The sequence below is a fragment of the Zeus faber genome (assembly GCF_960531495.2).
Source record: "Zeus faber genome assembly, chromosome: 1".
In the NCBI taxonomy this organism is placed as follows: Eukaryota; Metazoa; Chordata; class Actinopteri; order Zeiformes; family Zeidae; genus Zeus; species Zeus faber.
This window is the reverse complement of record NC_137193.1, coordinates 42,825,010-42,955,009: the sequence shown is the minus strand read 5'-3', so window position 1 is coordinate 42,955,009 and position 130,000 is coordinate 42,825,010. Positions and strand designations below refer to the sequence as shown.

The 130,000-nt window shown below is 41.8% G+C and overlaps 6 protein-coding genes and 1 long non-coding RNA gene across 11 annotated transcripts; 3 read left to right on the top strand and 4 right to left on the bottom strand.

The window, feature by feature from the left end:
* Positions 1–75,221: 75,221 nt before the first annotated feature.
* Positions 75,222–81,641, bottom strand: LOC307238047. Its single transcript, XR_013844426.1, has 3 exons — positions 81,518–81,641; positions 75,868–75,933; positions 75,222–75,308 (listed from the first exon to the last, which is right to left on the bottom strand). It is a non-coding gene; the product is annotated as an uncharacterized lncRNA (long non-coding RNA).
* A 218-nt stretch (positions 81,642–81,859) lies between these two features.
* nr2c2ap (nuclear receptor 2C2-associated protein) lies at positions 81,860–83,593 on the top strand (the record flags this gene model as incomplete). The annotated part of the gene is made up of 5 exons (XM_080005299.1): positions 81,860–81,917; positions 82,281–82,371; positions 82,585–82,690; positions 82,914–83,013; positions 83,473–83,593. The coding sequence occupies exons 1-5, from the start codon at positions 81,880–81,882 to the stop codon at positions 83,591–83,593; spliced, it is 456 nt and encodes a 151-aa protein (XP_079861425.1). The 5' UTR covers positions 81,860–81,879.
* A 554-nt stretch (positions 83,594–84,147) lies between these two features.
* On the bottom strand, positions 84,148–87,026 carry rfxank (regulatory factor X-associated ankyrin-containing protein). 2 transcript variants are annotated; one of them, XM_080005276.1, is made up of 8 exons: positions 86,602–87,026; positions 86,315–86,437; positions 86,149–86,214; positions 85,940–86,040; positions 85,365–85,490; positions 85,121–85,187; positions 84,364–84,444; positions 84,148–84,285 (listed from the first exon to the last, which is right to left on the bottom strand). In XM_080005276.1, exons 1-8 carry the CDS (start codon positions 86,693–86,695, stop codon positions 84,233–84,235), a joined length of 711 nt encoding a protein of 236 aa, XP_079861402.1. In that variant the 5' UTR covers positions 86,696–87,026; the 3' UTR covers positions 84,148–84,232. The 2 variants fall into 2 exon arrangements, with proteins under 2 accessions (XP_079861402.1, XP_079861403.1); XM_080005277.1 differs by lacking the exon at positions 85,365–85,490.
* An 81-nt stretch (positions 87,027–87,107) lies between these two features.
* borcs8 (BLOC-1 related complex subunit 8) lies at positions 87,108–90,864 on the top strand. Its single transcript, XM_080006114.1, has 6 exons — positions 87,108–87,235; positions 87,397–87,509; positions 87,722–87,786; positions 87,893–88,000; positions 88,402–88,493; positions 90,380–90,864. The coding sequence occupies exons 1-5, from the start codon at positions 87,199–87,201 to the stop codon at positions 88,469–88,471; spliced, it is 393 nt and encodes a 130-aa protein (XP_079862240.1). The 5' UTR covers positions 87,108–87,198; the 3' UTR covers positions 88,472–88,493; positions 90,380–90,864.
* Positions 89,126–92,557, bottom strand: tmem221 (transmembrane protein 221; the record flags this gene model as incomplete). The annotated part of the gene is made up of 3 exons (XM_080006103.1): positions 89,126–89,956; positions 91,206–91,291; positions 92,262–92,557. 3 exons carry the CDS (start codon positions 92,555–92,557, stop codon positions 89,415–89,417), a joined length of 924 nt encoding a protein of 307 aa, XP_079862229.1. The 3' UTR covers positions 89,126–89,414.
* A 4,336-nt stretch (positions 92,558–96,893) lies between these two features.
* On the top strand, positions 96,894–110,326 carry mef2b (myocyte enhancer factor 2b). Of its 4 annotated transcripts, none has more exons than XM_080010450.1 (9): positions 96,894–96,984; positions 101,537–101,609; positions 103,883–104,086; positions 104,468–104,605; positions 104,830–105,022; positions 106,790–106,938; positions 107,841–107,955; positions 108,512–108,617; positions 108,998–110,326. In XM_080010450.1, exons 2-9 carry the CDS (start codon positions 101,556–101,558, stop codon positions 109,326–109,328), a joined length of 1,290 nt encoding a protein of 429 aa, XP_079866576.1. In that variant the 5' UTR covers positions 96,894–96,984; positions 101,537–101,555; the 3' UTR covers positions 109,329–110,326. The 4 variants fall into 4 exon arrangements, with proteins under 4 accessions (XP_079866576.1, XP_079866578.1, XP_079866575.1 ...); XM_080010452.1 differs by lacking the exon at positions 96,894–96,984 and adding an exon at positions 101,319–101,406 and having other exon boundaries at positions 104,468–104,596; XM_080010449.1 differs by lacking the exon at positions 96,894–96,984 and adding an exon at positions 101,319–101,406.
* A 3,142-nt stretch (positions 110,327–113,468) lies between these two features.
* On the bottom strand, positions 113,469–119,246 carry tmem161a (transmembrane protein 161A). The gene is made up of 11 exons (XM_080014302.1): positions 119,173–119,246; positions 118,137–118,240; positions 117,943–118,026; positions 117,594–117,685; positions 117,262–117,418; positions 116,695–116,910; positions 116,108–116,251; positions 115,890–116,003; positions 115,571–115,745; positions 114,726–114,822; positions 113,469–114,633 (listed from the first exon to the last, which is right to left on the bottom strand). Exons 1-11 carry the CDS (start codon positions 119,173–119,175, stop codon positions 114,329–114,331), a joined length of 1,491 nt encoding a protein of 496 aa, XP_079870428.1. The 5' UTR covers positions 119,176–119,246; the 3' UTR covers positions 113,469–114,328.
* Between the last annotated feature and the right edge of the window lie 10,754 nt (positions 119,247–130,000).

Genomic DNA, 130,000 nt, shown 5'->3' with positions numbered 1-130,000 from the left:
CAGGCAGGCAGGCAGGCAGACAGACAGACAGACAGACAGACACGCTAAGAGAGCTGTCATAGTCAGTTTCCTGTCCCTGTGTGAGACTTCTGGTTTGCCCCATCATCCTCCATCATGGAGAAGACCACCTTGGCTTATAATAGAGGGTGACACCACCTTCCTATCTGTCATTTCATCTCATCCCATCTTCCAATGAATTTTTCTCTCACTTCAAGATCCAGTTTCTGCCTCTCCATCTCAGCCTAGCTCTCACACAAACACACACAAAAAAAAATCGAAATAAAATGTATTTTGTCGGTCAATTTGTTCTTTCTCTCTTTCCTTTTTTTTCTTTCTTTCTTTCTTTCTTTCTTTCTTTCTTTCTTTCTTTCTTTCTTTCTTTCCTTCTTTCTTTCTTTCTCTCTTTCTCTCTTTCTTTTCTTTCTTTCTCAATTGTCCGCTCTGTTTTCCATCCCATGCATTATTAAAAAGCCTCATTAATCATCTTAGCCGCCAGTCGCGCCATCATGTCACACCACCATTGTTCTTTCAACAAACAAAAACAAACCCCCCCCCCCACACACACACACACACAACAATGCTCTGTCCCCAGGGGAGTTGGTCTTGTCAGTGTCGGTGTATAAGTCTGTTGGAGTGAGAAATGAGGCCCTTCAAGTGACTAAAGACTGCCGTTGTGCTGCACTTTCCTCACACCCTGCTGTACATACATGTCTTCCCCATCCAACAATCACGGCACAAACCTGGCCATCTTTTTTTTTTCCATTGTCCCCTGCCTTCAATGACACATCTGTGCCGAAATGTTCTACCGCTTCCCAGGAGTTATAAAAGCACCCAGATGAAAAACAATGGGGGCGTCCACAGCTTAACGGCATAATTATAAAACTCAATGGAGGCACCAACGGGAGGCTGTGCTTCTGAAAAGAAAGTGAGCAAAGAAAATTACACTGTGATATGTAACAAAAGACACTGAGTGATAGAAAATTAAGATGAGTCACTGGCTTTCTATCTTGCTGAGGCCCCTAGCTTCCAAATCTCAAAGATGGAGGGGGGCAGAGGAAGACAGACAACAAAGAAAGGACTCTTGATAAAGAGGGCGGAAATCAGCCTTAGCACTTGTAGTAAAAACATGTTTTAAAAAAGATAATTGTATTATATTGAGAAATATATTTGAATATATGGAACTGAAGGACTATATTTTGCAATACACACTGTATAGTGTCATCATTGTCATAATATGACAATCCATTGTCTCATAGGCATCCATATATTAGAAAAAGGTGATATAATGGACAATTATATTAAGTATTGCATCTTTAATTTGATTAATTTAACAGTTGAATCACTGATGACTGATTGATTGGCATTGGTGACATTTTTGTCATGTTATTATTATTTATATCAAGGTTATTGAAGAAATTCCCCTATAAATTCAATGTGGAGTAGAGGCAGAGTAGAGGTGGAGTAGAGGTAGAGTAGACACCCTGGCCCCTCTCTTCTGGACACAGATTTGATGTCTGTCTGTGACTAGATCCATTGTAAATTCCATAATTATTACCTAATCGCCTGATCGCAATGATTTAAGCTGATCACAACAATTATGCTAAATTGTTAGGTTCCATTATTATATGTTCGTACCCAAATGCCAGGGGAATTCCAAGCCAATGTGAAAAATATTGCAACAACTTCAGAGTAAAATGAACGTCCTCACAAACTTCATACATACCAACCTAATGCAAATAGCTATTTTTTTTGTGATTTTCTTTTTTTCGCGGTTTGATTATTTCTTTGGTATTAGCCCTCATGCAGGGCTGGACGTATGTGTTTTGACCTCCTCTAAAAGGTTTCAATTCCATATTCATACAGTGGTCAGACAGGTTCGGGGGAGAAAGAAGGAGAGAGTGCGAGAGAGAGATGGCGAGTGAAGGCTGTGCTGGCTGTAGGCTGGACATCTTCTACTTAATATACACCAAGGCTGAAAATATTGAGGACATTGATGATGTAGGAAGGGGATAGGCTCCCAGGCTGCCCACAACCATATAGAACGCTATTACTTACAGTGGAGAGCTGACCGAGCTCCTGCTCCCATTTCCACAATTCACCCCACACATGCACACACGCACACACACACACACACACACACGCACACACACACACACGCACACACACTGAGCCAGCAACTCTCCCCCTCTGAGACTCAACCAGAGGAAGAATTATTATTTTTTTTTTTCCTTTAAAACATATTGCTTGTCCCTCAGTTTAGCGAGCCAGGTTGACTCGAGCTGCATGTAAAAAGAAAAAATATGAGACGAAAGGTACAGGAAGAAAGGAATAGAAAAGATGAGAGAAAAATAGATAGGAGAAGCGAGGAAAAGAGAATAAGGAATGAGCAATGAGAGAAAAAGTGGGAGGCAGAGGGAACAAAAATGGAGAAAGCTAGCGGGGTGATTGGTAGAGAGAGGGGGGGCGGGGTAGGGAGGGAGAAATTCTGTTGAAAAATGAGGTGACGGAGAGATTTTCCTGTGCATGGAGGGCAGCCTGGCCGGCAATTTTCAAACGTCTCAGACTCCTCATTTGCCCAGCTGCAAAGCCACTTTACACGGTGGCAAATGCTTAACTTGTTCTGGGGACATCAAGGTCCCCTTGGCCGCTGGCTTGTCACCGCCCAGAATTTAAATGTGGCCAGAGTGGAGGGAAGAGTGAAAAAAATTGATTTGACACCTCCAACACAAGAGGCAGGGTTAATGAGTTTAAAAGCAATAAGGCTCAACGCTTTGAGGCACTGATGCATATGATTCTACAATGTTATTGTAGGTGTATGTTTGCATGTAAATGGCCTTCCACTGGCAAGGAAAACCTGTGTTTTGGGGCATTTGCGTATTTCGTCGTCTTTTGGACATCAAGTCCACTGTCACAACATTGTTGTTTCTTGCCTTCTTGCGTCTTCATACATCAGGCAGGAGAATAATTACAGAAAGGTGCATAGTAGTGACAAACTGTCAATGTCTAAATTACAGCACAACAACAGAGAACAGAAGTTCTCAAAACACAACACGTGATGGTGCCTGGTTAGGGTTATCACTATGATGACATTTTAGTTGATGATTGATTGTGATACTAATAATTGCCTGGTCTTTTGATCTTCATTTCCTGCCAATAGCAAACTATCATTGTATAACAGAGTAATAACACATGTCTACCTATTGCAGAAGCCTTCATCTATTGAAATTGAACATTGGAAGATAAAAGGTATTCAGGAAGAGGGTTCATTTTCCTTTATAAATAAATAAATAAATAAATTCATAAATAAACAAACAAACAAACAAACAAACAAACAAACAAACAAACAAACAAACAAATGAATAAATAAATAAATAAATATACCGTGTATATATATAATTGAATTTATATCATTCCCCTGAAATTTGGATGAAACACATGATTATGGAATCTAACAATTTTACAAGAAAATTGCTCAAATCTGTTCAAATGATTGCGATTACTCGATTATTTAATAATCAAATCATAGGTAAATCCTGCGGCATGACCTGCTAACAAGCCAACTCATCAATGATGAAGCCGGATCAATATGGCAATAGCTGGGCGCCAGGAAGTACTTCATATATGGGTTATAAGGTAAATGAGTTGTTTGTGTCAATTTTTATCTCGATATTTTTTGATACAACCTCACACGTGCCTGTTTTTACCCTCGTGCGCACACACACCCACACACACACACACACACACACACACACACACACACACACACACACACACACACACACACACACACACACACACACAGACGCACACACACACACACCCACACACACACACACACACACACACACACACACACACACACACTCACAGGAGAGATGCAGAGCTAAATCATCGGCGAGACACTCAAAATGACATTCTATTTTTTATGATCCCCTCGTGCAGCGGGTTGCTCCTGATCTTCCAGCAGCATTCACCGCTTCAGTTTGTCCATGTCAGTGTTCCTTCACCTGGAATTAACTGACCGACTGTGACACCGCCCCCTCCGCCCTTCACCAACACACACTCCCACACACACACACACACACACACACACACACACACACACACACACACACACAAAAGACAGACGCACACACTGTGGAAAAGGGAAAGTCATCACTTAATTACAGGAAGAGGATTGGGGAGAGGGCTGACCGCAACATATTTCACCAGGACATCTTGTGAGTTTCTCATTTTCTTCCCCTCTCTCTCTTCCCTCTCTTCCTTTTAATTTGTTTTCTTTATATTTTTCATATCCATCCTCATTTTTACACACCTTCTTCTCCCTCCACAGCTCTTCTCACTCTGTACCCCACTGATGTTAGCCTTATCTCTCTGTTTTCACCTTTTTGCCTTATATCTCCTTATATCCACCCCTCTCTGTCTCCCCCACCTTCTCTCTCTCCCTCTCTCCCTGCTCTCTCCATTTCTGCAGGTAGGTGTTTCGGGGAAGCGGGGTATAAATCCAAGCTGTCGACTGAAGGCAGTTAAGGGCCCTCAGTTAATCAAAGTTACAGGCAGGGGGACACTGAATTATGTTGGGGCAAAGGCCTGGGAGCCAGTCGGGAATCACACTCACACACACACACACACACACACACACACACACACACACACACACACACAGAACAAACTCTACTTTTCCAGATCAACATTTCCCTGTTGTTTTGTTCAGTAATTATTTAACAATTAACTGCCTCCACCTGAGATACACAGCAACTGCACATCGCTTTTCATCCTCTGTTTAAATTGTCGCCAGTGGGGGAATCCAAGTCTGGGTTTCCATTTGTTGCACAATGCCCTGTCTGCTTCCTTTTTGGCTTTGCCGTATTTTGTCTTTCTTAAATTCATTTGCCACTGCCGATGAAATGTTTTGGTTTCACTGGGTTTCTTGAATAAGGCGTAAATAAGGCATGGTTTAGTCTTTAGTTCAACCATTAAACCCAAAACATCCCAAGCACTTTTTTTTTTTTTGCCTCAAAATGGGATTCTTTTCATCCTTTCTTTTCATCCAGTCTGTACACAAATGATGGCAAATTATTTCATTAGAAGTAACATAATATCCTGTACAGTGTTAATTTTACATCAACACTTGCTCCTCAAAAGGCAGCTTAAATCCGCAAAAAAATGCAAGAAACAATAAAATGTTTGGAAAGATTACATACTGAGACCTTTCAATATTCATGGCTCCATTTTCACAGTCTTCATGCACTAACTTTATTTGTATATTTTATGAAATATAGACAGGTCTTTTAAATATTTGTCTTTTAAAAACAAATAGTTTAGCAAACCCAACAACAACTACCAACAGAAGGAACATGTTCCTCTGCCACCGTCTCACTTCTACCACGGGGAACATACAGTATGGCTCATGCAGCAAAAAATAGCAATTATCTGCACTCTCTTCCTCCTCATTTTTCTACCCCTCCGTGCTTTGCGCTCTCCCTCTATCACTCCATCCCTCCACCCACCCCAGTTGTTTCAGCCAGCCACAGTGAGACGGTGCTAATTAACAGGGGGATGAGAGCCGTCTGTCCTTTAGGAAACTCCTCTAATCCTCCCTGTCTTTTCCAGGGAAAAGTGGTGAGCGGGGCTGTGAGAGAGGGAGTGAGGATGCTGAAGGAAGGCTAAAACACAGAGAGAGAGAGAGACAGAGAGAGAGACAGGGAGAAGGGATGAGTGTGATTGGGAAAGGGACTAAACGGAGATCACTGTGAATCACTGTGTGAATGTGCATGCACTTGTGTATATCATCTCGTTGCCTCAGGCTTACCAGGGGTTGCATACTTGAGCTGGCCCACCCAAATGGAATCACAAGTGCTTAATTTATCGCATTACTATCACTTTCAATTGAAAGAAAGTTGATAGATACTTTAGATTATGGAGGTACTGCCATTATCACATTACTACATTTAAAACACACATAAATGTATATTGTGTACAGCAGTGGTCGTGTACCCCCCCCCCCCAACTGCACCTTTGCCTCCTTTAATCCCGTATTGTGCCTTCTCTCTTATCTCTAGTTCTCATCTCCTCCTCTCCCCCTCTCCTCCTCTTTCCTCCTGTTCTGTTCTTTCCTCTGTGAATACTGTGTGTATTTTGTGTTCCAGATAAGCCCATTGTTCGCTCTGAGCAAAATGTGTGATTGAAATATAAAAATATGTTTGATTGAAATTCCAATCATACATACGACGCCGCACACTCACACACGCGCACACGCATACGCACACACACATGCACACTCACACGCACATGCATATCTCCAAACTTTGCAGTGGGACGACCGGAGGCTTTGATGAGTAGTGAAGAACAGTTACACGTCACCATCACAGAGGACCCAGACACAGACGTCCATCCGGGACACTTGTGAGAATGCGATGTTCCAACACACAAGAACACAAGCACACCTTCAAGCGTGCACACAAATCACTCAAAAAAAACACAGGGGAGCTGAATAAACAGACGGTTTGTTTGTACCTTGGTCTCATTGGTAGTTTTTGCAGATGCTTTCGTCCTATTTAGCGTTTTTATCACTCCCTGGGGTGAGAAGGAACCTATAAGGCCTCAGACTGATCACACTGGTCCGGACGATTCCCTGCGTCTGACGCTTCCCAGGTGACGGACAGCTGCTAAACACGGGAGCACACGGAGCTCAGAGAAAATGGATGGAACCCAGAGGGACAGAATGAGCTTCGGTCAAAATAAACAAACAAAGAGCGATGAGGTGCAAGGGGAGCAGCCGTAATGAAAACAGTGAGCGCTCTTGAACAGTCATTCAAGTGAATATGGGACCGCTGAATGAAGATAAATACACTTTCATTCTCTGTGCGCGTTGCGTCAACCTCAGGAGAGGTCATTTAAGGTTTAAGTGTTTTTCACTTGGCCTATAGATTTATTTCATTTTGTGGTATTAATAAAGAGACAATAATATTTTGTGCATAATAAAATAAAGAAAATTAAGAGCAATAAAACAATAAAATTAAAGCAATTTTATTCCTCCTGTACAACAATTTAAATATATCATTATAACACAAATTGGAAAATCACAATGAGATGCAACCAAAGACCTTAAAGGCCACCTACAGCCAATTTCACGTCTCTTTCTTCCAGGTTTCCTGGAATGTGGTTAGTTATTGAATGTCACCCATTAGCACCACATTGTAAACCAATGATAAATGAGGCCAATTCTCTCTAACCTGGGCTACTAGCTAGTGTCAATAATGGAAAAGCAAAAATGAGCAAGGCAACCATTCAAACAAAAGGTTTTTTCCTCTACGGAGAGTGTACTGTGGGTGGCTGTAGTCGCTCAGTTGCAAAATGACTGATATAAAGCCATTTCTTGTTTAATTTAATGGTGAGTGGGTGTGTCAGCTTTGGTAATGATAAATCATACACTTTGAATATGCAATGTTTCAACAAGAGCTTGACATTTTGGGCTAAAATAAGTTGACAATGGATCAGCATTTTGACAAATTCTTACAGCAGTCAGAATCAGGGAACAATGTAGAAAGAAAAAGCATGTGCTTCTGTGTTGTGTGTGTGTGTGTGTGGTGGGGGGGGTATGGCAGAGTGAGATTGGAACACATCAGATTGTCGAGGTAAAAAGAAAAACAGAGTTTGACAAGAGAGATGGAGAAGGTGTAAAAGAATGAAGACAAGAGAGGGAAAACAACAGCGCGAATGAGAAGGAAACAGCGCTGTGATAACTGTGACGAGAATGAGCAAAATGTGTGAGAATAGCATGAGGGGAATGGAAGACATCAAACACAAAATCCACAGGAAAAGAATGATGCAGAGGGAGGTAGAGAGAGAGGCGGAGAGCAGAAAGCAGAGCCACAAGGATGGGGACGGGTTCGGTAGGTTCTGTTCTTATTAAATAATCACACTAACAGTGACTAATGAGTCATGAAAGCTGGCAGATGTTGCCAAGCTCTTGTTAGGAGAAGACGCCCTGCAGAGGTGCTGTTAAAGTTTAAAATCGTAGAGTGGGACTGAAGTGAGAGCCATGGTGTGTGCGTGTGTTTGTCTATTTCTGTGTGTGTGTGTGTGTGTGTGTGTGTGTGTGTCACAGCCTCCTGGGGGCCACAAAAAGGAGAAACACCCGCAGAATGAACATGAATAAGTGGGAGGGCAGAAAACCTTAGAAAGCAAAGAGGATGGCGAGATAATTGGAATGAAATAGAGAAAGAGAAGGAGAGAAAGAGTGTAAATAATGCTGCATTGGAAATTCCATCTCTACCAATCCATTTCCTTCCGCTGAAGGAATATTACGAGTTCAAAATCAATAAAACGTCCGATTTTCTTTAACCCACAGCAACTGTCAGTCCAGTATAGATGGGTTTGAACCGGGGGGGGGGGCTGTTTCAGAAAGAAGGGATTATCAATTAAGTCCCGGACTGCAGGGCATATCCTGTATACTTACTGAGCAACAGTCGCTCTGTGTCTTCTGTTACATAAAAAGATCCCAAGTGAAATCGGCACAGTGTTGATCATCCAGCTCGGTCATTTCAGGGGTCTGTGTTTGGTCTCTGCCGGAGCGATTTCCTGGTTCTAAGTAGAGTGGGAACAGGTTCCAATGGGCTTATTGATTTCCAGAGACAATCTCATTTTGTGGAATCAGAATTGATGAGGTACCACCTTTGGCCAAGGGTTGTTTTTTAATTTATTTGCTGGCTGATCAGACCACTGGCCTATCTGTGTGACACCACGGGGCTCCAGGGGCTCATCAGCAACGTTGGCTCAAGGCATGAGGGGTCCAGAGATGGGGAGAGAAAGACACAGACTTTTAATGAAGGGCGGGCACTAATGGAGGGCACAGATAGGCTGAGCCATCTTGGCTGTTTGTACGCAGATAAGAGCAATAAATCAACAGCGACAGCCAACATAAATTGCCATTTCACAGAGAGGATGCAGTTTCATTTGAAGTAAACTCATAACATCGTCTTGGGCTACGCTGGGCTTGTCATTGTGAGTCATTCAATTCGCCACGAGGGATCAATTTAAAGTAACTGATCTGTGTGTTTACCCCCATACTGCTGAAGAGGCTACAGTAGCTTTAAATTACTGATCAGCTGTTTTCTCTCAGCCATTAATCAATAATCAAAATTTCCAGGAGCTCATCCCACTCTCTCTGTCTCTCTTCCACACTGTGGTATGAGCTGGAAAGCTGAGGCCTCATTACAGCAAAATAAACAAGTGTTTCTCCTATCATGTCTTAACTATTATAAAAAAAACTCACTTTTTCAGTGCTTGCGCACACAGACAAGTCAGTCAATTTTCTTGTGAGCTGCCCTTGTCCGAAAACATGTGGTGAAAAAAGCCGTTCAGATTTATGTCTCAGTCCTACGTTACACTGAGACACAGGTCGCAGGGAACTACTCTGTTGGTTTCACAGACCAGCACAAATCTTATAAAAGAAAGAGGGATTAATACCAACAGACCATGGTTTAGAGGCATGTTGGAACGGATAAAATGCATAATCAGAGTGGTACTTTCAGCAAAAAAATTCAAAGACATGTTTTGGGGACCTACTGTATGTCACAACTTAGGTTGGCTTGTGATAGTCACTTATCCTGTATATTTCTCCTGCCATTTGAGCCTTCACTAGAGTTCTTCCCCTAGAATCAGCCTGTGTTGGAAGCCAGAAAAATGTGTAAGTGCAAGATCTGAGTGACTTTGACAAGGGCCAAATTGTGATGACTAGACGACTGGGTCAGAGCATCTCCAAAATGACAGGTCTTGTGGGGTGTTCCCAGTATGCAGTGGTTAGCACCTACCAAAAGTGGTCCAAGGAAGGACAACTGGTGAACCGGTGACAGGGTCATGGGCTTCCAAGACTCCTCGATGCACGTGGGGAGGGAGGTCTAGCCTGTCTGGTCCCATCCCACAGAAGAGCTACTGTTGCACAAATTGCTGAAAAAGTTAATGCTGCTATGATAGAAAGGTGTCAGAACACACAATGCATCACAACTTGCTGTGTATGGGGCTGTGTAGCCGTAGACCGGTCAGAGTGCCAATGCGGACCCCTGTCCACCGCCAAAAGCGTCTACAATTGGCATGTAAGCATCAGAACTGGATCGTTGAGCAATCGAAGAAGGTGGCTTGGTCTAATGAATCACGCTTTCTTTTACATCAAGTGGATGGCCTGGTGTGTATGCGCCGTTTACCTGAGGAAGAGATAGCACCAGGATGCACTATGAGAAGAAGGCAAGCCTGTGGAAGCAGTATGATGCTCTGGGTACTGTTCTGCTGGGAAACCTTGAGTCCTGGCATTTATGTGGATCTTACTTTGACATGTACCACCTACCTAAACATTGTTGCAGACCAAGTACAACCCTTCATGGCAACGGTATTCCCTGATTGCAGTGGCCTCTTTCAGCAGGATAATGTGCCCTGCCACACTGCTAAAATTGTTCAGGAATGGTTTGAGGAACATGACAATGAGTTCAAAGTGTTGACTTGGCCTCTAAGTTCCCCAGATCTTAATCAAATCAAGCATCTGTGGGATGTGCTGGAACAACAAGCCCGATCCATAGGGTCCCCACCTAACAACTCACAGGATTTAAAGGACCTGCTGCTAACTTCTTGTTGCCAGATACCACAGGACACCTTCAGAGGTCTTGTGGAGTCAATACCTCAATGGGTCAGAGCTGTTTTGTCTGCATGAGGGGGACCCACACAATATTTGGCAGGTGGTTTTAATGTTGTCGCTGGTCAGTGTATACTGGTCCTGTTCACTCTCGCAGTGTCTGATTGTTCAGTATCTTCCACCCAGCTTCCCAGTGTCAGTGCCTGCCTGGTTCTGATCATGTTCCCACCTTCTGGATTCTGAACATACCCCTTTGCCTGCCTCTTTCGGATATTTAGCTGTACGGACTGATTTCCTGCTTTGACGTCTTTGCCTGTCTTTTTCCCTGTCTTCTGCCTCAGACATTAAAGAAAGGTTATGTCTACTTCATTGGGTCTGTGGTCATACTGTTGGGCTCAGTTCAGTCTCAGCCATTACAATTAACTTGTTGCAAAGGAGCATAATACGTCCCCTTTTAGTTTCAAAGATAGGAACAATCGTATTTTGCTCTTACAAAGGCACATCCTTAACTCATGGCTGTACCCTATCTTATTGACCTAATGTCTTCTCTTAACTTAACTAGGAAATCCTAATTGCTCTTGTTAATTCTAAATAGAATCAGCAATAGGTTGTTTAAGCCTGCATCCATAGTAACACCTATCTGCGAGATATTCTTCATTTTTTAGCAAGATAGCTAGCTCGGTACATCATCCTGAGGTTTCATTCCTAATATATCATTACATTTCTATTTTCCCTTTCTTCATGTATACGCAGTGGAAATAGTCAGCAACTAGTGGCTGCCATTTTTGACAGTTTATATTAGCACTGGTTCAGTGGTGTCCTAAAATGGGATTTCCGAATTAGGATATTGTTGAATTAGGATTCCTCTGTAATACTCAGATAATAGATAAGATACGATCCTAAATACAGTTAGGAAAACAGTTTCGAAACATGATTCCAAACCAAATATGCTGGTCTGATATAAGATAGGATTTCAGACTACAGCAACAGGGAGATTTCTGTAATGTCCACCCTGGTTCTCACTTCTGGGTGTATTTTTAGTTGATTAAAAATGGACAGAGACATCAAAAGCCACCTCGGAATAAACCAATAGTTTTGTCCTGATTGCGCTGACTTTCCTGTGTATCCTTCCGATTAATACACCTTAAAATCCCTCTCTGTTTTCCTCCCTTTCTCTTTTCATCTCTCCCTCCCTCTCCCTCCCTCCCTCATTCTCTTCTTTGACGCCGATTGTGTAAGCTACGCAGACTTCTGGGTAATTGGATTTCAACAGACAGCTCAAATAGCGGCATAAAATAATTAGTGACAAAACTCCAGTGCAATTCCGCGCATGTTGATCACCTTCTCGGCCTCTGTGGAAGGAGGGAGGTGGTGGGCGTCTGCTTGGGGAGACACTCTTGGCTCCGTGGGAGGCATCTACATAGCTACATTGGGTCATGCATCAGTTAACAATGTTCTCTGTGTGTGTGTGTGTGTGTGTGTGTGTGTGTGTGTGTGTGTGTGTGTGTGTGTGTGTGTGTGTGTGTGTGTGTGTGTGTGTGTGTGTGTGTGTGTGTGTGTGTGTGTCTGCGTGTGTGTGCGTGTGTGTGTGTGTGTGTGTGTGTGTGTGTGTGTTTGTGTGTGTGTGTGTGTGCATGTGTGATTGTTCTTGAATGTGCAAGCTGGTGTGTTTTGTGAGTGTATATACTGTAGGTGTATGTTAGTTTGTATGTGTGATTGTGTATTTTTGTGTGTTATCCTGATGTAATTTTGGTGAAACAAGTGAGAATATTGAAATATTAATTCTAAATATATAGGATCATTATCAATCAATTATTACAATTTTGCAAACATTTTGTCAGTCTGGGCAACCAACAGCTGATGCATGGTTGCATCAGGCCTTGATTTAACTGTACATGTACGTAGCACCTGGGCTGGGTGATAAATCGCTACAACGCTAATATGGGATTTTAGGTTATCATAATATTGGTACAGTTATACATTGTCTGTATCTGTTTACTGTAATAGGCTGTATTACAATAAAGTAATGCAATATTCTGAAGTCCATACTGTTCTAGCTGTTCTTATCAATGTGACTGCTTGGTCATAATGTCCACATTACAAATGATTAGACATCCCCAAGTGATTGTCAAATTGTTGATATTGAGGCATTCTGTTAAAGTCCCCCTGCTCTAGCATGCACAGTGTTTTGTGTAGCCTCGTACAGTCCATGCATGCTGCATGCGTGTGAATGGCTGCCTCTGGAGGCCGGGCAGAGCAGCAGCTGAATGCAGAGCCTCCAGCTGACGAGCAGCGAATCTCTCTGCTCCCACCCTGGAGACAGGAACAAAGTGGCCAAAGTACATCAGGCAGGCCTTTGATTAGCTCAACACTATCGTGTTTTTATCAGTAATTGACAGCCCTCACATCCTCGCAGCTTCCTTCACATCCTAGACACACACACACACACGCACGCACGCAGGCAGGCACGCATGCAGGCACGCACGCATGCACACACACACACACACACACAGAGAACACTGACACACACACATCCACAAGTGTGTTTGCACACATCCACAAACACCCTTTAATACTGCCCACAGCATCTATAGGAGACATTTCATCTATGAAAGGCTGCTTGAGTTATGACCTTGTAATTTAAGGTTTCAACCTAAAATTGAAAATTAAACAGTACAACTCACAAAGAAAAAACAACAATGAATAGTGTGACTCTGTATCAAAATATGGTGTGATATACTATAAGTTGCAGACACTGTACTGTACAGTCTACAGCACAATGCTGCAAGCAAGGGTACATACCAAACGTTATCCCAGCAACTAGTCAAATGAAATTGACTTACTTTTCCCAAAGCAACCCAGACATTTGGACAGACATCTACATGTGAGAGGGTGTCAGCCAATCACATTACCCCTCTTTTTGCGCTTACAAACTGAGTGAAGAAATAACAGGGTTTGGTAATACTTTAAAATGTAGTAAGTTACATTTACCACTGGTGACTGGTGGGGGGGGGGGGGGGGGGGGGAGTGGCCGGAGGTGATCTTTAACTAACAAGCCAGCTCATTGGAATGCCATTGCTATATCAGACCATTTCTACATTCCACGAGGGAGTACCAAGTACTGTGATCAGAGCCGAGCGATCGTAGGAACAAATGCTGGAGCTACTGCCAGCGTGTTCATCGTCTAAGAGTTATGATGAAGTACAACAAAATCATGCCAGAATGTTTTACACCCTCCATTCCACCGGATTTCCCCAAGGGGCCTTATCATCTGAGTTAATCTAATGACATAGATTAATACCTACGGCATAACAGACGACCGGGAAAAATTAGTGCCAGTGCATAAAGCAGCTATTCATCTCCTGTGAAACCACCTACGGAAAAAGGTAAAAAAAAAAAAAAAGGTAGAGCTGAATTTAAGAGGCTCCAGGACGAATATAAAGATATGAAGTGATTTAATTTCTCCTGCCGGTTTATTGGAAGCAAATTAACCTGCTTTACAGTGGAACTGGGTGGGAGCAACCTGCAAATTGAATCTCATTTATATAATTTCACCAGGCAGGAGAAGAAGTGGAGGAATGGGAGTCAGTGAGTTGGCTGCACTGGAGAACACAGAAATAGCGATTCTGTTAGAGATGCTTGTTCGCTGATGGGTCGATAATATTGATCTTTAATCCCACAAAACATGTACAGCCTTTAAAGACTTCCATACTTCCACTCAAAGCAAAGACTCTAGATGTGCTGAACAAACGATTCAGTAATAAAGTAGTTTCATGTTGGATCTTCAGGTGTGGGTGTGTATTTTTATTAGTTAGCTTTCGTATTAACTAAATGTATTAATGGCGTTGGTTCCAGCAGCCACACCAGTCTTGCGTCTAGGTTGTTGGGCCTAGGGCCAGGGGGGCTGTACGCCTGGTGGTCGTTAGACCAATCAACGAGATCTAACGACCTCAGGTAACAGGTAAAACCCCCATCCCCACACACACAGAGGAGAGGAGCCCTTGTCATGACATGTTTTACATCAGCTCTGGGCTTGTTCCACCTTGCTCACTCTCTACAATGAAACTGATACTGTTCAACACCATCGCCTGTGTCTCTGTGTCGGAGGGCCCTGAAAACAGGTGGAACTGCCACACGCCACATACTGTAAGTCAGGTGTACCTTTTTTACTTGTAAAAGGTACTTATAAGTACCCCACGGAAACATGATTGTACCTTTGAGGGTACATGTGTGAAATTTGTACCTTAAAGAACAAAAATGTACCTTCACTGTACCTTTATTTCCGAAAGTGTGTGTTCTGAGGAGTTCATTAGTTCAGAGTAGTCTAATTTCTTGTGAATGTCGAGTCTAGATTGTAACTGGAAGAAAAAATGCAAAATATACTTGTACTGTGTGACTACTGCACTGTACAAACTGGCAAACTGGCTTTTCTCATTCTGTTTGTGTATGGCTGTGTTTATAAAGCATGAGGCCTACATGGCCATTTCCCTGGGGATAGTTCTTTTGCACAAACTCAACCAATTTAAAATAAGGCACTGGTGTTTGAGTGCAGAGCTATTAGTCTGTCATATAACAAACCTTCAGCATGATATGCAGTGTATTTTTAAATGGTGTGTCTACAGCGACATGAAGGGTCTGAAAGGTCCTGGTTGTTAATGAGGGGGACCTCGCAGGGCAGACGCCTCAATTCACATCGCAGGTAAATTCAGCTCTACAACAAGGAAGCCAACACGCAGGGTGCAATAATTCCTCTTTGTTTAAAATTAATCAAACCGGGTTTAATTTTCCGGATGCTAATGCCCTTGCGTGTGATACTCCAAATGAAAGATTAACGAGTACATGCACACATACTGTATGTACACACACACAGACAGACTCACAAATGTATAAAAATACAGAGGGAGATACATACACATAGATACCTAGACAAAAACATACAAACATGTCCACGCACATACGCACCTGCACGTACACACACACACACACACACACACACACACACACACACACACACACACACACACACACACACACACATACACACAAACACACACACACACACTCCCGCACACTTGCCGCAATCAGGCAATGACAAATGAGGGAGAAGAGGCTCATTTGAATATCAGAGACAATGTTGGGTTGCCTGCCTTCCCCACTTCAACCTATAATTACTTAGCGCTGGAACAGAGGAGTGAAAACAGAGAGGGGTGGAAAAGGGGATGAGGAAAGAGTGAAGAAAGACTATTCCCCACTGGCCAGTATTCTAGCTCTGCTCTGCAACTGGAACTGAGGCCAGCCAAACCAGCCAAATGCTTGTTGTCCACCAGACCAAAAGGGATTTCTGTGAACATTAATTTCATCAATCAATTTTATGCAATGCTGAAGAGCACAATTAAAAGCTGACAAACCTTCATTAACTGTAAAATACTTCTTAATATGCCACTTATTCAGTATTTGTTATGGAATTATACTTTGCTGAGTTGACGGTTTTGAAACACTGGGGCACATTTAGAAAGGACTGTCTTTTCTCCTCTTTATCTGGCCTATCTGACAGGGGAACCCAATTCCACACAACAGCCAGAGACAGACGACCTAGGAAGGTACATCCTTCTGGCTTAGGCCTGATGATTAGTTTGTCCGAATCAACCATTCCTCTGTCCTCCTGCTCCCCTTCTCCGCTATGTCTTTGCCCCCCCCCCCCCCCCCACCCATTTATACCTACAGTATGTGTCTTTTTGTCTCAGTATACCTGGTGTGTCGTTCTTTTTGTATAACTGTTTTGTTGTATAACATTGTGGATAACATTACCTACCATTTGCTTTCTATAAATAATACAATTGTTAAATATATGGGTCAAATGTAATCGGACAAAGATATGACGTTTTGAAACCTGTTACGGTAAAGACATGCTCGGAATCATGCTCCTCTGTCTCATTACCTTACCATGTCCTTCTTACCTTCATGTTTTTTTCCTTCTATCCCGACTTATCTGCCATCTCTTCCCTGCTCTGTAGGGCATCTAATGAGTGCCTTTCCGGATGTAGGAGCTTGTGAAGGGCTCACTCCAGGAGCCCATCAAAACCTTCCCTCTCTGGTCAAATGCACAGAGTACATAATTAAAAACAAGTATGCATGCGTGCGCCCACACACACACACACACACACACACACACACACACACACACACACACACGTATGACACCACAGACAACCGCACAAGTATTTGCGTCGATTCAAAATCAGCAGGCTATATTCAGGATGGGCACTGGCTGACGTGTACACAGCACCGGCCTATAAATAGAGTAAACACAGCCTGTCCATAGAAAACATGATGTGAGTTGAGGTTGCAGCTGGATGTTCTCACAGTACATGTTCTCAACCTTTGCTGTCACATAACTGTATCGTGGGATATGTTTACTGCCCAACCTGGTCTCGCGCTTTTTCATGCGCATAGTCACGTAAATGCATTTATTGAACCATATCCCAGTGCACGATTGTCCGACTTTTTTTGTGCTACAAATAATAACATTTAAACCAATTCATTCGAATGGAAAGATTTTCTTGTGCTACATAAAAGGAAATTGAAACCAATTAATTTTAATGGGGAGATTTCTCTATTGAATGGCCTATTCAATCCGAGGTTGGGTGAAAATACGTATATACGGTCATACCGCGCCTATTAAATCCACTGTTGGAGCTCCACTGGACACGTCAGCGTCTGATGTCCGCATTTCTCTACTTTTTCGCGAGAGGTCTAGTTTTTTTTCAACCCCGCGACAATGTGCAGTTGAAAATGCGACTAAAATGCAACCATGCGAGCCTTTTCAGTGGAAACACAAGATAAAACTATGTAGAAATGTTTTTGTAAAGGGTGCAATCAATCAAGGTGTCCAGTTGGAAAATAACCCCCTGGGACGGCTGTGTCCCTAAGAGTCCCATTATGCACGGTTTTGTTCCATACCATTCCATACCCACTGGTTTCATTCATAAGTAGATGTAAAATAAAATAAAAACACACTGTTTTGTTGCGGGCACCCCATTGCTGGCGTGCACATTGCTAGCACGCGCATCGTCAGACAGGTGCACAAGACAGGCCACGGTTGCTCCCTCTGTGCACTCCCCCTCGGGAATGCCCTAGACGGCCGTCTACAATATATCGCCTATTGGAAAAGCCGGCCCTGCTATTTATTTATTTATTTATTTGTTTGCTTATTTATTTATTTATTTATTTATTTATTTGACACAAATCTTTTGAAACCCTAATGGTAACCCTAACCCCAGCCAACTACAAAAACTACAATCCTGAGCCATTTTGTTATGCATATTGATGCAATGGCCTCATGGGTAAAGTAATTATAGTATTATGAACCTAAAAAGGAAAACAAGGTATGGGGGAAAAACTACATGCATTTGTTACTAGGGGTTAATTTTTGGCAGCGAATATACCTGTGTTTTCTGAATTTACATATGTTAGTTGCAAAGCCCTGTTAGGCCATATGGTACTTATGTTCACCTACAAGATGAGACCTTTCCAATAATGTGTGGTTTTTTTTCTCCAGAGATCGTGGCAGCACCAGCAACCATAGTCGGTGGCGCAAAAGAGGATTGAGAAGAGTAAGTCGGACTAGCTTTTATTAGTTGGCAAGAGCTTTGGGAAATAAAAGGCTGCAAGACAGACGCTGAGCTAGCTTCTTGCTGTTGAACTAGTAAGTAATATTGAGCTGCTTTCACACATGCACTCCGGACAATGTCCGGATAATGGCCGGACCTGATTGTCCGGACATTGCCAGGATTTACCCTTTCACACGTAGCGAAAAAACGGAGATTGTCTGCGTCGGACGAGTTTACACTACCTGGAAATATTCTGTTTGGTTTCGACGAGGGGCTGAGCCTGGGTAAAGCGTGCAGGATGCAGAGTGTGACACAATAATACTGCAGAGTTTTACAGCACACCCAAGATGGCAGACGGGGCTACAGACTTCTGTAGTTATTCTTTTTTTTGCGTTTGTATGTATTTGGACGTATCCGCAATATAAAAAAGAGCGTGGAAAGGAATATAAAGGAAAGCAGAAAGGAGCACACAGCAGCTACGCTCCGTGCACGAGAATCCGCATGAAGGTAACTGCCGCATCATAGAAACATCATCAACACGTGACACGCCTACTCGCTCGCTGTGAATGATCCGGACAATTATCCGTTACCATTTACTGCTCAATCGGACATTACACACACTTTGTACTAGGGCGCTGGCTGGGAAAAAAAGTCTGCAATGGCCTGCAATGTCCGGATCAATTGATTCGGACATTTCCGTTAACACATACAGCTGCTAGGGGTAATGTCTGGATAATTTCTGGGATTGCAGTCCATGTGTGAAAGCAGCTTTAGTTGGCTCGCTATGTCTCGTGTTGTTGGACTTGCTTGATGTTTGGCTCAGGGTTTCTGTTAGTGGTTAATTACCGGGTTTTTTTTGCCTGGTAAAATAAATTTAAAAGAGAAAATACATAAATTATAAACTTGCCAGTAAAACTGCACCAGACAAGAAAAGATCCTAGCGGAAACCCTGGTTTGGCTGTGTTAGCAAAGACATTCACTCGCTAGTTTTTGGTAATAAGTCAGCCCATTTTCGACACACGACAAATGTGCTCAAAAGTGAGCATGCATGTTTATTTCAAGACATCATTTTCAAGGCAAAGCAAGTTTTTGACAACACCGAGTTTTGTTTGTGGTTAGATTGTTACAGAAACCAGGGATTCCATCTTGCCTGTCTAGTTTCACCCTCACGTTGCTGTTGTACATTACATTTCATGATACATTAATACATACATTGTGATACATGCATTGCGATATTTTTTTTATAACATACACTTTATTTTTTTTCTACTCTGGTTGCAGCATGCACTCCCTGGGTATTGCTGATGAAGAGCAGCATGGCTATCTGGATGAGGCCAATGATTTGAGGAAAAGCATGTAAGTCTTGCACATTTATCCATCTTATTTTCTTCTATTGAAATGTCATTCCAGTCTATGTTGTCTATCTGTGTTGTTTATGCACAGTATTGACATGGATGACCACTGGGAGGATCTTGGTCAGAAGTGCAGGGAAGAAGATGGAGACAGCTCTCATGAGGAATTATGTCCCTCCAACAAGGACTACAGCTACATCCAAGACTTGCAGAAGGCCATACTTGCCAAGAGACTGGGAAGTTGAATGGGCCTTTCCCAGAAACCAGAGTCAAAGGCAAAGTCAAAGATCCTAGGCGCTCCTACTTGCCGCCACACAGCCACCATCCCCATGGTTTCACGGGGAGAGCGTGGGCCCCGAAGTAAATGCTAAACTGTCCAAGCTTTCATAGCTGTATATTTGCCCCTGCCACTCACTGACTCTGGGAAGGTGGAACCCCCCCCACCACCACCCCAACCTGTCACACACACACACACACACACACACAGTGCACTGATGTTCCTGCACCACCAACATCTACATCACCAACGTATACATGTTGTAAACATTTTACTTGTATTTTGTAAACATTTTGCCTATCATGTCGCTTCATGTCCTTTCTGCACCAACCACAACAAGTGACTTTTCTTGCATGTGAAAATATACTTGGAAAAATGAAAGAATTCAGATATTTTTAAGTAATTCAAGAGCCGTAGTAAATGTTTGTTTTTATATGTATATAAATAAACAATAAACCCTAAAAAACTCAACATCTGTTGACATTGCAAATACATAGCAAATGTAACAAAAAAAATAAATTCACAATAAACAATACAAGAAAGAAGAAGAAATTGTATCACATAAGGCGGCAACCCCTGAAGCCAGTGTATTGACCCCTTGGGTCAGGAAAGGCATGCCAGATTTTGCAAATGCAGCAGCTTAGAATGACTATTCTATTGCCTTAACCCAGGTGGCCATGCTGCCACAGAGTAAACTGTCTGTATGCTGCATGCCTGTACTGTCGCCGCTCCACTCCTGGCTCCTGGTCATCATCTATTGCGAAGATGTCGTTTGCTGATACAGTTTTTAGCAGCTGAGCCTCAGCTGAGTTTGTTGACATGTCCCTGTTGTTGGTGCAGGTGCAACAATATAATGGTGCAACATCTGGGACGTCAGGACTCTAGGGAACATCCAATGACGTCAATATGTCCAACATCAGGACTTGTAGTCTTGCCATGACTTTCTCCAGCAGTAACTCCTTTTGGGGAGCTCTCAGGGAGCACAAACCATTTGATTTGATAAAAACTTAGTTGGACATAAAGCTAAATGCATCTGATAAATATTTTTATGGAGGAGTGCTGTCAAACAATAAACCTACAGGCATTTCAGCGGTTCTTCTCTCCGGCCACTCCTACAGCCTATTCTGGTCATCAGTGTCAATAATGTTCTCCGACCCTAACTCCTCTGCCTCGCCCTCTCCCTCTTGTGCCCCCCCACCCCCCCCCCCCCCAATGCATGAATTATACTTTCAAACTGAGCAAACTAATGCAGGGTTGATAACTGTTTATAATGTCCTGACTTTAGCTCTAGTGATCTGTCCACTGTTAAAGGGAACAAAAAAAACTACTTCCTGCCAATGTTATTTATGAAAGATTGGCTGGAACATTATCGGTGTCATCTTACGACGGCTTAAAAGTGCAATTGCACTCGGAAACTGTAGGGGCGCCAAATACAAAATACCAAACATTACATAGTGCTGCTTAAGGACAACATGTTATCATTGGCGATGTCATGGAGAAGTACCACACTACCCATAATCCTAAGTGTATTAAACATTTTTGTGAACCATATTTAAAAAATGAATTAAAAATTTAAAATTACAATAACACTTTGCACATGCTCTGTTCTCTTCCTCGCCCATTCTCACACATCATCTGTCTCTTCCTTCCTTCCTTCTCCTGTGTCCCTAAGACTGCAGGAGCCAGATCCATGTTCCAACTCAACTCTTAATGACTAAATTGGAGCAATTAATTATCCTGATTGGTGATGTTAACCTAAACCTTGTCCACCTGGAGGCCTGGCAGCCCTGAGCTGTCGATCCATACTGGAGCCTAATAAAGCAGCCTCCGCACTGCGGCGCTTTCTGATTCAGTGCTACAGCGATTTATTAAGAAGCACTTTGGATCACTCCAAGGGAAGCATCCATTCATCTTCTGAAGGGCAGGTTATGCTTTCGCGCTTGTGTTGGGCAGTTGTGCAGAGGTAGTTTATAGTTGGCGCATTGTCCATTGTGGTATTCTCAAAAACCTTGGGTGGCAGCAGAGAGAAAGTTCTGCGTGAAGAAGAACAAGAATGCTAAACAGCAAACATAGCTGCATGCAGGATGTTGGAGCTTGTTTATGCCGAGGAGGAGGAATTGCTGTTCATGGTGGTTAGCTGGTCTGTCTGCCTGTTCCATACAGAGACGGGAGGGGTTAAAGTTATGTTCTGCTCAGCATTTTATTACAGAGGAACTTACTGAACGATGGAACCACAATGGAGTCACAATGTGGAATTATTCTCCCTCACTGGAAGATTCTCGAAAAATAAACTGCAAATGAATACCAATAAAACTGTAACATTTTATTTGCCAACTTTACAACTACCTTCGCATCGCGCCAGATCGGGGACAGCCCGGACGGAGCACTTCCCGGTGGGCTAGGACCACCGGACCAGGGGCGGAGGGTAGCTTCGCCCCCCCCCCCCCCGGGATCCATGCCAAATTTGGGGGGGATTGGACCGGGGGAAGGCATCCCCGGGTGTGCGTATCAGCTAAACCGAGAGAAATGGATCGAAGCGGCAAAGTTTTTCTAAGTCCGACGCTGACCAACAGTGGAGGCTACCCCCTGTTGTGGCGCAGTGCATTGCCCAGGTCCCCAGGCGCGTCGACGAATGCTTCACCGGCCACCATCCCAAGCATGTGCGTGTGTGTGATAATTAAAGATTCTTCTTCTACCTTGTGAATTTACAATAAAATCACCAAATCCGAGTGAGCTGTTTGCGTATACAATTTTGTCTTGTCAAAAAGTAATTGGTCGACTTTGAATTTCACATCTGACTTGTGCTGCGGATCAATGTTGTCTAACATATCAGCAATAAAGCACAGCAAAACTGTGCAAAAACAACATTGCTTCCAATGGTGGTATGGCGACAATGGCGGCAGACAGATAGATCTCCATTAGGGACATATAACAGGATTCTATGTGTCCAAAAAAGTACAAAACTTATGTCAATTTCCTTTTATATCTGACATAATGGAGATAGGGTCGGTTGATTACGGGCCAAAGAGGGAGGTATCCCCCTTACAGGACGGGCAGATATGATATATGACATCCCATAACCTAAGGTACCTATGAAACTTTAGCCAGTATCGGACATACTGTATATCAAATACTGACAGCTCTAGGGTTAAGTGTGGGAACGTGGATTTGGATGGGGTGCCATGCACGATAGCGTACTCAAGAACAATTCTCACGACATGAAATGAAAAACAAGTCTGTAATTATTTTGTGTGCCTCCTGTGTTTTGGAAGCAGTGATTGTTACAATTTTGGGGTAATAGTTGTGTATTTTGTGTGGTGTATGACCTGCCATCCGGCCATCTTCCCTGTTCAGCTTGGGTAATCATGTGCCATGAAGAGCTAAAATTATACTAAATACTCATTCCATCCAATCACCGCACCAGCTGATTCCACTGATTAACACACCGTCAACCAGAGAGCGGGGATCTAATCACTTATATCAGCTGGTATGGTGATTGGTTGGAATGAAAACCTACATTTTCTTGGCCCCTCCACAGCATATGGCTGCCCACCACTGCCCTGGTCTCACGCCTGGTACCTGCCTTAGCTCCTCCAGCTCTGATGGATGTTGTGCTGTCAGTGCAGCCAACTGTTCCACTAGTAGAGGCTTATCTCCTTCTTCCCTTCATGCTTCTCTCGCACAAACCCCCCCCCCCCCCCCCCCACCCACACACACACACACACACACACACACACACACACATACACACACACACACACACACACACACCTACAACCTGTCCCGGGACTATAGACTGATTTTAACGGACGCCTCACACACGCTCAATTAATTCCTAATGTTTTCTCTGCCCATATTTCCCCTCTGCCTGTCTCTGGCCTGCGAGTGCCGGCGTGCCTGGCTGCAGGATGAAGGGAAGAGACAAAAGGCTGGAGATGAGAGGAAAAGATGAGAGCTTCAAAAGCTTAGAGGGGAATGTATTGAAATGCAAAATGAGTCAACGCAAACCACAAGAGCAGCAGGGCAACTCCAGCGGTCAACCAGTCAACCTCTCCTCAGAGTGTTTACTTAGGAAACACCTGAGGTTGTATCGCCGATTCCAGCTCAACACGCTGCAGTTACATTCTTGTAACTGTAACAAACACATTTTTCCACAACAAACTTGAACTCAACAGCATGAACAAGCCAGTGTTGAAAAAAAAATGTGTGGCATGGCGACATTGTGCCCAAGAGAAACATCAATCTAGAGACTGGAAGTCATCATGCTTGAGAGACAAAGATGGCAAGAGAGTGAGGGTCAGAGATATGAGACAGATAGAGAGAGAGAGAGAGAGTGAAGGAGAGAGAGGGAGAGGACAGAAAAAGGTGTGCAACACAACCTGCACATCATTAGCCATTGTGGAAGCCAGTGAAGTGATGACTTTGGGGACACTTTAAAATGAGCAGACACACATTGGATCTGCTGATGTATTCCTGAGTCTCAAGCAAGCAAGCATTGTCCATCAGGTGATGCTTTATGGATGACAGGACATGGAAATTCTCCTCACCCTGGACTGACCCCACTGCTAACCCACGTCTCTGCTGGAGGCGTTTGCATGCGGAGCCATGCATCATCAGTATAGACTCCCATACCGTCTGGTTAAATTACATATTATATAGTTGACTTGTTATATACAGTAATGCTAATAATTTTGCCCACTTGGCATCCATTGCAGCCCCGTCATCCTGGAAGGTGGAACCCTTCCTTTGTGGCCACTTCTCAAGATTTCTTGCATTCATTTTGTGTTTTAGCTGGGAGTTTTTCCTTGCTTACATGGAGGTTAAGACGCTGGGATATCGTTGATTTCTACATGAAATGTACTGTGATCATGGGCAATATATTGCAAATAACCTTGACTTGACCTGATTTGATAGACATTCAATGCCATGTCTCTTACCAAACCCTCCCTCCTCCTCCCTCTAAGTTTCTACACGTTTGTTCCTGTACTTTGCCTGTCTTCTGATAGAGGAGGCATCCGAGCAAATAATTAAGCCCATCATAAGATGTTTACTGAGGGAGGAAAAACAAACTCCTACTACTAATAGTTACTGACGATAGAGAAAGATGCATATGCTTTGCAATACACTGATGTTTTAAAAATTAAAACTGAAGGCTCTAAGGCCAGAAGGCTCTACAGCCACCCAATCTACAGTTTTTAACTTTTGACAGTTATCCCTCAACAAAAATTCTACTTTCATCGGCCAACATCTTGCCAATTGTACGTAAGGTGGGTAAGGGTTCAATTTATTCTGTAGCAACAAGACAAACTAATAGCCTCTTGACATTCTACAGCATAAGAAAATTGTAATGGCACGTGTTAGTGATGAAAATGCTTTGAAATGTCTTTTTGTCAAAATGATATAATACTGCCCACAGAAAAGAGACACAAGCTGGGTATGAGTATTTGAGGTGTCTTGGAATGTGTGGCGTCCCAAGACAGCCCCATCGTATAAGATAATTATTAACAGACGGTGCCAGGGGTCTCAAGAGAGAGAGAGAGAGCCGGTTGTCAGGGGTCCCGGTGATAAGGGAGGTGAAATGTGAACGGTGACCTATGTACGGGAATCAGATGGTCAACGTTGTCTCTGGTTAAGCATAAAAGCACCCGCCGGAGTTTCATTTCGACAGAGAATCCATCCGGCTCGGTTCTCTCCTAGACGTCCATGGCAAGTCTGGTCTGATGCTATTCTTTTGTAATAAACCTATTATTTTACTCAAGTCAGCGTCAGCGGTCACTCCTTCTTCATCAACACATCAAATTCATCAAGAAACTACATATTTAATGCATAAATCTTTCCAATCTACCACTACATTTTCATCTAGCTGCTTTTGTTTTTGATGCTCCATCAGAGCTGGAACCAACTGGGGTTTTTCTTTTTACATCAATTGTCATTTCTGCAAGATTTGGTCGGTTTTGTTTTTTGTACAACCCTTACTGTAATGGAAGCGTTAAGCGTAGGTCTACAATAGTACAATAAATTCAAACGCTTCCCATATAATGAAATTTTCTCGCCTGTAGCTAACTTTATCTTAACGCCTAAAACCTTTTTCATGATCCTCAAAGCTCATTGAAGTCCATCATATTACTCATAAATTAAAGCATAAACATTGCCAACCTTTCCCTCTTTCTCTGTCTCCCCATTATCTCCACATCGCCATTTCAGTTCCCCACCCCACCGAACCCCACCGCCCGCTTTAAAATCAGCTCTTTTTCACCAGTGGAGTCGTGAGAAGGGCTGTCAGGGGGACAGACACCCTATTCCCAGGGAACCCAGCCTGGCCTGACCTTCTGAAAGGTAGGGCTCTGCCAAAGAAAAGCAAACACCTCATTTGTCTGGCCAGCAATGCAAAGAGCAGATCCCACAGGAGGTCCACGGAGCTGGCAGTTGAATCTGCAGCCGTGACAAGAAGAGCAGCCTGAGCTCCTGGCATGAGGAGAGGCTGTAGCCGTCTGAACACGCAGCTCTGCTGGGTGACAAAAAACCCCGCAGAACTTACAACAGAGCCAGCATAGAACATGCAAAGCACACATCCATGTCACAATAGAAACCTAATAGATCCTTGAAAAATAAAATTCTGGAGCGATTTAAGCGATATTGAGAAATCTTTTACAGTCCCCATCCAAATACAGAAAAGTGCTGTTAAAACCACTATAATTTGTCAACAGCTTCTTCAATGGCGGCAACGTCTGAGTGGCTGAGGAAGAAAGAGTGGCCAATTAGGGGTGTTTGTAGTGATATATAAATGATGACAAACGGAGTGATTGCTGTGGTGTCTGCTGAGGGGCTTCTTGAAGATGCAGTCCTGTCTCATGTGGTGATTATGTAATAATAGTGCAATCAGGCAGCGTGATCACAAAATCAGCCTTCAAAACGACACAAAGCTCAATTTTAAGCCTGATGGTTTGGATTAGGACAAAAATAAAGAGAGCAAGACAGATAAAAAGAGAAACAAAGACAACAAAGGAGGGAAGACTGTCTTAAGAAGGACACAAGGAAGGCTGCGTGAGAGATGGAGTGAGGGAGCAAGGGAGAAAGTGACAAAAGGATAAACAGATAGATAAGAAAATATGGAACAACATAAAAATGATTTGTTTCTATTACACCGTTCCAGGATGTTTATCTCGTTGTAAATTCACACAAAGGCGAATGCAGAGATGCTCATTCTTTGAGAGAGAAACGGTCACATGCCCTTGTGTTTGGTCATTTAGATTTAAAGGTACAATAACTAATATTTCATTCGCTTCTTTCCTAAATTAACCTTGACCATGACATCGGCAGGGGTTCACCAATGTTGTTGATCAGTGCCAGTGCCAGTCATTCGACTGTTACCTCGATGGCTGCTATAATTTCAAGCTCTCAAAACAGGCAGTCTGGTCCCTACTGTCAAATACCCCCAGACTTATCAATCTTATCCCTGCACCATGAACTACACAGCTTATATCCCCAAACTGGTTTTGTTTTAGTTTGCAGAAGTGTCAAATATTGGATGTAGATTGATTGTGGCTTTAAAATGATTTTGTGGTACATTCCCTTAAGGATCTAGGTTCCCTCATAGATACATACACAATTGCAGACACACAAACACACATGCTGTATATATACGTACACATACACATACACACATGTACTTTTTCAAACTACTCAAGTCTACTCCAAATTGCTGCCACCTCAGCACGAAGCCGTGTTTATGAGCACTGGCGGACACTAAATCTGTATGTAAATCGATGGGCTCCATAGTTTTACCCTCTTAACTCGAGTAGATCTTGTGATCTGGAGGAATGCTTTGGAGGAATGCTCAAAAAGACACACACACACACACACACACACACACACACACACACACACACATACACACACACGCACGCACACACACACACACACACACACACACACACCAAACTGTGTGTTACTGTAACACACCACACTGCGGTTACAGACAGCTTTGACTCATTCAGGCTGCTGTGGGAGGAAGCTAATAGCTGCTTCTTACATCTGTACTCCACCAGGCACCCTGGCGGTTCAATGTAAAGCAGAGGAGATAAGAGCCGAGAGAACAAGAGGAGGGTAGAAATGGGTGAATCAAACAGAGGAGAAAAGAGGAGAGAAGAGAAGAGAAGAGAAGAGGAGAGAAGAGAAGAGGAGAGAAGAGGAGAGGAGAGTGGAGTGGAGAGAAGAGGAACAGAAGAGGAGGAGGAGAGGAGGAGAGGAAAAAGAGGAGAGAAGGGGAGGCAAGAGGGAAAAGAGGAGAGGAGAGCAATGGTTCCCCAGCTGAATGGTGCCTACCTCTAATCCCCCGTCTGTCAAAACAATGAAGGTCATGCCGGGATGAGGCCCAATTAGAACAGAGCCTCAGATGCCTACTGTGCCCCACAGCAGTCTGTGTACTGTATGTGTGTGTGTGTGTGTGTGTGTGTGTGTGTGTGTGTCTGTATTTGTGTCTGCTAGTGTGTGCGTGCGTGCACATGTGCGTTCATGTTGGTGAATGGACATGTTTACTGTATAAATGGCTGTGTGTGTGCATTTGTTGGTGTGCATCCATGCATGTTACTGCCTACTGTACATTTGCGTGTGTTTGTATCTCCAGTGCTTTGTTTCTATATGTGTGTGTGTGTGTGTCTGTGTATTCCAGGGGCTTTCGGCGTATTTGGTTTTACGCGTGTAGGACTTGTTTTCATATGCGTGACAATTAGGGGGCCACCGAGCGAGTGGAGGAGGTGTGCGGTCAAGCATAATGAGAGCGCATGTCATAGACAAACATTAAGGCGAACAAAGGATGCTGAACAAGTAGAATTTTACCACATTAGCCTTTAGCGCAGCAGTCGAAATAAAGCCTCAGCCGTCTGCTCAGGCGTCTTCTAACAGATGAGACGTCAATGTTACTGCTGGTCAGAGCAAATAAACACAGATAGAAAAAGAGCAAGAATAAAATAAAATAATTATTTATTATCGCTCAACGCACACACACAATACACTAAACACACACACACATGCACGCACACACACACACACACACACACACACACACACACTAGGGCAGTCTTACTCTTGAATGTCCGAAATTACAAAGGGACTTTACTGTATGTGCACATACAAGATTCAAGTATGCAAACTATCATACAGCACCTGCACAGAGGACTTCATCACACACAGAGCTTGTTCCTGCCTGAGCTTAGAGCCACTACACATGCCCTACAACCAAAGGACTCTCAACAACACAGACTTAATAGCACACTCTCCACTCTCTCCATAACCACACTTCATCAACAGAAATTGGGGTCTCGGCAAGTGGTCTCGGCTGTGTGTTTTCACACACACATGAAGAAAACCCTAATAATTACAAGTGAGGGGCCTAAGGCCAGATAGGAGAAGACAGGATAAAGGGAGTTTAAATTGACTGCGAGACCCATCTACCTGAAATCGAGAAAGTGGGGTTATACGGTTGCATGGCAAGTGACAACCTTGAAAAAACACATGCAAACAGTCAACACAAGCTCACATGCACAAACTGAGGGGGTAAGAGTCCAATTGAAAAGTGATGCTAAGAGATGCTCCCTTGTGGCTGCTTTCATAATTAATGTCTCGAATGTTTCCTTTAGATGTTGATGTTGTACCTATTTTATGTGTTAATATGTAAAAGAAGGTTGTTTTGAATGGAGTGACAGTGCTGCCTCTGGTTCAATTTTCCTTCTAATGCACAAGCACCAATAACATGGCAGTGACCAAAATCAATTGATTTCTGAGTATATAATATATGAGAATGAATGCTGTTGCATTGTTTACTTATATACAGTAGTTGGCACATAAACACAGCAACCTCTTTCTATCATGAATGTCTGTGGAAGTCACTGACGACATCGATCACATCTACATCTTCAGCCCTGTCTTCCTTTCCTCCATTACATTATTCTCGAGCATCACAGTAAATTACAAAGCGGTTACCACCAAGAAACAGTTCATTTTCAATGTGGCAGAAATATAATTGAAAATCTAGTCAAACCATGAAGGTGTATTTGTCTTCTGAGACGGTGTAAAACCACTATCTGATAATTGTTGAATAGTCTCACACAAATAATTGCTGAGTAGTAAATGTTTCAGCTGGAAAGGCTCTGCGGAACTATTACAGTGAAAAATGTGACCTTACTCTTTAAATTAGGCTATTGAATGCTATAGACTAGTCTGAGCATTCAGAGCACTGTCTATTGACGTCTTTTGCCAGTGAGAGCAGCTTCACTGGCGTATAAAGCCACATAAAGCTGGCTTCCACCTCAGGATCTCTAAGCTCTGCTTGTTCTGCTCAGCACATTTCTGGATTGCAGTGACCTAACCTGTACACACACACACACACACACACACTCACACACTCAAACACACATGATTGGGACACACACAAAGCCGCAAAGGAGAAGATTTGTGGATATCTGTCATGTAGCTCAACTCACTTGGCCCACAAATCCACTATCGCTTGAAGGCTGAGCTATTCAACCTGGTGAGGGTGGCAGCAGGTCAGCACGCTACCAGCGCTCATTGGTTGTTTCTCGACAACACATTACTTTTACACTACAACTCTGTGACTCAATTGATGTCACATGCTCTTATAAACTTGGCTAATGATTGTAATTTTGACTACTAGGGGCAGTTGAAAGCATTTACTAATACATAATCACTAAATGTAAGGGTATGAGTGTCTCTATTAGGGATTTTGTAATGTACTTTTATACATATATAGTGATATAATGTAAAAATTTGCCCAGAAAATGTAGTATTTAATGGTGCTGTGATATTATATCACAGAGTGTATATGGCATTGAAACAGTGTATGGTCATTCTTTGTGATGTTTTTTTCCTCATCTTTTTGTATCTCTATTATCCATTTCATCAATGCTTTCAACTACTTCTTGGTTCAAAAACGAACAAAAAAAAGAAAGTCTTTCAGAACCATTTTTTTAACCAGTGAGACCCCAGTGGGAATTTAACCACCGACTATTGACAGTGTGAGCACTAGACCTGAAGTCTCCAGTCGTACCAAGTCTTGTTTATCGCACTCTGTCTATGTTTTTGTATCTATTTCTGTCTCTGTGTCTTTGGTCTCCATCTCCGCATCTGACTCTCATCTGTATTTCTGTCTCCGATAGTTACTCAGTCTGAGCCTCTATCTCTCCTGCGTCTATTTTTGGTGTGTGTGTGTGTGTGTGTGTGTGTGTGTGTGTGTGTGTTACTGTGTGTATTCGTGTCTGCTCGAAGGTGTGCATGTTGTGCGTGCTTGCACATGTGCGTTCATATTGGTGAATGGACGTGTTTACCGTATAAATGGCTGTGTGTGTGTGTGCAAGCTTGTCTGTCCTTCGGCCCATGTCTGCTTATCTATCTGTGTCTCACATCATCTGTGTGTGTATATGAGAGGTACAATATTTTTCTGTTTCTTTCTTCAGTATTGGTGCTCAGTATCGTGTTCTTGGGGTTTCAGAAAAAAATTGTTTCAATAAGGAGAAAGCAGAGACCGAAATAAACAATACAAACGCAACAACCAAAACATCAGCTTCACGCCTGCCAGCAGACAGATGGAAGAATTAAAATATATCTTACGTGAGATGACATGTTCAAGCGACTGACGTGGTTACAACAAAAAATACCAACAACAAGACACAATATCTAAGATAAATGATTCACAGAGGCATCCCAGGCAGAGGCCCCAGAAACAAACACACACACACACACACACACACACACGATTCAAACAAAGCTAAACCTTTGTTTGAATCGAACAAAGGAGGAATATACTCATTGTGTTCGACTCAAAACATTTTATTGACATCAATTGCATATAAAAGCACACCACAATCACACATAAGCTACCGCACACACACACACAGAATCAGACTTTTCTAAACACACAATGCTTTAATAGAACAAAAAATGGAAAAAAATAAGTGCTGCCACGGATCAGCCCAATGTAAGGGATTTGAATGAAATTAATTAAACTGCTTCGCTAAACTGCTTTGCTATTCTCTACCATAAATCCCTGTGATTGGTCTAAGTCGGAGCTGGATCTCTGATTAGCGAGAAAAGCTCAAATAGGTATCACCCCGATAACTCTGCCTCATAAATACCCTTACTCTGGAGAACCCAGGCAGGCAGACAGCCAGGCAGAGAGGGGGAGAAAGGGAGAGAAGGAGGGAAAGAGTAATATTGGACCTCCTACAACAGTTTATTCTATCTCACTGCATCTGCAATGTCCGTCTTTGTTTCTTCCAAAACTCTTGCAATTATATTATCAGAGGCTGATGTTCCTAATTTAGTTGGGTTTGGGAGGTGTGTGTGTGTGTGTGTGGGGGTGTCTCTTGCTTACACACTCCAAAACACACATTTCCTTTGAGTATAGCTGGATTGAAAAGGGAAAAACAGGGGCCTATCAAGTGCTCACTGTTTACCAGCTTATCAATGTCTGTCAAAGGCAGGGAATCAAATCCTGTGCAAGGATAATGGCATCTTTCAAATATCCATCTCTCTGTATCTGTCCATGCATGTGTCCATTTGTGTGTGTGAGTGTGTGTTTGTCTCTGTGCCTGCACTTCTGGTCCATCTGTGTGTAATAATAAAGTGTTAGTACCAGGTCTAATTTGTCTGCTCTGAGAGAACAAGTTGAAGACACAATGGGCCGCGCTGTGGGAGCTGTCCGGTGCTGAAAACACACAGCGGCAGATACAAAGTACCAAGAAACCACCGGGATCTTTTCTCTGTCTGAGGACACAACTGAGAAAGATGTAAAATCAATGGCATCATTGTAAAATAAATAGCCAGCTATTACTTGGTCTTTTAGTTTGTGAGTGACAGAGCAGCAATTCAATCAAGACCTGCTCACATGCCACCTGAGCCAGAACAAAGGAAGCGTTGCACAGAAAATGGCCAGACAAAGGAAAGACCAATCTAAAATCAGGGAGACCGACTACCCGCCCTTCCCCTTCCCCCCTCACCCTGATCATCCCATCATTTGAAGATATGCATTTCTGCCCCTGTCATTAATTCAGTAGGCGAAAACTGTAACCAGATGCCATTACTTATTTAAAGTATTTAATAGGCAAAATGCTTGTTCTGAATAATGCATTGTGTTGTGGTGATGAGGGTGGCTTTATGAATATGTACCGGCCCTGTCTGAGGGGATTCTGTTAAACTATCTCTCTTTCAGTGTGCCTCATGGGCTTTGTCTTCTCTGCCACTGGTCACAGCTGTGCCTCTCATTAGCTTGGCTCTCTGGAAAAGTGGCTCATTTTTACTGTGGCTAATGCCAGAGTTCGGCTGTTTGCCAACACAAAGCCAACAGCAGCTCACACACCCTGTCAGTGGACTCAGGGTGAGGACCAGGGGTTTTCCTGCGATGTCAATCAAACAGGTTAAGATTCTGTGGGTGGAACTGCAGCCTTCATTAGGCCAGCGAAAACCATTCCTCTACCTCTGGTGATGGAGGTGTCAAATGGCCACTGTCCAAAAATACAACTTTTCATTGTCTGAGTCATATAAACAATCACATGCATGCATTAGAACGGCACACACACATGCACATGACCACAAACACTAATAGTACTGTGAGGATACACTCAGAATCATTCCCACAAAACAAAATTAAATAAGTGTGTGGGCTGCTGAGAGTGTTTACCCTGGTTAATTGAATCAGGGTTTCGTAACTCTGTAAATGAGGCTCTCTCTGCATGAATCTTTTGGCATCACTGCCACCGCCAGCAAATAACAACTTGTAACATGTACAGTGGGCCTTCACCGCTTCCCTTTATGGAAAATTAAATAAACAGAATTATTTTGAAGTTGGAGTTTCAACACAGCATTTGCTTTGTGGCAATCTTCAGCCGCAGTCAAATCACAAAGGGAACACACAGCACCGGTGCTAATCCATCGTACTTCCCCGCCTGAACTACAGAACTTATCTGGTTAGCTTCTTGGCTGGCAAAATCCAATACCAGATCTGATACTGCCAAATAGCTTGGCCGCAGTTTCATGCTTCATCCGGTGCCAAAATACTGGGATTATTTTGACAGTTTAAAAGATTGCATCCAGTTCATAGTAGGAATATATTTTTCCGACATGACCAAAATCTCCTTAAAAATGCAGTCTCTACAGTTATTGGCATTGACTCTGTTCAAGTGCAGAATTGGACGTGCGCCCATTCAAGTCTCCTGCTACAAGTGTCAACAGAAGCTGGAGGCATGAGAGTAAAAAGAGGCATTATTGAAAAATATGACAAGTCGACCACATGCAAAAAGCAGATAATGTGAAATTCAACAATATTTTCTCATTCACTTCTCTCTTTTTTTCTTTCCATCTCTTTCCTTGTTGTTGTGTCTTGAGCTGTGATGACAATATTTATAAGCTGTTTTACACTCTGGACTGGAGCCACTGTAGAGCAGTTAGGTTTTTTTCTGAAAGGATATTGCTATTTTTTTACAATGCCCATAATATGGAACATTTGAAATTGGGGACAGTGAACTGGAAATTCCCCAGAAATTAACACCTCTGCTGAGATGAAAGCTGTTACAAGGCTAGTCTGTAAATTAGCGAGTAGATAACATGTTTAAAAACTATGAATTAACATTATGACTTCAGTAAAATAGCTTTTACTTCACTGTATGTTATAATGTAATATTATTATTTCAAATGATCACATCACCTTTTTCTTAACCCTTTGGCAATATAGAAATATATAATACTGGATTTGTGGTAGAAGTGAAAAGCATTTGAATTGAGAGAAAAAAATGTAGAGAACAATAGGCATAAACAGAGAAAAAGAAAGGAGGATGAAACAGCAGGAAACATCTGCTGGATACAGCTGATGAGCTCAGTAGAAAGCACTCCTGTTGTCACAGGTACCTGGGATCTCGACAGTACCCAAACACAGGTCAGAGACACACAATAGATGAGACCACAGGATTCACACACACACACACACACACACACAGAAACATGGATACACACAGATGCACATACACCACACACACTAATACAAACATGCACACAAAGTAACACCTATACAGGAGGACAGATCTACACACACACACACACACACACACACACACACACACACACACACACACACACACACACACACACACACACAGTACTATACATGACTGCTCAACCAGTGCGGAGGGAACAGCTCGTCTTAACACAAAGGATGAATAATGCAGCTGGGGTTTTTTGATCTCCCCTGTGTCGCTCTGCATCAGCTGGGATACAGCAGCGAGCAGCTCCTGATCAATCAGCTGGTCTCTGGGCATTGGCAAGGCCAGACACACAACACACACACACACACACACACACACACACACACACACACACACACACACACACACACACACACACACACACACACACGTGCACACATGCACACACACACACACACACCCACACACACACAGACACAGACACAGACACAGACACAGAACACACACACACACACACACACACACACACACACACACACACACAATAATAAACATAGACACTCACAGTTGAAGGGAACCTTTCAGGACAAAAGAAAGAGTATGAGGGAGTCAATGTGTTTGAGTGTGTATGTGTGTGTGTGTGTGTGTGTATGTGTGTGTGTGTTTGTGTGTGTGTGTGTGTGTGTGTGTGTGTGTGTGTGTGTGTGTGTGTGTGTTTACTGCAAGGGGCCAGTAGTAAAATGTCAAAAACAGAAATAAATGACCAGTGGAATCACTGATTACACCGACCAAAGCAAACGCGTCATTGAGTTCATAGCTGCGTAGATAGATAGATTGATAGATAGATAGATAGACAGACAGATAGACAGACAGACAGACAGACAGACAGACAGACAGACAAATCGACAGATATATAGGAAGATGTGCTGCCCTAACAGCAGCTGCAGCTCACACACTCCAACAAAGTTTCCTGGAACAGAAATAATCTCCAGACGATGCGAGTGGTAAGTAAGATTGTGTGTGAGGTTCCCCTCTCCACCCATCCTACACCCCCCTCCGTCCCCGTCAGGAGACATCTCTGCTCTTCTAGTGTTCGATGGAGGCAGCGCAGATGTGGCTTCTGCGGCAGATGTCGACTGACCTTCTTACTTTCAAGCAGACTTTAATAGAGCTGCCGACTTTCTCTCCACATCAGCCCTTTAACACTGAGAGCACCAGACGGAACAGTTCCAACTTTCGGTTTTAATTAAAGAACAAGAAGCCTAAAGGGAGAAATGACCAACCATGGCCAACCAAGTCCCCTGGACAAAAATATATATATATATATATATTTATTTTTTGGAATTAAATAGAAATAAATGACTCCTGGTAAACGCAGAAACGAATGGCAAAAGTCAGCATGAAAACAAATATGAGCGTCTAAACGAACGACAGTTTGATTTCAGTAAACTTGCGCATTTCAACAAAACGAAAGGTTTATTTGTCATTTATCAGTCCTGGAAACTGCTTTTCTCATTACAGTATCTCTATGTTTCTAAATTTGACCTGTATATGATCATCCCCATCGCTGTGGCGACCCTCCTCAAAGAACGACTCCAAAAGGACTGTGTTTCAAGCTGAAACTTCATGCTGGAAGCCAGAGCAGGCGTGCTGATGCGGCGCGGCGCAGCCTCCTTACCGTGTTCCTCTAGATCCGCTCACGGACGAACCATCCACCGACGGTGAAAACCTTCCCTCAAGCCGCACAAATCGTGTTGCGTCCCCCCCCCCCACCGAGCAGGACGCACCCCCTTGTGCAATTGGCGATGTGTCCGTTTCCCCAGCGGAGTCCGCGTGTCTCCTGCCGATGAGCAAGGCAGCTGAGAAGTGAGCAGCGCTGCCGGGTCGATGCGCACTTCTCCAGCAGCGGGGCGCAACTGAACAATGGAGCGGAGCGCACGGAGCTCCGGTATTCAAATCGGGGGGGTGGGGGTGGACCCTCTGGGGGGTGGGGGGGGGGGGGGGGGGGTAGAGAGGGATGGGAGGGAGGGAGGGAGGGAGGGAGGCAGGTAGAGAGGGTGAAAGGGATCGCAGGGATGGGGGGGGGAGGAAAGCATCTGGTTGAAAAGCTTAAAAAGATGTGATTTGCACATCTGCCCTGTAACTGTAAAATCCCGTTTGGCTGCTCTCTGAGCTGTATAATTAACAGCTTGAGGAGTTGGTTGAATTACCTTGTTTTGCACGTAGGCTTTGACCGTGCACTAATGTTTCATTTCATTTGGTTTGCATATGAAATGATATCGATTCACAAGTTTTATTTGATATACTTGGTTGGTTTAAATTGATATTTCCCACAACTAACCTTTGATCCCACTTACAGTATACCCTCGGGCAATGAAGTCCTGGGACTCCAAGAGGTCCAGGGGGGCCTCAGCCAAACTGGTTAATAATTAAACTTCAACATTATTTAATTTACAAGTCGTTAGCGCTGTTAGAGAGTGTATAATACATATTGTTTTGATCACGGTTTCACTGTTATCTCTAACCATAGTTTAAACAATAAATTATGTCCAACAATAAAAAATTTCAATTGGGCGCCCAAAGACAAATATTTACAAATAGGGTCTGTGGCCTCACGTGTATCAAACCGAGGGCCCTTGAAATGAAAATGGGTTGAGAATCCCTGCCCTCGGATGCCTAAAACACTTATTGTCGACTTTTCTCTTGTGACACCAAACCTGGCATTTGGAATTAAGATAACATGGCATTGGCATTTAACTAAAATCTCATGTAATTATTATTTCCACAAGTGTGCTGTACAAGATACGCTGGTGTTGATATTCATAGTCTATGAGCAGCCCACCACTTTGCTGCACAAGGTATAATGATCCCCCAAGAGACACCAAGCTGCCGTGCAAAGACAAACGTTAAATTCAGCAGAGTAGTAAAAATTTACGCTCGACTTAAATCGCTGGCTTTTATTTGTTACAGAAACACAATTTTCTGTAGGCTATGCATAGTGCATTTTGATTTTGTGCCGGCTTTGCTCATTTGAAAATAGAAGAGGTGCTGTAATTCAAAGCACTATGAAATGCAGATTAACTATGTGAGGTGAGAGATTCCACAAAAGACGTACTTGAGAACCTGCAAAATGTTTTATTTATGGTGTTGCTGCACAGTCACTTTGCAGGTCCTTGTGTGCTGTCCATGGTGCTGAAATCCCACCGGTAGACAAACATGCTCACAAAGATCACAAAGATCAAAACACCACCTCATGCATTGTTCAATTAAGTCATCATCCACAGCTATATAATAGCTGTATATCAAGTACTAATGTAATATCAAGTACATCCATTGGACAGGGATGTCCAATGGTTGTACTTGATATTACATTGAATACAACTTTAATAAAGCCCATAGGAGAGTTACACAAAACAGCACTCACTCTAATGATATTAAATGTAGGTTGTCGGGACATTCCTGTATTGCAGAGTGGACATCAATGTGGTACATCAAGGTCCCAATCACGCTTAAGTTTTTGTCAATACTAATGCTATTGCTGGTATATTACTATCTGTAGTTTCATAAGATATTTACACACAGTAAATATTTGAGAAACAATCATTTGTAATGTGGATATTATGACCAACAAGGTAGAGGCATTGATGAGAACTAATAAAAGAGTCTTAGAAGTTCCGAAAATCCTATTTCTTTCTGAAACACAACCTTAAAGACAACATTTAACACAATCACAATATTACAATAACCAAAATCTCAGATTATTTCTAAACTCATGTCACAATATCAATATAAAATCGTTATATCGCCCTGCTCTAGTGTGAATGCACAAGACTTTCTCAAATTTTCTCTAAAAGAACTGAACAACACACCCACACCCACACACACACCCACACCCACCCACACCCACACCTACACCCACCCACACACAGACACACACACACACGCACGCACGCCCGCACGCACACACACACACACACACACACGCACACACGCATTAAACATCTCAAGGTGGCCTTGTGATAATGATAGTGATGATGAAGACTTGCAGTACATTTTTTCTTCTCACTCCCACTCTCACTGTCTCTATGTTTCTCATTCTCTCTGTCCGTCGATTTACATCCCATAATGGCTAGGAGGCAATCAAACTACAAATAATGGTGTCAACAAAGAAACAGCTTGTATTGATCTCAAGGTTTTATAGCCGAACGTAAAAGTGTTTATCTCGCATAACTACTACATTCTACTAAAACTAAATACCCATCTCATGTGGCTCCTGCAGCTGGAAAATCAATGTAAGAAATCATCTTCTGGCTGGAGTTTATTATAATTTTCTAATACCTTAATTAGGCAAACTATGGTCTCACAGAGGAAACTAATCCATGCGAAGTGGCTGGACACCTTCCGGCCAACCCTAATGCCCAAAGGAATAATTAGACATTGCCAGGGAATATGTTTGTCCCCTAGAGGATTTTTTCCTATCACATATCCCTTCGGGACAATGTATTGTAAGATGTCTTTACACTGAATCTGACAATGTGAGAACACTATCGGAACTCCGAGGTACTCTCTAGATTTCATATGACTCATTTTAAATATAGAGACCGGGGAGAGCTTCCCTGGTGCCTTCCGACAATGTTTGCAAAGACTGCACCACTTAGCAATTTCACACAATTAATTCATATACAGTACAAATATTTGTTTTCATAGTGAATATGGTGACACGCAACAGCCAAGGTTACTTGTTATTTTCTATACTTTTTTTATATTATATAATGCTAGCTTGCCAATTTCTCTGCACCACTGGGCTTCCGGTCATAATTGAAAATAGATTGTTGTGAGAGAAAATTTTCAACAACGGACCATTGGTTAGATACAAAGATCTCTACAATGCAGAGGGTCGAATCTTTTCACATGTGCTTTCCGACTCTCCATAAGAGATGAATGAGGGGTGAGTTTTCATTCGTTGTATGCATTGAAAAATGAGTGAGTCTGGGTGAGTCTCAAACGAACACAGCGAACGTAAACAAGTCAATCCACCACAACAACCTAGCATCCATTTAGATTGAACATGCCAAGGTAGATTTACAAGATAAGTAAACGTATCGACTGTCTCTTGTTTTGTCAATTTCTTCCTGAATGAGCTGATAAAAATGAAAAGGTCAGACATACAGAACGGAGCCAGCCGTTTGCATTTCTGCTCTGCTCCTATTTTCTCATGTTAAACAATCAATTTTCCTCTGTGTAGTCTGTTATAACTTTGCAATGTTATGACCTCACATTTTGGCAGATTGATCTCTAATTCAGGGATTGAGATAACAAAATGAAAGCGTTTTTTACCCTAATGCGTTGCTTAAATGCAGGAGAGATTGGATTTGGATGCAGATATGAAGTAATATTACTTACAGAATTTCGTGTGGTATTAAGCCAAAGTCAACTTTTTTTTGGTTAATTTCACAGTGAGTTTTAAATCCCTGAAAAAATGATTGCCTGGCAAATATATATTTTTTGATAGAGTGAAAAAAAGCATTAATTAACAATAGTAGTAATTGCAAATTAGTAACCGTTGGCTCATCTCCGTGGGAGGAGAGAGCAGAGGTTGACGAGGCTCTCTGGCATATTTCTAAATTCACTGGCCCAAGATAATTAGTTATTTCAAAATTATTTTCACATCTAATGCTTTTTCTCCTCACGTACGGGTTTTTATCACTGTGTGTCTATTTAGTGAAGTCTTATAATGATCTTCCAAAAACATTTCAACAGCAGTCTGTGGTAACTTACTTACCTTAGGATCCGGGGGTTTGTAAAAATACTGTCGGGCCACCGGGCTAGTGCTTATGTAAAAGAGAGAATTTGGTGCCCGGCGACGCTTTTCCGTGAATACTACAGTATATTACAATACTCCACAAACTACAGTGCTCATTCTATCCATGTCTATTTACTACAAAACTAGGAGATTGGCTGAGTAGAACAACTGTTCTAACAATATGCCTTTATGCCTAGTAAAGAGCCATTCATATGCCCTTTATTTTAAATAATTGGTACATGTTTTGTATAAACAACGCTAAGCATGATTATAGTACTTTATACTTTCATATTTGCGGTGAAAACCTCTTGAAACCATAGAAAGGATTCCGATTGAAACGGCTGATAGAAACTATTTTTCACTAACCATGACCTACGTTGCTCTGGAGCACCAGAATGAAGGTACAGCCTTGTAATTTTCTCAAAGGAAGACATACATTAATAGATGTTCCGCAAATGGGCTGGTGAGTTAAAGCATATATCTTTACATTTTATTGACTGACATTAAGATGGAGAGAGGGAAACCAGATGTGTGGTAAAAACATGAAAATTAATTGAGATAAGGACGGTGGACGCGCGGACTTAAAGACATCATTATACAGTAATCTGAGCTCATAACATCCTGATAAAAAAAAAATTATGGGTATGATTAATGTAATAAATATAATAATTAATGAAAGTCCAGAAACTCATAAGGGACAAAGTGCCAGCCCTGGATTTTCATGCCCGGCCTTGTTACCATCTCTCCTAACATCACGGTAAAATGCCTCGACGTGTGTTATTGTTATGACACAATGCTTCGTGCGTTTGGATGACTTTGAAGCAGATTTTGTTTTTAATTTATTAGAGGTGTTATTTTAACATCTTGCTTTGTCTGTGGTATTATTGGATCGTTGTAGCCACAACCATCTTCCAAAAACTTTATTTTTGCAATGTGTGTGTGTGTGTGTGTGTGTGTGTGTGTGTGTGTTACAATATATATTGTGCTTGCTTCCATCCATGTGTCCATTGTAACTGTGTATACATATGTGCATCACGGTGTAGTGTCGGCGTCTGTCTTGGCGCTGGTTCAGCCTCTGGAGCTCATTGACCCAGAAACAACCAACACAGGCACATAGAGGCAATCAACAAACCACACTTGGACGATCGCCATAATTTAGACTGACTGCCTGAGGAAGAGGGTTGAATGACCAAATGGTGGAAATGCAAGACGATGGGGGTAGTGGGTGTTGAGCCGAAAACACAGGGATTGAGAATGGGGAAGGGGGCGAGGGGGTCGGAGGAGGGCAGGCGAAGACAAAGCGTGGGAGGACACCGGCGGGGTGTGTCTGGCCAGTGACAGGCACACAGAGAGCACCCAGAGGGAGCAGAGGGGCAGTGAAGCGCCACCAGAAAGAGAAGTGTCAGCACGCCGCAGAGGCTGTAAATGAAGGGGTAATGAAGCCACTCAGGTAGGGGGCAGGTGATCCATAATGAATGGCGGTGAGGAGGTGCAGGGAGAAGGAGAGGAGAAGCCTAGTTAGTCCTTTCTGGGGTCTATAATAAACACAGGACCGACGGGGAAATCTCTTGCTGACTCAGTGGGCCGACAGCGGAGAGTGCTGCGTTTGCTTGGTTTGATGCTCGTTTGCCTAATAGGAAACCATTACTGGTTCTCTTTATCAGAGCGTAAAGCAGGGAGAGTGTTACTGTCACCAAAATGCATGGACTTCGAGGCAAATCTCTCTAAATGGAGTATTCACTCAGTCTGACAAGAAAGTCAATGTGAGAAGCGGCAAGCGAAAAGGAAATGGCCACCACTTAGACAGGATGACGTTTTAATTCTGTCAGCTGGTCAATCAGTCAGACTAACGAATGGAAGAGGAAACTAGAGCAAAGTATTTGTCAGCGTTCATCACTTGTAAAAAACAACATATCTATCTGTACATCCCTCAGAGCTTCACAACACAGTATCTCATACCCAAAAAGGGAGGGTCTGACTCACACAGGCAACAGAACAATACTACTTTTGCTACTTTGATGCCTTAATGCCTGTACCCAAATCAAAAGTCATCAACTTCTGTAAGGAATATCAAATATCAAATTGAAGAGATTATCTAGAAATAATCAGAGGCAACAACATCAACATGTATTGGACATCAACAGTGAGGCAGCTTGTCTTTATTTTCAAGATATTATTTTGGAAATACCTTCCAGAGCTTTTCCACACCAGGAAAGATGACAGCCCCCCACCACACAGACACACAGACACACACACACACACAGACACACACACACACACACACACACACGCACGCACGCACGCACTCACGCACACACACAAACACACACACACACACACACAGTCTTATCATCTGGCAGATGGGATGTGTGATCAAAGAAAACACACCATGTAAATAAAACTGCAATATATTCAGTTGTTGCTCCCTTGAAACTGACATTTTGTCTCTGTCTGTGTCATTGCAAAGAAGAACCTGGAAGATGAGTTAATAACACCCACAACCCTTCCTTATTTTGCCACATTACCGCATCCTCTGGCCTCATCAAAGCAGTGACAAGCTAATGAGCCTTACAAGAGCATGATATCAAAAGAAATTTGCCATGCTGATGGTGGCCCCACTGGGACCAAAAGGCTCCTCTCCCACCCACCCATCCCCCTTCCCCAAAAACATGTTGTAAGGCTCTGTAAAAGTGATGTAGTCAGTTCCCAGGGCTAAAAACCGCCAATCTTCTCTCTGTGTGCCCAGCCAAGGAGAGGGGTTCAGTGTTTCCCACAGATTAGAATAAAGGGGGGTGCTATTTTTGTTTCGATCAATAAGGAAATTGAGTAAAAAAAAAACCCATTTAAGATAAAAACACAGTGTTTTGATTTGCTTTATTTAGAGAAACAGGACAGCGATCGCTCCCTCTCCAATGTCTCCATTATGCATGGTGAGGGAGACAGGGGCACAAATTGCGCCATGATCGCCCACTCACACTCACTCACACAGAGGACCCAAAACGTACATTTTGATCATGATATCATACAGTATTATTATCGAGGGCTTTAATGCATGATTGGAATGACGGATGAATAGATTTTTTTTTTGTTTAAATATATAAAAAATTTATATTATTAACTAAACCCATTTGTCCTTAATTACTTTTCATATACTTTTCACATGTTGAATGTTTACAAATAACTGACGGTTTGTATGAATTGGATGTTATAAGTAGTGAAAACTTTTTTTGACATTGACGAGTTACGCTGCTTTTTGGCTTTTGACCAAAAGTTCAAGGCATCGCATGGGAGAGAAATGTGGCGGCACGTCATACAAAGGAATAGAGAGTATTTCAAGCGGCGTGCTCCAAGCGAAAATGTTTAGTGAAGGCACAGGTGGCGGTTTCGGAGCACCAGAGGGCAGATATTACGTTTTAATTTTTATTCAATTTTTTTACCTGTGCTGTCTGCCTGCTGGGAATACAACACAGAGTATTTGTGCCATTGCATCCAGGACAGAGTTAGTCTGCAAGTGGAGTTCAAGTTCTCAACCTGCAATGCCACTCTTTATTCATTCTTAAATCATCAAGAACTGCTGCAATAACTCTGTCCTGTGGACGATTTGTGGGATGACAAGAGCACAGCTTTTGGTTATAGAGAACCACCACCAACCCCCCTCTTTGGAGAACTATTTATCATGTTTGGGTCTATGAACAGCTAACCACTACTCCAAGAGGGGGAGAATCACCACGGGTGAGACAAATAAACACACAACCAAACAACATGCACATGGAAAAACATAAACATAGAAATGTCAGACGACAACATGTATCCACAAAACAGAGTTTGTTCATTCCAGGAAAACTTGAACAGCTATTTGGCACGTGGCCTCTTCCGGTCATAGTTTTGGCAGTAAATGAGGGAGGAAAGGAGAGGGATGTAACCAGGAGGGCGTTCGGGGGGTGTTCAAAGCAGTTGCTGATGGTGTGTTTGTGCCTGTGATGAGACCGCCTGCATGTGTGTGTGCGTGTATGTGTGTGTGTGTGTGTGTGTGTGTGTGTGTGTGTGTGTGTGTGTGTGTGTGTGTGTGTGTGTGTGAGTTTGTGCATGTGATGTGTTCACCGGTTAGTGTATGGGACTTGTCCCAATTGGTTCGGGGGTATAAGGTCGGTTTTATATCGTAACGCCTCCAAGCAGCAGGAAAGCCCCGAGCACTCCACCCTGCAGCCACAAAGATCCTCCAGCCACAAGAGAAGCCGGAGGCAGAGCAACACCAATGCCCGGCCCGAGGATCATAACCCAGTCCCAGGGAGGGCGAGGAGAGCCTGCACCCTTGAGGCTCACACATACAACCCACCCCCAATTGCAGGCACAAGACGCAGCCGCAGGCGCAGAACCCAGGCTGCGCATGCAAGCCAGCAAGGCCACCACGCCCACCAACGGCCTACGCAAGCCCTGAGCGCCAAGCCAAGTGCACTCGGCGCAGGACACCTGGATGTCAGATGGGCTGGGTTTGGGTGGGCTAAGGGCGGATAATTAAATCGGCAACTAGGGCATGGCACCACAATGAGGCATCGAAATCTGGGTTACAATTTGATCCGGTAGATCGTAGAGGAACCATAGTGCCATAGTGGAACCGCGTTTCCCAACCCAAACATCCCGCGCAAGATCATGTTTTGATATTTTGAGAGGAGGGGCTTTTCACAGACAGGTCTGGAGGGGCTGAGCGATCAATGTTCTGCACGCAGCTCTACTATGAAATAAGATTTTACCCATTTTAAATAGTCCAAAGATAAAAAAACTATATGTGACGGTCAATGTTGATATTGTGGCAGGCCGCCACAAATAAATCAATGTATGGGAAACACTGGAGTTATATGAGTGAAAGACCTCTGCGTGTCTCAACTCAATTGCGAAACAGTAGCTGTAGGCAGAGACAATGTCAGGATGAAAGACAGGGTCCTTGGGCGATTGTATTACAAACTCGAGGGGGCGAGGGGTTGCCGGTGGGGGTGGAATGGCTCTGCTACCACTGTCCACTCAATGGAGAGAGTTGGCGGGCAGTGAAAGTGTATCCAGGATGGAAAAGGCAGAGATACTGGAAAAGAGTAGAAGATGAGAATATGTGTAATATTCTAGATTTGATTACATTCAATTTTATAGTGAATGGTTAATACATCAATATAAAATGAAGTTTGTGAAATGAAACTAGAAATTGACTGGGAATTTGCCGTGATAGATAGCGTAATAAATTAAATGTTGTCTTTAAGCTGCTTTTTGTAAAGTACAGGCAGTCCCCAGGTTACGAACACCTGACTTACCGACGTATCGACCTCCATAAAGCCTATTGTTTCAAAAAAATTGAGTTACATACAATGGCTCGTATTAACGAAGAGGCGGACTACTTTCCACGATGTTCAAAATACTGCGCGCACACACACACATTCTCTCTCTCTCTATCTCTCTCTCTCAATTATAAATACTGTATTGTAGTTACATTTACTATTATTATTATTACTGTATAATTATATTTAGGACAGACAGACCCGGGGACTGCCTGTAGAGGAATTTGAACTTCATAGACTGTTCTTGCTGTTCTAATCAATGCTTCTCCCTGCTTGGTTATAATATCCACATTACTAATGAGTTTCTCAAATACTTCTTGTGTGTAAATATCTCATGAAAGTACCAATAGTCATCCCCAAAATATTGTCAAATTACCGATACTAAGGTATTCGTCACAAATACCCTGTCCTGGGCATTTATCCCCTTTTGTTGCTGCCTGTGCACATAGCTCGACGGCCGCTGTCATCCTTATCTACTCCTCCCTGTTCAAGATATGTTTAAAATAACTTGTTAAACAAACAACCTCCTAGGGAAGGGAGTTAGAGCCTTCATGCAGAGCATCCTGACCGTGAAATACATGCTTGGGTATTGAGTTTTACAGCAAACCATAAACAGGAGGGTTGAGTGAAAAGCCTGCTCTAGAGGTGTCTGCTATGCTTGAAAGGGCCTGGGTTGGATGTTCGCCAATTTCCTCCTGACTACCAATCCAGGAAGCTTGGTGATGGACATAAGCAGCGAGAAATCAATCCCCAGCAGAATCCCTCGTACCAGCTTTAATGTAGTCCGCAGGTACACGACACATATTTTACATGAATTATGCAACAATTTACAAAACCATCTATTAAAAATGAAACTAAATTAAGATAAGTTTCAATTAATTTTGACAAACTCTGTGTATCAACCATATTTCAGACTTATTTGACCTTGGACCTTGAATGACCGTTACTATCCCTGTATGGAACTGTTATATCAGCTGCACTTTGAAACAATTTATTTTCCCTACAGATGCCGACGGTGGAATATAACCAGGATTTAACCACAGACCTTATGGTTGTCAGTGATTGACGGTTTGTTATTTCACTCGTTATTCATTATTCATCATTACTCATTATTCTTTCTATCGACCAAAGTGAGCATAGTAGCGCTGTACATCTGTTGGTCTCTAACGTTAGTTGTGTACAATACAGTATTTTTATTTCCCAAAATAATTTCGACACTGCTGCAACTCCACCTAGAATCACCAGCTGGCTGTTATAAGTGAGATAAGAGTGCCACTCGGCCCCACTACACCCCCGGTTAGCATTGTGTTTAACTAAGGCACTCTGCTTCCTCTAGAGACAGTCCACAGCACTCCTTTAGCCCCTATGATAAATCAACATAATGAGGCATAAATCAGCATTAATCAGCATATGGGTAAGGAGCATACAGTGAGAAACATAATGGCACATAACGTATATCATCCATTACCCATTCACAGAGAGTAATGGTAATCACCTCCTCATCTCTCTCTTTTCCCTTATAGCCAGCTCATCATTACTGCATCGCTGTTGCAGAAAACATTTAGAGATACTTCAAAGTTAACGTAGAACTGAAAAGGTAAAACACGCTTTTTACTTCGTAGCTTGTCCCATCTATACAGTGCCCGCCTCGTACACAAGTACTTACCATATTTCACTTTTTAACACTTTTTCTTTTTTCCTCCCTTCTTAAACCCCCACCTCCATATTTTTTTTTCCCACTGAGCAATCTTTTGCACTGCCGCTCTCTGTCTCTTCCTTCACTCCGAACGGAGGCAAAGAGTGACTCTACAGTGGAGAGCGTTGGCACTGTTGGCTTCTGTTTGGCCGCTGGACGGCAAAACAGGGGCCCCAGCAATGATCCGTCTCCAAACGCCCCTCTCAATCTGCCCTCTGAATAATCAGAGCTCAAAATGGAGCCACCCCGCACAGCGACCAAGCAACCGCGACGACCCCCCCCCCCAACACACACACAGCTTGGCTTTATCTGAGAAGCCAGCATGGGCGGATAGACAGGACTAGGGGACTTTTTGTACAATTGGGGGGCTTGCAAAAGGCTGGATGCTTTTCAACCCAAAGGCTTGGTGTCCAGCTGCGGGCCCCTTATTTGAATGGGAGAGGGAGCGCCGTTTTCCGCTATTATCCATTCAGCATAGAATCTATAATCATTTTAGGCACATAATCCCCCCAACCGCCCTGCCCACCAGATCCTTCCTTTCTTCCTCCACACTTCCAGCAACTAAATTCAACATCTTTAGCCTCAGATCTACAGTGTAGTTCTATTGGAAATGGGTTTGTACCTAGTTATTATCTAGTAACCTCTTGAAGGAGAAATATTTGATTATATCGCCATACAGACAGATTAAACAATTCTTAAATTCTCACATTAAATGCAAATGTTTTATTGTACTTTAGGGGAAAGAAATATTTCTCCCATTCCTCTCCGCGATGAAAAACATATTATAATACTGCCAAATTCAGGGGGCTACACTGTCAGCCAGCACCTGCGATATTTTATATAAACCCAAATAATTCTTCTCTGTTAGAGTCCATAAAGTGAGGCAGAAAGAGGCAGATAATAATCACGGCTTTGTGTGAAATGTTTTGTTTTTTTTCCACAATCCCAAAGCACGCCTGGGGCAATGGAAGAGTATCTTTAAGATGTTGATCTCTTCCTTGTCTCTGACAATAGGAGGAAACATGCCATTTCCCATTCTTAATGTTTTATTTTCAGTACTTTAAGTACTGTTTTAAAAGTCTTTAAGCCTCCTTTGGATGAAGTAGATTCTCACCTCTCAGAAAAACGTGCCGTGCCACACATAATAATCAGCATGCATGTGTGGTTCATCAACCCTGTTACAGACATATAAATTACTGTTTGATAAGGATTTAAATCCATATCTAGAACAAATCTGATATCCTATGACAGATAAAACCACCCATGTTACACTGTGTGTACACAGTGTGTCTTTAAAGTGAGAATATTGAGGAGTTTGATTCCATGGATGAATAAGCTCATTTACAGTTGACACTTTCACAGCATCTTCTGTTTTAAGAAAAAGTTATGAAAACAAAATAATAATAATACCCAGATCTCTTTGAGTGGAATACTGGCCTCTTTTAATTAACATATAAAATGAGTTGATTTTACATTTGTCTTTTCATATTTTTACATTATATTAAAATATTACGCAAGTAACTCATGTGTAACTCAACATTTCAGCTTTTACTTGCTATTGAGGACAAAAAGTCAAACTATCATAAAATAACGTAAACTTATATAAAGCCCCAAGAGTTGTTTCATTACTCATTAATGAGTTTTGTTCTGTTCTATTTGTTCTATTTGTTTGTTCTATTTTTTCATCTATTGAAGAAAAAAGTCTAACTATCATAAAAACACACTTAAACTTAAATAAAGCCTCAAATGTTGTTTCATTACTCATGAATGGGATTAATTCTTAATATGTGTAAAATGTTGTAAAAACAACAATTGAGTCGGGTCCCCAGGTTGTCATCAACCCTGTTATTTAGAATGAAACCACCTCTTCAGAGATAATGGTCTTTTCTGAAAGTTGCATAATTTCCAGGAAGTGAAATAATCTGCCTTTTAAGAAGTTGATGGTGAAAAGACAAGTAAAGTGTCCTCTTCTTTAAGTGGATTTTATTTGAGTTATAATGAGGCGGACAAGCTCATTGTGTCAGCCATGTTACCACAAAAGCATACAGAAAAAAAATTATTAAAAAATTACCTTTCCCACATTGCTGGTAATGGCTGCCAATAACATTTTTTGGCAGCAATTACTGTAACAGCCTGGACAAAAAATGTGGTGTTTCCAAAAGGGGTGTTTTCATTAAAAGTAACGACAACCTGGGGACCCGACTAAATTGTTGTTTTTACAACATTTTACACATATTAAGAATTAATCCCATTCATGAGTAATGAAACAACACTTGAGGCTTTATTTAAGTTTAAGTGTGTTTTTATGATAGTTGGACTTTTTTCCTCAATAGAAAGTAAAACTACGAAAGGGACACCATTTTTGAATTTCTTTTGCAAGGTGCTTCACAAAAGAAAGTGTTTCAAACTCTTGTTAAAAAAAAAAGAAAAAGCTATTAATGTGTTTATTTCTGGGGAGAAATATAATGGAAACTAAATAATAAAATATTTTATTTGTTTTTAATGTTTATTCAGATTTACAGAGCAGTTTTTGTTCCAGGCACACAAAATTGCACGTTTTCATATAACCACTCAGGAACACAAATATGAGGCAATGTTAATAGTTGTTAAGTTGAATAGATATATCATATAGAAATGCTTTGCTGTTGCTCTTTAGTCAGGGACCTGCCATCTATACTGTATATCTAAGGGTACTTGCTGAAACAGAATAGATACACAATGTGACAAGGATTTGAGGGGGAAAAAATAAATTCCGACCACAGTAAGTTAGAAAAGGAGATCACAAAAACATTTGCATTCCTTCATCCAGACGTGCGTATCTGTCTGCAGGGCATCCCTGATAAAGGTGGTTTATTTAATCATTCCATTATTGAGCGTCATTGTTATTCACGTTGTGTGCTTGCTCTGACGTGTCATCGTTCTGAATGGAAAATTTGTCTCATGCTTTGACTCAAGGTGAATTGCCAAAATGTCCAAAAAAACATCTTCGATAACCAAAAAAATTATCGATGTGAAGCTTGTACTCAATTGATTGTGCATAATGTGGATATGTATACTGACATGCATGTCTGTCTTGCAGCCAGGAGAACCTCTCCGCTTGTCTTTCGCAATCTTTATTTAAGTAAGAGAATAAACTGAGCAGCCGTTGTGTCCATATGGTTGCCTCCAGCTCTTCTTCCTCTAATGATCTCAGAGAATTGATATCAGGACCAGGGAGCTTGCACTTTTGGCGGAGATCTACGCAAATCCAACATTTTAAATTTTATTGTTTGAAGGAAATTACCACGCAGTTATTCAGAGATTCAGGAAACCCCTTCAGCAAGTTTGTGGAAATGAGTGGATCACTTCAAGAAGTCAATGTGAACGGAGAGCGTTTGTAACACCAAAATATAAAGGAATTAATTTGTACTGGTTCTGCTATAATGCTTTCAACCACAAGGTCTGCATTATAAGCTTTTGTTAAAGAAGTTTAAAAAAATAATAATAACCGAATAAAAACAAATGATAATAAGAGTTCCTTTATATAGCAATTGAGACTGAACGTGGGTGAGGAGCCTGCTTCGGAACCTATTGATCTCAAATGCAAAAAAAAAAACACACACACCAATCAAACACACACACACACCAACACGTACCAACAGTAAGACACACCATCATATTTCCATGTATTAACCCACAGCTTCGAAACTGACAGTTCTACTTTCTAGAATGGAGAAAAACCTGTCCTTGCTTTTCGTGGTGTTTGTCATAGAGCTTTTGTTAACCTGTCAGCTCCCTATACACAGCCTGTGAAGGTTCCAGAGCATGAGTCACACACACAGCAACCGCATGTGCACGCAGGCACGCATTCATGCACACACACACATACACACCACAAGTCAACAGGACAAACAGAAGGGGAAATGTGAAGTTATGCATGTATCACAATACGAAAGATACTGAACGTAACAATACGAGCCTGATTGAACAGCTATCGTTCAGTAGGTTGAAATAAATCATTTCATACTTTGAGTTATATTGATATAACATTACTTACACTTTTTTGATTTTTTAGCTATATTTCTACTGGTAAAAATATTCAAGTGTGTTGAATCTGCTTTCAAGTTATTCAGCTGAAAAAATTATTGCTGGCTATGCCGTTGAAAATGTGAAGGTAGCTTGAATACTGAAAGAATACCTTGCTGTCTTCTGGATTTTTTCGGGTAAATTAAGCTACGGTGGCCAATATAAACCCCTAACAGTTAACTCTTAAGCAAATGGTAATATGAAAAATACATTTCTGTTGTGAAAATATATTTGTTCAGAACCATTGATGGAGAGATGCAGTCAAAAGGGCAATGGAAAAAGGGTTCTGGAGAGATGAAAAAGAGAGGAGGCAATGATAAGGTAAAAGATAGAAAGAATAGTAATGAGAAAGAAAAAAAACAATAAAGATAGATTGGTGAGAAAGGAGATGTAAGTCATGAGGAGATCTAGGGAGCAGGGGAGACTGAAGAGAAAGCAAACCAACAGCGGATGAGAAGGAGCAAGAGGCTTGAGAGGGAGAACAGTAAGGACAACGGGGGGGGGGGGGGGGGGTGAGAAAGGCGAGCAGAGGGAAGAGATGAGATGGAGGGATGGAGGAAGGGAAGGGTACAGTATGGGGCAGGGGAAGTTGTCTGGGGAGGAAAGAGAGATGAGGGAGGTAGAAAAGGTAGTGATGAAGAAGGGATGAGAGAGGGGAATTTACAATTCAGGTCCAATGGGAATAGATTTTACTCTTTGTAGTCAAGTAGGAAACCCATCTGTTTTCAGGGTTCCTCACTGTGTGGGTGTGCATGCGTGTGTGTGTGTGTGTGTGTGTGTGTGTGTGTGTGTGTGTGTGTGCGTGCATGAAGGGGAGCTCCGTCACTCTCTGTGGATAGCGCGCGCACACACACACACACACACACACACACACACACTCGCAGCTCCCCTCCGCTGGTTTACCAACTAAATTAACCCCCTCATTGCCACATTGCATATCCCTTTGTTCCAGTAATTCTCCAAGGCTGCGCACTTGGACGTGACGTGTATTTATTAATTTCACTACTCATCACCACTTTCCTCCAATCACGGTTTCATTCATTGAAACCGCGGAAACTGATTTCCGCTTTCTAAATTGCTTTGGGACAGGCACGCATGCTCAATTATTATTATGAGTATACATATTTTTGTGATTTTTCTACCTGGTTCAGCCAGTTTGAGGCTCTAGTGAAGATAGAAATCTCAACCCGGGAGTAATATTAATTGAGCCTGTCGGAAGGACTTAGGGAGTCTAAAAGGACCGCCATGGGAGCAGATGTTTAAGCTTGGGTTACAGACAAGGTAACATTGGCATCGATTTCAACGGCGGTTTGGTTTCTCCTCAGAGTTAGCGCTCTATACTCTCTGGAAAATTCCTGAAAATATATTTTTTTCTTGCTTCCTCTATTTTTCCATTTTTATATTTGTGAATATTAGCCATGTTGTTTTCGCTTTAACATAAATCTGTATGATCACTGTGTGTGTCTGTGTGTCCGTGTGCGCACATGTAAGCATGTGAGAGTAGGCCGGATTGCTGTCCCCAGAAGGACCCTGACACTAATCTTTGTTTTAAACTCCAGATAACCTCAACCAGCTGTCAAATCAACATAGCTTTAATCTTACATCAGGATCTTGCATCTCCAGGCTTAATTTCACCTCTTATTAGCACTGTGGGTCAGGGTAAATGAAATGAAATCAAATGATATTTCCAATTGGCATTACATTTTAGTCAGGATCTCTTCTTTGCCTGGGGACACTTAGTACTCGCCAGTATAGCTGTGCTCTTACTGGAAATGACACGAAGACTGCTGCCAAATACGACACACCGGGGAATAGTGCACTTGCTCCAACTGTCTGTTCATTTATTGACACCAGAAACATAGTGGGGTTGCTGACAATTCTGCTATGCCATGATCCCACCTAGGTGGGAAAGGTAGGAAAAACAAAAAACTGTTAAAAAAAACCTACAACCCGTCTAAGAAATAGCAATACAAAAGGTAACCGTTGACCATGCTGTGGGCATTGCAATATGTATTTCTCCTACTGGTCGCCTCCTTTTACACCTATTTACTATTTACTTACTATTTACTATGATCCTGACCTCTATAGGAGAAAGCTTGATAAAAATGAATGAGATGGATATTTGCGTATTTACATTTATATTATGTCTGTCTACTGATATTTTCTGTACAAAAGGAACACAATAACCAGTTGTTTTTTTAAAGAAAATGGATGTGTGAAGAAATGTCAATTAGTGCTGGTGAAGGACAATGATTTCAAAATGCATTTGCTTTTCTCTTTCATTAAAAAAAAACAGAAATTGAAAAAAGGGTGTCTGCGTATACATAAAAACAGAATAATTCCTGTGACATTGTTCACCTATCACAAGCCATTGGTGCATTGGGAGACAAGAACCAAAGTTTTTCAAGAACTTCAACACACATTAATATCACCTGCATTAAATAGCATTATCAATCAGACAGCTCCGGAGTGGGTTGGATCCATTACAATGTCACAGCTACACCCATCTGTCACCATTTTCATTTTATCAACTTTTTATTGAGAAAAGTGCATGGCACACACATACAAAGTAAACTTGTGGGATCATGAAGAACTAACAATCATCAAACCCCTGTATCCCCCAGCCTCCCACTGGCGACGCCATACACACCCCTACCCTGGATCTCTCCCCCCGAAAAAAACCCAAAAACAAAGGATTTAAGTCGATCACGCCGCACCCTCTTTTTAACTAAATTGTAAGCCGCGTCCCACGCTTGGGCCACTTCATCAGGACAATTTCAAGGAGAGTGTTGGCCCACTGTTGCCAAGCTAAGCAATGTGGCGGTTGCCACCTCAAGGCCACCCTTTCTTGGCTGCAGTGAGACAAGCCTATAAAATGCGTTTCTGCTGCAGAGACAAATCTAAAGAGGAGTCGTCATTAGGTAGAAGCAAAGTCAGTGAAAGTGGGATCCTAACCTCAAGCATGTCACTTAAAGTGAGATATTTGCTTCCAGAATCCAACCACATCAGGGTATTCCCAGTTCACATGCATAAATGACCCCGGGGCCCTGGGAGACATAATGATCTTCAAGAATGATGCTGTGGGAGTCTCTGCCCACAGGTAAGGGTCTAGGGAGGGAGACAGAGTCTTTCTGGCAGTGGGTTGCCTACATGGCAAGAGTTTTTATTATAATCCTGAACAGAAAGGCTCGTTTCCGCTCCCGCAGCTTAACTCCGACCCTTGGTCCGCCACAGATGCCATCTAGGGATGAGGTTCAGGTTCAGAAAAAAAAATCGGAAAGTTTATAAACCATTCCTTGTGTAGGTCCTACTGAGGCTTATAATTTATAAAGAGGGTGTGTGGGGAGTGCTGATCCCCCTGGGACACTGTATTCCCGCATGGCTGATCTTAGCTGCAGATAGACGAAAAAAGATAATCCTGGTAGATCATATTCAGCTTGTAAATCATTATAGGCTGGTAAACCACTCTCACCATCATAGGCATGGATCATGGATGGAAAAATGCAGAGGGAGAGAGAGACACGGGCGCAAATTGAGAGGGCGCAATTTGTGCCCGCGATCTGTGCATCCCCGTACACTCCCTCCCCCCCCCCCCCCCCCCCGACAGAAACATAAATTGGTGCCTATGGTCACCATACAGGTCTTTGAAAAATTGCTTAAGATCTGCACGCACATACTTCATTACAGTACAGCAGGTTGTTAGTAGAAAAGGAACAATCAAAGGGAAATCTATCAGAAGTGAACCAGGTTCCAGGTACAGGCAGGACATCAGGGTCCAGGAACAGGCAGGACATCAGGGCCCAGGGACAGGCGGTGAATCAGGGCCCAGGGACAGGCGGGGAATCACACAAACAGACACAACGATCTGACAGCGACAGAGTGAACAGGGGAACAGGTTAAATACAAGCGGGGCGACGAGAAAGGTGAAGACAGGTGGTGAGAATCCTGACTAGGAACAGGTGTGCCGTGGCAGGGATGTGAAACCAGAGACAGAGAGGTGGAGAGGGCCAGAGAGACCTAGAGACAGACAGAGGGAGCTAGAGAGAGATAGAGGGAGACAGAGAGGCAGATAACAAGCAAGCACAGGAACCTGACAATATCACGAAGGACCAGAAGTACATCTGAAAATTTGGCAGAGCTAGTCCTCCCTGCGTCTTAGCTTGCTGGAGTGTTGTGAGTTTTAAATGAGGCATCTTTTCTTTCCATATGAATTTGGCTTTTAACAAGTGAGGATTTTCCCCAGTACCACATAGGAGGAGCAAGTGCATTTTAACTATAGCTTTATTTAACTATAGCCTGTACAGGCTTGGAGTGAATTTGGGAGATTTCTCTATATACCTCGAAATGTCCATATTGCAATGGAAGACACAGAAGGAAAGATACCTGAAACTCTGTTGGTATATGGGAGGACAGGGGAGTTTGAGATGCAGCTGAGTTCAAATGCATAAGTGATGACATTGTCCAGTTAATTTTTAAATACAGATAGCGAGCTGACAAATCAAAAGTAGAGGGCCAATGCGTTATGCTCACTGACTCAGAACGGATGTGGACCTAAAAGCACGACACAAAAACAATCAGGTTAGATGTCAAAGTCCACAAGGTTTATTCCAAAAAACAGGTTAGGGTCAAAAGCAGGAGAAGGCAAACTTATCTGACAGGGAACAGACAGAGAATCAGAGTCCAGTTAATCAGGCAGAGGTTCTGACGGAGGGTACATGAAATAGGCAGTGGTTGCGGGAAAAGCTCAGCGTAATGCAAGAGACAATCAGGCAGCGAACAAAGGGAAGTGGACTAGTATTTATACTGAGGGACTAATGAGGGAATGAGCTGCAGGCCACGGAAACCAGGTGAAGGGAAGGGAGGCACAGCAAAGCAAAAGGGAGTGAGCGGATCTGAAATGGCATGGAGGTTAGTGACATAGCACGAGGAAATGACCAGATGAAAATAAAACATAAAAACAAATATAAATACCAAGAAATCAGGGACGATTCATGACAAAATGGGATATAGAAGAACCTGCGTTACCTATGTAAAGAAGGATATCATTATAAAAAGTGAGGGGATGCACTGATAGCTGCTGTCTGATTTTCTGAGGCAATGATTTGAGGGAGAGGACAAATAGTAGCGACGAAAGGGGGTAGCCCTGGTGAGTTTCCCTAGATACCAAAAACTGTGCAGAGCAAATATTGCCCATGCAGACCATTGCTGAGGGATTTGCATATAAGACTTTGATCGTATTGATGAATTGTATACCTAGCACAAATTTGTCCAAAGTAGTCCAGAGATAATCCCATTCCAACCTATCGAATGCTTTCTCAGCATCCAGCGACAGAACCAAGCAGGGAGAGTCAATACTACCCACCTCGTGAATGATGTGCAACAGGCGACGTACATTATCAGATGCTAGGCGAGTTTTAATGAAACCAGTATGATCATTGTGTATCAATTTCATCAGATGTACCTCTAATCGGGTTGCAAGTACTTTAGCGTATAATTTAACATCCCCATTCAGAAGGGAGAGAGGTCTATAATTACTGCATTGAGTCAGATCTATATTTGGTTTGGGAAGTAATGTGATTATAGCTGTGTTAGCACTTACGTTGGATGCACCCTTGTCAATGTCTGTATTATTCATATCTAGCAGTGATCCGAAAAACCAGAGCCATCTTTAACTGTTCTCGGTAAAAGGGGGTATTGAGCAGTGTTTCCCGCACATAGACTTTACTTGGGCAGGCCACCCAGGTATATTAACGGCCGCCAAAGTATATTTGGCGACCCATTTTCCTACTAGTAGAACTACTAGTACTACATAGTACTACTAATGAACCCCTAGTTTTGGTGTCCAGCGATGCAGCTGCGGCCACTTAGTAGTGCTTGTTCGAAAAGAGATGAACGTCTTCAGATTCTTGCATAAAGGCAACGTCCACATGTTGTCTGCGCAAGAGGTCTAAGCAGGCTGTACGCTTAATTTGGCCATTCAGCCCATTTCAATTCCAGCTGATTACATGACTACTACTCATGTTGACTAGCAATAACTGACATGTGTTACAGTACATTAGGGAACAGAGGGGGAGAAATAACACACACTCGAAGCAGTGCAGTGATCTCACCACGGTATCAAATTAGAATACCAGGAGAGATCCATCCCACCTCAAAAACCCCAGTCGCCATGAACCCTCCACTCTCCAAGGAAGAGGAGAGAGCATGAAAATAAAACCCACACACAAACACAAAAACATTGTAAAAACAACAACAAAGATGACTCCTGACTCCTCCTACATATAAGTATTGAATAAATAAATAAAAAAAAGGCTTGTAGTTTACAGTACCATTGGCACCGTGCCAGCCCGGTCTGTTAATACAAAAGTTTAAAGCCAACCCTTGTTATTGACCAGAAGCTGGCGTGAACAAAATGAAAATCTGGTCAATAAATTCTTGCAGGTCATATCATACAGTCCACCCACCAAGCATCAAGCCGGTATTGCATGTATGCAAGTTCAAGTTGAAGTTCAAGAGATTATTTGTCAAGTGTAAATACAAAAGATTGGAGTTAGCTCTTCTTATTTAAAACAGAATGGAAAATACTCAATAACGTCTTGTATACGTATGGTCAAAAACATGGATAATGCAGGATCGGGATGCTAAAGCATATCCTTTAAAGCCAGCTTTTGTAATTGAAAAAAACATTTTTTTACAAGAATAAAACATTAAGATAAAAATTTAAAAAAAGACGATCACAAATGGTGATTCAGTGGTCAGTATGTTCTTGCAGGCTACGTGTTATAGTCTGCATCAAGCGGTGTGTCGGAATTACACGCTAATGCAAAACATTTAAGGTCAAGCAAGCGAGCTAGCCAAGTTACCTGAATGAATGGAGGCTCTATTCTCTAAAGGGAAGCCCTAAATGCTTCGCCTCTTGTGGGGTGTTGAAAAGATGGCTCACTCCTCCGCTTGTCGCCTTTAGTTTTGCAGAAAGATAGAGCAGAAAAACACAAAAGTCTAGTTTTTGCAGAGTATCCACCGCGTTAGAGAAGGCCAGCGTGCACTTGATGGTATGTGGGCTATAGTCGGGGGTGAAGTGGGTGGTCTTTCCTTCCAATTCCACAGCAGGGCTCGGTGCAGCTATGAGGATTTTGTCTCCGTTGGTGAAACACAGCAGCTTCAAGATGAGGGGCGAGGAATGGGCTTGCCATTTGCGTCTTCCTTGGGAACTTGTGCGCATAATCTCAACTGAGTGTTGGAAACCACCGTGGAATGCCACCCGGCATGGAAGCAGCACGCAACGTCTCTGTGTCTCCAGGGACACCGTACACACTTGTGTTGTCTCTGCGCGACTGTCCTCCATCTCAGCCATCTTGTCCTCCAACCGGGCATTATGTGTAGCAAGCCTGTTCACAGATGTAGAGAGCCAGCCGTCCACCTCGGCCAAACGTTTCTCGCCTTTCTCCATATAATCCATACTTTGAAATATTGGCTTGTATGGCAACCATCTTGCCACGAAATACAGCAACTTGAGCATCCCCCAGAACCTGATGCTTGTCAGTTGAGCCACCACATACAACAAAAAAAAAGAAAAAAAAAACACAGAAAACTTAAGAAAAGTAGCATAAAGTATAAAAATGTTATTGAACTTTGAGGGAATTCTGCGGAGCGATGATCGAAACTTTCTACACCCCTTGCGGCGGTCACGTGACCCCCATCGGCCGCCATTTCCTCGTCTATATAAAGGAGTTGTGTACCACGGCTGGTTTGAAACTGTGAAGCTATTTTGATCGTTCCGCTACTTTGATGTTGTGTTAAACATCTAGTCACAGTTGGTGATCAACACCTTCAATCATCTATACAACAATCATACACAGACCACCTGTACACAGTCATTAATGCACAGCCAGCACACAGATAATTAAAGAACACCTCTACGAGATGTGGCTTTAATTATCTTTAATTAGTGTTTGAGGTATTTGATTATTTTTGTAATGAGTTTTAATCACACATAATGATCATTATTTTTTTCCTGTTAGGTTTAGCATTTGAATACTTAAAACCTTTTCGTATTATTTTCTTTTATAATAGAATAGATAAACTTATGGTCATTTGTTGTTTATACTTCCTGTTAGCGACGAAAAAACAAAGCAGGCCAAAAACAAAGCTGTTTGCCATCATTTCTGAACCGTGGAGTGTTTGAAGATAGTTTTCATTCAAAAGCATTTTCTATATTTAGGCCAAATGCCACAGAGAGTAATTATTAGACATATAAGCAATCTTTCCCTCTTTACAAGAGAATGCCTGTGAAACCACAGGGTGCCCCTGTCTGGACCACATTGTCCTTAGACTTCAATGCAGAAATTCACATTCAAGACTTAATTCAGTTTAAATTCTTAATTGGTTCCACCGCTGGGGGTAATTAAACAAATTGTTCATTGCAAAAATAGTTTGGATTGGGTGAGAGAGTGAAAACGAACAATTTCTGTGATGTTAAATCTTACAGGGAATTGCGAGAGTCTCGGGTTTAGGTAGGGAGATGGAGTCTTCCTGGCAGAGGGACGCCGACATGGTGAGAGTTTTATTAATAATCCTCAACAAAAAAGCTTGCTGGCCAAAACTGGAACATATAATAAAATGAATAATCAGTGTCTCTGTTTTTCCTTTGTCGTGGTCTGGTCCGCAGGCATTGCGGCAACCTGTACCACACAATCCCCAGTGTAAGAGAGAACAACACATTAGAAAACTCTCCCAGCCAGGTCCGACCAATCAGCACTAATGAGGCTGATTAGGTTGACCCAGTGCAGTTGCGTCACGGCGGGAAGAAGCCAGCACCATAACCTGCAGACCAGGGCTTAACCCCGCCCCCTCATCTGCCACATACCGCCACCACCCGACTTAGGCCGGGGAGCTGTCTGGCCACAAGGCAGTCGGCTCCAAACCTCCTATAGTGACCGGCCAGCCCTAAGAACTGCTTCAGCTTTTTCGGACTGTTCGCAAACGAGCCGTGTCTAATCGGTCAAGGAGTATGTCGATCTGGGGCATCGGATACTCATCAAATTTTGCATTCACCTTTCGGTAGTCTACACAGATGTGGACCAAGCCGGGCTTACCTGCCAGCCTGATGGGATTGCACCAGTCACTTGTAGACTCCTCTATCACCCCCATGTCCAGCATGGCCTTCACTTCTGCCTGCACAATTTAGCGTTTATGTTCGGGCAGGTGGCACGACCAGGAGCGTACTTTCACCCCCGGGATCGTCTCCACGTGGTGAAGTATGAGGGACGGGGGGCCTTGCAGGGTGGAAAACTGTCGTTGTAACGTGCCTACGTCCGCACTCTGGCCAGACAGGGGTGAGATTGGTCATTTTTGGAACCTCCGGCCAACTCATCCCCCTCAGTCACCGCGGTGGCCAGAGACACCCGCTCTTTCCACTCTTTTAGGAGGTTAAGGTGATAAATCTGAGTCGCCCCGCCCCTGTCCGATAGCACAACCTGATAATCGACCTTTCCAACCTTGTCTCCCGGTGCAAATTGCCTAAGCCGAGCCGCTCTGTTGTATAACCGCTGCTGACGTTCCTCAACCTGCAGCATATTCTCCCTTGACAGGCGCCCCAGAGAGTAAAGTTTTGCTCGCAGGTCCACAAGATACTGAACTTTGTTCTTACTGCCAGGCCCTTCATCCCAGTTTTCCTTAATTAGGTCCAGCACCCCCCGGGGTCTCCTGCCAAAGGGGCGTTCAAAAGGAGAAAAGCCTGTGGAGGCCTGAGGCACCTCCAGCACAGCAAAGACCAGAGGGTGCAACCATTTATCCCAATTACAGCTATCGTCGTGTACAAGCTTACAAACCATGTTCTTCTGCGTCTTATTGAACCACTCCACCAGGCCGTTGGTCTTGGGGTGGTATGTGACATAAAGGAAGTGCCCTGGTCGGTCGGGATTTCCTTTGGAAAAAGAAAAGAAAAGAGGCATCCCGCAGCAACGCTGAGTGCGGCGGAACCCCAGCTGGGTCCCGTCGAATCCCGCGTGGGTCCTGGGGGTGGACGCAGCAGACCCACGGATATTCTCCTCTGGGGCGCTGGAACAGGGCTGGTGCAAATCCCGCGACAGCCCTGGGGCTGGAAAATTACAAAAAAAATATATATATATATATATATATATATATATATATATATATATATATATGTATATATATAATACTTGTTTTTAGCACTTGCATATATTATATACTGTATACAGGCAAGCAGAAAAGAGCTTTCACGATGATCCCACCGAAGAAGTGGGTGTTATCAACACGCCCACTCGTTCACTGTGAATTGTGTGCTTTCAGCGTTGTGCGTGTGTGTGTGTGGGGACGCCTCTTCCTATATGCCAAGGGTTCCCAATCATTGGGCCGCAGACCTACGCCGGGCTGTGGGGCATTTGCCTCTGGCCCTCTAGAAGGCGGGCAGGGGTGCTGTGCTTATCCTGTGCTTTTTTTTTTAGACAAAGCCCAATCATAGCAACCTCAAATAGAAAACAAGTGAGCGAACAGTGTTTTTTTGATTGTAGATGTATTTATCTAGTATCTATCTTTTTATCTATCGATCTTACACACACACACAGCCAACAGAGTGTCGAATGTGGGGTAGGGTCCCGGTTTGGGTTTTCAAAATGTGGTCACCCTGTACCTTTATCAATCATTAGTTTATGTCTTGGCACGGACCTGATTTGCTCTGCAAATTACCAACAGTTGTGGAACCGCTGCATTATTTAATTGCTAGGCAGGCCCACTCACTTTTCTCTCCTATATCCTATTAGAATACCTTTGCTTTTTTAAGACTTCTATGTGTATAGAACTCTTTGTTGGGCTGCATTTTAAAAAATATGGATGAATTCTGTTTCAAGACGCCTGCTATATTTGATGTTGGCTGAGGAAGATGATTAAGGATGTATAAGACCAGCGTTCTCTCTCACACTTTCTTCACTCGCACATTCATCCTGTCCCTGTGTCTTTAATTTACCTCATTCTCTGTCCTGTTCACTCATTCTGTTTTTCTTCCTCTGTAGATTTGACAGTATGGTTTAACAGCAATCATGGGTGCCCATGGGAATGTGTCCTATTTAGCCTTGAAGGAGTTAATGTGACTCCTTTAGCCAAACTCCCTGCAATAGCACATGATGCAGTTTAAACGCTCTGATCCAAATGGCTTGGTTTGGCATTTTGCAAGTCGAAATTAGTCCTTCAGAAAGGGCAAGGAACAAAACACACAATATCCACACAGATTCATTAAGATGGTTGAATTGTCAAAACATATATATTCAAGTATAAGGCAAAAGCCGAATGTAAAAATGATACTTTGATGTCAATGTGCATAAGCAAAAGCAGCGTTTTGGGCTAAACAAAGCCCATGTCTAACAGCTGACAGTCATTATAATGTCATTTGGTTGAACAATTGGTTTGATATAGTAATGTGGAGTGCAGTAGCACTTCTATGCATAGAATGAAGAGTAAGTCTTAGAGGATTACCTTAACCGTTTACCTGTCACTTCTCGGTTACAATAAAAATGTCACTAGATATTACTAAACACATCAAGATTGGACTGCACTAGACCGAAGGACCAGAAGTTTAATGGAAAATGACATGATATGACCCATCAAGACATGACATGAGGTGACATGACAGGGCTTGAAGTGGTTGAGAATCACTTAACATGAGTGCTAGATTAAAGAATTTCACAGAATTTGTTTTAATGAATTTAAACAAAAGACTGCGTTTCACATATGAATAACAAAAAAAAAAAAACTATACATATTAAGCACAGGGGCTTGAGATAGACTCTAACATAGCACTTACAATGAAAGCCAGTCCCTCTACGTAGAAATATGAATTCTAAGAAAAATACATTTCCACAACATTTAACTTCTATGAAATAGCCTCGTCGAGAACAGTTCTACTCCCACCTCTGTTGAAAGTCATTTGCATGATTGGTTCATAGCACAAGAACGATCTTTTACGGTCTACCATAAAGGTTATTTGGGGAGATGTTAAAGCAGTTGCCATTAATGGTGAGGAAACTATTTTCACAAAACGTATTTTAACAGTGAAAGGTCTACAAGGAATTTTGAAAATAACTTAAAATCCTATTACTAATATCAGATAATATTAATGTGCTTTTGAATGTAAATCAATTGCTGTCCGTTACAATACTATATGATGAAGGATGCATCACCAGAAATATTTGTGATTGTTGGTCACCATCAACTGCAGACTGATCCAGTGCACAGTATGACTTACTTAGATTTGCATCATTACCGTAATTTCCGGACTATTAAGCGTACCTGAATATAAGCCGCACCCACTGAATTTTATTAAAAATATTCATTTTGAACATAAATAAGCCGCACATGTCTATAAGCCCAGGTGCCTAATGGTACATTGACACAAATCAACTTTACACAGGCTTTAACGAAACATTGGTCACTATCTTCCTCCTCCTGCGCACCTAAACCACTGACGTCATCTCCTTGTTGAATAGCCTCAGAATTGCTTCATCCGATGTTGCATTGTTTTCATTGTCGCTCTCGTCACTTTCATCCGGAGGCAAATTCCCCGCTGAGCTCATGCTTCCCTTCTTCAACATGCAGCAGTCCAGCCTTTCGAAACCCGTTGATAATAGTGGATTTTTTGACAAAGCTCCAGGCTGTCAGGACCCACTGGCAGACTTGACCATAAGTTGCTCTTCGCATGTGGCCCGTTTTAGTGAAGGATTTCTCCCCACTTGTCATCCAAGCCTCCCACTGAACATGGAGCGCCACCTTAAATGCACGATTTACACTGATGTCGAGTGGCTGCAAATACTTTGTTGTGCCCCCAGGAATCACAGCTGGAATTGAGTTTTTCCTCTTGATGGCTTCTTTCACAGAATCTGTTATGTGGGCCCTCATGCTGTCCAAAACGAGCAATGCCTTGTTCCTGTGAAAGAATCCTCCCGGTCGCTTGCCGTAACACTCCGTATGCCATTCATGCATTAGGCTTTCCGTCATCCGTCCTTTCTTGTTGACTTTCACAACAATTTATCTCGGGAATTTTTCTTTTGGCATCGTTGTGCGTTTAAAAATCACCATCGGTGGAAGCTTTTCTCCCGATGCCGTGCAGCTCAGAACACAGGTGAAGTGCGTTTTTTCATGCCCAGTTGTTTTCAGCGTGACGGATGATTTGCCTTTCCTGTTGACAGTCCGAGTGAGAGGCAGGTCAAACGTCAGAGGAACCTCATCCATATATATGATGTCGTGCGGGCCGATGGAGTGCTCCACTATCTCTGCATCAGTTAATTTGCGGAAGTTTGAAACTTTTTCCTCGATCGCCTTCAACTTGAAAGCTGCATCATATGCATTTCTTTGTGTCTTTGCCATGATGAGGGTGACGAAATGACGACCGTAAATGGTGGGAAGTTTGAGCGCACTCGATTTAATCCAAACAGTTACATTGTTTCACCTTAACCCGTTTGGCAATTTCATTGGTCTAATGAAAGCTTCATGCCGCCAAAAAACTGAGCACCGTCACACATGTTTTTTGCTCAATTTTTTGGCGGCATGAAGCTTGTGAAAGCGGGAAAAATCCATATATTAGCCGCGTCATTGGATAAGCCGCGAGGTTCAAAGCGTGGGAAAAAGTAGCGGTTTATAGTCCGGAAATTACGGTATATCAAATTTCAGTTAAGCAGCAAAATACTTAACACCTAACTGTCATGATCTCCGCCTTCTTCTACCTTCCCCTCCCTCTCCTTACCTGTCCCATTAGTCCAACTCCATTCACCTGCACACACAGCTCTACCCGATCTGCAATCTAACTACTATAGAAGCCTCTCTCACCAGTCACCCATTGCCAGATTGTCTTCGATGCTTGCACCAGACTCTCCAGCGTTCTCCGGATCGACTCCCCGCTACCGACTCTGCCTCGCCCCGACCACATATCCTGCCTCCCCTTCTGTCTGCACTCCCCGTTATCGAACCTGCCTGTCCCCGACGACGTATCCTGCCTGCCCCCTGCCTGTCTTCCGTCTGCTCTACAAATAAAAGACATTACCAAATATCCCTGCCTGTCTTTGTGCTGCAATTGGGTCCTAACCACACCCGTTACACTAACTGACTGCCTGTATGATAGTACAGATACAAATACTATGATAATAATACTATGATAGTAGCTATTATTATACTATTATTATTCTATTCCCACCTGGGGCACTGTTGGCACTGTGCTCTGGCGGGTAATCTCCCGATAAGGGGCCTTTCTGTGTGGAGTTTGCATGTTCACACATGGGGTTTCCTCCTTGTACATCAGTAAGGACCCCCACCAAAAACATGCACACATCGTCTGACCAGCGATGGACATTTGGAACCAGGTCCCCGGGCGCATCATTGAATGCTGCCCACTGCTCCTGGCTGCCCCCCCCCCAGGAGGAAGGACAAGCCAGGATGGGTCAAATGCAGAGGCCACATTTCACCAGCCACCATCCAAATGCATGTGTGTGTGTATGAATGTGTTGTAGTGTGGTGTGTCGTGTGATCAGTAAAGATTCTTCTAATTAAGATACATTTATAAAACACGGCTATTGAAGTCTATTGAAGTCTATTGAACACCTGTGTGTAGTAAACAATTATTATTAGTCTTTTATATTATAATTAGCTTATTTTACCACATCGTTGAAAAACTTGGCATACGCTTGCACACAACAGGAAACATAGACAGGAACCAAAGGGTCACAGATGTTGACATGAGAGGCTATTAAACGTACCTATGATTAATATTTATATTTTAGTTCAGTTGGGCGCCACTTGATTTTTGCTACAAACTGCAAAAAGTACATTTAGTTTATGGCCGCACGGTGGGCGATAAAGGTCCTCAGCTCTCAGGGAAGCGGTTCTTTTAAATTAAAATATTCCCACACGATATAAGCGTAGTGGTTGGGTGCGTAGTGGTTGGGTGGCGTGTCGGCGGCCTTGGTGGATCATGTGCCTTCGTTCAATGCAGAAATATTGACTCGGTCCAAAACAGTTCTTTGAGACAGAAGGAGGGATCTTTAAACAGTGGTTCTCCACCCAGGTTTAAGGAAAGGTAAAGGAAAAACTTTCAAGGTATGATGCGTACCTGAGGGTCTCTGCGACATGGCGGCATCACTGTTCGGAAAACGTGGTTTCAAAAGAACAAAGAAAAGACAGGCGGCTTGCCGCTGTGCCAGTTGTTTTTGACTGCACTAGAATGGTCAACAGATTATTCTATAGCTAACGATGTATATGATGTGGTATAAAAACTTTTACTTTGACCAAAGAATCCTCCTATTGTATAATTATTTAGAAGTGTTCATTACTCAAGTCAAGTTATAATATATTTTTGCTTTAAACTATCTACATTGAATGTACAATTGAAGCAAAGCTGGTAAATGTAATAGTTTCGTTTTTATTTTATCTAGAGCTAAAACTATTTCTATGGATAGAAAGAAAATCAAATTCTCCAGCAGATCTCAGTCCTGGTTGACATTGATGTATTACTGCAGCCTAATGCCAAGGCAGGTTCATTTATATAGCCCTTAATCACAGTTGCACTTTTTGGTGGGTTAACAGGCCAGAATTAAATAAAAGAGAGTCAGAAGGAAGCCGCTGACAGTAAACTCTCAGTCACAGAAGAAAAAAACAAAAACATTTAACGACAAAAAAGGGAACGGATTGAAGAGAATAATTTGGACTTGGTTTGGATCTCCCTCCCAGGATGGTCAGGCGTCTGGAAAGGATATTGTAATAGAAGAGTTACAAAAGAGGCAGTAGTCAACTGCACAACAGCATTGTGAAAGCATGTGACTAATGCCTAGTTCAGACTACTTCATTCCGGCTGGATTTCCAGTTGCCGACAGCTTTTTGGAGAGCGCTCGCCGATATCTTGAAGACGGCGAGACGTCAAGCAGGTTTAATATCTGGTCGTGTCGGGCTCGACTCGGGAGTGACGCAACCTGCTACAGCCAGTGAGAGCAGGCACGGTTTGAGGGGGAGTAGAGAAGGAGAGACGGGAGTGCACAGAGCAGCAGCCAGAAACACACATCATACCTATTTTAATTTTCTTCTCTAGGTCTAGGTCTCTAATATATTTCTTGTTTTAATTTTGCTTTTATTTTTGCTTTTTTTTTTTTGCAGTGATCAAGAATATAATAAAAAAAATAAATCATCCTGTCTCATGCCTGGTATTGCCTCATTTCAGGTGTCACTTCTCGCGTGTGTTTTCGTGACAAAACTTCCCATTTGAAGTGAGCAAACAGATCCTCTATACGTTCCTCCAGCCTTGACAAAGTCTGTTCATTATCGAGCATCACATTCGGCAAAACTGCAGTGTGCAGAACAGGGAGAACGGTCTCAGTTTATAATGTGAACCCAGGAAAATGTCTAGAACCTATAAGATATCTATAACATATATTCTTGGAACTGCAAAAGCCGATGGTTTGGCAAACCCTCATATTTCAAAACAGCTTCTTAGGTTCCCTTCTTAGGTTGGGGCCCTCTTTACCCACATCAAAGTGCAGTGAAAGAAAGCAAAATATTTTGCACTGGCCATTTACTTGTTCTTGAAAGCTATCAAATTCATTTTAATAATGACCTAAATAGCACCAGTGAACAAGAATTGTGATAAATTAGTGAATCTAATCTGAGGGTAAGTGTATCAAAATGCTATTTAATTAAAGACACACAGTATCTGTAAATTATGTACAGGCTAACGTAAAATTAGAAAGAGCCCATTTGTCTTGCCGATATTGGAAATTAAAAAGTCAATTTAATTTGTGAATGATCATGTCTTCTACAAATCACCAAAACAATGTGTGCTTTTCGATAAGGGTGCTGCGATCAGAGTTTTTGGGGGCGATCGGCGGTCGCTGGAAGTAGTATCAGCCGATATCGATCACCGATCACAGGGTCTATTTGAAGCCTTCTATTTATTGTGTAGCATTACTGAATTGACAACTGTTATTTATTGTCAGGCAACATGCGCAACATATTCCACTCTTTCTCTTAAGCATGAGGGGCAAAGCTTTGGATTTAGACCCCGTTTACACCTGGCATTAACATGTGTCTTTGGTAAAGATCACAAGTGGACAGCTCTAATGCCAGGTGTAAACGCACCCAAAGCGTCCTCAGTGCGGTTTGAGATCTGATCACTCAGACCACATCCGGAGGTGGTCTGGGCTACATATGGCTAAATTATTTTAGCAGTGTAAATGCAAATGTGTCCTGGGCTACATTGAAGGACCGCCTACTCAACTGACGTCCTCCACGTAAGCAGAAGTACGTACTCATTGGTGCACCAATGCGTCATACTAAAGCCTGGTTGTAGAAGTCTCCCTATCGCAGAAACGCAGGATTCATTACTTACAAATAAAGTATTTCCACAAAAACATCCAGTTTTTACTAAATTAAGCCCCATTGCAACGGAAAGGAACGAGGAGACGTTGGTGACCTGGCACGGGACACACAGTTTTTTTGTTAAGGTCATTCCATTACACAGTGATCGGGATAGACCCTTAACTCAGTTTTGTTTCAAATAATCGTTTCATACAAGTAGGAATCAAACTAAAATAAGTACATCTGTCTGCACCACTGTCTACAGAGTGCGGTGGATCCTCTCCACTGTCCCGTGGATCGAGGGAGCGATCCGTGACGTGTACGGCGCATGACTAAGCAGAAAAAAAAAATTTTATGTTCTTATTATATATTATTATAAGTGTGATAATCAGAACGCTATATGTATTAACACATTCAATGTTAGAATATTGCAACATGTACCCGTGACACTGAAGTTCATTCATTAAGATCCTGTGCGTAATTCTAAACACATTTCGGTCATTAAATGTGTTTATAATGAGCAAAGTTTGATTGTTAATTCCTTGTGGCAATTATGATTTTATCACCAGTCAATCAAAGATTACGATTTGAAAAGTAAGCTCAGACAGAACATGCATGAACTCGGGTCAGAGAGGAATGGGCTATTCCCAGACGGGTCCACTGAAGAGTATGTGGGGCAAGAAGGGGGTGTGCACTGCACACAGCTCGACTACTAATGTATGGAAAACACTGGCGTACTTAACGGGGAAGAGAAATTGTCTTGCGTGTTTTGTACCATCTGATCGCCTCTTCTGATCCCCTTTATACCGATCAACAGGCTTGGGCAATCTTGTAAAATTCCAGTCGCAGATTGCTAAGGGGCAGCAATCGCGCACAGAATAGAACTTATTGTACGTATTGTGGAGGGTTCCCGAGCACCTGCCCCTTTGTCCCTTGATGCCCCATGGTGCCCTTTTTATCAGGCATATTCATTAGGAACGTATCCTCGGCTCACCCGCGATGTGCACACAGCGGAGGGCAGATCACGGGCACCCCGATGTGCACCCGCTCATCACGGGCGCCCGTGATCTGCACTCCACCATGCTGCTAAATGCGCTGGAATGGCTAGAACCAGAGCTGGGGGTCCATGTGCCTTTTCTCGGCCTCGGCCCCCTCTCTCCTACCCTCTCTCCCTCTCCACTCCAGTTTCAGAATGTGTTAAGCTGCACTTACACCATTTGAATACTTGAATTCTTTCTGGCAGATCAAAAAAAATAAAAAAATAAATCGTCTGTCATCAATGTATATCGCAATGGATGGAGTCGATCACTGATTGACGATTGAAATCTGTCCAAGCCTACCGATCACGCTAATCAATATCAGCCAATCACGATCGGTGGCCGATCAATCAGAGCACCCTTACTTTTCGATGCAACTTATTCAACAAAGCAGAAACCTAAGAAAAAACGTATGTATTTGACAATAAAATGGTGGACTGATCATGGACTTATGGAGGCCATTTTTGAGCTTGACTTTCAACAGTATCAGTTCTGAAGCCAAAAACAGAACTACTATTAGTGTTGTATTAGCATGATCTCCGATTAGGGAGGACAGCGTAAACTTTCTCTGCTCTTTATTCCACTCACATAGGGGATGACCAAAGACAAAGTTTAACAATATTAAACTGACCCATTGAACCTATTTGATACTATTAAACCTGACCTCTCCAAAAGGTCATATCGATCACATCCTGTACTCTATCCTGTCCTTGTGCATGGTCAGTTTAAATGGAACCATTACTTTACAAGTTTGAACATCCACCGATGCCAAGATGCTGTCAAGCCAAAGATTAATGCCATTCATTTCATTTTATTTAAGCGAGCCATATCTGGACATATTGCAGTTGCAGAATTCTAGGGATCTAAAAGCATAAATGTTGCATTTCATTGCATGTCAAATTCAGGTGTTGTTCAAGAGCAGAAGTTGACAGAACAGTTTAAGTCAAGGAGATTAATAAAAAAATAAAGAAAATATATTTACATCTAGTGAGCAGCACTTGTGTGTGAGCTATTTTGAACGTTAAGGAAATTTTGTTGTAATGCTCCTTCATAATTGTGAGACAGCATTTCGAACAAATTTTCTGAAAATACCACTCAGATTATGCATTCGAGCTATTCTAACATGCCTCTAAATCCATTGTGTTGCTGACGCTCTGTTTAAGTGGGAGGAGCCACCCTTCCGAGGCCCTGAGTTCTGTGAGTCAAATGGGTTTGAGCACAAGCTCCGGGTTCTGTGAGCCAATGGGGTTTGAGCTGCACTTCTGGGTTCAGATGTTTTACTCCATAAACTTTCACTGATTTCACCTTAACAGTCCACCTAAATCAGTTTCTGAACAAATTTAGGGGAAAATAACATCCAGTTGCTGAATCTTCACTCATATTTGATCTGCAAGGCCTAATTTAAAAGTTCACTCTGACTTTCATTGCCGTTCTGAAAGTTGGAGGGGGACACTACACTGGGACGCACCAGGACACCCCAGGGATTATTTGTTTAATGTAAATGTAAATTAAATTAAATGTAAATTAAATTAATGTAAATTTAATGTAAATTAAGTAATTTCCCCCTGGGATTATTAAAGTATTTCTGATTCTGATTCTGATGTCAGAAGATAAAAAATAAATACATCTACAATAAAAACAACTCTTTTTAGTGGATTTGTTTGGAGAAAAGCACAGTGGATCGCACCTCGCAGCCTACAGTCTATCTACTGCATACTTTTCAAACACAGAGTAGAATTTTTTTTTTAAATGCTTACATTTCCATCATCTATAGTTTCTTCATGGACAGCGGGTATTAATTCATTTTTCTTTTAAAAGATTTGTGCTGGTCTTCCCAGCGGCGTTGTCATTCTCAGTGTTATTTCTCCAGCAGTGGGTGGAGTTATTCAGATGGAGGGCGTTGCTAATGCTACCGAAGCCCTGAATGACATCGATCAGGGCTGCAAACCTGAACGCTGTGTTTCACCACGTTTTTTGAAATAGACAGCTCACAAAAAACTGATTGAGTTGTCAGTTGTCAGTTGTTATTTCAAATTGTGTATGTTAATAGGCCCATCAGAGACCCAAATGTATGTGCACAAGCACTGAAAAAGTGAAATTTTCACAATAGGTCCCCTTTAATTAACACAAAACCGGAGCAACAAAGGCAAATGAAAATTAATATGCTGTTGCTTTGTTCAACAAAATGAAAGGTGAGAATGGATGGATAATTTCCAGGCACTTATCCTGATGGAACACTTGTTTGTTTATTTGCACCGTTGTTAATTAGGGCCTGCCCATGGACCCTCATTCTGCTAGAGCATCCTACGGCACTGCTGCATACGCTCATAAATAATGTGACACATTTACTTCTTATCAGCTCAGCGGGGAGCACGAGAACAAGATGTTGATTGAAGAGAATTAGAGTTATTTCAGTTTGAGATTGAACGCTACTGCAGATACATCATTTAAAAATGCTGCTTTAAAGGAGTGCGATGATAGATACAGCGTTGTTTCTGTTAAACTGCATGTGGAACAGACCTTACCTAATGCGGAAGGATTGATGATGGATGCTGTTTTTGTTGTTTTTGTCCTCACCTGTCTATTCAGTATTCTATTGACTCTGCCAGATTAATGTAATTGTAGTTTTATATAAACATATACAAAATCTATCTCTGTGAACAGAGTGTGACTCAATGAAAAATATATGGAAAAAAAACCATTACAGAATGGTGTTCTGAAATCTTAGAATTACAATATTTGGTTCCTCTTACTGGAAGTCTGGGAGATTTTCACACGTCTGGTCCATTCAAGATTCAAGATTCAAGATTTTTATTTGTCACATACATGTACATACTTTCATACATATATGCAGTGAAATGTAATGGAGCGCCGGCGCAGGTGACCGCTAGGGGCGGCGCCACTATTGCCACCATTCAGAGCATACACCATGAACAAATAAACTGCACACCAATGTCATGAAAGTGGAGGCCTGCAGACTGCTCTGCGATGCAAGGTGCAGGCCTGTAGTAATGCGATAAAAAAGTTGAATGAAAGTAAATCCACTTAAGATTTCATATGTGCCTCTTTTGTGAACAGGTTGAAACGGAGGCCCGCTCTGCAGCCAATACTTGTGGTTGTTCTGAGACCTAACAAAGAGACAGAAGGGGAGATAAGGAACAGTTAGGGAAGAGGAGGGAGGTGTGGGGGGTAGAGGGAGCGGTGCAGGCTCTGCTGATGGGCTAACTCAATTTCACAGGACACAATTGAGCCAGCAGCTGATTTCCAAAAGGCAAATTGTCTGGTGAGTTCATCTCCAGTTCTGTTGGTCTACAGAGGGGGAGGAGACAGGGAGGAGGTGGAGAAGGGCCACATTATGTTAGGCCCAAGCTCTGAGGGGGGATTGAAAGTGAAACTGTTTGAATTGCATTTGAATGGTAATCTGGGAGCACTTAATGGTTGCCACTGGAATCGATTCAGACGGGCGCTGGAGTGGTTTTGACCATATTGAGCGGGTAAACAGGTGGAGGATTGAGGCAATCGACCCAGACAATGATGCTGTCCCCTCAGTAACAGAACAAGGAACTCCTCCCAACCCCCCAGCCCGACTCAGGACCTGCTACCACTGCCTTCTCTGTTCTCTGAACGAAGCCCCTCTCCATCTTCCTCCCCACTCATCCATCCACCCATCCTCCATCGTTCCAGCCCTATTATCTCCCCAGCCTCCGGACCACGACTACACTTGCAGGTCCCCCTTTCCATGCAGAAGACCAATTACGAAGCTGCCTAGGCAGATTAAAGAACCCGGCCCATCTGACAGCCGCTCACCAATACACCGCCACACACCGCCACACACACACACACACACACGCACAGTATCTTTCTCCAACACCCATGCATACACAATAAAAAACTCAAAATATAAGCACAGTATAAGCACACACACATACACACACACACACTTTTTACATGTCACAGACATGTACATTCACACACACTCCCAGTATCCTGCTCTATAACAACTTGCTGTCATCTACACTCAGCTATAAACATACACCCACACCCACAAACACCCACACACACAGTTGTTGTCATTGCAACGAATACACAGGTACACACAAACACGCGCATTTTTGTACCTCAGTCTGGATGCATACACACACACACGAGTATGCATCCAGCCTGCCCTGCCAGGTGTTTGTTATTGCTGTCAACTTCAGGAACGGAGCACAAGCCCTAATGAGACTGAAAGCTCCTAACTGGATGTGCGATCTGGCTTTAATTACTGCAGATACAATTTTCCAAGGTTAAACTATGTGACCGTGTCTGTTCAGGTGTCTACACAGAACCACAGCGGGCAGCTTGGTTTCCCCACTTTGTGCTCCTGATCTTAGTGTGTGCCACAAGACACCATAACAATAAAACAGCCTAATTTACCAGAAAACAAAGCAATTTCCATTAAAATTTTGCATCTGGTCCCAGCTCGATCAGTGAAAATGTTTCATGACTACAGTTGAAAATGATCTCAGGTATTCATCATTATGACATACAGCATATTGATGAGGAACTACCAAAATTGCCCCTGCTGCTTCCAAAAGTTCTTCCCAAGGTCTTCCCCTTCTGCGACCGAAAAGTCTGTTTCTGTATTTCAGGGCTTTTCTCTTATCTGTGTGCATAAATACCTTGCAAAATAAAATATACTGTACAGCTCCCATAGTCACTTTGTCCTGCATCGATAACATCGATTACACATAACACCAAGGTGTGGATGGGGTTTCACTAAATGAGTAATTCACAAATTTGCAGGACGAATTTAGTGTTGAAATTAATTAACAGTGGTGAAAATAGTGGTAGCTAGGACTAGGTACTGTAGGTAACTAGCTAGAACACGCAGGACATATATAAAGAAAGGTGCTTTGGCCTATAAATAAACCCAGAGGAAAACATTATAATTGATGACAGCGTGAGTCAATGTTTCATAAATTTTTATTTTTGAACATTCATCATAAACTTATATAGACCAGCATTTAATGTGTGTGTGTGTGTGTGTGTGTGTGTGTGTGTGTGTGTGTGTGTATGTGTGTGTTTGTGTGTGTGTGTACTATTCTCCTTTATGAGCTGTATTATTAGGGGCTTTAGCCATTGTGTCCAATTACTGTTTTCGTGCTTTGTATTCGTGAATAGTCTTCTCTTCACTGGGGCCTGCAAAACAAGCAGCAACACATATTACTACTACTGCGTGGATTAATAAAGTCATATATTATCTTATCTCATATCACACAGAAAAATATACTTCCCCTCTTTGGTTTGGTTACTCTACCAATCTTTATAATTGTTATCGTTTAATTCTAACTTCCTTTCTAATGCTTTCTAAATTCATATTCCTTTGAGTTCAATCACCTCACTGTGCAGTCATGGAAATAATATATATATATATATATATATGTGTATATTTACACTCAATATCACAGAATACATTTTGCATGCCATAGGAGGTTCTAGTGAATGCACAAGAATTGTATTTTCATTGTTAAATGGCAATTTATTTACCTATTATATTCAATGGTTGGTTTACTTGATGGATAATCAGTATTGTACAATAATGGATTCCTTCACTGAATAAGAATGTAAATACACATTAAGTCCACTATTTCATGAATCAAATGTGTTTTAAGTAGGTTTTAAGAAACACATTTGCAAGTAAGATTATGCCACACTGTGTAACCTCAGCTGGTTTTTTTTACCTTGAAAGGATACACACCTGTTACCGGAGATAGGTGATTTACGAAGTGCCCTTTTGATGCCCAGCTACTCACAAGGCGTGATGCTGTGAATAAAGCGAGACCAAAAATTGAAGAATGAAAAAAAGGATAGATCAAGTGTGTAGTTGAGATAGACCCCTAGGAATACAGAGCACTGGGTTTAGTTAGCTTGCCAGTCTATACTTCCCAAACTGGAGCTGCTCTTGAACAAGGAGGTTTTCCAAACTTCAGAGACCAGAGGGTAAGACGTCTTTATCAAGTATGAGGTATTGCATCTTGGTAACGCTGTTGTAATGTGAACCTCATGAAATTAAAAATCTCCAAACATTCACAACCGGCTCTAAATCAAAGCATTTCAATCTGGATCTCATCCTATCCAGCTTTCTATTCGGAGGCTCTGGATTGAACCCAAAGATTCACGTGAAATTCTGTGAACCATGATATCCCACTAGTCCCCATTACAAATCCCCCGGAGACTTCCCTATGATGTGATGTCCTGTAGGTGTAGCTGCCCTGTCTCCCCTGCAGGCTTCCCCTGTGAGCACCCCCTGGAGCTACAGTTATTACCACAAGCTCTAGCCCCTTGCACAGACGTCAAGCACGGGTGGAGGTTGTGGGGGTGGTGGTGGTGGTGGGGGGGGGGGGGGGGGGGGGGGGGGACTGGGCTCCCAACCACATCATGAGCAAGTAGGGATTCTGACCGCCAGAGCATGAAGTTGAAGCGGCCACACTCCATAAATCCTGCCCATCGCCACGCAGCTCACACAGCCCGGAGACATGCAAGCATCGCAGGCCCTAGCTTCTGCACTCGGCTATATCATACAATAGACGCAACTCCTTGCTCCAGGCTATTGTGTAATACTGAAAAATGTAAGTACAAAATGTATTAACTTCGTATATCTTCCATTTGAAAACAATGTCTGCATAATTTAAACCTATATGTGGAGAGAACAATTTAGAATTGATGTGTTTACACACTGACTAGCAAGATATTATTCCCAAATGTCATCACACTGTCTTGTTTTAGTAGGCCCCAAACCTTTTTTGCACACAACAATGGGCAATTAGAGACTTGTGTGCTTCAGACATTAATCAGTCTCTTTATAGTTTTGCGGCAATAAAACCATGCATGTCGGCCTATCTGGGGAACATTAAGGTAGAAGGCTCCTGAAAATCTTGCTTTGTGTTCACACAAACAGAGAGACGGACAGTGAATCAACTCAAACACTCTCCATTGTGAGTGAATAAATTACAAGTGATTGTGCTTTGTAATGAAGGCAGCAGAGCATATTGCGCAAATGCTTTCCTTGTAATGGTTTAATTAGGGAACCTCACTCAAACTAGAGCAGAACATTGCAGCATTGAGAGGAGTGAGAGCCTCTGCCAAGAAGCAGCACAGCAACTCAAGACACTATGTTAACTGCCGCAGCAGCCAACAGATGTGCCTCACGTTTCTGCCGATTTCCTGCCTGGTTAAAATGAGTTGCACCCCAAAGAACGCCAAATGCCATCTCCTACGATTGATCACCACTGTACTGTACTACCATACAAGCCTCATTTCCTCAATATTCTAGCAATATCAATGAGGCCCTGTGTGTGGCTCTGAATTAAGCTCATGTTCCATCCTCAACTGCATTTGGAAAAAATGGTTTTTCCAAATGACGACAAAAAATAGATATTTTCTGTGATATATGATGTACTGCATATTTAACTGTTGAGGTCAAGGCTAAATTACAGTAAAGTGATGTAATTTTCTTAACTTCATAGACTGTTCTCCTCGAATATCCATATATTGTCAATATTACTAATGATTGTTTCTCAAATATTTATTGTGTAAAAATATCTTGAAAGCACCAATGGTCATCCTTAAAATATCATCAGATTATCCCTAAAGCGGAACTAATCATTCAATATAGTAATATTTGATTGTGTCGATATTGCCTGGCCCTACCGTGAACGCCAACAAGTTTGGTTTATTCCGCTTCCACTGATCACCCAGGCAAAGTGTCAACAGCACAAACATTTAAAAAGGCCTTCACCGCATGAGACCAATCTTATCTCAATTACTGTAGCTGCCTCTTCGCGATGGTCTTTTTGACTTACAGTATGTCTCACTTTTCCCTCTTTTCTGTCTATATTTCGATGACTGACGCAATACCATCCATTTGTAGGTAAAAATTATCTCAAACTTGAAGTCGCCCTATCATCGCTATCCATCCTTTAGCTAAAGTCTGTTACCAATGGATTCCTCTCTATCACACCTAAACTAAGCTGTGTAGCATCACCGCTGCATTGATATCAAAGAAGCATTGTTAAAGATTCTAATCAAACAGAGCTGCCCACTTTGATTGAAGTCGGCACCGTAATGCGGGTTGGGCTTTTCCTTCAAAACGTCATCCCGCATCCTCTTTGGAATCTTATATCAAAGTCTTTAAAGCTGGCGATAAAAATTGCTTACACTGAAATCAGGCTTACCATCAAATAGAGACAATCAACCTCAGACAGAGTGGGTTTTTCATGCATAAAATATGAAGCAGCATGATAGTGTAAATGAAAACCCCACAAAGTCACCCTGACAACGAGGGGCCTGGGTGGAGCAATATTGCTCCGAACCCTTAGCTCCAATCATTCTGTCCCCCCTGGGCAATTTTCATGGAGGCTGGGTTTCATCAGGGTTTGTAATTCAGACATATTGATTATCTGAAGAAAGGGGGCACTGTGACCAAACCTCAGCAGGAGGGCTCCATCTGCACAGGCTGCAAGTGCCAAATGCACTCACACAAATACAACACACACACACACACACACACACACATACATACACACACACACACACACACACACACACACGTTGTTTTAAACCTGGGTTACGTATAACCCACACACACACACACACACACACATACAAACACACACACACACACACACACACAGACACACACACACACACGTTGTTTTCAACCTGGGTTAAGTATAACCCACACACACACATACACTGCATGTTGTTTTAAACCTAGTTTACACACACACACACACACACACACACACACACACACACACACACACACACAGACACACACACACACACACACAAGCACACACACACACAACATGTTGTTTAAAACCTGGGTTACATATAACCCACACACCCACAAATACACTATACACACACTGCATGTTGTTTTAAACCCAGGTTACACACACACCATGTTGTTTTAAACCTGGGTTATGTATAACACACACACACACACACACACACACACACACACAGACTGCATGTTGTTTTAAACCTAGGTTACACACACACACACACACACACACACACACACACACACACACACACACACACACACACACACACACACAGCATGTTGTTTAAAACCTGGGTTACGTATAACCTACACACACACACACAAATACACTATACACAGACTGCATGTTGTTTTAAACCTAGGTTACACACACACACACACACACACAGCATGTTGTTTTAAACCTGGGTTACATACTGTATAACCCACACACCCACAAATACACTATACACACACTGCATGTTGTTTTAAACCCAGGTTACACACACACCATTTTGTTTTAAACCTGCGTTATGTATAACACACACACACTGCATGTTGTTTTAAACCCAGGTTACGAACACACCATGTTGTTTTAAACCTGGGTTATGTATAACACACACACACACACACACACACACACACACCATGTTGTTTTAAACCTAGGTTACGTATAACACACACACCCACAAATACGCTATACACAAACTGCATGTTGTTTTAAACCTAGGTAACACACACATACACACACACACACACACACACAGACACACTGCGTGTTGTTTTAAACCTGGATTACATATAACCTACACACATACAAATACACTATACACACATTGCATGTTGTTTTAAACCTAGGTTACACACACACACACACACACACACACACACCATGTTGTTTTAAACCTGGGTTACGTATAACCCCCCCGCCCCCCCCCCCCACACACACACACACAGACACACACAGCATGGTGTTTTAAACCTAGGTTACATAGAACCCCCCCCCCCCACACACCTAGGTTACATATAACCCACACACCCACAAATACACTATACTCACTGCATGTGGTTTTAAACCCAGGTTACACACACACACACACACACACACACACACACAAATACACTATACATGGTGTTTTAAACCTAGGTTACATATAACCCACACACCCACAAACACACTATACACTCACTGCATGTGGTTTTAAACCCAGGTTACACACACACACACACACACACACACACACACACACACACACACTGCATTTTGTTTTAAACCATCTACATATAACACACACACACACACACACACACACACACAAATACACTATACACACACTGCATGTTGTTTTAAACCCAGGTTATGTATAACCCACACACACACAAATACACTATACACACACTGCATGGCAGTGCATTGCTCTGCTGCCTCACAGCAAGAAGGTCCTGGGTTCGATTCCCGCCTGGGGCGCTGTTGGCACCGTGCTCCGGCGGGTTATCTCCCAAATAGGAGCCTTTCTGTGTGGAGTTTGCATGTTCTCCCCGTGCTCACATGGGGTTTCCTCCACCTACCATCAGTAAGGACCCCCAACAAAAACATGCACACATCATCGTCTGACCAGCGATGGACACTCGTCACCAGGTCCCCGGGCGCGTTGACGAATGCTGCCCACTGCTCCTGGCTGCCCCCCCCCGGAGGAAGGACAAGCCAAGGATGGGAGAAATGCAGAGGCCACATTTCACTGGCCACCATCCAAAAAAGCACAAGTGTGTGTGTGTGTATATATATATGCATGTGTTATGCATGTGTGTAGTGCGGTCATGTGACAAATAAAGATTCCCCTCTTCTTCTTCTTCTTCTTCTTCTTCTGCATGTTGTTTTACACCTAGGTTACGTATAACCCACACACACACACACACACAAATACACTATACACACACTGCATGTTGTTTTATACCTAGGTTACGTAAACCCACACACACACACACAAATACACTATACACACACTGCATGTTGTTTTACACCTGGGTTACGTATAACCCACACACACACAAATACACTATACACTCACTGCATGTGATTTTAAACCCACGTTACACACACACACACACACACACACACACACACTGCATGTTGTTTTACACCTAGGTTACGTGTATACGTTTAACAGACACAAATACACTATACACACACTGCATGTTGTTTTAAACCCAGGTTACACACACACACACACACACACACACACACACACACACAGCATGTTTTAAACCTGGGTTACATAACACACACACACACACACACTGCATGTTGTTTTCACCTAGGTTACGTATAACATACACAGACACAAATACACTATACACACACTGCATGCTGTTTTAAACCCAGGTTACACACAGACACAGACACAGACACACACAGACAGACAGACAGACAGACAGACACACACACACACACACAGACAGACAGACAGACACACACACACACACACACACACACACACACACACACACACACACACACACACACACACACCGTGTTCTGTTCTTCATCATTAAAGGTTGTCTTTGCCCGTTATCTTACCGATTTGATCAAAAGTTTGGTTGGTTCGCAGGTCAAGTCCATCGGCTTTCTTCCCCATCAATCACCTCGATGGCGTTGGAAACACTCAACTTAAGGGAAAATACTTTGCAAACTATCCTTCTTATGCTTACAATGACTGACATCGTCCCAAACTGGCATATTGACGAAGATAAAACGATCGTTTTGGCGTCTTCTAGTTCATGAATTGAACCGACGCTGCCCATTCAAGGGCTTCGAAGCACACGGCTGCCACCGCGTGGACAAAGTGGGCAACGGCGACCAGTTTGCAGCAGTCACTGTCGTAAGGCTGTCGCCAAGGGCCGCCGTTTGATTTACGGCAGACACTCAACGGGAGCTCCATCATGGCTTCGTCGCTGGTTTGCAGGGACACGCAGAGCAGGTCGGAGTTACGAAGTGCATGAAGTATCGCCCTCCATGAGGGCTGTCACGATCATGACATTCATGATGACGATTAATCACCATGCAAGGAATTGTGGTTAACCATTGAGTTGTCTGCGTTTCCATTTTACGCCACGGTGTGAATATCAGAGTGTAATAATAATAATAATAGTGTTTCCAGGTCTCCCTATACCAGGTCTAAGCTATCTTTTGACATTGGACTTATTCTGACAGTCAGCTTTCCACAACCCAACTGATGCAAATTCTCACACTTTTTTGTCCGTCGTTTAACAATCTGCTTTGTCGATTCACTTGAGTGTCTTCTAGAGCAAACGCGCAATGACACTCGTTCGTCCGTTTACAGAGTGAGTTCAGTCTTAAACAGGGATGTCAAGCAGTTTGGGAAGAAGCACATGTTTGACTGCAATGAAGAAACATGCTGGAATTCAGACCAGGTAAAAGTGCCCCTCGACCATGAAGATCCATTGAACGATCAATCGATTGTTAAAACACACCAGACAATACAATCGTTGGGCTGGGCGCTATTTCGTCATTATCAATCGTGAGGTATTTGTGTATTTGTCAGTATTGCCCAGTCCTACGCCCGAGCACTGCTCCGAATTTTCGAGTGTACAATATCCAGGTCAAAAAATATATTGTTTTAACAGGGGCATTCCCAGTGGGTGACTCTAGAATTCCCTCAGCCTGTCAAGGTGTCTGAACTAAAGGTTCAATTTCAAGGAGGATTTTCCGGAAGAACGTGTAGACTTGAAGGTAAGGACAAAAGAAATCTGTATTTTCCCTCAAATCTAATCCTGACTTTTGCATTCGGTAATATTGTGAACCTTCTGTCACTGTTCTGTGTGTGTGTGTGTGTGTGTGTGTGTGTGTGTGTGTGTGTGTGTGTGTGTGTGTGTGTGTGTGTGTGTGTGTGTGTGTGTGTGTGTGTGGTGTTACAGACAAGCCCTTATGACCACTGACTGTATGTTTTCCTTAGGGTGCCCAGGAGATGGAGACTTTACAATAATAACTCATTTTTACCCAGAGGACAACAATTCCCTTCAGATATCCTTTATTCTGCTAGATCTACGAGGAAAGTATTTCAGTAAATAAGTTGTGATTGATAGCATTTGATTGATAGATGAATAAAATAAACATAGAATTTTCTTGCACATTCTCTTTTATATGCAAAACAGTAAAGTGCAGTTCATTTGAATTTTTTTATAATAACATTTCACCTGTAACCAGTTAGAACAAAATATATATTTATTGATTTATGGCAACAGCTAATAGTATATCAATCAATCAAGTGTCTTCACAATCGAACTCACTTCAATTCACTCAATTGTTATTATTTTAACGTACTATAATGATTTCAGTCCAAAGTAATACATTTGTGTTAATAGTTTAACATACATTTTGCTTTATTTCAAATTACACAACACGCTGTATAATTTCCTCCAGTGCCAGGATGGTAAATGGCCTAAGAATCAAATAATATTCTCCTTGGCACTTTTCTCATCGGTGCTATATTATTCTTAACTCTACACCCACAGCTTTCCCATACAGGAGGCCTCTGCAGTGCCCAAGCTAAAAATAGTGTTTGAGAACAGTTCTGACTTTTTTGGGCGAATTATTGTTTATTCCTTGGACATCCTTGGGGAACGAGCCTTGTGACATTTTACCCCGTGAGAGAGGAAGAGACCCAGAGCTCAAAGGATCGTAGGATGGTGTGGTATCCCACTCGAACGGTTCATCAGGATCTACACCTTATGAATTGATGCCAATGGATCCACTAACATCTTTTTTTCCGGGAGATTGGCCTCACTGTTCTGTGTTTGAGGTGGAAGTCCAAAGACTAAGACATAGACTCTGCATATGAATTTAAATTCTGATTTATTGGCTTTACAACTCTAAATGCATTTTCTTTTTTCTACTGTACATGTGCCTTTCATTTGAAATACAATTCCAATGAAGACTGCATTCTAAAAAAAATATCGTTCTTTTTTATTCAAACTTGCTTACAATCCATTTATTCGACACTCTAAAGAAATAAAAATAATCTGCTTCAAAACTATCTTGGTCCCAGTAAAGCCCTGTATAAATTTCCTTCATATATAAACAACATTTATGGTGAAATAATGCACATCCATGGATAACAAAATAACAAATATATATAAATGCTTTGAATCAATACAGCTGTAATTATCCCTGATGGTAAATTACAGTAGAACTGATGAATCACCTCAATGTATGGGTTCAGAGAAGGGTGGTTTTTCCAGTGCTGGCTCTTTGCATTTATTTTCTGAACATAAATTATGTTGGTGGCTTGTACAGTTTCAGAATGTGGTCCTCCAAAACTTTCTGAACTGAAAAGAAAAGGATGATGATTATATTCATGTTCAATACAGATACATGATGTTTTCCAGACACAAGAGAGTACCCACTCTTTTTGTGTCCCAGGGCGACAGCCAGGGCCATTGGACTGTACCCAGAGTCGGACTCTATGGTCAGGTCTGCTCCCTCGGCTGAAGTAAAGTAACAGCAGTTATATTGTTATTTTAGCATGGTTAATTTACAATTTAGATAGATATTCACCCTGTTTCAGGACACAGCAAGCCACCAGTAGAAGTCCAGTGACGTTCTGTTAATAACTAAGAAAGGTTTCTGATAGTGACTGTTCTGGCACTTTGTCAGGTGGCCAACGTTTTCTAACAGCAATTTTTCAATCTGATAAAACTTAATTCTTGAACCCTTGTCTGCTACCTGAGCAAAACCTATTGTTTGAAAGTATTTGATATAAAGTTTAAAATATATCCTTTGTGTGGCTTGTCCAATTCCATTTCCAAAACATTTTAAAGATTGATGTTCTTCTACCTGCATGTTGAAAATTGTGGAAGTCGTGACACTATTGTTAAACAATACATTTGTAAATAAACTTTTCACACAAAGGGGAGATTTTATGCTTGATTGCAATGATTTTCATTAATACGTATCACTCGGGTAGCAAAAATTGGTTCCAAGGTTTCAAAATGTTTTTCAGATTGACAAATCTCGGTCAGCAAACCGTTCCCCCCTTAAAAACAATGTTGCAATGGTCACTACCACAAAATTTCCTCATTGTGATTAACAGAATTCTCTTGGATAGTGCCCACGTGGCAATTTGTGCTGGCCTAGAAACAGGGCTGGACAGACATAATCTACCTAAGAGTGTCTCTACACATCTGATATGGTTCCCTCTTACAGCATAGAGAAGAGGAGTTCCGCCATTCTGAAATAAGATAATATGTCCTATTAGTAAAAACACCACAGGAAAAAAAAACAAGATATTATATTTGTATATTAACACATTCTGTGTGTGTGTGTTCAGCTAGTTACAAAGTGTATTAAGTTTTTGGTTTGCAAACATAGAGCTGATTATGCCATTCATTGAGAAATGTAAAATTACCCAGTCATAGGTGTCAATCTCGACCCCATGGCCAAGTAAAGACTTGACAATGTCGACAAAACCACCAGAACTGGCTAGGGTTAGTGCACTCTCTCGTTCCCATGCAATGGTTTTGGGTTCGGCGCCCTAAGACACAGCACAAACAGACAGATGTGGTGTTCTGCATTACACAATTGTCTGCAACTTCTCCTTATTTGTTTGACATGGAGTTGTTATTATAACTGATGCACCCTTACCACTTTTTTTCACTGCTGATACTGATTCTACCAATTTGGGACCAATTATTGAGGCTCAAACAGAATTATTAGCCGAACCCGAGGGCTGATCCATTACTTTTACCGAGGCTGTTGAATCATGATTGATGTATACATTTTAGTATTTCTGATTCTGATTCTAAAGGCAGAAAATCCAATTATCTTTCTTCAATATCCACTGTGTTTGATATGGCTCTTAGTATCAGAGTTTGGTCTTGCAGATACTGTCTCATCACCTATATTTAATTTTAAGTATATGTCCAATATCGGATATGAGTTTCACGATTTTTGCATCCTTAGGTGTTGTTTGTTTTTACAAACCTTATCCAAGAGAAAATCCACCACTGCCCTCTCTCCAAACGCGGCTGCCCACATCAGGGGCGTGAAACCTTGTTCATCCTGTTTGTTGAGCAATGAACTATCTACAAAATACATTTGACACTATAGGTTAGTTGATCTGATATGTTGCATATACTGTATATGTGGAGAATGTCGCTCCATAGATGATTATGACATCACGCCTTTATTACCTTTACTAAGATGTGCAGCCACCTGTGAAACCTCTCCCTGAGCCGCCAACTGGTGTATGGACAGAGCTGGGTAGGTAAAAGAGAAAGAATTATGTTTATGGGATATAATAACAAAGAAATACGACATGAGGGCGGGCTACAGTGCAGCATTCCCTAATTTACTTACAGTCTAACTTTGCTGGGAGGACTGTAACCTCATTCCCACGCTGCCTGTTGGTGAGAGTGGAGTGTTTTACCACACTGTCGTCATCTACATCCATGATCTCTGGAGACACTGCCACCATCACATCTGCAAATTGGAACAGAAATGAATGCTATTGAACCTTATGGTGAACATGCACAGTCTTGTTATTGGTGGGAGACTGCGCATTTCTTTAACAAGCGCAAAAAAAAACCTTTACTTTCTAAAAGCTGTCAATGATCGGTAATAATTGATCGATAAACTGCAGATACCATGTGACATCTGTCCTCTGCATTCCGGAAGGCATTCTTTAGCTGATCCAATATTTTGGATGCTCTTAGGATCGCTGTCATCAACGGCGTCCATGGCCCGTTTGTGTAATTAAAACCAGCGTGGCATGCCTCCTTCCAGAACTGCAACCAACATCACAACAGGAGAACACCAAGCGCTAGCTTCTGGAGACCTCTAGTCCGACTGTGAGCTGCCGATCGAGCATCAACTTGTTTCATTTTCGTGTACTTCCTCATGGCTAAAACAGAAAGTAGACCATCCGAAATCACGTTAGCCAAACACGGCCGCAGAATTGTTCAGAAGGGGCAATTCTTGCAGTCAATATTTCTTCGCCGTGATATACAATGTAGTGCTCCAGTATGATGGATTGGACGCATGTCAACCAAATCGAGCGGGCAAGATGTTGTGGCAGCCAAACGCCATAACGCTTTGAAGGCGGAACGACTGTTCGCCGACTTAGTTTCCGGGGGGGGAAAGGTTTCTCGGGGAACACGACGGCAACCAAAACACGGAAGAGGCGAGCGCCGCGCTCTCGCTGTGTCGAATCGGGAAATCGCTGCGTCTCGGCGACCTACACCATGGAGGACCAGGAGATGCAGCTGAAAGTCAGACGAGGTTGTTCAATTTAATGAAGCGTCTTTTTTTCATCTGTTGCTCGATTGTTGCCGGCGTACACTGGCTCGAATAACTACCGTTTATTTGGTTAATCGCTTCCCCATATTTGCGTGTCGTATTCGAACACAATTCAAGCAAATTCCTCTGTTGTTTTATTTTAGTCTCCGACAAATTCACGGAGAGCATGTACGTCTTGGCCAACGAACCGTCCGTGGCTCTGTACCGGTTGCAGGAGCACGTCCGAAGGTCGCTGCCAGAACTAGTGCAACACAAGGTTTGATATTAGACGTTTTGGGTTTACAAGGTGGATCTTTTAACCATTGCCTCTGAACCGGTTTTGTACCAGAACAGTAATTTGTAAGAGCGGGGAGAGGCATTTATTTTATGGAATATTAGAGGAGGTGATACGTAAGTCGGGCCTATTCTTGAATTTTCGAATGGATCTTAAGGGGAATTCTGTTGTCCGCCACACACACACACACACAGACAGACATGCAGAGCTGGGAGGAGCAGAGCCAAGGCGCAATCTACACGGTGGAGTACGCTTGTAGGTGAGCAGAGGCGTGGCTTGTAAGCCTGCCTTTTCATTCCTCCAGCTATCTCAGTTATGTACTGGGTTCAGACTGTTAACCCTCACACTGGTCTGCTGGTTTCCAGTGCAGTGAAGAGCATGACGAACAGCAGCCTGTATTTTAAAAGCATAGACGGCCTCCTGCGTCAAGCCATCAGCGTCAAGGAACAAATGGGCAACTCTCAAGGACGCAGGTAGGAGGCAGCAGAGAATGCGCTTCGCTGTGACACAGTGGCGTCCTACTCGCTCAACCCGTCGCCTTGTTTTTTATGCGTTCCCCCCATGCTCATTGAAAGCCGTTTGTTTTAGAGAAATTGGCCAGAAAGAAAGAAAACCCAGTTCCCATTCCCTTCTCAGCATCACCCTCCATTCACTGTTCAATTTGTTTATTTGTAATCATTATTTTATGTTTTCCTATGATCCTAGAAAATATTACTTGATACTAGAAAATATAAATATTTGTTCTATTCATTTCATTTCATCATTTTTTGTGCTATTTATTTTTTTAGGGGAGGGTCGTGGGCATGTTTTATTTTTTTGTTTTACATTTGTTTTTTTTCCACATTTGTTTTGTCCCATTGCCACATGCATGCAGCTTAAGTGATGTGACACACTCCCCCAGTCCCACTGTCCCTGCTCCATATGCCCCATCCATCACCCCGTGACCCCTCGATGCAGGTGTCAAAGGTCAGTGGGAGCTCCAGCCATCACAATAACATTCAGATCTATTCCGAATTAAGATGTTTGATTAAAATGAGCTAACTGAAGATAGGCATTAATTAAACATAAATCAAAACATGAATTATTTCATTATTTCTTATTGCTGTTTTTCTATCTCAGTTGGTTTTTACAGCTTTTGTTGGACAATATTCCCAAACATGACATCTCATGTTATGTAATGAGTGGCTAAACTTGAATTTTATTCATACACATGTTATACTATAACATTTGTCTTGTCTTTTTTGAATTGCTTTTCATGCTTCCTTTATTTCCTGATCTTAGGAATTAGTTGCAGCAAGGACAATGATTTAAATGATTTCATTCAAAGCTTTGTCAAAATTTTGTGTGGACAATATAACACTGACATGCAAAGTACAAATATTTGGCAAAATATTTAGCTTGAAATGCTGAACCAAAAGCTTTCATATAAAGTTGATAAAAAAAGAAATTGTGAGCAAAAGCAATAAATTCACAATTTTTCATTTGAAAATGTTACGCATAGATAACCTTGTCCAAAAATAATGAAATTGAGCTCTGTAACACACCACAATTCATACAAGAGTTGCTCTAAAGAAGCTCAAAATCATTCTATAGTCTAGAAGTGATCCTTCAGATTAAAAAGGTTCATGACAAATTCATTTTGAATCATCCCAGTTCGGTACATGCATTCGGAAACAATCCTTTTTCCCTTGAAATGTTGAAATGTTCATTGTCCAGGTAACTGTTTGTGCTGGGGACATTATTTTGTCATGACATACATTGGTGATTATAAAATGCTGTACAATGGCCATCTCTATCAAGGTGACACGTATGTTAGCATTCTCCAGTGAAGTACTTGAAGGTTATCTAGTAAGCCCATACTCTATTTATAAAGCATTGCAGCCCAGGTTACACCAGAGTAGAGTCTTTTGTTGAAGCCCCTGACTTGCGTGCCAGGACGCTCCTCATCTCATTGTTCACCCCATTCCAAGGTTTAGTCTGCGCCTGCAGGAGGCCAGACTCAGTGGACAGCGTCCTGTGCATCCGAGAACAACTTCCGCCGCTGCTGTAGCCGTCTTTATCACTAGCATAGCCCTGTGTGCCTCCGGGAGGAAAGTACTGCTGGTCGTGTTGGTTTTCTCGTTGTTTTGGATTTGCACACGGAGGGTAGGAGATCTGATGCTGGAGGTGCGAGTGGCTGCGGTGCATCCGGGGCTTGTCTACACCAACTCTGAGCTCGCAGTGCCGCGAGACACGAGTGATGTTGCTCCCGTGTTCGTTGTGGAATAGCGTGTCGGGGCAGTCACTCTGATACTTTCTGGCGGTTCGGGAGGCTTTGATCAGGGAGTGGGTCACAATGATCAGCATGGTCAGGATCCCAGAGGAGAGGACACATGCACTGGCAATCCCTGTTTCCACCTCAAATATCAGGAGCATGTAAATGGACAAAGCTGCCAGGTGGAGAAAGATAAGAGAGGGAATTGAAGGAACATAGAGGTATGGTAAATGTTATATCTGCTGATACAAATAATAAACAACTCGAGTAATGATATGACACAGATATGACATCATTCAGGGTTGGTTAGGTTATGCTGAATGTTAAGTACACCAAGAGAAGCTGTTAGAGGGGGAAATTCTGAACTATTGCGTAAACTGTTTCCTTTAATCCCCGATCACTCGAGAAATGCTTTGTTGTGTACGCTTTAACAAAGGAAGTCAATGTTTTGCTCTGAGCTAGCATCCGATTACATTGTTTATTAGTTAAGACAATGGGATCCGGTGCATTTGAAAACCGTATGAGATCTCATAGATATAGCATCTTGTTTGTCAGGCGAATTGTTCTGAACTGATTTGTCGTCTGTGTTGGTCTCCAGGAAAAGGACCATGGATCCAGGAATGCTGAAAGAAACAGGGGAGAAACACAGCTCTGGGATGTGACATGACATATTGAACTGGTGCTGTCGCTACTTCAGTCTCTTACTCTGCAACTTATTACTGGATGTTGAAGTGGGGTGAAAGGTCAACACCTCCTCCATGACAAAGGAGGAACTGCATTCCCACCCCCACCCCCCAACCCACCAACAAGCCGCTCAGTGGACCCGGGCCAAAACTCTCCCGCTTACTGCATTAAAACATTAGAGCAATGGACAGCACTCAAAGAAATCTTTGTTTGCCCAGACACACTGGACACCGGCGGAAAGAAAATACAGCCATGGCTATTTTCTCTGCTGGTCACCGTTTACTGCACTGCCCAGCTCTATTGGATCTTACTTTTAAATGCCACAACTGGAGCATTCATTCTTAGTTCTGTACCAGAAATGGATTATGTGTGAATGTTCTTTAAATGAATAAATGGTTGAGCAAAGCCTTTGAATTAAAGAATTCTTAATGAACACACACCCACACACACACACACATACATACAGGAAAAAGACCTGTGTGTGTATAAGTAGTTGTTCTATTCAAAAAGCATATTTATTGGTTAATAAGCTATTGCATGTAAACCAACTGTTAACTCCCATTTCACTCTGTGAAAATTCTAAAATCCACCTGAATGTCGGACTACTAGACTGTCAGAATAACTTTTGTTGAAAGTCCTTGTGCTTAGAGAGAGGATCTTAAAGAGAAAGTATTTACTTGAGTCCTTGCTGCACAGCTATATTATTTATTTTATTGTTGTATTTATTTTTCAGTGCTTACCTGCCAAATACACAGAAATCCCAAGGCAAAATAGTCCCACAGCTACATGTCGCACAGCTCTGCTATCCAATAAGAACCAGTCTGCTCTGTAAAGGAAAAGAACTACTGTCAATGTAATATCCCTTATGAAATGTATGGGTGATTGGATGGCTGTGATTTCAGATTTTCAGATTTAAATATCTTCTCTGCTTATGTCATCTACAAATTTTAAGTTATAATTGAACTCTTAAAAAAAGTTGGGTTGCAGTAATGCAGATAAAGGGTGAGTTTAGTCATTCATAATGCCCTGGGATGTACTGTCTTATGGGAGCGAAATTCCAAGGCCTTCTGGATTTGTAAAAGCAACATTGGAACAGGCTGCCAAGGGGCCTTTCTGGCCACATAATGAGGAGAATGCCATTGTTTGAATGGGATTTCCATTTAGTGTAGAGGTGGGGGTTGACCCGTCACGGTGTTTTGCTGGATTCTGCGCCGCAAACAGGCAAAGCATGAACTTTAATCATTTCAAATCAGAAGGGCTTGTAGTTTTAGTCATTGCAACTGAGTAAACAGCCCGATTTACTTAAACAGTCTGGTTTGGTGGCTGTTTAACATGGTAGTCACAACACGCAGCAGAAAGTAACAATGTACAAGTCCTTCATTACTGTGCTTTCTTTCAAATATCCGTATGGTTTTGGAGACTATCAAGTTTTACTCAACTACATTTCAATGCAAATATCTACTGTTTTTACTCAGGTACCTTTCTAACACAGGCACATACTTCTAACTTCCTATGACACCACATACACTACCTTATTGTTAATTGTGATCAGGATGTGCATGAGCATCATCTGCAGTAAAAAGGTTCAGCAGCACTTTGTCACATTATAGACTGTAATACTCGGGCACTGGACAAGACGAGTACTTTTACCTTCAATACTTTTAAGTAAATTTAAGAGCAAGTACTTAATATTTTACTTTAATAGGAATTTCCAGGTGGTAGCTACTTAAATTTTTACTCGAAGTATGATATGATATGATATGATATGCATGACAAGTTACATCATGTTAGAATACCTCTCAGTGTCCTGTTCTCCTCTGCAGACCTCAGTGGAGAAGTAACTGTGGAGGAGACACACCAGCACAGAGCCCAGGCTCAGAGTGAGGGACAGGGAGGACAGCACCGTGCACACCGGCAGCAGCACGGCCCACACCGGGCCTGGGAGCGCGGACGGGGGAGCGGAGTCCCTCGCGGCCCGCTGCTGGGACTGGAGCTGGAAGATCAGCGTGACCGACAGCAGGGCCACGATGCCGGAGAGAATCCCCTGCAGAGACAGAGCCATCACGGAGCGCTGGCTGTAGGTGCAAGACATCCCTGCGTCCGAGAGGCATCGGCGCCCAAAACCTCCTCAAAAAGAAAACAACCACAACAACAACAACAACAACAACAAAAAAAACGTTTCCTCCGCGTTTGCACTTGTTATATGTTCAATCCCCCACGGACGAGCTCCCAGAAAGCCTGTGGTTCTCCGCTAGGACAGCGTGGGGTGAGGGTGCCGCTCGCCCCGAGCATGTGACGCGACTTAAATCCACAGATTAAAAAGTTTGTAACAACAAAAGACTTTTCTCTGGGACCCATTGCGAACAATGCGCCGACACCCGAGGGGGAAAACAAGTGCTATTATATAATATCATTTAACTGTTTGGCATAATAATAATAACAATAATAATAATAATAATAATAATAATAATAATAATAATTATAATAATTATAATAATAGTGATAGTAATAATAAAATAATATTAATCACTAATACATTTTCAATACCGTTTGCAGAAACCCTTTTTGAATCATAAATGTATCTAATATTCCTCGACGCCCACCTGACCAAATTAAGAATCTTGAAGCCAATTGGCAAATATTAATAATTTATCAATACTAACACACAGTATATTATACGTTTATATCGAATAATTATGGTAACTATAAACTATAAATGAATTAATATTATGAATATAGGTTTTCTATATAAATGATTCATAATAATACACTAATTAAAAGCTCGAGCCTTTTCTCCTCAGCCTCACGTGGACCTACTTGAAGTCTGTTGCCTTGGAAACAAACACAGCTCGCCAGTGCTTGACGTTTTCTCCTTTACTTTGTCGATTTGGTTCTCAGCTCGTCTTGTATGAAGAATATCGGCTTCATTGTTGCCTGGAAGGTTATTTACAGTATTTAAAAACGTGTGTAGCCGCTGATCGCCAGTCGGCCAATCAGTAGCTCGTCAAACAAGTTTAAAAATAAACTTTTGTTTGAGAGGATTTCATTTACGAGAAATCTGTATCAAAAATACATGTCAGTCAGAAACATGTGTTTTATAAATGTTTGAATAATCATGATAATATAGTACATATAAAAACAATGTTAGGGGTGGAAGTACCTGACAATGCACGTCATAAGATTTTTATTTTTTTTGTCCTCACTAATAATTTAAAAAGCAAACAGTACGATTTTCTATAAAGGCTACATCAAAAAGGCCACTGCCATCATGTTTTTGTATGTATCCTATAACTACTCTGAAAACAGTAGGAGACCCCTGCCGTAAGGTTTTAATAAGGAAAATGTAGAATGCCGAATGAAATGATACGTGTAATCCATCACATTAATGCACATTGTCTTCTGTGTGCTGTGCTTACAGAGATCTTTTGCGCTGATAAAAGCTTGAGGTTGGGGTGGTAAAGGTGTAGCCTGGTGCTGTTTAGAGGCAGATAAGAAAGTAGCTAAAAAAGATGCACAATGTGAGGAACCGCTCTGCACATGAACATTGACCATGCAGGCTATTTATGAATTTCACAGCTTCACCACATTCTCTGAAAGGGCCTTGTCTGATCTTGACGAAAGCAGAAGTGAGATATGTTTCAGGGGGGGAAAAAAGAAAGAAAACGGGAAAATGTGAAAACTTTCCAAAGGCCCCTTCTTCTCATTCTAAACGTTTGTTTTATAATTGATGTTGTCTGTACTGTAATTATCAGACTTTTCCTGTCATAAGCAAAGTTATTTTTGCATCTCCAATAATATAGAGGCCTACTTAATTACCTTTCAGAGAACTCGTGACCTGTGGGATGAATTGATTGGGTTTACAGGTGATGGTTATCGCACAGACAATGCTCAGATAAAGCCTGAAGGAAAGGCCTTGAATTCTGCAGGGATGTTGCTAAGTATTGCATCAGGTGCGGCTTGGAACCGCCGTAGAGATTACACACTCAGTATCTTTCAGCCCTCTTGGTGTCTGTGTTTATATATATATATATATATATATATATATATATACACACATACACACACACACACACACACACGCGCGCGCGCGCACACACTGTACATAGATACAGTACAAGTGCGTGACATAGTAGTTGCTCTCTACTTTCTCCATGGCTGATTGCTCTGTGTTATTTACTCATGTCCCTATATTATTTTTAGGAGAGCTGCGTGCATTGTGTCACATCCCAAGAATAGGCAAGAATTACGCAGCTCATATAAGCAATTCATTTATTATCACTAAAAATATCTCTCATGTGAGCTTTCCATCACCTTCTTACACATGCTGGACAATGATTCCATTTCATTTTGGCAGCATCTACTTTGGTCGAGTAATCAAAGCCATTACTTTTAAGTCAAAGTACTCACCACCTTTAAGATATATTACCTCAAATGTAAGCAAAAGGAGTTCTCCAAGTAACAACCTGAGTCAGGTCAAAAGTATTAGTTATTCAACTCTATACATCTGAACAATCAATTGAATTGCACCACAGAACAACACTGTTCATTTTGAGTTCAGAGCTCAAACAAGTGGTTTCAAGACCTTTGATTCGTTAAGTTTACTCACATTCTGCAGCACGGGAATATACTGCAGTCTAACTCAAAGCATTGTGTGCACAAATAGCAACCCAGGTACTATCAATAGAAAACACAAAGATAATTCCTCTCACCTGTTGCTGGAAATTCAAGTTTTACGGCTTGGTCATTTAATATCTTCATTTTTATCTTCCCCACCACCGGTCCATTTATTTATATTCTTTATTATAAATTCAGACACGCTACTGTAACTACGAAATGTATATAACATAAAACCATTGGACACAAATCCATATAATTCAAGATAAAATCAACAGACTGTAAAACAGGTATATGGTAGATTTCCCCCAGGGGTAATCCTTTTATTTACATCATATGAAGTGCATGAATGAGAGACGATAGTGTTGATAATAAATGAAAATGTGCCAGTAAGATGCATGTGACTTGTTCATACATTCATGATGCTTTGATGGAATGGAATAGTAATAGTTCATTCGTTTGCTGCCAGTAAATTCTCTTTTCACTGGCAGCTCTCCACAGAGATGTGAGCACTGGGGGAGGGAGGATAAGTTCATTGAGGACACATGCGATGAATAGACGTGTTTTAACACTGTCCTTAAAGCTCAGTGCAGCACTGCTCGCTGTATTAAACAGGCATTCATGAAATAATGGCCATCAAGTAAATATCCATTATTTTGCACGGGAGTGTCTTTTTTTCTACAGCCTTCTTGACTCTTGTTCACTTCGTTTGTATTCTGATGTGGAAGTGACTTGTGTATACTGACTTTTGTACAATTTGGTGCAGGTCTGGACAAGTTGACCTAGACTCAGTGATTTCCTCTTTTACATTGCGCAGGCACAAATTGTATCTGTAGTTATTAGTCATCATTTTTGCGAACACAATTAGAAACAGTGAGGCTAACTATAATTATAGGGCACACAAGAAACAGCTTCTCCATTTATTCCCAGTAACCATCTATATTTGTACTTGTATGTATATTAGTTAGGAGCATTGTGTTATGTGCAAACATGCATTTATAAAACATCAAGCTCGGTGTTGAATAATCTTGATGTCTCTATTGTTTATGATTGATTGAATCTAACATCATATGTTTTCAGCAGAGTCCAGATTGTGGTAAACTGATTACAAAATGATTTGAAATGAAAAGCTTTGCAGTGACTAATATAATATAAAAGCGGCATAAACAGCATACATACAAACAACATGAACATAACACAACACAACATAAAACATAAATAAACCAATGTATTTAGTCCTTTAGGAGTCATTATACACCTTAAATGACAATACCTAACGGCAGTAGTGGAAAGTAGTTGTTACTACTGTATGACGATTTTGCATGTATCCGTAGGCTACTTACTCTGCTCCATTCCAAATACAGTCACAGCACTCTAGTTTAAAGATAAATATAACATCCCCTATACTATCGGCTTTGGTAAATTGAAATTGGTATCTTCAGGAGCATCATCTCCATGAAAGTGCTTCTTCATAGAGTAGCACTTTATGAAGTATTATATAGATTATATGTATTATATATAGTTGAATCAGTGCACTGGACATGAGAAGCACATTTAATACTTGAAGTACACTCAACAGCAAGTATACACTTTTACTGAAGTGAGAAAGAGAAACATTACAGGGTATTTGTACTTTAACTTCAGTAGAAATCTCTGAAGACGTGGGGGGGTGGGGGGGGGGGGGGTGTTTCTTCAAGCCAATGGCTCTGCAGAGCAAGAGGAGGAGGAGGCTGATGGAGATCTAGGGGGTTTGGCTGCAGCTGTTTGCTGCTGAAGGAGTCAGGTGAACATCCATTCTGGTCTGATCCACTGAACATCAAGCAAGGAAACACAACTAGAAACGGCTGCGGCTCTGTTCGATCTACAACGTCACAGAGACCAAATAAGTTGCTTCAAATTCAACAGGTGAGTTATAACCCCGTGTTTCTCCTCGTGTACATGGTTTTGTATTGTTTGAAAGGAAAACAGGGTCGTACCACTACCACTACTTCTTCATGCTTCAGTTCCATAGATTTGCAAATGCAGAATTGATTTGGAACGGCTGTGTGATAGTGAGAGCAGCCCTTGCAGCCTGTATCAGTGAAGTTAATTTAGACAGGGATGCTTGGTAACTTGGGGACAGACTGGCTATTCTTAGTCAGACACTGCTGACGTCAGCAATTTATTCATTATCTGAAAATATTATTTATGTAGTATTTTTAAAAACAGTGATTTTAGCGTTGTCCTTCATAGCTAAGAAAGCTTGCAGCACAGTCTTCTCACTTCTTGCGCTTGTATGGAAAGCCCCCCAGAATGCCTTAAAATAAATACTTGTACTTACGTGTACTTAATACATATATCATTGTATATGTTGAAAGCTAGACTGTAATTTCATTTTAAAAAACAGTTTGTATAGAACAGTGTTCATAATTTATTATACTATATATGATCAGATATTATAATATTATAAGACACAGACAGATACATGTGCAGGTGGACAGATGGTTGAATACAGCGAAGTAGTGGCATATACTGTAGATTGTTTATCATCAAAAAGATCAAATATTTCTAATTTTGCCAAGTTGGTTTGTCATGCACTTCTTCTGAAATCAGTTCAGATTTTTGTCTATATACTAAGTATCTGTGAGCTTAATGTTTTTCATGATCCACAAGTGGCATCAAATTGCCCCTTTTGCCTCTTTTTGTATTTCAAATATATTTATTCAAAATATAGTTATGGCACATAGTACTTTTTGCATATGTCCTGTGGATATAATACCATGTAATGATAATATCACTTTTTTTATAGCAAGACCAGACAATAAACCTCATGTCAATGTCGCCTTGCTATTCCTGTTCCTATCAGAAATATCAAGACAATTCAATTATCTGCAGTTAAAATTAGAGAAATATTTGCTCGCCATTGCTCTGCAACAGCTTAGTAAGCACACGGCCCGCTTCACCCCAATGACGAGACAGAGACATGTCCATTTTACTGAACAAGAAAAGCTATTACTACCACTTGAAGAAGAAAACAGGTTCTGCTGAAGAGAGACTCACAGGGAGTGATGTCTTCAGGACGCCATGATGCATAAAAAAACGCAGCAAACCCGTGAAGGAACATGAAGAAACTAATAACCACCCGGCAAGCATCTATTTTCACTGATTTATGGGGTATTTTAAGATTTGCTTATTTAAAGATTTGTCCTTGCCTCCCTCATTTCAGTTCTGCCTTGTTTGAGCGGTAGAAAACCCTGTGCAGTTTGTAAAGTTTGAGGCCATCACACTTCGGATGAAGGATAAAGTGCTCAGACAATACATTGAATAACTGGATGTCATTAAAGGGGTGTTGTGGAACATTATATAGCGTGCAGACCGCTTCACTCCGATCTTCATTACCCACCAGCTATATAATTCAAAGTGCATGTGATTATTATTATTATTATTATTATTATTATTATTATTATTATTTTCCATTAAGTCCTCGCTTGTGGACACAGGTGCTATTTCAGGTTTGAAGGAATTTCGAAGATCTCCGAAAATGTGATTAGCCGTACAGGTATCACAAACCTAATGAGAAATAAAGTGTCAGATTGGATATTAATTAATGTTCAAAACAATGGCTTCCTATTCTCAAAAAAAAAGCCATAACGTCCCATCCAATCCCATTCCTCCCGTCAAAAAAAAATGACATTTTAATGAACAAATAATGACATTGGCCATCATGTGTTTGATGATGAGTTATCTATCAGTTTATGCAAATAGGATTCCCAGAGTTCTTTCGCATCTTAACAGTGACCTAACGTGAAACAGTTCTTAGTGACCTAAGAATTGTTTCTTTTTTCATTAAGAGTCAATACATGGCGGCGGGGGGGGTCATTAGCTGGGAGCTCTTTGAATGCAAGGATACAGAAACATCATTATATTTAAAAATGTAAAAACCTCATTTTGTATTATTATTCGACTGATAACCAACGTTGATCAACGTAATATTGAAAATGAAGCCTAGGGAAGGAAAATGAATTAACGGCACCCTGGTGACCAGTCAGACCTGCTTGTATGATTCAAAACCTTTTTTTATTTTTTTATCAATGCATCTTGTGAAATATCCCAACGTGATAGAGAACTGAGCGGTGACATTGTGTTTACTGTTGATGCACACACAATTTGTTATACCTACATACTGTGTGATGTTGTGATGAGCTCCCCAGTGAGCCGTCAAAAGATCCCACTCCTCGGGGAGGGCGGTGTGAGAGGGCGTGCTGCTTCTTCCAGTTATGTGCCCACTGTGTTTGTGTGATATGTGTGTGTGTCGTTTTTCCACCGGTCTGTGCTCTGGGAAAGTGTCTGGGGAAGGTGCAGGGTCTGTGTCCCCGTGGAAGCTCCAAACCTAAGGGGAACAGTGTGGTGTGTGTGTGTGTGTGTGTGTGTGTGTGTGTGTGTGCGTGTGCGTGTGTATGCAGCCTTTACAGTCCGCGTGGGTTGAAGTGTTACTTTGGTTTCACACAGTGGATTGAGCTCGTGTGCACTCGTCCTGTGTTTTGTTTTCCTCAGGTCATCAAGCAGCAGTGATCGGCATCGTTCAGAGTTAGCTAACACGTGCGCCAAAGCACGTCTGTCGCTGTTTTGCCTTGAGCATGGTGTACGATACACCAAACCAAAAGCCACAGTTTTGTTCCAGCCAGCTTGTCAGAGATGTACAGCAGCTATACTTGTCGTGCAGCCGGCCTGTTCTGCGGCGCCGATGGCGACTCTGCAGGGAAAGGAACTCCGCTCAGCCCTGAGATAAAGATCTCGATGCTGTCTGGCCTTCTCTTCTTCACACACATCTCCCACTTCCCTCTCTTGTGGTGATTTACACTCAGCCCGATCTGGGGTTAAAATGTAATTTGTTTAAAAAAAAAAATGTTGACGTTGATCCGGTGCCAGTTGACATCGCTGCAGCAGATGTGCTGCTCAATGTCATACCAGGACGCAGAGTTTTGTGTTCAAATAAGTGTGATTTCCCTCAACGAATTAATACCGTAGTCCAACCTTAGTTCAATTTACAGCCACAATACAGCATTTCCACTGCTGTCTAAAGCAGAAAATAAATGTAAACGCATTCATCTTTGGCAGTTATTAAGGTGTTTACTGTCTTCATGGCGTCCTCCGTCCAGTGACTATTCCAGTACTTTATAAGGTAATGATGGAGCCAACGAGGTGGATTCCTTTAGAAATGCCCCAGATGCCTGTGTGCCAAGCGTGGGCTGGGGTTGCAGCGGGCGCTTTGGGGGTCATGGGAACATAGGCGGCATATCCGCTCCGCCACCATCAGGAGGACCAGAAACTAAATATAGCGAAGGTCGTATAGGTCCGAAATGAGGGGAAAACCGGGGAGAATCTGAATTAGGGTTTTGGTTCCGTACATCAGCACATGAGTGCCACTTAACATACTGTAGCTACCAGAGAGGAATCCAATGCAGGCCAAAGAGTGAATAAATGAACATTTTAGGGTTATTGAACGGATATAGAGCGTCTACAGGAGCAATTCACTTCATGACTTGGATTTCCCCCTGGCTTTAAAAGTTTATAGAGTTTGGGGGAAAACGTATTCTTAACTCAGTGCCTGGCAAATCTCGTCCTCCTTTGAAAATATACTTGTTTTTTTATTTTTATTACCAAATAATTCGAAATGTGTTAATACATCTGGGATCCATACAGGACCCGGAATGCTCTCTTTACTGGGAAAATGAAACGAAATTGAAATGTGGACAGTTTAACCTCAGTTCACCCACCTCTCTCTTCTCTCTCTCTCTCTCTCTCTCTCTCTCTCTCTCTCTCTCTCTCTCTCCCTCCCTCCCTCCCTCCCTCCCTCCCTCCAAGTTGCTTTTCTGACATGGATTAACATGGGAGAGGAGGGGGTGGGTAAACTTTGAACAAACGACTTCCTTTCCTTCAACATACATTATGATTTTGCCATTTTTTTCTTCATCCTTTTTTTTCCGACGTGGCCAGCTCTACCTTCTTTAAAAGGAGCGGTGGTGTGTATTTTTAACCCTGTCTCTTGGGGCTGCACAGAGCGGCTCTGCACTGCGCGGCCGGCCCCAGCGTCACTCAGACAGGGCGGGTGTCGCGCTGCGTGGCCCACTGGTCAGCCCAGGGCCAGACTAACTTTAGACCCCATCGCCTCATGGCGGTAAAAATAAACAGCCTGCCTTCACCACAGAGGAAGGGCGTGGCCTCCAGTCACTCAAAGCAAACAGTTGACATTTTCCCACCAGAATAATATGTCGATGTAATGCCAGTGTCAGTGAACACGGTCAGTGTGTGTGGATCTACTGGGCCTGTAATGGTGTGACTGTAAAAGTAGGCTCCTATAAGAATAACATAAGTTTCCAAAGAATTCAATCCAATTGCGACGATGAGTCAAAACAACAGTAGAACACTGAATGATAACATTCTGTGTCTTGTTGTTCCTCTTTTTTTTTTTTTACAGGTTTCAGACGCTGGACAAAATGGGGAGAAAGAAAATACAAATTTCTCGTATTCTGGACCAGAGGAACAGACAGGTAGGACGTTCACGTTGGAATCCAACTCAATATGTATTCATTTGATTAAGGGAAATTATTGAACGGGAATGATTCATGCTGAGATTGGAGTAAGAACATGATACGTACAGTAATATTAACAGTGCACAGGGAATACACTCATCAGTAAACTATTCCCCAGAAGATCGATCGTACTCACCGCTGTGAGTTATTCACTGTATAAAAAGTTGGATGGTCGCTGTGAACAACTAAAAGGAGTTTACGAACCCATGCTTTCACCTACAAGGCTTTGCTGTCAGAACTGCCAGGATATCTAGCATCCTTAATCGAGGTCCAGACTGATAATCATCACACTAGATCACAGGATAGGTAACAGCTTTGGAAGTTCCTCGTACAACACTAACTGCAGAGAATCTTCAAATCTGAACACTCATAGCCCTGGATGATTTTAAAACGTTTTGATGGCAGAGATTTCAAACAACACTTGGTTGTTTGATCCAGTGTGTGAACTGTGGTTCTGTAACACATGGCTGGATTGGACTGTTTGTGTTTTGTAGATGTGTTTTGTTCTCAGGGCATTCTTGTAAACAAGGTCTTGATCTTCAGGCTACCTGACAAAATAAAGCTTTCAATCTGTACATTTGACGTGCATCGGCAGTGGCTGGAATTCAGTGATGCATTCAATGAAGTTACCGTTGTGTGTGTGTGTGTGTGTGTGTGTGTGTGTGTGTGTGTGTGTGTGTGTGTGTGTGTGTGTGTGTGTGTATGTGTGTGTGTGTGTGTGTGTGTGTGTGTGTGTGTGTGCGTGCAGAGTTTAAGTGAGTGTGATGAGATAATAAAAAAAAAGTTGTAATCTCTGTGGAGCAGCATAATTTCTGAGTTTTAAGTAGCACAGTCTGTGGAGTCTTGAGCAGTTATTATTAATAGTGCAGAACTGTAAAAAAAATACAACGTGACCTGAGCGTCATATATTTTAACCGACTGTTCTCCCATTGGTGGATGTTCTTTTACGCCTAACTGAACGTGGTTTTCTTGAGGTGATTTTATATTCCTGAAACAATTTTTTTAATTTATTTTGCGCTTAGGGCAAGGCAACAGGAGTTTACACCAATCAGCCACAACATTAAAACCACCACTAATAACCACTTATATTGTGTAGCTCCTGTTTGTGATGCCAAAACAGCTGACATCTGTCGAGGCATGGACTCCACAAGACCTCTGAAGGTGTCCTGTGGTATCTGGCACCAAGACATTAGCAGCAGATCCATTAAGTCCTGTAAGTTGCGAGGTGGGACCCCCATGGATGGGCTTGTTGTTCCAGCACATCCCACAGATGCTCAATCGGATCAGACCCTAACACCAGCCATCCGCATGAGTAGAAGAAAATGTAGTTCATCAGACCAGGTCACCTTCTTTCATTGCTCCATGGTCCAGTTCTGATGCACTCAGCGGTAGACAGGGGTCAGCATGGGCACACAGTGGGCACACAGTGCATACGCAGCAAGCTGCGATGCACTGTGTGTTCTGACACCTTTCTATCATAGCAGTATTAACTTTTTTAGAAATTTGTGCTACAGAAGCTTTTCTGTGGGATCGGACCAGAAGGGCTAGACCTCGCTCTCCATGTGCATCAATGAGTACATGGGCGGCCACGATCCTGTCGTGGTTCACCGGTTGTCCTTCCTTGGACCACTTTTGGTAGGTACTAACCACTGCATACCAAGAACACCCCACAAGAGATGTTCTGACCCAGTCCTCTAGCCATCACAATTTTTCCCTTGTCAAAGTCGCTCAGATCCTTACGCTTGTCAATTTTTGATGCTTCCAACACATTAACTTCAAGAACTGACTGTTCACTCGCAGGCCACCCCTTGACAGGTGCCATTGTAACAAGATGATCAATGTTATTCACTTCATATGTCAGTGGTTTTAATGTTGTGGCTGATCATTGTATTTGTACAGCACTTACATACACAAGGACAATTTAAAGTGTTTTACATAAGGCATACAAGGCATTATATACCGGAGCAGAGAAGAATAATCTATCTATCTATCTATCTATCTATCTATCTATCTATCTATCTATCTATCTATCTATCTATCTATCTATCTATCTATCTATCTATCTATCTATCTATCTATGACTATTAAAGAACAAACCTTGTGTTTCGTGTGACATAATACACAATAAAATCATAATAAAATTACAGAGGTGAAATTGTATGTATTGTATTGTATGATGAAGTAGTCATAGTCATAATTCAGGACCTAAATTTGCATTCTTTCTGCACAAGGTCACGTTCACCAAGCGAAAGTTCGGTCTGATGAAGAAGGCGTACGAGCTGAGCGTGCTGTGCGACTGTGAGATCGCGCTGATCATCTTCAACAGCACCAACCGGCTGTTCCAGTACGCCAGCACCGACATGGACAAGGTACTGCTGAAGTACACAGAGTACAGCGAACCGCACGAGAGCCGCACCAACACAGACATCCTGGAGGTACCGTCACACCAAACACCCTTATTCTTTATCAGTCACATCAAAGGAGAAATGTATGTACAGTATGTACACAGTGTGCAATGGAGATGAACTGTCTGTATATGGTATAGGTACAGTATGTACAGATGTAAGAGTATGGGTAATGAAGCAGGAGATTGTAGTTGTTTTACCCTCTAGATTTCCACTTTTTAATATTTTTTCGTGTTTTAAGGTGTAAATGTTTTTTTATACTGTAGAGCACATTCATGTTATGTTTCATGTTATGTATTCAGTAAAAAAATCTGCTGCTTTCTTGTCCAGTTCTCTCATCTGAAAGAGATTCAGAATCACAATGAGACTAACCTTGTAAAGAAAATGGTAATTTTCCATTTTTTGCTCCAGACACTGCGTAGGAAAGGCCTCGGTCTGGACAGCTCAGAGATCGACAGCGAGGAGAGCACGCAGGCAGCAGCAGACAAGTTCCCTCTGGCTGAAGGCATGGACCTGTCTGTGCCCCGCCAGCGCTACTATGTGAGTCAGGTAAACACAGAGGGGCAAACACACAGGTCCAGAAGAAAGCAAAAAGTATATACTGTATAATTTGACATGATAGTTATTTCCCAATAAACCATCAAGTTGCAATGAATCAAAGCTGGTGGTCAAATCACTGAGCTCCATCACTGTTTGTATAACTGCTAAAGAATCATGTGGTGAATTCAGAGATGTTTAAGTCAATTTTAAATAATGTGTTTATTCTTTCACAGGCTCCAGCGCTGCTGGCCCCAGACACCCAGTTCCCAGTGTCTGTAGGCTGTGAGAATGGCTTCCCAAACTCATCCGCCGTGGCGTCCCACCGAGCTCCGGGTTTCAAGCCGCTGGCATCCAGGCCCGGCTCCGCGAGTGCCGCTGGAGCCGCTGCACACACTGCACACACTGCCTTCATGTCCCCACACTCAGGTGAGAAGGGAAACAGGGAAAGATGAGTGCAATATCAAAATGACTAACGTATATGGTAACACACATAGAACGGCAGTACATACAGTACAGATGTACACAGACTTACAGAGACTTGTGTCATGTAATAGCGAACTCACTGCAATGGACGGACCAGCGTAACGCAAAGATTCTGGTAGTATTGTCATAGTGCCATCATTATTATTACTATTATGAGTATTAGTATTATTAGTATGTTTATAAGTATTATTGGTAGTATTATAATTGCTATACTGCTATGTTATATATTACTTATCTATACATTTAATACGCAAGCATATTTTACCATAACATACCATATGTTAACATGCCGCTTGCTCCTAGAACTATCAGTATATATTATTACCATGCACTATACAGTATGACATATTTGTACTTTTTTTTTGTATACCTGCCACCTGCCCATATTTGGTTCATAAAATTAATTTAGTCAATTGTACAAGTGCTGCTCCCTATCAATTTTAGATAATATATTATCAAAACCCCATATCTTATCCTATCTCAAAATATGCCTATACATCTCAATACTGTAGCTGCATTAAACCAAAGAATATAATATAATATAATATAATATAATATAATATAATATAATATAATATAATATAATATAATATAATATAATATAATATAATATAATATGATATAATATAATATAATATAATATAATATAATATAATATATAATGGGTGATCTTTCTACTTTCCTTCTGCTTAAATGAGGGTCTGTCTTCCCCTAAATATCCATTATTGGGGAAACGTACTTTGACAAAATGATTCCTGACATTAAAGTGAAGGCAATTACTGCGCTTGTATTATGGACTTCACATTAGATTTCATGGTGATTATTCACGTTCATAATTGAAATCATTTTCAAATGAAAACGTGCATGTTTCAATAGTGTGTTAATCAAATTCACACTGTAGATTTCGCATATGCAGTCATTTCTTCCTTTTGCACTGCCGTGCCAGCTGTGAAGTCACGGAAGTGTGTGTGTGTATGTGTGTGTGTGTGCGTGTGTGTGGGTGTGTGTGTGTGTGTGTCTGTGTGTGTGTGTGTGTGTGTGTGTATGTGTGTGTGTGTGTCTGTGTGTGTGTGCCTGTGTGTGTCTGTGTGTGTGTGTGTGCATGTCCGTGTGTATGCATACACACATGGATTGCGTGAAACCATCTCAGCTTGTGAAACAGCGTCCATGACCAGTTCTGTGGTTTCTGGACAGAACGCATGCATCTGGCACCTGCACCCGTTCGCTTAGCGACGTGAATAACTATTAGTAGACAAGCGGACAAATTGTGTTTTAACTCAACCACAGCTAATGGACAGTTAGGTTCACTCAATGGCATTTTGTACATTTCCTGTATGATTGTTCTTCTCATTGTGCACACATTTTTATCATTGCATTTGAATCAGTTTAGCTGCAGTTGTTGCCTCCAAATTCTTGGAATTCTCTCCAAATATCAATGTGACCTTTAAAGTCGAAGTGCCAGATGTCCAATAGAGATGAGATACCGATCTGGAGGTCGGTCTAAAAGAAGAAGTTCTGTTTTGTCGCAGATGGAGACGGCTAGTGGAACAAGAGAGTGAGATTGAGAGAGAAAGAGGGAGACCGAGAGAGAGAGAGAGAGAGAGAGAGAGAGAGAGAGAGAGAGAGAGAGAGAGAGAGAGAGAAGGGAAACAGTGTTTTTCTTAACCACATCTAATTTTTCGCTTCCTGCTTTTCTCTCTGTGGTGCTAGGTATCGGCTACTCTGTGTTCTCCCACAGCAACCTGAGCAGATCCCTGGAGGTGAGGAGCCCACCCCCCGTGCACCTGGCTGGGGAGAGCACGCGTGGGGAGGCTGGAGCCCAGAACACTGGCACCGCACGCATCAACCTCAGCTCTGCTGTAAGAATCTGTTTCTGATGTGGTCATGAGAACATATATTGAAAAAGGGAATTTAGCATGTTTTTATCTAAGGCTTGATGGTCAGTGTGTTATTAGAGCTGTTTTGAGTGGAAAAATATCCATATCATTGTAAATATTTTCCTTCCCTGAAGTCCCACAAGCAGCTTAATTATAGGCCGTCGCTCTATTCTGTTGCTTATATTCACACCAACTTCTTTAAATCACTGAATCCAGTGGTGATAAGTCACAAAGTACTGTATACAGTAAGTATTGTATATTCAATTCCAGAGACTACAATTCTAACTCTACTACATTTCTAACACAGTCACGTTAAAAATATTGAGAATGTTTTTTCTATATTCATAGAGATATAATGTTAATCCTATACAACTTTTTTTTGTAAATTGTAATCAGGAAATACAGAATTATCTGCAGAAAAAAAATTCCAGTAGCACTTCATGTCGTCTTATAGGCTCTATTATGTCAAGGCAGTGGATATGACACAAGTACTTTTACTTTTAATACCTTTAAGTAAATTTAAGGGCAAGTACTCATATACTTTTAGAGATAGATAGATAGATAGATAGATAGATAGATAGATAGATAGATAGATAGATAGATAGATAGATAGATAGATAGATAGATAGATAGATAGATAGATAGATAGATAGATAGATAGATAGATAGATAGATAGATTCTTTATTCATCCCCGGGGAGAAATTTCAATGTCACAGCAGCTCACATTAAAATAGGCAATAATAATAACAATAAAATAATACAAATACAAATACTAGTACTGACTTTTGAAGTCAACTTGTGAGTCCTTCCCTCACCGCTGACTTTATCTCAGCCGTTATGTAACATGTTTTTCTCACGGGGTTTGTCTCTCCCTCCCCTGTAGAGAGGCCTGCTGTACCAGGGTTTGCACCCGAGCAGCTCAATGGTGAACATGGGGAAGGCCGGCCTGCTCGGCCACAGCTTGGGGGGCTACGGCGCCCCCCCCTCCGGAGCCTGCGGTACGACAGCATCCCACCACACACTACATCAATGTCTGTGCATGTAGGCACACTGCCATTCATTCTCTCAAAATATTTCTGTCCATTTTGGTTCCTGCCAAATACTTTTTTTTCTGCTGTCATCAACTTCACAGCAACACTCTTCTTAAGTATCATTAAATAACTGAGATAGAATAATGATACTGAGGGAAAAATAGACATTGTAAGAGTTATTCATTTGAAGGGAAATGGTTTAAGTGACAGAAGACAAAATGTATCGGCAGTGAACGTGGGAATTGAGTGAAAGAACTGAAGAATGGCTCTCAAACTAAAATAAAATAACTGTTCTGAAACCAGCCACTAGAGATCACCAGACCTCCATTAGCTTTACTCTTACCTCCTTGGACCATAAATAAATCAATTAGAATCAGAATGAGTTTAATTTAATCGGCAAATTTGTATAGAATTTACTTGTTTTTTCCCCCCATTGAATCACACTGACCCTATATACATATATTTCTCTTCTACCTAACAATCATTTTAAAAGGATGTCTCCATTACCCTCTGCCGCTTCCAGAATACATCCACCCAGGATTTTCTCCCCCCATGAGTCTTCAGAGAGGAGCAGTGAACCCCTGGCAGACAGTACAGTCTCAGGAGCCCAACGGCCTCATCAGCCCAGTGTAAGCTCAATCTATAATGTATAAAAATATGTGGAATTGAATGCACCCCCATGTCGTTGTTGTCCCTCTGTTTCCCTCTCATGGTTATAGATTGTAAGGTTTTAAACTTGCTATTAGTCGTATTAAACTTGATTTAACTGTTTACGGACCTGTCGCATCATGTGAATATCAGGTGGACCTCAGAAACAGATTGACAACCTAGCAGAAAGCTTTATTACTATTTCTCTGTATATATGTTTAACTCTCCCATTAAGTGGACATGGTGCTATAAGGGCTGATCAAGTCAGACTGAATGAGAAACTAAGGGATCATTATTTTGTTCAAGACATCTTTCATGATGATTTTATTTCCTTATTCCTCTTGCCCGTTGCTGTTCCAAGGCTGTCTGATGGAGGGTGCTATTTCCCCTCCCAGACCTCCACCCCGACCTCCCCACCGCTCTCCTCCATGAACCTCATCATCAAATCCGAGCGCGCCTCCCCGGAGCACATGTGCTCCCCTGCCTCCCCGCCCCTGCACCACCTCAGGCACAACTCACCAACGAGCAACCCGGGCTCCGCCTGCCACACCCCTCCCGAGCCGTACCCGGCGGGCGACGGGAAGGAGTTTCCCCGGGACGAATACCCAGGAGCCGCCCCGCCGCTCGGAGACGAGGAGAAAGGCGGGCAGTCTTTCAGGCAATTAGTGATCACTGACGGGTGGCTGAGATAGCGGGCGTTCAAACAGGTCGTACGTTAAGCCCAGGCCTACACACGCACACACACACACACACACGCACGCACACACACACACACACACACACACACACACACACACACACACACACACACACACACACACACACACACACACACACACACACTTGCAAGAAGATGGCCAAAGCGGTCCATTTGTCTCAGTCATCCCTGAGAGGAAAGCCTCTCTGTGTCATCGAATGCAGAGCTGGTCTCTGCTGTTCCTGTATCTTTCTAAACCGATGTAGATGCACAGAGAAGTTTTTTGTTTTTTTTGTCTTTTGTCGTCCTCTGGGTTTTATATGGTAGCAGACAATAATCCAGATTACTTTTTTTTTTCAGGCCTTAATGGAACTTTCTTAGTCGCCACAAAGGCCTAAAGATTTTAATCAAAATTAAATCCCATTTTGTTTGAATTGTTGGCAGATGAATTAAAAGGAAGCTGGCTCGTCATGTCGCCCTTCACAATAAGCCTCTAAAGCGTCTAAAACCTCAGGACTTTTATTTTTCAACTCTGGTGTCGGGGAGGCCCCACATATGCAAAATTCACCATCGTGGAAAACGAAAAAGATGAGCTTTGTGTTTCGAAAAGAGATGCGGCAAAGAATTTGATGTGAATATTACCCATCTCTGCAGTCATGACTGCATTCTCCACCATTGATAGTTCAAATGTGCAGCTTTTCTACGCCATATTACTGTAACCCTGTTATAAACAAGGGACACAGGATGTAAGATGCTGTGACTTCAACCCACCTTCCTCGGTGTTTTAAATTGATTGGCCCCGGTTTGCTGTGAAAACTGAAAAGTTGATGTGAAACCATTATGTCCAAGAATTTGCTGTGAGCCACCAAAGAGTGTCCTCTACTGTCCCAGTGAGAGTTACAGAGGAAGGAAGATGACGGATGGCGTCATCCGTCACCGTGGCCTTGTCGTCTGTGGAAGTGGCTTTGCTGTCCAGGAAACACGCAAGGTTCCTGCCCCACACACACACACACACACACACACACACACACACACACACACACACATTTTTAATAAAAATGTGTGTGTGTGTGTGTGTGTGTGTGTGTGTGTGTGTGTGTTTGTGGGCGTGAGGCTTCTTCAGAAATCTGGATGGTTGGGCCTTTATAGAGCTTCACCTCCATAGTATTTTTCATACAATTTTAAAATCATATTTGCTATGCTTTAGTGGTTTTACCACCCAAATACATATTTTGACCAGTACTATCGCGCGTCAATCAGGGAGGTGAGTGTTTTCTTCCCAACCCTTAAAGGGCATTATGGGGGTTTTTTCTAAATAGGATTTGTATATGTTGTGATGAATTGGATTATATAATATCAATGTCACTGATATACGTATGTTTGCCGTATTTGCCATATTTTGTTCTCTTTTTTTTTGAGCCCTTTAATCATTTTATATTTTCAAATTGAGCTTCTATTGTCTTATACTATTCTATGCTACGCTAGAAGTGCGTGAGGTACTCTTGAAGAGGGAATATTTATTTCACTTTTTATCCATTTGTGAAATATAAAACCAATATACTCAAAAGTAAACAAATCACAATGTATGTGTGGTTTAAATGATCTATATTTCCCAATGTACCAAATGTTTTATACACTGGATATCTGTGTGAATCTGTGTATCTGTGTGAATCTGTTTGAATTTGCATATTCATTTTGTTTTCTGGAATTAACGATTAAGGTTTTTTTTGTAATTATCTTTATTGGATATAAATGAAAATTACATTTTTTACCCACAAGGGGTCGTCCTGTTTCAGGTCATGCTTGCAGAGAGAGAATCCCTACACATGGGCACGTTGGTGATGATTTGTCTGATTCTTCAAGACAAGAATAGGGGAACATGATGAGCACCGCCCAGATACCAAATGGGCACCTTCAAGTTAAAGTGCTCTCATGGAGTTTATTTTCAATGTTTATTGAGTTGAGTGAACATATTTCTGCATGAGTGTCTGCATGAAACAGTATTCAGATTTTCTGATTGATTTGAGTTTTGACATATAAGCCTCAAGAAGCCAGCGCTGCCTAGAACAGAACATGCAAGGTTCCACTCATCAAGAGACTATTTAATGATGTGAATTCTTTCAAATAAACACAGTTTGATTTCTACATCCACTTACTGTGTTTTTGTTTTTTCTTTTTCTTTTTTACATAGAGCCTCTAGGCTGCTGCAGTCCACTATCTTTCCTTGCTTCAGGGATCATTTTTATTCTCTTTGGTGTAGCTTCAATCTGACCAAACCAGTCTCTTTCAGCCTTTCATCTGCCCTGTTATTTAGCTTTTTTATGTTCCATCTTTCACACACACACACACACACACACACACACACACACACACACACACACACACACACACACACACACACACACACACACACAGACACACACAGACACACACACACACGCGCACACACACCTATACAGACACTCTCATTATCATGTCTGCTCCTTTCAGGGCCCTCGGCATGCAACCACCGAACAGGAAGAACAAATATGAACCACTTAAAAGCCCGGGGAAACTTTATGTTGTTTTAAAAAAAGAAAATGTATTCACTGCAAAAGAGGCTCGTTCCCACAGCTGGAAAGTCTCATGGTCACGACACCTGAATGTTCTCTGGTCCTGACCAAAGAGGAATAATGGCTGAAGCCGACAAGGGGGACGTGGCCCATGCGGTCTGCTGACAACAGATCTCCCTCCCTAAAAGAAAAGAGGGTCCCATTGAAGGCCATATCTGGTCTGCTCCCCTGGGACACAGTTGAGTCTGTAGGGCATGTCTGGCTTCTCCACACACACACACACACTTCAGTCCCTATAGCAACTAGCAGTCACCATGGCTGCCTGGACTTGAGGCCTCGGGCCTTCGGCACAGAGGCATATAATTAATGGGAATTTATAGATATGTCAACCCTGTCACCTTCCTGTTCATAGGCCTGACAATCTCCCAGACCTGTCAATGGTTCACAGAGGTGCACTGTGATACTGGCTATAAGAGGATATTGTGTGTAGATAGATACACACGGTATGTTCAGATTTTATTTTACACGGTTGTTTAATTTGAGGTAGTGTGTGTGAGTCAGGCCGATAACTGATTGAGCCCGAATACAATAAAAAAAAAGTCTACACAAATAAGTATAGTACAAAGAAAAAATATTACATTCAAGAAAAAAATAGCTTTTGAAAATGTCCTTGACTATGGCCCTTTGATTTCACAATAATCATTATTGTTCATTGTATAGCATTGTATACTATTAACTATTAATCAATCAATCACTGATCAATCATTGTACATCGTGTTGTATATTGCAATTATTTTTGTTTAATTATACTATATATTGCCAATTACTGTATTCTATTTCTGGGGTTTATTACATTTTGGCAATTTTTTAAATTTTTATTATGACCTGTTAATTTAATGTGAGCTGCTGTCACACCACAATTTCCCTCAGAGGATGAATTAAGTATCAATATGTGTATTAAGTGTCGATATTCTATGTGATACTCTACAGATTTTCACAGACCTGGGAGTGCATGGTTGTTGAAATTGCATGTCACCGTGAGAAAAACCCACACTAAATCTATTTGCCAATTGTTATCTAATTGTGAGATCTGGTAATGATTGAACTCTCTTTACTTCCTGTTAAGATATTGATATCCACTAATGAATCCTCCAACCCTACAGCCTGGACACTTGCTTTGGGTTTTGTCTGAACGTGGAAGTCAATGCGACCACTAATAAATCATGTCAACTTTGAGACAAAGACCCACCCAACTCCGCTTAAAAAGGTCACGCTCCTTAACTGCTGAGACGACTTGTGGCAAAGATGCTTGGTCTTCATTCTGTAAAGATATAAATGAAAGAAAAATTGCAGCTGCCAGTGAGTCAGTGACCAAAAAGCGAACTCTCATCCCAGACCCTTGCGGTCAATGAGTTTGTTGTAATCAGCCGTCACTGCAGAACAGTTGTCATTGGCTGAGGTTGCTGGTCAGAGTTCAGGACCTGGGACGTCAACGAGACACTATTGTCGTGCATGTGTCTTTTGTCACATGAAGTGGTGATAGTGACAGAATTTGCTAAGTCATAAGTATCACTGATGAGAGATTGAAAACACAAAATGCTTTATTAAGCCACGTAAAATAAACAAACCTTCTCATTACACGCCATGCATTCAAAAAGTCTCTTCAAATTAATGTAAGAAGTTTCGCCATTTTCATTTGAACGTCACAGAATAATGTGATCTAAGAACATTCAATTACACCATCTGGTGACAATGACGAATCACACTGAAATAACAGAACACACAAATGTACAGCAAGACCATTTCTGTAACATTTGAAAATATCATGTGCTATTTGTGGCATTATAAATAAATAAATAAGACTCCCTTGATGCCTCTGCACCTTTTGTTTTGGGAAATAAAGACTAAAATGAGACTGGGTGCTTAAAAAAAAAAAAAACAGCACATGAATGCAAGGAATCCATCCAATAACGATGGATCAGCCTCTATTCTAAAATGACGTTAAGAGAATAGAGATCATTTCAATCCCTGAGTTCCCAGGCACTTAAGAATTCTGAAGTGAAATCTAATCAAATTATCCGAAAAGCTCCGCAATAGCTTTTAGGCTCAAACCTCCTTGTTGCCCAGTGTTCTTGGCCTCTGTACTGTGTGTACATCCTCATCACTGATTCCATAAAAAGCAGGAATAACACTTTTACTAACAGGCCAAGAATGCTGGGCAACAAGAAGGTTCATAGCTAGACAAAGCACATCTCTATCAGGAAAAAAATAAAAGATCAATTCTGGCACCTTTGTATCAACTTCTACAACTGCAAGTATCAGAAAGGCAGAGATCCATTCACTCTGAATTCTGTGTGTTGCCAATCAAAATGTCCCCCTGCAGTAATACTGTAGTACTGCAACTACAATGGAAGAGTCTGTGGCATTTTGCCTGAGCTGCTGCTCAGTTCTGCATCAGGTACTGGTGGAAGTAGATGCCGAACAGAGAGCTGATGACCTGGCAGGCTGCGACCCACCAGGTGACGAAGGCGAAGAAGCCTCGGAAAAACAAAGGAGTGAGGACGGAGCGCAGAGCGGCGATGGCCTCCGACAGCCTGGCCACGGTGGCCTGGATGTCCTCCTCCATGTCCTCAGCCCCGTCCTCGTCCTCGTCAAGCCCACTGGTCAGGACCGGCGCCACCGTGGGCATGACGGGCACCGGGGTCACTCCGGCTGTCGCTTCTGCCCCGACTCCCCAGGAGAAGTCACCTGGAGGGAGAGCGTACACCATGTCAACTACAAGCCAATCTTTTTAAGAAATGTAGGTGCGACTGCACTAATAGAGGGTGGTCTTAACTTACCCAGTGCTTTGAGGGACAGTGTGGAGAAAAGGATGATGAGAACCGGAACCAGGTACTGCAGTGTCACCACGGTCAGGTAGCAGAACACACGGGTCACCTACCAAAACGGCAATACATGAAGTTTTAATTTCTACACTTGTTTAAACAGTCCAGTCGTATAGGATGATGGTGTAAATGTGACACACTTAAGATTTGATTATTATTATCTTGACCTGTATCCGTCCCAACGACCTTTATCAATGCAACCTTGATCATGCGACTATGTCGTCTTCAAAACTTGGAGGTTTTTCCGTTACTATTAACCAATGGATGCATTCACTGGTCGACGATTGGTGCATCTCACGTTTTATATGTTAACACCATGGTCACATTTTTGTGCTTGATTATTACTCCCCCACTTCCCATTTTACCTCAGCAATGCAGCGTTATGCCTCGGTGGATAAAATGGCTCGTGGATGTTGAGTGAGTGAGAGCAGAGGGAAGGGAGGGGGTTACAAAACCAAAAGCACAAGGTTGTAGCATCTGGTCCAATCTGAGGGATGTTGTTTAAATACTGGAAAAATGTACGGTAGTGTTTTGTATTGAGTGATTGTTTTCCTTAATTAAATTACAATAATATATATATATATATATATATATATAGCTTCAGCTGGCATTTTGTACCTGCATACCTTGACCAAGAATTGCATGGTTGGTACACAAAATGAGTGCAGGTTGGCAGGTCTGCATTATAATACAATATAAAGTGTAAATATAGAAGGATACAAGAAACTAGGTTAAAACTATTCAAAGATGTTCCCATCGGGAAAAAGGATTTAGAATAAAATATTGAGCCCAAGACTGACCTTCCGCTGGATGTCAATAGCAGCGATGCGACCCGCTTCCTTCTTCATCTGCTCCACCCACTTCTGGGCCAGGTTGAGGTAGGCCTGCATGTGGTAGCGGGTCAGCGCTAGCCGCAACGCACACATGGCCACTATCAGCCACAGACGCACGCTGTCAAAGGCTTCACTGGACACACTGACAGAGACAGAGAGAATCGAGATCAGCCAAAACCCTGCCGAGTAATCTATAAATGTTAACTGCTGATATTACAGTAAAGAATTGGGGAAAAACGTAGTAGTGCAGCCAAGTAATGATAAACAAACATCCCACCAAACTCACAGAGTGATTGAGGTCTTCCCCATAGGTGCATTGGCCAGGAAGTCTCTCGCTATGGGTTTGATCCACAGCATCAGTATAAGCACTGGCGACAGGAAACTTAAATGCAACAAAATCCTACAGGAAATAAGGAGCAATTTACCAACAGGGAAGTTCTCTTTGCTCACATTATAGTTGGATGAGGTCAAAGGTCCCTTCAAACTAAACGAATCAGTTCTTACTGGATGAGCGGGCGCTCTGAGTTCATCTGAACAGCATCCAGGTGAGTCTGAGCCAATCGGAGTCCAGGGAAAGCCAAGAGAGCACCGATGTAAGCGCAGAAGGCGGCCAAACCAAGCTTCAATGTTAGCCTGGTAACTGGGATACTGGAGGGTGGGAAATCAACAATTGCTTAGAATGAATGGGATAAATGGCTCAGATCGTTCAAATCAACAATAATAACTTAGCAATGGGTTTATAACTCGGACATGACAAACACTTCGCTTAAGGTGAAATGGGGAGATTCCAGTCTAGATTTGAGGTAACTGACAGCTTGGGAACAAATTAGAAGGATTTTAAAATGGAAAAAGCACATCTGCCTTCCATGAGTAGAAAACTTTCTAAACCTGCTGCTCTCTATTCCAGAGATATAACCTATTGTGGATACTCCACCTTCCTTTAGTTCCTCATAACCAATTGAGAGTAGATGTATTTGGATGTCATTAATAGCTCTACCAAATATGTTTCTGCGGCAGATCTGCAGCAGATTGACCGGCTACAAAATGACACCTGGCACACAGTGGCTTAGCGGTACAATTTAGATACTTACGACCAGTCGGCGTAGCCCTGCTGTTTGACAAAGACCTCCATGTTGTCGAAGAGGCTGGCAAAGCCTGCATCGAGGCCAAACTCCAGATAGTCTTCTCGGACCACAAGCACCAACATGGCCACCAGCAGAGACAGGAAGCCAAAGGCAAGGCACACTGAGCGCTCACCGCCCTCATCAGAGCGAAAGTAGTGGCTCATTAGAGTGTGCAGGGTCCTCCTGAGAGTTGTGAGGTTAAGGTTAAACAAGGAGACTTTGAAAGAAAGAGGCTGACTCTGCACAGCAATGGAGTAATGAATTAGTTGCCCTAATTGTGGTTATACATGACATTCTATTATGTAGACATTGCCAATGGTCCCATTTCCCTACATCAGTTATTGTGGCACATAAATAATGAAATGGCACTGGTAGGTGAATAGTGAAAATCTCCTCATTGCCTAAAGATAGTTCTGGGGCTTACAATACATTTTGAATAACCGTGGTTCTTTCCAGCAGCAATTTAACAATACTGGAACATATTTTTATAGATGATGTGTATGTCAGCACAAAATGACGGCAGGTAAAGGATACAGGCTGAAGAAAACAGTCAGGACACACCAAATGGCTCCAATATTGACCTCTTTGCTGCCATCCACCACACTGTAGTAGCATTCAGTGAAGAGGAAGATACCCAAAGCATAGACAGCAAAGTCTATCAGCCACTGGTACTCCAGGAAGAAGCGCAGTACTGGAAATAGTTTAGGTGAAAATATGTTAGGAGCACTCAAAAAGATATGACATGGTATACCTATTAACTGAAATTAAGATCCTATGGGACTTGGCATGGATAAGGTGGAATGGTGGAACACTAGTCTGCTTTGTTCAAAGTCACAGCGGTGTGAGGCAGAGTTGTTTGTCTTTACCAAGAGCGTCAAGGACATTCACGGGAGCTTTCTCCAGGTGAAGGTCGATATCCTTGGGCACTGTGAGAGGTTTATTGTCGCCATTTTGTCTCCTATAGAAGGAAATGAACAGTGAAACCACAGAAAGACATTTTGTTAATGAGTCTTTTATTGACAAATACAACAGAAAAAAATAGCATCATGGTTTAAAATAGTCATAGAAATACCAACTATGTCACTAGTTTTTATTTTTTGAACAATTATTAAAATAGCCATTTGGAAACTTAAACAAAATACAGAATTCCTCAAGGCAGTAGTTCTACTGCTTTGGCACATGCATGAAGCATCGGGCCCTTCCCCCAGCACTCACCTGTCTCTCCTGCTGGGCTTTGGCATTTGTTTCCCTGCCAATGCGCACAACTCTCCTTCTGAAGGGTGCTTAAACCGGAACAAACTGGAGAAAAAAAAAAAGAAGAAGAATTAAACAACCACTTTTATTTTCTTTGCGAATTAAATGTTTGCACAGCCAAAATCAGTATTATTTATTGGAACGGATGACTTTACCTGCCATTGCAGATGAGCCACCGGGCAAAAGAACAGTGAGGAGCCATTCTCTGCATAATGCTGGCGGCCAGCAGGCTGACCACCAGCTGAATTCCCATCAGCGCCTGGTAAATTAATCACACCCAAATACAGATTTATGCAAAGGCTAATGTTGATAGTTTACTGTTATGCTTTTTCGACACTGCAGCGGTTGCAGGCCACACCAGAGTTCCCAAGAAATCCTTTTTTTTTTTATGATAATTGCTGCTGATTGGACTACTTCTAAGGATAAACTGGGTGTGTTAACTTCTGTTCATAGATACGTACATATATTTAATTCGAATTGTATTCAATCCCTTTATTGGCTTGCATTATCTTTGCTGCTGTAACACCCGAATTTCGCCCGGGATTAATCAAGTGTTATCTTATCGTAAACCTGACAGCGGGTTCCCAGAGAAGCAAATTCCAATTCTATAATATGCTATTACATTAAAATAACAGTTGTATCCAATATTTCAGCCAAACAGATGTTTTTTTTCGCACACTGAATAAAACTTTTCCAACTCAGCGATAATGTATTTCCTCCAATTTTTGTTTCCCACATTTTGAGCAACTTTTCCATATTCCATGCCTGAAAAACGACATAACATTCCAGGATTTCCACGTGTATTTCCACAGTGTATCACAGTCCTTCCTATTACTGCAACTGTGGCGGTCTGTCATGTTTAAATGCACCAACAGGGATCCAGCAGCATGCGTCTCAACCACCAGACTCCCACGGCTACAAAGACAGATGACATGGACAGTTCACAAAACTCTGTGTCTTCCACAGTTGGTGAATGAAAGTTAGCGACATGCAGACGCGCTAAATTTAGAAGAGCCGCTCCAGCTGTCGGTGCTTCTGCAGGAGCTGAGGCTCGGGCTATCGTTAGCCAAGTGGCTTGAATTCGAACTCGAGCTTGTCGAATTCAACTTGGCGCAAGGTTTTTCAACGAGCTCTTACAACCGGAGTGTGACGCCGACGCGCACGGACCGAAGCCAGCGCAGCGTAACTCACCATCTTGTGTCAAGCGGTCGAATCGTCGTCGCTGCTCCTTCACGCGCATGGACACTGACAGCTGAACCGACATGGAACCTGACCCGGAAGTGCTTGTGGCTTCCAAGAAGCAGCATTTTGATTGGTTCACAGCGGGCCGTGGAGGACAACTGAGCCCTGATTTTATTCTATCGACAGACTGCACAGGATTGTAATATTTTATTCTCTAATTAAAGATCATGTGTAATATTATTATTATTATTATTATTATTATTATTATTAGTAGTAGTAGTAGTAGTAGTAGTAGTCGTAGTAGTAGTAGTATTATTATTATTATTATTATTATTAGTAGTAGTAGTAGTAGTAGTAGTAGTAGTAGTAGTCGTAGTAGTATTATTATTATTATTATTATTATTATTATTATTAGTAGTAGTAGTAGTAGTAGTAGTAGTAGTAGTAGTAGTATTATTATTATTATTATTATTATTATTATTATTATTATTATTATTATTAGTAGTAGTAGTAGTAGTAGTAGTAGTAGTAGTAGTAGTAGTATTATTGTGACAGTTATAATAATAACAATAATTTACTGTGCACTTTGTGCCAGGAAATTACTATTACTAATTTCAAGATTTCAAGATTTCAAGATTTCAAGATTTCAAGATTTTGATTTTTATTCGTCACATACATACACATACTTTCATACATGTATGCAGTGAAATGTAATGCAACGCACCCGGTGATAACACACAATATGTCCTTGGAAAAAATAATATTTCTAATGGACCGACTAACTGACTCCTAACACGTAATACAGTAAGTTGAATACTTGTAGAATAAAATAAAAATATATAGAATAAAATAAAATACAATAAAAATATAATGGAATAAAATGGAACAGATAGAGGGAATATGCTTATGTAACTAATTACTAACTATTAAGTAGATAAATAGTTTTTATACATTTTCAATACTATATATTTTTGTATTATGTTAAACATGTGTGTATATGTATTTGCGTGTGTGTGTGTGTATGTGTGTGTGTGTGTGTGTGTGTGTGTGTGTGTGTGTGTGTGTGTGTGTGTGTGTGTGTGTGTGTGTGTGTGTGTGTGTGTGTGTGTGTGTGTGTGTGTATGTGTGTAATTATTTAAGGCTAAGGACCTTGTGGGAGTCTTTCTTGGTCACGTGTCTATATGTATAGAATCATCATGCAAGACTTTATCCATTTCAGTTCCCCCTTCTCTCTCAATACACCTGAATGCTTCTGCAAAGTCCCCACAAAATTAACCTTTGTGTCCCATGCTTCCAGCCACGCACTTCATACATGTGATTTGTAGATAATAAACATTATGCTCATTTGAATCAAGATGAAAGTCTTAAATGTGCATGTTTTGCTCTTAAAAATAAAGCAATTAGAATAGCTCCAACAACAATAACGGTTCATCTCTCTCGCTCTCTCTCTCTCTCTCTCTCTCTCTCTTTCTCCTGCTCCCTCTCTCTGAGACCATGGTAAGCTGGGGGAATTTCCTGGCACAGAGCAAACAGGACTATGTGTCTTGCTACATCTGTGTGTGGTATGCTTGATCACTCAGGATGTGCATGGCTGTCTTGAACACACACACACACACACACACACACACACACACACACACACACACACACACACACACACACACACACACACACACACACACACACACACACACGTACATGCATGGTCTGGACATGCATTATAATGTCAGATCATCCTCTAAAGCAGAGGCCTGTATGCCTCCAACAGAGCGCGGGATTTCGAATAACAAGCCCTCAAAAGATCTCCTGCATTCATGGTATTCAAATCTGTGTTTAGCATGTGTGTTCATGTTATTTGGGTGGTCCAAGAAGTTGATTAAATGCACATTGTCTGCTAATTGCTAAAACCCCATTTGGTGAAGGTGTGCCTGACGCTTTGCCCTCAGACTTTGTGCACCAACGCATGACGTTTCAATGGTAATACTGAATGTGATCAAACGTTGCTTTGTGTGAGGGAGAAGAGAAGACGTGGCGTTCTGCTGGAGATCTGCGTTGGGAAATGACGCTTCACGGGGCGGACATCTGCACACATGCACCGTGCTACACTGTTCCACTCACTTTATATTTATTATACATCTTTAAAAATATTTATAGATCGAACCGTTGTCTTTACAACAGGTCCATTATTTTTCTTACATTTCAGAAGATTGTCGATCTTGTTTGGCATTATTTACTTATTGCTCACATTTTATGGTATCTTTTTTTAACCTGTTGGTATCTACTATAGAGGTGATTTGTTGCTTGTTTTATCTTGTCCCATGCTTCGCTATGTCAGTTCACGTTCAGCCATGCTGCAAGCAAAATGACTACTTTTTGTCCACCCTAATCATAATTTTTACACCCATGTGCTTCCAGATAATGCGTTGCATTATTTCCGATTTTGGTTTTTGTGAGCTGAGTTTTCGTTTTTTTAATCCTACAGCTATCCTTTACCTAACCCGACAGCATCATTTTCCTAATCCTCACCTATTTTTTATCTATTTGGTGTCATTCGAAGCAAACCATGGTTAATGACAAGCAGCATGCAGGGAACTGCAGACGGATTCTTGAGTTTAAGGTTTATCCTCTGCACTGCAGATACACATCTGTTCTACATCCACAAAACCAGAACACCAGTCGGCCCATAAAGAAAATGGCGCTGTCTGGGATTTTAGAGGCAGTGGTAGGGGGAAGGTTACACTACCATCATTATCATCTTTGACACAAATGGTAATCCCTCTGCCATATTAGCCATCTGTGGTGGAAGTGGTGGGGCAGAAATTACTGGAGAAAATGGACACAAGAAAAATGCTAATTCATTGTATGCTACAAGTGGCTCGCCTCCTTCTGCTCAGGCGGGGGATCAGGGGGGGAGGGGGTAGTGGAGGTGGTGGGCCTCTCGGTTCCCACACTCCATCTCAGTGTTTCTCCCAGGGAGTCGAGAGGGATGCTGTGTTCGCTGCTTCCAGGCATGCAGAAGAGATGCAGTCCTCCTATTGGCTCGCCTTTGTTTGCCGTGTGCACATTAGTCGCCTGCTCATTTAAATATATGCAAATGTTACGACGGTGCCTCTTCGTTCGCCCCTCCATTTTCCTCCTATTCCTCCGTTCCCTCTGCCCGTCCACTCCGAACTGAAGAAATCGCAGTGAGAACCAGATAGCGAGATCAAGGATCACTTTGCTTTATCAGATAAATCGGTAACAGAGGGGTGAAATTCAGGATGTACATCATATGGAAGGCAATAGGTAGGACAGAGACAGAAGGAAAGAGACAGGGCGAGAGGGAGAGAGGGGGAGAGGGAGGAAGAGAACAATGCAGCAAAGAGTCCCTGAGGAGTTGGTTCACAGAGCTCTTTTACCCCCTGCCTCGCCACTATTCATTAATGGTGCATTACAGTATGATAATCGTACTGGATATCTGGCCCAGAGGTGTCAGCCATGGTGGTTCTTGCCAACTGTAGAGGCCTTTCTCTTTTTGGATAGATTAACCAGTTAGCATCTGTCCACCACTGTGACATATGGCAAGCCAATGAAATGCGTTCCACGCTGCATAATTCTGTCTTGACAGGTTTTTGACACGGCCCTGTTGTCTGATGGTAGTACTGTATACTGGAGTGTGCTGTATACTATAGTAGGCCTACTATAGGAATAGGGTTTGGCCTGCAAAATAAATGAAATGCATTATTTTTATTAAGCTCCCATTTATTGCTGTGGTCCCAGAATAAATACTGAATTATGCATTAAAATACATCAGATAATTTCTCATGCTCCCAGAACTGTTATTTATATTTAATTGCATAAATATTTGATGTGAAACTCACCCTTTTTTTTTGTTTATTTCTCAGACAGATTCAGGACAGCACTGCACAGTATGAGAAAGAATAGAAGCCCCTGTATTGGTAAAAATCGTATGTAGGCCCGTTATAACACACATGCGCGCGCACACACACACACACACACACACACACACACACACACACACACACAATCCAAATAGCTGCTTACACACAAACATGGAAAATTGTGATCCTCAGTAGGTATCAACCATATCAGAAATAAAGTTACTCATTACACAAAGTCTAATCAGGCACTTTGAGCAATCAGGGTCAAATTAAGCCCTTGGATCACTTAATTTAACATATTTTGCCGAATGCATCATTAGGCATTTAGCTTAAAGCAATATTTAATCTGGCTTTATCGGATAAAAAGATCTGTTAAATACTCCCCAAAATCGGACAAACACATTAGGCCTGTTTAGTGAATGCAAATCATCCACAATTTTTGAAGGGGAGAATTAGCCTGGCACACTGCACACTGGTTGGAGATGTTAAGCTGTCACTGCGTCTTGCCCTCACACACATCCAGGATTGGGAAGCCATGAATCAGTGCACTTGTATACTGTAATTACCCAAATGTTCACCCAGGGCCTTGGTTGGACTCACTGCAAAGCTGCGCAGATGGACGTTTATCATAGTGGTGCATGGAAATGCTCACAGGGAAATACATGCACACACACACGCACACACACGCACACACACGCATACCCACGCACACCCAAGCACACCCACACACACACGCGCAAACACACACACAAACACACCTACACAAACACACACACACGGACACAAAAACACACACACACACACACACACACACACACACACGCACCCACGCACACGCACCCACGCACACGCACAGACATATGCCTACAGGGTCGAAATCGATGATGTAGCTGAGGATATGATTTTGCTTAGTATTTAGAAACATTTTAAAATTAATTGTTCTGGTTTTGTCACAGATATTTAAAACAAATCTGAATAGCTTTGACAAAATGGACATAGTAATACCAATACTAATACACAAATACAGATTTATTTTTATTAATTTTGTACATATTTTCATTTTATTATAGTCAGTTTGTCTACCTTTTACATCCACCTGCCTTATGGGAAGAACATGTAATACAATTCAACTAAAGTTTCTTATTTGTTATCAGAATTAAGTTGTTTACTTATTAACTTAACTTAACTTAAGTTAATAAATTAATAAGTAAATAATTATATATTTTTCAAATTTAAATTGTCCAAAAAATTGCTTAGGCCATTTATTGAAGTTCCTGCTGCCTACACATGGTGATTGTGGGAATACACCCTCCAGTGCGGGTCATGAAATTAAATTAAATGAATTTCAAAACCAGTAGAGTAAGAGACTATTGACACTACTGCGATTAAGCAACTTCAACGAGAATTTGTGGTATAATAAAAAAAATATATATATATAAATATATATATATATATATATATATAAATGAAGGAATGATGTTCCTACAATTACATCTAAATATACTCAACCCCTCCCTAAAAAGAATGAGCTATTCTCCATAAGCTGATTTGAATGATAATTGGACACAAGTGCAGCGCTCGAACTTGACCGACTGGGAGAGAGAGAGAAAGAGAGAGAAAGTGTGTGTGTGTGTGTGTGTGTGTGTGTGTGTGTGCGTGCGTGCGTGCGTGCGTGTGTGTGTGTGTGTGTGTGTGTGTGTGTGTGGGTGGGTGTGTGTGTGTGTATGGGAGGGGGGTTTAGCCCTTTGCTCCTGTTTATGTGGGCTGCTCAGACTGATGTCAGAGCTCATTTGCATAAAATTCAGCCTGTTCCCAATTAAACCAGGAAAGAAGTGACAAGCCGCTCTGTTTTCTCGTGGCGTGGAATGAATCAACATCTGCACCCAGATGACATGAAGTATCAAAGTGTAAGTTTATCAGAATCAGTTCTTGTTCTGTTTGACTTACTTCTTATGTGTTTACATTGTTTATCATTGCAGTGAGTTTTTTTTTATTGCATGGGTTGTTTTATTTCATTGTTGTTCAGGACCGGTGGATCGAAGACTTGGCCCAGTCAGGGACCGCCTCATTGGTGCAAGTGGCTTTTATCTATCTTATCATTAAAGTCTTGAAAGTAAGTGCTGAACTTGACCCGCACACTATGTATTGGTTGAGGATGGACACACATGGCAGCCGTCCATCCCTGAGCTGGGACGCACGGCCCTAATATCTCGGATGTCTTTTCGTAAGCGCTGAGGGTTAAGTGACTCCGATTTGCCTCCAAATCTGCTGGATTTCTTGTTGATGCTGCTGGCAGCTTTTTCCCGTGAAGCCTTTGCATTAGTCCAATTGGACATTTCTGCTGAGTGTAGTGGACAGTGGAGCAGACTGGTCCTACTGGTGGCATGTGTCATATCTGTGATGGAGGGAAGAAGCTACAACCATCCCAGCCTTGGATGATATTCGATTTGGCTCATATTTCTTTCCCAATTTGGGTATCACTGCGAAACAAAACTGATGAAGCAGCTTGTGTATGTTATTTGTTAAAAAGCTGATGAAACACTGGACGATGTGATAACCGGAGTTGTTATACCCAATGTTATGTCATCCTATGGGTTGTACATACTGTATGCTGTGAGTAAAGTTTAGCTTGAGCGTCAAACCTCCCGGGGAGAATGGGTGAATTCGATTTTAGTTATTTGATTGCGTCATTAAGGAGCTATTCTTTGAACTCCTCAAGTGGCTCTCCATCGCACAAATGAAACGCTAAGTCAGAAAAAAGGTATGGAGGATGTTCAATGTCGGAAGAGTGAGCCATTAGATGCAGTTGTTCGAAGAGTGTGCAACTTTGGGGCTTTGAGAATAAACATGGGGGCCTATTTGTTGGGTAAACATTAAGAATATACATTTTGCAGCGTCTCATTCATTTAATTATAGTCTATAATGTGGATTGTCAGTTGTTTATATTCGCCACCAACATGTGTCTCAATAGTCTCTGTGTGACCTCTTAATTACTGTCTTGGTGATAGTGTATTCGCACATTTCTGCATCTGATCGTTAACATTATAGAAACGTCACCGTGCACGATCCATTGCATGTCACTTCATTTTGACTGATCTGGTTTCATTAAATAGGCTCCTCAGGTGCTGAGCGAGAGGCTAAATGTTTGTTCTCCCTTTGACCCTAATGCGTGACCTCTGACACTGGGATATCAGCGTTTCAGGACAAGGCCTTTGAAGAACGGCCATTACAATTCCCTTAAGTGGACCCTTGAATTGGTCAGTTGTAACTTATTGGGGTCGTCATTGTCCTTTTTGTCATCTAATACCATAACTATCAAAAGAATTTAGGCTATTGGGGATTTTTTTTTTCACACACATTAGATGTCTAATGATTTAATGAGTGATCATTATGTTAAAGGGGCAAGCTAGATCACAATAATTATATTCAAAGAAAGCTCCACATAATATGGAAGGATCTCAGGTTTATTTTGTCTGACTATGGAAAATGGGATGTTTTTTTCAAATGCAAATGAAAGGACATTTCCTTTGAAGTAGACACCACACACACACCTCAAGGCAAACATTTTAATCAGAAATACTGAAATAGACTCATGGCAATAAAAACGGCACTAATAATGATGATGAAAACAAACATTCCAAAAACAGCAGTAATACTACTACTACTACTACTACTACTAATAATAATAATAATCATAGTAATAATAATAATAATAATAATAATAATAATAATAATAATAATAATAATAATAATAATAATAATAATAATAATGTTTACTATAATGATAAAGACAATAATGATGAAAATTCCCTCTGTTTTGCGGGGTGATTTATTTCTAGACCGTTTTTCTAAGATTTCTCTTTTGCGATCTCGAATGTCTCATATTGAACGACTTATCGTCTTATTGTGGAGTAAATTAAACGTTTTATAGAGTAATCTACAATAATTCCAGAAATTGTCTGTCTAGAACAGTAGGAGAAATAGCTAGAAATAAAATGAACGGACTCGATTATTGTCTAATTTCCAAAATCATAAGAAACCTACCTAGCTTATTCATTGTTATCATTATTATTATGGAATTCTAATTTCTATACACATTCTAGTGGCAGCAGAAAAAAAGTGTGAACTATTAATTTTGACTCGTGTTGGTAGAAAAATTATATTATATACATTTTGTTCCAATACACATGTTACATACAATACACAAAGTCTAATGCCAAAACACAATATATTTTACACATCCAATGTTATGGGATGAGACGATCGTGCTATTTATTTTTCAAAAGATGCAGGTGTCCGTTTTTACAAAATAAAATAAAGATCATGTTAAAAAAATTACAATTATTTAGTATGCATTCTTGACGTTATTGCTGATACGTTTTGGTAGTATTTTATATGAACAAATACGTTTATATCACAGGCTCGTCTCGTGAAACGATTTTAAATTTCTCCGTAAAAACGATGACATTTAGAAGAAAAAAACCGATTTGGTCAGCTCCGTTTCTTCATTTGGACAATTTTAGAGGGTTTTATATATATATATATATATATATATATATATATATATATATTAGATATTCAGCTCTTAATTCCAACATATAAGAACTGTTATTCTCAAAAAATACATTTCCATTAGATGCATTTTAATACTTTTGAAAATGCGAAATATTTCAAGGTATACATAAATTCCGTTTGTTATTATATCATATATGAATTATAATGTTGAAGTTATTGTGAAAACGTAAGAGTTTGGGATCACACCTTTTCTCCCTGCGCAATCAGACCCAATGTGCCTCGGCGTTTTTTGGCGATACTTTTTTTATGTTTCCTACAATAATAATAATAATTATTCTTGCTTATAAATTCGGGTTGTATCTTGAAGATTAGATTTTAACGTGCATCGTATTATTTCGTGGTTGATAATGATTGTCCAGTTTTAAAAATGTCATTCTTCGCCAGATTCTGCCCCTCATTTGGTAAGCGATCCACGGTGCGCCTGGTTCATTTCAAGTTTAACCAAAGCGCAAAACACGTGTTATTTTTATATTGCCTGACACGTAATTAAGATTGATAATTCCGTTTCAGTTTCGCGACCCTCAGCCTTAGTCTTAAACGGCGCAGCGCTGTCGAACTGCAGTGACACTTGTCTTCCAGTTGGTGTCGCTGTTCAACTTGAACCGTCTTACAGTTTAACATTATCGTTATTCACTTTCTTTAAAACAATTTTCTATGGTATATTTAACATATTTTCTATGGATTCCGAGGGATTTATGCGTTGAATTTTCTTCTTTTTTTTTTCCAAATCAGTGAAGTTTTTATATTCGAATTTTCCCCGTGCCAGAGTTATAATCATGTAGACAAACATGCAGTAGGCCATTCATTCACAGAATTCTGTAGCTGCGTTTACTACGTCTCAAGGAGAATAGAACGGAATGCAACGCTCTCCGACATTTGTCTTAATATCTACCGAGCGCAACAAATAACAATAATACAGCCTAAATTACGAGAGCATAAAATACATTTCCTCTGTTTGTTTGTTTTCTCTATTGTTGTCCGTTTATGGCCATTCATATTCGACGTGGGGACAGAATATAATATAGAGGTAATTTAATTCAGAATGGTCTTGTCTGATACTATTGTAAAAAAAAGACATGTCGACCTATCCTTTGTTTTCAGTATGATGTATTATGTTCAGTATTAATATGTAATTTAATTAAGATTGTGATGTTTCTCAAAGAGGCCCTAATTCTCAACAATTTGTCATTAGGAAATACTTTAAAACAACGAAAAATACTAATTATAAAGTAATAAATAAATAAAGTAACTAAATAAAGTCATATCCTCATATGAGCACGCTGGCAAGGCACAGGGAATTTATTATTATTATTATTATTATTATTATTATTATTATTATTATTATTATTATTATTATTATTATTATTATTATTATTATTATTAATAATAATAATAATAATAATATTTTAGGAAGAGAGGACGTATTTCATTCTAATTAAATTCATCCATTTAATTGAATCGAATGATTTTACCTGTTTCCCCTTGGCCATTATTTAAAATTATATATTTATGAATACAGCATTTATTTGAACCACCAATCATGCACACACATTACCAATACTTCATTTGGGGATGAAGTCTTTTTCGACCACCCACCCTCTCTCTTTTTCTTTCTCGCTCTCTCTCTCTCTCTCTCACGAACACACACACACAAACACACCCACACGCACGCACGCGCGCAAGCCTACACACGCACACACACACACACACACACACACACACACACACACACACACACACACACACACACACACACAGCATAATCAGTCGAAAAAAATGAAAAAATAAAGGTTTATAAATCGCAAAAAGAATAGTAAATTATTTTACCCAACGTGTGAGCGGTGTTATATGAAAAGCCAGCAGTGCGAGGTGTGACGCACCAGCCAGGCCCGCTGAGCCCAACGTTTCACAGCGTGACCGATACCGGTGTCTGACGTCACCACGCACGCGCGCCCCTGGATTTTTTTAGAAGCTGCTCGTAAAGCACGCGCCCGCCTTTAACCGCATGTTTTCCCACATCCCGCATCCATTGCTTATAGAATGCGTTCGTGATGCTCGTAATTATTGGATATATGTTCATCCCGCGCACTTGGAATACGAGAGCCGTCACGCGCGCCGAGAAAAAAAAGAAACAAAACAAACAAAAAAAAAAAAAACCCCAAAAAACGGAGACGTCGCCTGGCGCGCAGCACGTAAAGGCGACGTGCCCCAGAAGTCGGTGCAGCGCGAGCGGAGCGTCTCGCTGCTGTTCCAGCGCCGCGTCCACGGAGGAGGCTGCGGCTGCGGCTGCACCCGTACCGCATCCGGACCCGGACCCGCACCCGGACCCGCACCCGGACCCGCACCCGGACCCGCACCCGGACCCTTCCGTCGGCTCGTCC

Excerpts from the sequence above, each read along its gene's own strand:
- rfxank (XM_080005276.1), bottom strand. The coding sequence starts at position 86,695 with ATGGACGCCGTTGATGACAGCGATCCTAAGAGCATCCAAAATATTGGA. Across the intron at positions 86,041-86,148 it reads GGCTGCACATCTTAGTAAAG|ATAGTTCATTGCTCAACAAA; the intron begins GTAATAAAGGCG and ends TGTATTTTGTAG. Across the intron at positions 85,188-85,364 it reads AGATTGACACCTATGACTGG|AATGGCGGAACTCCTCTTCT; the intron begins GTAATTTTACAT and ends ATCTTATTTCAG.
- borcs8 (XM_080006114.1), top strand. The coding sequence starts at position 87,199 with ATGGAGGACCAGGAGATGCAGCTGAAAGTCAGACGAG. Across the intron at positions 87,236-87,396 it reads GCAGCTGAAAGTCAGACGAG|TCTCCGACAAATTCACGGAG; the intron begins GTTGTTCAATTT and ends GTTTTATTTTAG. Across the intron at positions 87,510-87,721 it reads CAGAACTAGTGCAACACAAG|ACAGACATGCAGAGCTGGGA; the intron begins GTTTGATATTAG and ends ACACACACACAG.
- mef2b (XM_080010450.1), top strand. The coding sequence starts at position 101,556 with ATGGGGAGAAAGAAAATACAAATTTCTCGTATTCTGGACCAGAGGAAC. Across the intron at positions 104,087-104,467 it reads CCAACACAGACATCCTGGAG|ACACTGCGTAGGAAAGGCCT; the intron begins GTACCGTCACAC and ends TTTTTGCTCCAG. Across the intron at positions 107,956-108,511 it reads CCCCCCCTCCGGAGCCTGCG|AATACATCCACCCAGGATTT; the intron begins GTACGACAGCAT and ends TGCCGCTTCCAG.
- tmem161a (XM_080014302.1), bottom strand. Across the intron at positions 116,252-116,694 it reads CAGGGCTACGCCGACTGGTC|TATCCCAGTTACCAGGCTAA; the intron begins GTAAGTATCTAA and ends CCCACCCTCCAG. Across the intron at positions 116,004-116,107 it reads TCAGAGCGCCCGCTCATCCA|GATTTTGTTGCATTTAAGTT; the intron begins GTAAGAACTGAT and ends TATTTCCTGTAG.